This window comes from Scyliorhinus canicula, chromosome 17, assembly GCF_902713615.1.
Source record: "Scyliorhinus canicula chromosome 17, sScyCan1.1, whole genome shotgun sequence".
In the NCBI taxonomy this organism is placed as follows: domain Eukaryota; kingdom Metazoa; phylum Chordata; class Chondrichthyes; order Carcharhiniformes; family Scyliorhinidae; genus Scyliorhinus; species Scyliorhinus canicula.
The window spans coordinates 130,825,835-130,969,423 of record NC_052162.1 but is presented as its reverse complement, the minus strand read 5'-3'; the positions used below and the strand labels follow the sequence as shown (position 1 = coordinate 130,969,423).

The 143,589-nt window shown below is 47.1% G+C and overlaps 7 protein-coding genes across 15 annotated transcripts; 5 read left to right on the top strand and 2 right to left on the bottom strand.

Annotated features, from left to right (window-relative positions):
- Positions 1-622: 622 nt before the first annotated feature.
- Positions 623-15,670, bottom strand: LOC119952411 (oral-facial-digital syndrome 1 protein-like). Of its 3 annotated transcripts, XR_005457848.1 has the most exons (3): positions 15,351-15,670; positions 6,587-8,045; positions 623-1,628 (listed from the first exon to the last, which is right to left on the bottom strand). XR_005457848.1 is itself a non-coding variant. In XM_038776144.1 (2 exons), exons 1-2 carry the CDS (start codon positions 15,357-15,359, stop codon positions 6,738-6,740), a joined length of 1,317 nt encoding a protein of 438 aa, XP_038632072.1. In that variant the 5' UTR covers positions 15,360-15,670; the 3' UTR covers positions 5,874-6,737. The 3 variants fall into 3 exon arrangements, 2 of the variants coding, with proteins under 2 accessions (XP_038632072.1, XP_038632073.1); XM_038776144.1 differs by lacking the exon at positions 623-1,628 and having other exon boundaries at positions 5,874-8,045; XM_038776145.1 differs by lacking the exons at positions 623-1,628; positions 6,587-8,045 and adding an exon at positions 10,807-12,307 and having other exon boundaries at positions 15,351-15,566.
- Positions 15,671-36,161: 20,491 nt separating this feature from the next.
- LOC119952408 (zinc finger protein Xfin-like) lies at positions 36,162-48,529 on the top strand. The gene is made up of 2 exons (XM_038776136.1): positions 36,162-36,223; positions 44,519-48,529. Exon 2 carries the CDS (start codon positions 44,628-44,630, stop codon positions 48,114-48,116), a length of 3,489 nt encoding a protein of 1,162 aa, XP_038632064.1. The 5' UTR covers positions 36,162-36,223; positions 44,519-44,627; the 3' UTR covers positions 48,117-48,529.
- A 9,019-nt stretch (positions 48,530-57,548) lies between these two features.
- Positions 57,549-65,666, top strand: LOC119952409 (zinc finger protein 229-like). The gene is made up of 2 exons (XM_038776137.1): positions 57,549-57,971; positions 62,151-65,666. Exon 2 carries the CDS (start codon positions 62,520-62,522, stop codon positions 63,861-63,863), a length of 1,344 nt encoding a protein of 447 aa, XP_038632065.1. The 5' UTR covers positions 57,549-57,971; positions 62,151-62,519; the 3' UTR covers positions 63,864-65,666.
- Positions 65,667-77,430: 11,764 nt separating this feature from the next.
- Positions 77,431-95,794, bottom strand: LOC119952414 (gastrula zinc finger protein XlCGF7.1-like). Of its 3 annotated transcripts, XM_038776149.1 has the most exons (3): positions 95,735-95,769; positions 86,944-86,946; positions 77,431-79,141 (listed from the first exon to the last, which is right to left on the bottom strand). In XM_038776149.1, exon 3 carries the CDS (start codon positions 78,602-78,604, stop codon positions 77,930-77,932), a length of 675 nt encoding a protein of 224 aa, XP_038632077.1. In that variant the 5' UTR covers positions 78,605-79,141; positions 86,944-86,946; positions 95,735-95,769; the 3' UTR covers positions 77,431-77,929. The 3 variants fall into 3 exon arrangements, with proteins under 3 accessions (XP_038632077.1, XP_038632078.1, XP_038632080.1); XM_038776150.1 differs by lacking the exon at positions 86,944-86,946 and having other exon boundaries at positions 95,735-95,794; XM_038776152.1 differs by lacking the exon at positions 86,944-86,946 and having other exon boundaries at positions 77,431-79,075; positions 95,735-95,778.
- Positions 82,436-102,802, top strand: LOC119951634 (cofilin-2-like). The gene is given in 5 exon segments (XM_038774814.1): positions 82,436-82,592; positions 82,595-82,674; positions 83,025-83,242; positions 100,984-101,020; positions 102,665-102,802. Coding segments are annotated over 5 exon segments (528 nt in total). The 5' UTR covers positions 82,436-82,537.
- A 7,755-nt stretch (positions 102,803-110,557) lies between these two features.
- LOC119952415 (gastrula zinc finger protein XlCGF71.1-like) lies at positions 110,558-111,427 on the top strand (the record flags this gene model as incomplete). Its single annotated transcript, XM_038776153.1, has 1 exon — positions 110,558-111,427. A coding segment is annotated over one exon (711 nt), but the record flags the coding sequence as incomplete, so codon positions are not given.
- Positions 111,428-111,825: 398 nt separating this feature from the next.
- On the top strand, positions 111,826-137,940 carry LOC119952410 (zinc finger protein 229-like). 5 transcript variants are annotated; one of them, XM_038776140.1, is made up of 5 exons: positions 111,826-111,881; positions 124,371-124,420; positions 125,778-125,896; positions 130,421-131,820; positions 137,101-137,940. In XM_038776140.1, exons 4-5 carry the CDS (start codon positions 130,535-130,537, stop codon positions 137,135-137,137), a joined length of 1,323 nt encoding a protein of 440 aa, XP_038632068.1. In that variant the 5' UTR covers positions 111,826-111,881; positions 124,371-124,420; positions 125,778-125,896; positions 130,421-130,534; the 3' UTR covers positions 137,138-137,940. The 5 variants fall into 5 exon arrangements, with proteins under 5 accessions (XP_038632068.1, XP_038632066.1, XP_038632067.1 ...); XM_038776138.1 differs by lacking the exon at positions 111,826-111,881 and adding an exon at positions 123,698-123,994; XM_038776139.1 differs by lacking the exon at positions 111,826-111,881 and adding an exon at positions 123,698-124,033.
- The last annotated feature ends 5,649 nt before the right edge of the window (positions 137,941-143,589 follow it).

Sequence of the window (143,589 nt, the reverse complement as noted above, 5' to 3'; positions counted from 1 at the left end):
TAATGTGATTGATTTTTACATTCAGTGAGAGGAAGAGAAGAGTGCGCCAAAAAACGAGTATTTTAAACTTGATTAAGGGCAACTATGAGGGCATGAAGGTGAAGCTAGTGAGAGGGATCTGGCAAATGTGCTTACGGGTTAGATGGTCAGTGGGAGACTTTTTTAAGGGAATTTTCAGAACATACAAAATAGATTCCAACGAAAAGGAAAAATTCCAAAGGGAGGGCCCATCATCTGGGTTCACTAAAAAAGTCAAAAGAGAATATTGAGCCTAAACAAAAAGCACACATTTGCGCGAAAGTAAGTGTCAGGTTAGAAGATTGGAAAGAATACAAACTACATCAAAATTAATAAAACAATTGTGGGAAAAGTATGAGAGAAACCTAGCCAGAAATATAAAGATGGACAATAGATATTTAAATAAGAAAATAATTAACATGAACATTGGTCCTATAGAAGTACAATTTTCTCACATTATACTCCATTTGCCCGAGCTTTGCCCTCTCACTGAACAGTGACCGTTTCTAGGCTGAAGTTCTGTTCCTGCTGTACAATCCTCTCTCATATTGTCCTTTCTGAGCTCCAGACAGGTGATGTTAAACAAAAATCTACAATCTGTTTAAAGCAAATTTGACATTTATCCAGAACATTAAAGACCAGCTCAGTTATTGGGCCATGACCATCAGCAAAACAAACTCCAATTATTTGAACGAACATGCTTCAGATTGGATGTGATGAACAACAGTGAAACAAGCCCCTGCTCTTACTCGTGAACTTGCTGATGCGTCATAAAGTTGGATGAACGAGTGAATCCCTTCCCACGCACAGAGCAGATGAACAGCCTCTCCCCATTGTGAACTCTTTGGTGCTCCACCAGACTGGATGACTGAGTGAATCTCTTCCCATACATGGAGCAACTGAAAGGTCTTTCATCAGTGATAGTTCTCTGGTGTTTCTGCAGAGTGGATGATTGACCGACTCCCTTCCCACTCATGGAGCAGGTGAACGGCCTCTCTCCCGTGTGATTGCGCTGCTGTGTCAGCACCTCCCTTCTGCTTTCAAAACTCTTCTCACATTCAGAACATTTAAAAGTCTATCAGTGGAAACACATCGATGTGTCAGTAGGCTGGATAATCGTGCAAATTCCTTCCCAAAGGAACGGCTTCTCCCAGGTGTGAACTCACATGTGGCTAGGGAGCTTGAATAGCTCTGCAAATCCCTTTCCACATACAGAGCAGGTGGACGGCCTCTCCCCAGTATCTCTGTGTCGATTAATTTCCAGCTGGCAAAGGGAAGCAAACCCCTTCCCGCAGTCCCCACATTTCCATGGCTTCTCCATGGTGCCGGTTGTCCTGGTGCCTCTCCAGGTTGGACGATCAGGTGAAGCCTTATCCACAGACAGGGCGTGTGCACAGTTTCTTCCCGCTGTGAATGGCGTGATGTATTTTCAGGCTGTGTCACCAATTAAAGCTCTTTCCACAGTCAGTTCACTGGCACACTCTCACTCGGGTGTGTGTGTGCCAAAGAAGCAAATCTGCGTGTTTCCCAACCGGAAACCCTGGATGAATAGGGATATCCACTGCTTGCTGAAGTCTAGGTCTGAGGCATTCATGTCAGGCAACTCTGATCTATAAAAAGAAACAGATATGATCTAAGGAGATCCATCAAAGATGCCAAAAGACAGTACGAGACCAAGCTAGAGTCCCAGGGTGGCCACACAGACCCCCGCCAACTATGGCAAGGTCTGCAAGACAAAAGGGCTACAAGATGAAGGTATGTAAAATCACCGGCTCCAATGCACCCCTCCCTGATGAGCTCAACGCATTCTATGCCCGCTTTGAGCAAGAGGTCAGCGAGAGCACCCTCCACCCTGGAAGCCTCGGATGAACTCATATCTGAGGTCACCATTGCAGCTGTTAGAGCAGCCTTCTCGAAGGTAAACCCACTGGCCCGGCTGGGGTACCCGGAAGAGCACTCAGGTCTTGCGCGGATCAGTTGGCTTACAGACATCACTTACAGACATCTTCAACCTCTCTTTACAACAATCTGAGGTCCCTATCTGCTTCGAGAAGATGACCATCATCCATATACCAAAAAAATGGCAAGCAGCGTGCCTTAATGACTATCGTCCAGTGGCTCTGACATCCATTATCATGAAGTGCTTCGAAAGGTTAGTCAAGGCACGCATCAATTCCAGCCTCCCGGATTGCCTTGATCCACTACAGTTCTCCTCCCATTACAACAGGTCCACAGCAGACGCCATCTCCATGACCCTGCACTCTACCCTGGAACACCTAGATAACAAAGACATCTATGTCAGACTCCTAGTTATTGACTACCGCTCAGTCTTCAACACCATTATTCCAACAAAACTCATCTCCAAATTCCGTGGCCTGGGCCTCGGCTCCTCCCTCTGTGACTGGATCCTGAACTTTCTAACCCACAGACCACAATCAGTAAAGATAGGCAACAACATCTCCTTCAGGATCATCCTCAACACCGGTGCCCCACAAGGCTGTGTCCTCAGCCCCCTATTATACTCCTTATACACCCATGACTGTGTGACCAAATTCCCCACCAACTCGAATTTCAAATTTCCTGATGACACCACCGTAGTGGGTTGGATCTCAAACAATGACGAGACAGAGTACAGGAATGAGATAGATGATCTGGTGAACTGGTTTGACGACAATAATCTCTCCTTCAATGTCAACAAAACAAAGGAGATTATCATCGACTTCAGGAAGCGTAGTAGAGCTTCATGTTTTAAGGTGTCCCGATCACCAACAACCTGTCCTGGTCCCCACATGCCAACACTACAGTTATGAAAGCCCACCAACGGCTCTACTTGTTCAGAAGCTAAGGAAATTTGGCATGTCAGCTACAACTCTCACCAACTTTTACAGATGCACCATAGAAAGCATTCTTTCTAGTTGTTTCACAGCTTAGTATGGATCCTGCTCTGCCCAAGACTGCAGGAAACTACAAACGGTTGTGAATGTAGCCCAGTCCATCAGGCAAACCAGCTTCCCATCCATTGACTCGGTCTACAATTTCTGCTGCCTTCTAAAGGCAGCCAGCAAAATTAAGGACCCCACGCACCCCGGACATACTCTCTTCCACCTTCTTCCGTCAGGAAAAAGATACAAACGTTTGAGATGACATACCAACCGACTCAAGAACAGCTTCGTCCCTGCTGCTATCAGACTTTTGAATGGACCTACCTTGTATTAAGTTGATCTTTTCTCAACAGCCTAGCTACGAACTGTAACCATATATTCTGCACAGTCTCTCCTTCCTTCCCGATGTACGGTATGCATTGTTTGTACAGCATGCAAGAAACAATACTTTTCACTGCATACTAATACATGTGACAATAATAAATCAAATCAAATCTCGGAGCTTTTCCAGTCACACTGATGTTTGAAATATTTTCCCACAGATCAAACAGACAAATATTTCTGCTTCCTCATTCAGGTCCTGATGAAGAGAGTCACTCTGATTTTGATTTCATTTATTTATTGTCACATATGAATAGTATTGTTCTGCAGACAGTCCAGGCAGATCGCTCCATACATGAATACATAGAACGTACCATAAATACACTATGTAAATACATAAACATAAGATATCGGGTGCAGCATATGGAATATAGTGCTACAACTGGAGAGGGGTAGTGTAGAAAGATCAGTTCAGTCCATAATAGAGCCATTCAGGAGTCTGGTAACAGTGGGGAAGAAGCTGTTTTTGAATCTTTGGCGCATGTTCTCAAACTTTTGTAACTTCTGCCCGATGGAAGAGGTTGGAAGAGAGAATAACCCGGGGGCGCGGGGTCTTTGATTATACTGCGCGCTTTCCCAAGGCATCGGGAGGTGTAGACAGAGTCAATGATTGGGAGGCGGGTTTGCATGATGGACTGGGCTGTGTTCACAGCTCTCTGTTGTTTCTTATGGTGTTGGGCTGAGCAGTTGCCATACCCGGCAGTGATGCAGTCAGATAGGATGGTTTCTATGGCATATCTATAAAAATTTATAAGAGTCAATTTAGACATGCTGAATTTCCTTAGTTTTCTGAGAAAGTATAGGCGCTGTTGTGCTTTCTTGGCCGTAGCGTCGACGTGGGTGGACCAGGACAGATTGTTTGTGATGTTCACAACTAGGAACTTGAAGCTGTCAACCATCTCCACCTCGGCACCATTGATGCAGGCAGGGGTGTGGACAATACTTTGCTTCCTGAAGTTGATGACCAGCTCTTTAGTTTGTTGACATTGAGGGAGAAATTGCTGCCATTGTACCAAGCCACTAGGTTCTCTATCTCATTCCTGTACTTTGACTCGTCGTTGTTTGACATCTGACCTATTACGGTTGTGTCATCGGCAAACTTGTAAATGGAGTTGGAGGGCATTTTACCACACAGCCGTGTGTGTTTTTTAAAAATTTAGGGTACACAATTCATATTTTCCAATTAAGGGGCAATTTAGCGTGGCCAATCCACTTACCCTGCATATCTTTGGGTTGTGGGGGAGAACCCCACGCAGACACGGGGAGAATGTGCAAACTCCACACGGACAGTGACCCAGAGTCGGGATCGAACCTGGGACCTCGGCGCCGTGAAGCAGCAATGCTAACCACTATGCCACCGTGCTGCCCCAGTCGTGTGTATATAAGGAGTGTAGCAGGGGGGGGCTCATTACGTAGCCTTGCGAGGCCCCGTTATTGAGGATATCGTGGAGATGACGACATTGTTTACCCTTCCTGATTGTGGTCCGTGGGTCAGGAAGTCGAGGATTCAGTTGCAGAGTGAGGAGTTTTGGAGTTTGGATACGAGCTTGGCTGGTTTATGGTGTTGAAGGCGGAGCTATAGTCAACGAATAGGAGTCTGATGTAGGAGTCCTTGTTGTTGAGATGCTCCAGGGATGATTGTCGGGCCTGGGAGATGGCGTCTGTTGTGGACCGGTTGTGGTGGTATGCGAATTGTAGTGGATCTGGGAATTCCGGGAGTATGGAGTTGATGTGTCTCATGACCAACATCTCAAAGTACTTCATAATGATAGATGTCAGGGCCACCAGGCGGTAGTCGTTGAGGCACATTGCCTGGTTCTTCTTTGGCACCGGGATTATTATTTAAACGATAAAATATTAAAGCATGCCGCTGTGCAGAGAGACCTGGGTGTGCTAGTGCACAGAAAGTTGGTTTACAGGTGCAACAGGTGATTAAGAAGGCAAATGGAATTTTGTCCTTCATTGCTAGAGGGATGGAGTTTAAGACTAGGGAGGTTATGTTGCAATTGTATAAGGTGTTAGTGCGGCCACACCTGGAGTATTGTGTTCAGTTTTGGTCTCCTTACTTGAGAAAGGACATACTGGCACTGAAGGGTGGGCAGAGGAGATTCACTAGGTTAATCCCAGAGTTGAAGGGGTTGGATTATGAGGAGAGGTTGAGTAGACTGGGACTGTACTCGTTGGAATTTAGAAGGATCGGGGGGATCTTATAGAAACATTAAAAATTATGAAGGGAATAGATAGGATAGATGCGGGCAGGTTGTTTCCACTGGCGGGTGAAAGCAGAACTAGGGTCATAGCCTCAAAATAAGGGGAAGTAGATTTAGGACTGATCTTAGGAGGAACTTCTTCACCCAAAGGGTTGTGAGTCTATAGAATTCCTTGCCCAGTGAAGCAGTTGAGGCTCCTTCATTACATGTTTTTAAGATAAAGATAGATAATCTTTTGAAGAATAAAGGGATTAAGGGTTATGGTGTTTGGGCCGGAAAGTGGAGCTGAGTCCACAAAAGATCAGCCATGATCTCATTGAATGGCGGAGCAGGCTTGAGGGGCCAGATGGCCTACTCCTGCTCCTAGTTCTTATGATGGTGGTCTTCTTGAAGCATATGGGAACCTCGAAACGGAGAGGTTGAAGATGTCCCCAAACACACTCATCAGCTGGTCCGTGCAGGATCTGAGTACACAACCAGGGATTCCGTCAGGACCAGTTGCTTTCCAAGGGTTCACTTTCAAGAAGGTTGATCTGACTTTTGAGCTATGACAGTAGGAATGGGTGTGTCCGAAGCTGCTGGGGCAGTTGGCAACTGTTTGATGGTTTCCTATTCAAAACGAGCATAGAATACAAGGAGTTTATTGTGGAGGTGTGTGCTGCCGCCGGAGATTCTACATGGCTTTGCTTCATAGTCCTTTATATTGTGTAAGCCTTGGCACAATCGACAAGAGTCTGTGCCGTCAGCCTGTGACTCGAGCTTAGTCTGCTAATGTCTCTTGGTGTCCCTGATGGTTTTGCAGAGGTCGTACCCAGATTTTTTGTACAGGTCAGGATCACCCATCTTGAACGCCTCAGACCTGGACTTCAGTAGGAAGTCGATCTCCTGGTTAAACAATGAGATAGAGATAGAGAAATACAGCACAGAACAGGCCCTTCGGCCCACGATGTTGCGCCGAACTTTTGTCCTAGGTTAATCATAGAATTTTGGACAATTTTTCACGGCCAATCCACCCAACCTGCACATCTTTGGATGGTTTCCAATTGGGGAACGCACGTACTACCTTCTTTAGCACGCAGTCTTCGACACACTTACTGATGAAGTCTGTGACCATAGTGGCATGATCATCTAGGTGGGCCGCTGAGTTCCTGAATATGGACCAGTCCGCTGACTCCAAGCGGTCGCGTAGGAGCTCTTCTGTTGCAATGGACCAGCACTGCACGACCTTCTTAACCGGATTTTCCTGCTAAACCGTCTGCTTGTATGCTGGGAGAAGGAACACCGTCTTGTGGTCCGAATTTCCGAAATGTGGTCGGGCAATGGAGCGGTAGGCGCCCTTGATGTTTGTGTAGCAGTGGTCAAGGATGTCAGGGCCCTTGGTGGGACAGGAGATGTGTTGGTGGAATTTTGGCAGCACACTCTTGAGGTTGGCCTGGTTGAAGTCCCCGGCCATGATGAAGAAAGCCTCCGTGTATTCGGTTTCATTTTTATTTACAGCGGTGGACAATTCATCAAGCGCATTCTTCACTTCTGCCTCGGGTGGGATGTAGACCGCCATGATAATGACTGAAGTGAACTCCTGTGGAAGGTGGTCTGGGCAGCACTTCACAATCAGGTATTCCAGATCCGGGGAGCAGTGGGTCGCCAGGGTTGCCACATCCGAGCACCAGGAGTTGTTGATGAGGAGGCAAACCCCTCCACCCTCCGTTTTGCCCGACGACGCCATGCGGTCCATCCGGTGAATTGAGAAGCCGTCAGGTTGTATGGCGCAGTCCAGTGAGGCGGGGGTGAGCCATGTCTCTGTGAAACAGAGCACACAGCTGTCTCTCACTTCCCTCTGAGAAGTAAGTCTAGTTTTAAGCTCGTCCAGCTTGCTTTCGATATCTTGGATGTTTGCCAGGAATATGCTGGGGAGAGGGGATTTGAAACCGTGTTGTTTTAGTCTCACCTGCAAACCGCCACGTTTCCCTCGTTTCCTAGGCGGGTTGCTGCTTTTCAGTGGTCTCGGAATCTGAGGAGAGACGTCTGACCTTGTGGAAGGTAGGTTGTCGGGTCTGGAAGGGTCCTGGGCTCCGGTTGCGATTTCGGGGTCACCGGGTGGGCATTTTTGGGGCGCGGTCAGGCCCTGGGGCTCCACGTGGTGGGGTCTTCCTTTCAGCGTGTTCGGGTCCTCGCGTGTGGTCTTCACTGCTTTGGGAATGGTTACGTTGTGTTCGGGTCCTTGGCAGGGTCTTTCTGGGTCAGGTTGGTCCGGGGCACCTGGTCGGATGCTCCCAAGATTGGGCCTCGATCTCGGCCTGGTTGAGCCTACCCGTCGGTCCTCTTCTGTTTCCCGATCAGGTGGATCAGGACACTGGGCGGTCCCCTCCGAGACGAGTCGGATCGGGCCATGTGGATGGATGCCGGGTTGGGCACTTTGAATGCTGCGTCTTGCTTCAAGCCACGTTGGGCCCACTTGTCGGGCCTCTTCTGTTTCCAGGTCAAAGTCAGGTCGCCGATTGAGTCCTACCGGGTCAGGTCTGGCCGGGTCATGTGGATCGAAGAATCTCCGGATCTGTAAGTAAATGCAAAAGAACATGGTTAGTGATTTTTTTTTAAATAACAAGTGCTTTAGTTCAAATTTTAACATTTAACACACATTACATTACAAAACAAAATAAACCCCCCACCTCGTCCCGTCCCAGCAGCCAACGGGAACCAGCTCCCCGAAATGTAGTACAAACTCCATCTTTTATGGAACCCCTCTGAAAGCAAATTTCCCCTTTTTTTAAAAGTACAAAGAACTCCATTAAATCCCGCAGCCACTGCAGCGCTGAGGACCCGGGTTCGAATCCGGCTCTGGGTCACTGTCCGTGTGGAGTTTGCACATGCTCCACATGTCTGCGTGGGTTTCACCCCCACAACCCAAAAGATGTGCAGAGTAGGTGGATTGGCCAAGCTAAATTGCCCCTTAATTGGAAAATAATAATAATTGGGTACTCTATAATGTTTTTTTTTTCTAAATCCCCCAGCCGCACTGAGTCACAGGGGGGAGAAGCTGACCTCCACCCCAACAGGACACAAATGCAAGCGATCAACGAGGCGAAGGCTAAAACATCTGTCCCACTCTAGTCTGCAACTCCGGCAAGTCTGAATATGGCCCCCAGAGATCTGGGCTCAGTCCACATACAAGATCGCCAACATGGCGCTGAAGAACCACCCCCAAAATTCCTCCAACTTTGGGCAGGACCAGAACCTGCGAACGTGATTGGCTAGTCCCCTCCCCACACTGCTCACAAATACCCTCAAACAGCCGACTCATCCTCGACTTTGTCAGATGCGCTCTGTGTACTACATTCAGCTCTATCAACCCCAGCCTCGCACACGAGATTGAGGCATTCACCCTCCGCAGCACCTCACACCACAACCCCTCTTCCAGCGCCATCCCCCAGCTCCTTCTCCCTCTTAGCCTGCACTCCCTCGAGAGACACCTTACCCTCCTCCAAAATCCTCCCAGAGATTGCCAGGATGACCCCCACCCCTCCGGCCCCATCACCGACAACAGCCCCTCCAGCAACGAGGAAGGCGGTGCCACCGGAAAGATCTGAAAATCCTTTTTCTGCATGTACCCGAAACCCTCCCCTGATGGGACCTCTCCCCAACTCCTCAAAACTTGTAAACCGATCTTCGAAAGCAAGTCATTCATCTCCATTGCTCCTCGCCCCTCCCATCCCTGAAACCTCGGCACCCACCCTCCCTGGCTCAAATCTGTGGTTCCCTCGGAACGGCATCAACTTTGACCCCGCGCTCATCTAAACTGCTGCCAAAATTGCCTCTATATTGTCAGCGTGGCCACCACCACAGGACTCCGAGTACTTCCTTGGGGGCAAACGGGACTGACGGCGGTGCCAGCGTCCGCAATCCCGACCGCTTGCAAGAGCCTGCCTCCATCCTCATCCATAAAGCCTCCGCTCCCACCTCCAGCACCGCACCTTCTCCGCGTTCGCCACCCAATAGTAGAATTCCACAGAATATACAGAACAGAAACAGGCCACTTGTCCCAACTGGTTTCTGCTAGTGTTGATACTCCACACACTTCTCTTCCCATTCCATCTACTCAGCTCAGTCTTTCAGTTTCTCTTTCTATTCCTTTCTCTCTCAAGCACTCGTCTAGTTTTCTTTTGAACAGATCCCAGCTTTTTGTCACAACCACTTCCTGTGGGAGTGAGTTCCACATCCTAACCGCTTAGAGTAAACATGTTTCTCCTTATTTCCCATGGGATTTATCTTTCATGTATTTCTGGCCCCTAATTTTGGATTCTCTCACAAATTGATTAATTCTTTCCACATCTCAAGGTCCCAAATGCAAACTGGGCAGAAAACTAAAGACTCATGAGAGCCAAGAGAAAGTTAGGAGTTGAATTTAAAATGGCCTCAATGGCAGGAAGTGCTAAATGACGGTTGTTGGGTGTTTTTTTGTGACTGGAAGATGGTGACACCGTGGTAATATCACAGGACAGGTAATTCAGAGGCCTTGGCTAATGTTCTGTGGACACGGATTCAAATCCCACCATGGCAGCTGGAAGAAACAAATTCAATGAATAAATCTGGAATTGAAAGCTAGTCCCTGTGTGAACATTAAATGATTGTTGATTTTTGTAAAAATCTATCCCATTCACTAATGTCCTCTGGCAAGGAAATCTGCCATCATTACCTGATCTGGCCAACCCACTGCAATGTGGTTAATTCTGAACTGCCCTCTGAAATTGCCCAGCAAGCCACTCAGTTTAAGGGCAATTAGGAATAGGCAACAAAGCTGGTCTTGCATATGACGTTCAAATCCTATAAGGAATAGAGAAAATCAAAGGGCTCTTTCCAATGCGGGTCTCAAAGGATTCAGTACTGGGTCCTTCGTTCCTCGTTTATGGGTAGTTATTTTTATTATGGGTCCAACATGTGACATACCACCTAAAATTTCAAAATTATCAAATTTGCTTAAAGATGGGTTTTTAAATTAGAGAAACAACTGACCTTTCAGAAATTTGCACAAATTTTAGTATCACAAAGCATTCTGCCACGGAGGAACGCTTCAACAAGGGAAAAGTCACTCGGTTCCCCGTGTAAATGTAGGACACCAATTTTTAAAAGAAATTCTGGGATTTTTACTTCATTAACTGATATATATATATATATAAAAGTTTACACAATATTAATATTTTGTTACGATCATGTCTGACAGCTACCTACATTTGGTTATGTTTGATTTGAGGAAAAATGAAAATTGAGCCATTTACATTTTGAGGATTTGAGCCAGGAATGAGCGATTAGGACCATTATTGATTCAAATAATGTTTTCAGGTAGAAACTTTAATCGTATCTAAGTACATTGCATCAGAAATTGTTCCATAATGTCGTATAAATATTACTATGAAAATTTCCAAGTTAAATACACGACAGAAATAAATCGCAATGGAAATTAAAGGCAAGGTTCCGCGTGTAAATGGGACACTAAACTATCGGTGTCCCTTTAAACTGGAAACCAACATAACATCAACTTCATAAAAAAAAATTAAATGAGCACATTAAAACTACCAGTATAACTACTTTCAGCAACAATATCTGGTCCTGGGGAAATTACTGTTCCGTGTTTGTTTACTTTAATACAAATTTCGAAGATATGTTACTCAAGTCTTGCTCATCAAATTTGTATAGAAAAGCTCTTCCAACTTGAACTGTGGAAGGTTCTGCCATTACTTGAACTATGTCGACCATGGGATGGGTAGCCGGACGTTCAGATGTGAAACTATAGAATCCTCTTTTGTCTCTTCTCATAAATTTCACCTGTACTTCATCTCCGCGTACATCAGTTACGGAGCTTGCAGTCCAGTTGTTATTGTTTCCATCACTCTTGCGTGAAGTTTGTTCTCTGTTCTAAGCCCAGCTTTTCTAAAAGCAACAGCTTTAGTGGGTGATGATTTCTTTATTAGTTCCAATAAAGTATTTATACAGTGCGACCTTCTCTTTGGCAAAGCTTTTCTTACACGTTCCAGTGCTTTATTTCTCGCAATATCAGTTCGGAAATCTAAGGCTTCTTCTTTAGGAAGCATGCTGTTCGCTTTTAGTACCTTAACAGTCCTGTTCTGTAATTCGTCATTCTTGTTTGCAAGCTCAATTTCCTTAGCTTTCAATTGTTTTTCCATTTCCTTTAGCTTTTCTTCCTTTTCATTTATGATTTTCTCATATTCTTTCAGAGCTGTCATCTTGTTCTTGTTGACTTTAATTGCATACAACTCCCGTCTTCTTGATGAAATAGCTTCCTTTTGTTCTTGCAGGTATCCTGCTCGCTGTCTACGTTTCCTTTCGGCTTCCTTGGTCCTTGAAATCGCTTGCTGCTGTCTTGTCTGGGTTTTCTTTGGTCTATCCTTCTTTCCTGCAGCTGCCTTCCTTTTATTCATTCTTTGCATCCTAATCCTGGCAGTCTCATTGTTATTGTTTTTCCTCTTTAGCCATATCTCTGCTTCTTCCCTTTCCTTAGCAGTGAGATTTCTTTTTCTTAGAGTGTCTGCTGCTGCTGCACACTGTGCTCTATAGTATCGGCTGTAAAGCATTTCACGTGTCTTTATCTCTTTGCTTTTTTGTGGATTTGTCTTTGCAACTTTATCTTTCCACTGTTGAGTCTTGGATTTAAGCTTCTTTTCCTTTGTCTTCTTTGAAGTCGCCCGGATAGAAGAAGAGCTTGTGGAGGCGTTGTCAAGGTCACGATGTGCACATCTGGTACGCAACTTTTTAGGCAGTGCCTTTGTTTTCTTCTTAATTGGTGATGGCATCTTTGAAGATCTGTGAAATAATATTAATACAATCATTTTACAAACAGTTCCTCACCTTGTCTTATTTTTATGTACCACGTATAATGTGATGCAATTAATCTTTACACTTAAAATAAAACACCCTGCCTTATTTAATTATTCATTTATATTTAGTTTTAAATAAATTGTATGGTTAAATTACAGTATAAAAAATAGCACACATGAATGAGTAAAACATTTGTATGATTAAAAAAGATTAACCAAAGCACAAATTATGGTTGTAAGGTTTAAATAAAAATATAATAAACAGAGTTGACAACGTAAAGACGGGAGACGAAAAAAATGGTTTCCCCATCGTACTAAAAACGCACACTGTGCCTTTCTAGCACGAGTACAAAAGCTTCGTGGTTGATTTAAATTGTTTTAACATTTCAAAATCACCCTCATCTACAAAAATACGAAAGAATGTTTCACGAAATCTCAAACTTACCTGTGATTCCTTGATAAACGCCAAACCTCAACGTAAACGGAAGAACAACGTAAATTTCGGGACACAATGACGTTTCATTCACGATTTTCAAAACTGGATTATGTCACGTGTTGGAACCTCGCTCACGAGGGAAGTACATCCGGGTGCTATCGAATCAGGTGACTTTTTCCATTTGTATATTTCGGCGGTAGTGTCTTTCGCATGCGCAAATATTCAGGGCGTAAATTTTTCGGGGACACCGTTTACCCTCTTTCAAAAGGTATTGGCCAATTTTTCGGGATAAAATGTAGGCCATATTTTATGTCTTATGTTGTAATGTACGATGCTGATGTATGTTTATTTTTTTTTAAATTTAGATTACCCAATTATTTTTTCCAATTAAGGGGCAATTTAGCGTGGCCAATCCACCTACTCTACACATTTTTGGGTTGTGGGGGCGAAACCCACGCAGACACGGGGAGAATGTGCAAACTCCACACGGACAGTGACCCAGAGCCGGGATCGAACCTGGGACCTCAGCGCCGTGAGGTGGTTGTGCTAACCACTAGGCCACCGTGCTGCCCTAATGTATGTTTATTTTAAACGAACAAGACTGACTTGCCAACTGAGTGTTTTATTTAATTTGCATACCTTTGAAAGTGCCGATCCTGCGTAAATAACAGGACACAAAAATTTACGTACTTTGCATTTTTTTCAAGCCCAAGAATGAAAGACAACATTTAAAAAAAGGAAATTGAGAACTCTCGAGAATGGACCTTTATTGTTAAAAGTGTGTTAAACAGCACAATCATTCAAATTCATTAATGAGAAGGAATTCTACAGCACTAAGAACAAAGAGACATTTTCATGTCGCTAAAAAAAATGTGAAAATGTGGGGGGCACGAATAATAAAGTTAGAAATTTGAACAAGATCATCTTCTGTTTTTCTTTGACCCGAATATATTTGAATACCCGAGTATAATCCTCATAATAAAATTAATTTGGGTGGTGTGTGTGTACATGAATTTAGCATAAAATATGCATGCAAAGTGAATATCCATTAAAACCACTCTTGACCTCCAAAAAAAAACAACCCTTATATCATTGACTTGAAAGTAAATGTAGGAACATGAATAAGAAGTTTACCTGTGACACAAAAAATGATTGAACACTTGATAGTGAGGAAGAAAGCTGGAGGGAAAACAAGGCAACGGGTTACATGATAAATGCAGGGCAGGACTGGTTAGGCCAGAGCTAGATTCCTGTGCACAGGAAGATTGCACTAGAGAGAGCACAGAGGGGATTTATGAACAACAGCCAGAAATTGACAATGTTTGCTCTGAGGAAAGTTTGGATAAACTGGCATTGCTTTCTTGCTTTCTTTGGAACAGAAAAAACTGAGGGGAGACCTAAATGAAATGTATAAAATTCAGAGGTCCTATTTCCTTTGGTTGAGGGATCCATAACAAGGGGGCAGAGATTTTGGGGAAAAGTAAGAGGTTTAGAGGGTGCAAGGGTGGTGAGGATCTGTGACACACAGCCTGAAATGATGACAGAAACCCTCACAGTATTTTTAAAGTATTTGGATAGACATTTGAATTGATGTAACCTCAAAGGCTACAGGTCACAATCTGGAAATTGGGATTAGGCGGAATACCTATTTGTTGGCCATTGTAGCCATGATGAGCTAAATGAAATGCACCAAAATCAACAAACTTTTTTTTAAATTTAAAGTGCCCAATTCGTTTCTTTTCTAATTAAGGGCCAATTTAACATGGCCAATTCACTTGCCTTGCGCATCTTTGGGTTGTGGGGGTGAGACCCACGCAGACATGGGGAGAATGTGTAAACTCCACACGGACAGTGACCTGGGGCCAGGATCGAACCCGGTTCCTCGGCACAGTGTGCAGCAGTGCTAACCACTGCACCACTGCGAAAATGCTGGAAAATCTCAGCGGGTCTGGCAGCATCTGTAGGGAGAGAAAAGAATTAACGTTTCGAGACCAGATGACCTGCTGAGACTTTCCAGCATTTTCTCTTTGGTTTCAGATTCCAGCATCCGCAGTAATTTGCTTTTACCCACTGCGCCACCGTGCCGCCCTCGGAACAACAAACTTTAATCAAAACCGTGGATCGTAACTCTGACTAATAGCAAGGTCAGCAGTCGATAAAAGCAAATTACTGCGGATGCTGGAATCTGAAACGAAAGGGAAAATGCTGGGAAATCTCAGCAAGTCTGGCAGCATCTGTAGGGAGAGAAAAAAGCTAACGTTTCGAGTCCGATGACTCTTTGTCAAAGCTAAGACAGAGAGAGTGGGAAATATTTATACTGTGGAGTGAGAATGAAAGATGAGTCATAGCCACAGAAACCGAGGGAAACAGGGTGCTATTAGCCACAGAAACCGAGGGGAAAGAGTCTGCCCAGTTTAGCTGATGTGGTTGTTTTTAAAATTTACCAGCATGCATGAGAGTACAACAGCAAATTAACATGCCCAATGTGATTGGTGTAATTAGTCTCAAATTTAACCTGGAAAAGTCATTAAAAGTTTCCCAGTCACTCTAATATCTGAAATCTTTGTGCAGACAGAAAAGACAAACATTTTACCTCCCACATTGAAAGGTGGATGATATTCAGGTCGAGTGACTCTGTCAGGTGATGTGATGTTTGGTTTGAGTTTCCCGTTAGTAAATCCTCCTCTTCCTAAAGGATTTTCCAAAGGAATTTCACTCTCAATCCACGAGAAAAATTCACAAGATTCTCGCTTCCGGGTCCAGGATAGCCGCGCATGCGCACCGCTGCACGTGGCCGCTGAGCAAGATGGCGGTCGCGCAGGCGCCGTGCTGCCCATGGCCTGCGAGTAAGATGGCGGTCACTCAGTGCCCCCAAGATGGCGGCCTCTCAGGCGCCTTGCTGCACATGGCCTGCGAGTAAGATGGCGGTCACTCAGCGCCCCCAAGATGGCGGCCGCGCAGGGGCCCCGCTGCAATGGTCGCCGTGCAAGATGGCGGCCGCGCAGGCGCCCTGCTGCACATGGCCTGCGAGTAAGATGGCGGTCATTCAGCGCCCCCAAGATGGCGGCCGCGCAGGGGCCCCGCTGCAATGGTCGACGCGCAAGATGGCGGTCACGCAGCGCCCCCAAGATGGCGGTCAGGCAGCGCCCCCAAAATGGGGCCGCGCAAGCGCCCTGTTCAAACGGTCGCCGAGCAAGATGGAGGTCAGGCAGCGCTACCCAAAATGGCGGCCGCGCAGGCGCCTTGCTGGATATCGCCCCTGCACAGAAGACAGTCATTAACTGCGGCCGATCAGAGAGAGAAACGCCGCTCCGACCGCCCCATTCGGTACAAAGGCCAAACTGCATCCAAAGTCCCGGAAAAGACTGGTGAACCTGAGCAATATTCCGGAATTACGGCGGATTGTGCAACCCCGAATGCAGGATCAGACGGTAGGAACAGAAGCTGAGCCTGGAGCCAGTCCTTCAGGGTCAGAGGGACAAACAACACTTTGGTCTTTGTCATCTCTCTTCACTGACAGCAATGTCCCCGTGTGGGTTCATCCTAAAGTGTGAGAGAAATGGATACCAGCTTCCACAGTTCAGAGCTCCTGGACACAGAACAGAAGTTTCCTTTCCAACTGTGTTCAGAGTCAGGAAGAGCAATGGTGAATATTGCAAATGTGCTGTCAGATCAGAGATTGGTGTAAAACTGGGATGTTCCTGAATAAATGTAAAGCAGCTGGTTTAAATTTCCAGGCTGAAAGTGCATCAGAATCAGTCTAACATTTTTAATGTAATTGTGTGTCAGTCAAAATTAAGATGTGGAGATGCCGGCGTTGGACTGGGGTGAGCACAGTAAGAAGTCTTACAACACCAGGTTAAAGTCCAACAGGTTTGTTTCAAACACGAGCTTTCGGAGCACGGCTCCTTCTTCAGGTGAATACCTGAAGAAGGAGCCGTGCTCCGAAAGCTCGTGTTTGAAACAAACCTGTTGGACTTTAACCTGGTGTTGTAAGACTTCTTACAGTCAAAATTAATTCAGTGAATACAAACCTACTTAAAATAAATTGGTTGATATCTGCATCATACTATTTTCACATTGCAGTGTAAGCATGCTTGTGACAATAAGGATTATTAGGAATAGCAGCTGGAGGAGTTCACAGGAAATGTTAACTGCTGGGACAATTAGCCCATAGTCCCAGATAAAGAAGGTCTGCAGCCTGAGTCCAAGAATTCACATTGTGGTGATCTTTCCAAATGAGCCGGTCATTTCTGTTCGGAGTCTCCATTCCGGGGACACGGTAGCATGGTGGTTAGCATAAATGCTTCACAGCTCCAGGGTCCCAGGTTCGATTCCCGGCTGGGTCACTGTCTGTGTGGAGTCTGCACGTCCTCCCCGTGTATGCGTGGGTTTCCTCCGGGTGCTCCGGTTTCCTCCCACAGTCCAAAGATGTGCGGGTTAGGTGGATTGGCCATGCTAAATTGCCCGTAGTGTCCTAATAGTAAGGTTAAGGGGGGGGGGGGGGGGGGGAGTTGTTGGGTTACGGGTATAGGGTGGATACATGGGTTTGAATAGGGTGATCATTGCTCGGCACAACATCGAGGCCCGAAGGGCCTGTTCTGTGCTGTTCTATGTTCTATGTTCCCGGACAGAACCGGCTGTGTCTCTGGATCAGTCACTGAGTTCCCTCTGCTCTATGTAGCTGGGAACTGATAACCAGCTCCCTTATATTTTATATCATTCTCTGTGTTACTTGTTTTCTCTATTTCTCAGTTTTTATCTCTCGCAACTTCACCTTTCTGTTTTTAAAATCTCACAATTTTTCTCTTTTTTCCCCCTCTCTGTATCACTCTCGATCGCTGTATTTCTATTCAATAGAGTTGTTCAGAATCATGAATGGTTTGTAGAGCTCCAATGGCGCAATCGGTTAGCACGCGGTACTTGTATGAATGCTTTGTGATAGATTAAAGAATGGAAAAGAGGGAGAAAAACAGAAAATTCTGGAGCATCTGTGCAGAAAAAAACAACGTTAATGTTTTGAGTCCTTGTGATTCTTTAGAGCAGGAGAAACAAGGATTGTCCCTCTGATATCAGGGAAGATGAAGGTGAGATTTAACAGAGAGGTGTTTAAAATAAGGAAGGATTTGTGATGGTGTCGATGGGGAGAAACTGTTTCCCAAGAGCAGGAGGGTTTGTAACTAGAGGACACAGAGATTTAAGATATTTGACAACAGAACCCAAGGGGGTGATGAGGCGAATTGTTTTTAGACAGTGATGTGATCTGGAATTCACACTGACAGGCTGCTGGAAGCAGATTTAAGAGTAACTTTCAAAGGGAATTGGATAAACAGTTGTCAAGTGTAAATTGACAGAGTTATGGTGAATGGGGTGAATTGGACATTTCACTCATAGAATCCCTACAGTGCAGAAGGAGGCCATTTGGCCCACTGAGTTTGCACTCTACCTGGGCCCAATCCCCCACCGTAACCCCACCTAACCTGCACATCCTTGAACTTTGAGAGGAAACCGAAGCACTCAAGAGGAAACCCACACAGACACTGGGAGAACGTGCAAACTCCACACAGGCAGTCACCCAAGGCCAGAATCGAACCCGGGTCCCTGGCGCTGTGAGGCAGCAGTACTGTCCTTTGTGACATTCTTAATCTTCCCCTCCTGAGGTTTTCACATTTGATCTTTTCAATCACAATGTGTCTCGAAGCGATTAAAACTTTGGTTTTGATGAGCTGTCAGATATATTTCCTGTGTGACTGTAACTTGGGACCACAAAAAGAAACTGAATATTTTCAGTTTCTCTGCAGATTCACCTTGGATACCAGAAATCTCTGGCATTCCCCATGTCCTCATTTCTCTCCCCTTGGATATAACAGCTCTCAGTCAGGTGGAGTCAGTCATGTGTGTCTCTGTCATGATGTTTCCATGCCTACTTTATCACACACCTCCCTGTGACACTCACTATAACACAGAAACTTCAACATATGATTGCTACTTTGCATCTTACCTCCGAATATTGTCTAATGATAATAGTGACCGAGTGACACACACCAGACTTGAAATAACAGATTATTGTCTAATAATAATAGTGACAGAGTAACAGAGTGGCACAGTGGTTAGCACTTGCCTCACAGTGCCAGGAACATGGTTTCAATTCCAATCTTTTTCTAAAAATAAATTTACCCAATTCATTTTATCCAATTAAGGGGCCATTTAGCGTAGCGCATCTTTTGGGTTGTGGGGGTGAAACCCATGCAAACACGAGGAGAATGTGCAAATTCCACACGGACAGTGACCCAGAGCCGGGGTCGAACCTGGGACCTCAGCGCCGTGAGGCAGCAGGGCCAACCCACTGCGCCACCGTGCTGCCTTTCAATTCCAATCTTGGGTCACTGTTTGTGTGATTTACACAGTCTTCCCGTGTCTGCGTGGGTTTCCTCCGGGTGCTCTAGTTTCCTCCCACAGTCCAAAGATGTGCAGGTTAGGTGGATTGGCTATGCTAAATTGTCCCTGGGAGGGTTATGGGAATAGGGTGGGGCTTTGGCCGTGGTGAAGCGATCTTACAGAGGTTCGGTGCAGACTCAAGGGGCCAAATGGCCTCTTTCTACACTGTTGGGATTCTATATTGGATCCAATGATGTGTTTGCTCACACACTGCAGCCTCATTTATTATTGGAACAAACACTGTTACTCTCAAAGTTAGTAAATCTTTATCCTCTGGGCCCCATCTCCATTATTATTGTCTGAGACCCTGTGTGTGTAATTGTCCCACTGAGACTCTCACTGTTATAGAACATAGAGTGCACAGTCTGCACTGACCCACTTAAGCCCTCGCTTTCCACCCTATCCCCATAACCCCTCCTAACCTTTTTGGTCACTAAGCGCAATTTATCATGGCCAATCCACCTAACCTCACGTCTTTGAACTGTGGGAGGAAACCGGAGCACCCAGAGGAAACCCACACAGACACGGGGAGAACGTGCAGACTCCGCACAGACAGTGACCCAGAGGGGAATCGAACCTGGGACCCTGGCGCTGTGAAGCCACAGTGCTATCCATTTGTGCTAGTGGACATTCAGGGGGCAGCACGGTGGCGCAGTGGGTTAGCCCTGCTGCCTCACGGCGCCGAGGTCCCAGGTCGATCCCGGCTCTGGGTCACTGTCCGTGTGGAGTTTACACATTCTCCCTGTGTTTGCGTGGGTTTCGCCCCCACAACACAAAGATGCGCAGTGTAGGTGGATTGGCCATGCTAAATTGTCCTTTAATTGGAAAAAATGAATTGGATACTCTAAATTTATTTATTTTTAAATATTGGACAAGCAGCCAGTCAGCCTGAGCCTGTGGCCGCTCTCACCACCTGGAACCATCACAATGCCTGGGTCATTGACAGCGGCTCCGGACCAATAGGAAGAGTAGGGGTGGGACTGGAGGACCGACTGGGAGCGGCTGGTCCTCCAACAAATCGGAGTGAATGAGGGCGGGGCCCGCTGTGATTGAAGCATGCGCAGTGTGGGTAATGGCGACGCAGAAGGGCTTATTTTTCAGATCCGAAATTGGTAAGAAGCGATTAACAATCACGGCACTGAGGTCCCAGGTTCGACCCCGGCTCTGGGTCACTGTCCGTGTGGAGTTTGCATGTTCCCTCCCGTGTTTGCGTGGGTTTCGCCCCCACAACCCAAAGATGTGCATGCCAGGTGGATTGGCCACGCTAAATTGCCCCTTAATTGGAAAAAATGAATTGGGTACTCTAAATTTATATTAAAAAAAGAAAATAAAAAAACAATGCAGAGAGAACAAGAGATCGCGGGGTGGGCGGAAACGTTGTGTAAACCTGTTGTAAGCCATTTCCGGGACCCAGTTTGTACCCAGCGGAGCTGCAGCTCCTCGTGTTCGGCTCGGGTTAGCGGATGTGCATCAGGGCGCATGCGCGTTTGTCATCTTTGTCGGGGGCGATGTTTCAATGAGTGGGAGGTGCTTGTTCCCAATTGTTCAGAATGGAGACAACTTGTCCATCAAACTGGATTAGTCTTTGAGTCCCAATGTCTTATTGATGATGCAAAGCGGTGGCAGAGATGGAAAGAAAAGGAAGCCAATCCTACTCTCTGGAATTCACCATGTCGTTGGACATTAGGTGGCATGGTGGCACAGTGGTTAACACTGCTGCCTCACAGCTCCAGGGTCCCAGGTTCGATTCCCGGCTGGGTCACTGTCTGTGTGGAGTCTGCATGTTCTCCCCGTGTCTGCGTGGGTTTCCTCCGGGTGCTGCAGTTTCCTCCCACAGTCCAAAGATATGCAGGTTAGGTGGATTGGCCATGCTAAATTGCCTCTTAGTTTACAAAAGGTGAGGTGGGGTTACGGGGACAGGGTGGAGGCATGGGCTTAAGTAGGGTGTTCTTTCCAAGTGCTGGTGCAGGCTTGATGGGCCGAATGGTCTCCCTCTGCACCTTAAATTCTATGATCCTGCCCCATGAGTCCAACGCTCTGCGGTTCTGTTCAGTCACATGGAGACCCAGGGCAGAAACTCCCATCCCTGAGTAGACATCACCCTCAAATCGAGGGACTGCTGATGAGAACGAGGATCATTGTGCAGAGTGGGGGCATGAGCGGTCATCCTGGACCAGGGAGCAGGAGGGGAGAATGTTGTGAATTTCTATCCTGGACTGACAGTGATTAATTTTGGAAACTCCTTTTACAGGGGATTAGTAGGGGAGGATTTACACACAGCAAATTCAAACCAGGAGAAATGTTTATCTTTCCTGAATTTTATTTCTGGACTGACAGTGATGCCTTTGTAAACTTCTTTCACAGGGGCTTAGAAAGGGATTCGCAGACAGGAAACTCACAACCAATCCTCACATCAAATTCTGACAGCAGCATTCGAGTTACCAGGACCTGGAGATTATCGACCTTTGTATGTAAGCATTGAGTTCCAGATCATTATCACTCACTGTGTAAAATGTCTACCTCCTATCTCCCTGTAGATCTTGCTCACAATCTTAAATCTATGTCCCATAAGCCTTTTACAATCTGCAGATGGGAACAGCTTTACTTTATCTTTTGCTGGGTTTGCCGTTGTTGTTTTTGGTGCCTGGGTCGATGCCGGGTGGTCCGTCTGGTTTCATTCCTTTTTCATGTTTTTGTTGTGGTTGAATCAGCTTGGACCAGTCCATTTAGGGTCCAGAACACAATTGAAGTCTCCTCCAACAATCAATTGATGTGTATCCGGGTCTCGTATATTTTTTTATAAATGCCACAGTTAGGGGCTTAGCCATTCACCAGCAGCACCAATGTACCGGCCAATGACCCACTGACCACCACGTATCTCCCAGATGGAGTTTAATGCGGAAAAGTGTGAGGTGGTTCACTTTGGAAGGAGTAACAGGAATGCAGAGTACTGGGCTAATGGCAAGATTCTTGGTAGTGTAGATGAACAGAGAGATCTCGGAATCCAGGTACATAAATCCCTGAAAGTTGCCACCCAGGTTAATAGGGCTGTTAAGAAGGCATATGGTGTGCTAGCCTTTATAAGCAGGGGGATTGAGTTTCGGAACCACAAGGTCATGCTGCAGCTGTACATAACTCTGATGCGGCCGCACCTGGAGTACTGCGTGCAGTTCTGGTCACCACATTATAGGAAGGATGTGGAAGCTTTGGAAAGGGTTCAGAGGAGATTTACTAGAATGTTGCCTGGTATGGAGGGAAGGTCTTACGAGGAAAGGCTCGGGGACTTGAGGTTGTTTTCGTTAGAGAGGAGAAGGCTGAGAGGTGACTTAATAGAGACATATAAGATAGTCAGAGGGTTAGATAGGGTGGACAGTGAGAGTCTTTTTCCTCGGATGGTGATGACCAACACGAGGGGACATAGCTTTAAATTGAAGGGTGGTAGATATAGGACAGATATCAGAGGCAGTTTCTTTACTCAGAGAGTAGTAGGGGTATGGAACGCCCTGCCTGCAACAGTAGTAGACTCGCCAACTTTAAGGGCATTTAAGTGGTCACTGGATAGACATATGGATGAAAATGGAATAGTGTAGGTCAGATAGGCTTCAGATGGTTTCACAGGTCGGCGCAACATCGAGGGCCGAAGGGCCCGTACTGCGCTGTAATGTTCTATGTTCTATGTTCTATTAGTGTCCGCAATGATCCCAGTGACCGAAAGAGGGACCCGTTTATTCATTAGAATTGCAACACCTCGAGCCCTTCGTCAAAGCCCGAGTGAAACATTTGGCTCATCCCTCCACATTTGCTCTGATCTCTTTTTTTAAAAATTAAAAATTTTAAAAATTTTCCAATTTAGGGGCAATTTATCATGGCCAATCCACCAAACATGTATATCTTTATGTTATGTGGATGAAATCTACAGGAAGCATGTGCAAACTCCGCACTGACAGGAATCGGGGTTGCGATCGAATCTGGCACCTCAGCGTCTTAGGCAGCAGTGCTAACCACTGATTGATAGAATTGCAGCACCTGGAGCCCTTTGTCAAAGCCCTCTGCAGTCTGGCCTGATCTCTAAACCGCAAGTGAGTCTCCTGCAAGAACACCACACCAGCATTTAGATTCTTTCGGTGAGCGAACACTCTCTACTTCTTCACTGGTCCACCCAATCCTCTTATTTTCCAGGTGACCAGCCGAGTCAGGGGTCTCCCTCCCACCACGGAATCAGCCAATTCCGCCGTGAGGGACTATCCAGGGTCCACCCAAGATGGCCACCCCACACACACACACACACACCCTCAGAGTAAAACAAAAGCAGTTCTATATAAAAGAAAATTACTGCGGAGGCTGGAATCTGAAACCAAAGAAAAAATGCCAATGACTTGCAGCAACTGAAGGGAAAGGAGGTGAATCCAGGGAGGGTGCAGACGCTGGAAAGGTTGGCCCAGGTCTCGCTCTCTCTCTTAAAGACATTGACATCCTTTCCTCCCTCAGCTTGACACATTTATATGTCTGGCTAAATGATGGTCTCTTTCCTAATGTTCACAATTAGGAGGGATTTTTTTGCTCCGAAGCTTTGGAATTCTCTACCCCCAAAGGAATGTGCAGCCTCAGTCATCTAGTATTTTCAGGACAAATATTGATGGGTTTCTAGATATTGAAGATATCGAGGGATATGGGGATCGTGTGGGAAAATGGTGCTGAGGTAGATCGGCCAAGGATCTCATTGAATGGTTGAGCAGACTCGGTGGGCCGAATGGCCTATTCTTGCTCCTATTATAATCTCTCTGTCCTGGTCAGGAAGCAGTGAGCTGAGCTTGGATCTGTCAATCAACGTGAATCAGCACCTTCAGGAGAATTATAGAATTTTTTTTACAGTGCAGAAGGAGGCCATTTGGCCCATCGAGTCTGCACCGGCTCTTGGAAAGAGCACCCTACCCAAGGTCCACACCTCCACCCTATCCCCATAAACCAGTAACCCCACCCAACACATAGAACATAGAACAGTACAGCACAGAACAGGCCCTTCGGCCCTCAATGTTGTGCCGAGCCATGATCACCCTACTCAAACCCACATATCCACCCTATACCCGTAACCCAACAACCCCCCCCCCCATCGAACCTGGGACCCTGGAGCTGTGAAGCATTTATGCTAACCACCATGCTACCCTGCTGCCCCTAACACGAAGGGCAATTTTGGATACTAAGGGCAATTTAGCCCTTAGGGAGATATGTGGTGTTCAGTGGGTCATTGGCAGGTACATTGGTGGTGCTGGTGAATGGCTAAGCCCCTAACTGTGGCATTTGTAAAAAAAAAAAATTGTTGGGATCTATCCCAGACCTGGATACACATCAATTTAAGGGCAATTGGGAGGGTGGATATTAGATACAGCGGATTGAGAATAGAGGGAGAGTGTGTGGGAGTGTGGGATGGAGATTTACAGCTTTTGGAGAACGAAAGAGGAAATAATAATCTGTTCTGAATTTCTATCCTGTACTAACAATGATGACTTTTTAAATTTGTTTTCAAAGGATATTGGAAGAGGAGGAATTATAGACAGAAATCTCAAACGTCACGTCTCAATGTGACAAACTCACTCGATTCCTTCTGACCTGAATATCATCGGGCTCTGAATATCATTGGCGAGAAGGAGAAATGTTTGTCCGATCTGTCGGCTTCAAAAGATTTTAAACGTGAGTGTGACTGGAAAAGCACCGAGACCCACACAACACACACCCGAGTGAGAGTGTTCCAGTGAACTGACTGTGCAAAGAGCTTCAACGAGTTACACAGCCTGAAGAAAAATCACACCATTCACAGCGGGGAGAGAGAGTGCACATGGTCTGTGTGTAGACAAGATTCCACTGACTGTCCAACCTGGAGAGATAGGAAGAGACCCAAAACATGGAGAAATGTGGGGACTGTGGGAAGGGATACAGAGTCCCATTTCAGCTGGAGATTCATCACCGCAATCACACTGGGGAGAGGTCATCAGCCGCTCTCAGTGTGGGAAGGGATTCACTCAGTTCTTTAGCCCTACAGTCACATCAGCGAGTTCACACTGGGGAGAGGCCATTCACTTACCCTCAGTGTGGAAAGAGATTCACTCGGTTATCTCACCTGCAGAGACATCAGAGTTCACACTGGGGAGAGGCTATTCACCTACTCTCAGTGTGGAAAGAGATTACATAGAAAATAGGAGCAGGAAGAGGCCATTTAGCCTTTCGCACCTGCTCTGCCATTCATTATGATTATGACATCATCAAACTCAATAGCCTAATCCCGCGTTCTCCCTTTCCCCTCCCGCCATATATTTGACCCCTTTCGCCCCAAGTGCTGTATCTAACTGCTTCTCGAAAACAGACAATATATTGGCCTCAACTATTTCCCGTGGTAAAAAATTCCACAGGCTCGACACTCTCTGGTTAAAGAAATTTCTCCTCTCTTTGTCCTAAATGGTCTACCCCGTATCCTCAGACTGTGACCCCTGGTTCTGGGCACTCACAACATCGGGAACATTCTCCCTACATCCGCCCTTTCAAATGCTGTTAGAATATTATAGATTTCTATCCGAACTCCAGCATATACAATCCCAACTGATTCAATCTCTCAAACGTCAGTCCCACCATCCCAGGAATCAGTCTGGTAAACCTTCGCTGCACTCCCTCTAGAGCAAGAACATCCTTCATCAGGTAAGGAGACCAAAACTGCTCACAATATTCTAGGTATGATCTCGCCAAGCCCCTGTATAATTACAGCAAGATATCCCTGCTCCTGGACTCGAAACCGCTCGCAGTGAATGCTAGCATACCATTTGCCTTCATTACTGCCTGCTCACCTTCAGTGACTGGCTTTTGAGGATACCCAGGTCTTGTTGTACATTCTCCCCTAATTAATGGCCATTAAGATAGTGGTCTGCCTTCTCGTTTTTGCTACCAAAATGGATAACCTCGCATTTCTTCTTCATTTGCCCACTCACTCAACTTGTCCTAATCACACTGAAGGATCTTTGCATCCTCCTCACGGCTCACCCTCCCACGCAACTTGGTATCATCTGCAAAATTGGAGATATTGCATTTTGTTCCCTCATCTAAATCATTAATATATCTTGTGAATATCTGGGGTCTAAGCACCGATCCCTGCGGTACCCCACTAGTCACTGCTTGCCGATTTGAAAAAGACCTATTAATTCCGACTCTTTGTTTCCTGTCTGCCAACCAGTTTTCTATTCATCTCAATACACTATTCCTAATCCCATGTGCTTTAATTTTACACACTAATCTCTTTGCTATAAAATCATTGATAATGGATTCTATAATTTTCCCCACTGCGGATGTCAGGCTTACTATTTTCACCCTACCTCCCTTTATAAATAGTGGAGTTAGATTAGCTATCTTCCAATCTGTCTGTAGAATCCTGGAAGGTGACCACCAATGTATCCACTATTTCTAGAGCCACTTCCTTAAGTACTTTGGGATGCAGATTATCAGGCTCTGGGGATTTATCAGCCTTCAATCCCAGTTGCATGGTTCTTTTGTTTAATTTATCTTAGTTTTCTTCTTTGAGAAGCACTATCAGGGTATGAGGGGCAAGTTGTCTGAGGTGCACTGGGAAACTACATTGAATAGTATGGTGGGAGACAGGCAAACACCTAATGTTTAAGGAATTATTACAGATTTACACAGAGATCAGTTAGCTCAGTTGGCTGGATGGCTAGTTCGTGCTGAGTGACACCAACAGCACAGGTTAAATTCCCATACCGGCTGAGGTTAGCCATGGTCTGTATCAGTATTTGTGCTCCACATGATCCTCCACCCACCCCTCTACATCTCCCACATCAGCATCTCCTTCTGTTCCTTTCTCCCTCATGTATGTATCTAGCTTTGTGTTCAATGTATTCCTGCTGTTCACCTCAACCACTCGCTGTGGGAGTGAGTTCCACATTCTCACCACTCGCTGGGTAAAGAGGTTTCTATTGAAATTCCTGTTGGATTATTGAATCCCTTCATAATCTTAAAGACTTGCATCAGGTCATCCATCAGTTTTCCCTTTTCCAGAGAAAAGCAGCCCCAGCCTTTCCTGAGTGTTAAATGCTCTCAGTTCTGTATATTATGAACCTTTGTTTTACCTTATCCAGTGCCTTTATTTCCTTTTTCTAAATGGAGATCACCAATGTTGACAGAGCTCCCAGTGTAGTCTAACCTTGGTTCGAAAGAAGTTGAACATTTCCTCTGTGCTTTTCAATTCTATCCCTCTGAGGGGCAGCACGGTAGCATGGTGGTTAGCATAAATGCTTCACAGCTCCAGGGTCCCAGGTTCAATTCCCGGCTGGGTCACTGTCTGTGCGGAGTCTGCACGTCCTCCCCGTGTGTGCGTGGGTTTCCTCCGGGTGCTCCGGTTTCCTCCCACAGTCCAAAGATGTGCGGGTTAGGTGGATTGGCCATGCTAAATTGCCCGTAGTGTCCTAAAAAAGTAAGGTTAAGGGGGGGGCGTTGTTGGGTTACGGGTACAGGGTGGATACGTGGGTTTGAGTAGGGTGATCATTGCTTGGCACAACATCGAGGGCCGAAGGGCCTGTTCTGTGCTGTACTGTTCTATGAAATGGAACCCTATATGGGCCCCACACTTTAGGAAAGATGTGATGTTCTTAGAGACGGTGTCAACATTTAAGAGAATGACACCAGAGATGAGGGACTCCAGTTAGTTGGAGTGACTGGAGCAGCTGGATTTCTCTCCTGAGATCACAGCATCTGGAGGGTGGAGAATGGGGCCATTCAGCCCTTTGAGACCATGTCGGCTCTCTGTGGAGGAAGCCAGTCTGTCCATTGCCTCGTTCTGTCCCCGAATCCCTGTGGGTTTATTTCTCTCAGTGCCCTTCCATATTCCTATTGAAATCCTTTCGTCATTTCTGCGTCTCCTACCCTCATAGACAGTAGGTTCCAGGTCGTTAGCACTCACTTCACATGTGCACAAGACTCCAGGACCATAGAGGAGTCTATTTGGCCCATATTTCCCATCCCAGCTCTTTCTCCAGCGACTCATTAATCCCATAGTCTCACCACTTTGTTTTCTTTTTCAGAATGCATAAAATTCCCTTTTAGATGTTACAGTCCAATGAGATTCCAGCAACATTTACAGATAGTGTATTCCAAATCGCAACAACTCGCTGTGTTTTACAACAAATAATTGCATATATGTCTGGAGTTTCACAGAGTTTTCAAAATGGTGTCAACGACATGGTTATTACACAAAATTAAAATTCAATCTTTGTCAATGATTTTGGTGAGGACACCAAGTGTAATATATCCTCGTTTGCGAACAATTAGAACAAATGTAAATCCCTATAAAACCTCTCACTACCACTGGACCTCCGAAAGTGTTTGAAAGCCAATTATGTACTTTTGAAACATATTCACTGTTGTAATGTAGGAAGCTGTAAGTACGCATGTGCAATCACATTTAGTTTTAAAATTGTTATTTTCAGAGTGTATTCACTGTCATTAGTAACAAGGCCAAGGAAGCCCTTTTATACCTCTAACATGTGGCTTCTTGCAGCCATTTCATCTTATGTACCTTTTCCATATTAACTATGTATTGATATCATTGCAAAAAACAATTATTAAATTAATGATTATTCAGTAAGGAACATTCATTATCATTAGTGAATTGGTGTATTAGGTAATTACATTGTAAATAATAATCTTTATTGTCACATGTAGGTTTACATTAATACTGCAATGAAGTTGCTGTGAAAAGCCCCCAGTCGGGTACACAGAGAGAATTCAGAATGCCCAAATTACCTAACAGCACGTCTTTCGGGACTTGCGGGAGGAAACTGGAGGAAACCCACGTATACACAGGGAGAACGTGCAGACTCTGCACAGACAGTAAGTGACCCAAGCCGGGAATCAAACCTGGAACCCTGGAGCTGTGCAGCAACAGTGCTAACCACTGTGCTGCCGTGTAAAGACGAGATCTTTATTTTGAAAAATAACATTATCAACCAAAATATTTCCAGAAACTACAGAGCTATCAGAATTTGTTTGAAAAAAATTAATTACATCATAATTTGGGGACGTTACGAGACATTGTATTCGTGGGCTAGGCAGTGGCGTAATGGTATTCTTACTGGGCGTAATGCAGAGACCCAGGTTAATGCTCTGGGGATCTGGGATCGAATCTGGCTAAAACAGATGGTGAAATTGAATAAAAGTCTCAAATTCAATGTCTAATGTTGATTTTGTGGATCGTTGTAAAAACCCGTCTGCTTCACTAATGTCCTTTAGGAAATCTGCTCTCCTTACGTGGCCTGGCCTACACATAGCTCCAGATCCACAGCAATGTTGTGGTTGACTTGTAAGTGTCCCCTGAAATAGCCTCACACGATATGGAGTTCAGAGGCAATTAGGAATGAGCAGTAAATGCTGGTCCAGGCAGGGACGCCCACCTCCCACGAATGAATAAAAAAACAGCTCATTGTTCAATCTGAAGATAAGTAAGAAACTGTCTCTTTGATTGGATTTGATTTATTGTCATTGAGGTACAGTGAAGGTAGCATGGGTAGCATGGTGGTTAGCATAAATGCTTCACAGCTCCAGGGTCCCAGGTTCGATTCCCGGCTGGGTCACTGTCTGTGTGGAGTCTGCACGTCCTCCCCCTGTGTGCGTGGGTTTCCTCCGGGTGCTCCGGTTTCCTCCCACAGTCCAAAGATGTGCGGGTTAGGTGGATTGGCCGTGATAAATTGCCCGTAGTGTCCTAATAAAAGTAAGGTTAAGGGGGGGGTTGTTGGGTTATGGTATAGGGTGGATACGTGGGTTTGAGTAGGGTGATCATGGCTCGGCACAACATTGAGGGCCGAAGGGCCTGTTCTGTGCTGTACTGTTCTATGACTGTTCTATGACTCTATTGTTCTGTGTCCAGTCCAGACAGATCGTTCCATACATGTAAAAACCTAGGACATACGATAAATACACAATGTAAATACATAGACACAGACACCGGGTGAAGTATACGGAGTGTAGTACTATTTAGTAAAGAACCAGTGTATCTTGTATCAATCAAATGTATTCATTAAAAATTGCTGTATTAGCTACCAGTCTGTAACAGATGATTAAATAAGTTGTGATCCTTATTAATAATAATAATCTTTATTGTCACAAGTAGGCTTGCATTAACACTGCGATGAAAAGTCCCCAGTCGGATACACAGAGGGAGAATTCAGCAGACCTTTCAGGACCTGTGGGAGGAAACCCACGCAGACACGGGGAGAATGTCCAGACTCCGCACAGACAGTGACCCAAGCCGGGAATAGAACCTGGGACCCTGGAGCTGTGAAGCAACTGGTAACCACTATGTTACCGTGCCACCTCTGAATTGAGTTACAATTGAGGAAACAATAATGAATCGGTAGTTATAGTAAAAGTCTGAATTTTATTTGTTGTAAAAATGTAAAAGCTTAATTGGTGTGTGTATATAACGAATGTGCAATGAGGATAAATGTACCGGCAAGAGAGGCCTTCCAACTCCGATCAGCCTCAACATTTCAAACTGTACGAATACAGAATTGTACAGAATCAGATAAAGAGATAGACAGGAATACAATCAAACTGTTTCAGACTAAGATAATGAGAGAAGATGGTGTCTGTAATTGGAGATCCAATTAAATTAAAATAATGACCAATTGGCCAATGATCATGTTACAACAGGTCCAACTCTGACATGAGGGGCTGGATTCTCCACGCCGAAATCGCGCACGGGGCGGAGAATGGCTGTTTACCTGGAAATCGTAGCCGTCTCCACTCCCAACCGGAGGATCGCTCAGGAAACACTCGCGCGCGATCTATGCGGCGCGGCTAGGGTGCCATTGCCAGAGGCCTCCCCGCGATTATCTGCGCAAAACTGACCAAGTTCCCAACGGCGTGGTTCTAACCATGTATTGGGTGGCAGCTGCAGACTCTGGTGGGGGGGGGGATCGATCACCAGGGAGGGGCCTCATTGATGGCCAGGGGAGCGGTCAGGCGGCATGGATCCACGGGCATGCGCAATCTCGGGGGGGGGGGGGGGGGGGGGGCCTACATTTTCCATGCTGGTCCGCGGTGCGAGTCCGCCATGTTGCACGGGGAGGCCGCTGCAAGTTTCCGCCGTGCGCATGTGCGGACCGCCGACCGGAAATACGGTGCCCTATCTCCGCAGCCAGAGCTGCGAGAAGCACTCCAGGGCCCTGCCAGCCCCCTGCAGGTAGGAGAATCGCTCAGGAGTTTCTTAAGGAAAGTCCAGATTGAAATGTCAGCATTTTTACACTGGCGTGGGGACATAGCCCCATTTCTTTTTTTAATAAATTTAGAGTACCCGAATCATTTTTTCCAATTAAGGGGCAATTTAGCGTGGCCAATCCACCTAGCCTGCACATCTTTGGGTTGTGGGGGCGAAACCCACGCAAACACGGGGAGAATGTGCAAACTCCACACGGACAGTGACCCAGAGCCGGGATCAAACCTGGGACCTCGGCGCCTTGAGGTAGCTGTAAGGCTACTGCGCCACCGTGCTGACCCATAGCCCCATTTTTGGAGAATCCAGCCCAAGGTAATGGTTTCTTTGAGGGTAAAAGTAGAGGTTCCGAAGGTCTTTCTTGCTTGCCAAGTACTGAAGACTCCCGAGGCCGAGTTCCAAGGAAATTACTGTCAAAGAAGGAGCCGGGGAGGGTTACGCTTCCAGACTGATCACCTGCATGAAGTTGTAAGCGTCAATGTCTTCAAGTTGTTCAGTAAACCTTTTTCTTTTAATAAACTCCTTTTTAAATTTACTGTCCAGAATTCTGACTTTGCTTTAATTAGTTAAAGTCTTGTCCGAACCAAAATTAATTTATGAAATGGTAAGTTGGAGATGGCTAAAATCAATTGAGGATCAGATGGCGTCAATCTTCAATTTAAAACTTTCACTCCTGTAGCACCTTTCACAACCACAGCAGGTCCCAAAGTGTTTCTGAAGTGTCGTCACTGTTGTGGGAAATGCAGCTGCGAATTTCCACAAAGCAAGATCCCACAAACAGCAATGTGGCAATGAGCAGATGATCTGATTTTGGTAATGTTGATTGAGCGAGAAATATTTGGCAGGACACCGGGGATAAATCCCCAACTCTTCTTCACAATAGTGGCTGTGGGAGCTTTTACAGGACCTGGGAGGGAGAGACGGGGCTTCAGTTCAACATCTTATTTGAAAGAAGGAAACTCTGACAGTGCAGCACTCCCTCAGTGCTGGGAGGAGGAATATTGGATGTGATTTTTGTCCTCCGGTCCCTGGACTGGGACTTAATCCCATGAACCTTCTGATTCAGGAAGAGAGAGCTACCCACTGAGCCACGGCGGATACTGTAGACAATACAAAGTTAGAAAGGGAAAGTTACCCTTTAAAACCCCCACCCTTTGCACCCAGTGCCTAAATCTAATAATAAAAACCCCAGGACAGTCCCTGTGGTGACTGGTGGGAGAAGGTCGCACACAAGGTAGCTCCCGCTATGGTTTTTGTTATTGGACTTTTTAACCCGGTTCCTGGGAATTCTGGTTACCAAAACGGGCCCAGCGTATGGGATAAGGAATTTGCTGGCAAAAATATGTTAAAATGTATGAAGAAGGTTGGCGGCAAGATGATTCCGGGGTAATCCTCCAATAAAGCCCGCGAAGCAGAGCAGGAGGGAAGGTGGCAGACCCGGCCTTGGGTGTGGCTGCTCATATCATGGTGGAAATGCTGACCGAGGTGATGGTGCAGGAGTTTGAAAAACTGTTTGAGAAGCATTTTGAGATGCAGGGCAGGGTGATAATGGAAACTCGTAAGTGTTGAATTGAGGAGTCACCTGGCCCGTTCCAAGAGAAGCTGGAAAAAACCTCCGAGGCGGTGAAGGAGCATGGAGGGGTGTGGAGTCAGCCTTGTTGCGGCATGGGGATCGATCACCTCGTTGGAAGCTGAGATGTTGCGAGTGGAGGAGAGGAACAAGACTCTCGGGCAAAGGTGGATGACTTGGAGAACTGGTCGAAGAGATGGAACTTTAGAATCATGAGGTTGCCGGGACATGGAGGGCCCGATGCCGACTGAGGACTTTTCTCAGATGTTTGCCAAGCTTTTGCGGGGGGGGGGGGGGGAAATGGGCAATTGTCCCTTCCAGAGTTGGATTGGGCCCACTGAGAACTCCAGTGGAAGCCTCCGTGAATGAGCTGCCACGGGAGGTGATTATTGGATTCCAGAGCTTCCAGGAGAAGGAGCGAGTTCTTCAATGGGCCAAAGTGAATCGGGACTCGAGGTGGGAAGGAAGCATCATTAGGATATACCAAGATGTCGGAGCGGAATTGGCAAAGAGCCGTATGGCTTTTAATAAGGCGACGTCAGTGCTATTCAGGAGTGGAGTCAGGTGGGCAGCATGGTGACGCAGTGGGTTAGCCCTGTTGCCTCATGGCGCTGAGGTCCCAGATTCGATCCCGGCTCAGGGTCACGGTCCATGTGGAGTTTGCACATTCTCCCCGTGTTTGCGTGGGTTTTGCCCCGACAACCTAAAAAGATGTGCAAGGTAGGTGGATTGAACACGCTAAATTGCCCCTTAAATGGAAAAAAAATGAATTGGGGTACGCTAAATTTATTTTAAAAATAAAAAAAGGAGTGGAGTCAGGTTTGGAGTGGTGTACCCGGCGAGGCTGAGATTGACTTTACAGTCGATCGATCATTTTGTCAATAGGCCGGAAAAGACAGAGACTTTTGACAAGGGGCATGGACTTGAACTTGATTTGATTGGGACTTTAATGGGGATGGTTGGGAGGGGTTGGTTTGAGAGGGGTTGCAGTTTGTATCTGTTGTATGTTTTGGATTGAGGGGGCTTTGGTTGTCGGGGGTGGGGGTTAGTGGTCAGGGCAACTGAATGGGGAATATATGGTCCCCTGGGAGAGTTTAAGTGTTGTCAGGGTGTTGGGTTTTGGTTGCTCATCCATAGCCAGTATGGGCTGGGAGGCGTAGTTAGTTTATGTTGTTTGAGCATAAACTATGGGTGAGGGGTTACCTTTGTTAGCTGTAAAGTTTCAGCTAGTGAACGGGAGTGAGGTGGGGAGAGGGGCTGTGGCTTGATGGACCTGCTTGAGCAAGGTTCAGTGAGCTGAGCTTATTTGGTGGGGGAGGGGGAAGAGAGAGGAGAGGGTTGTTTTTCTGGAAAGCTTTTCAGGGTTATGGGGTGAGTGACTGGGGGATTTGACTGGGATTAAGGATTTAGTGTTCTAGTGCCACAGCTGGTTCTCAACTCCTGGTCCCACAGCTGACTGCTTCCATAAGGAACACTCCTGTCTCCTAATGGCCCTCCAGGTTCTAATCCCACTGCTGGTTCACAGCTCCTGGAGTCATAGCTGACTGCTTCCAAACTAACTGCAGTCTGTCTGCTTTCTATGAGAAACATCCAGAATTCTAACCAAAATACCACCTGAATCTGATCATTAATGATTTGTAATCTTTCATTTTTTTCTCATCCCATTCAGAATTAATTTTATTAACTCTTTGTGGGTGATATACACTGCTTCTTCATTTTGAATCTTTATTTTTCTAATACAATGAGTCTTCCACACAATTTGTGTATCATTTTGAGCTTTGAAATGGTCAATTGTGAACAGTTGATTTGAGTGAACTGTTATGTTCTGTGTTTTTCAGCACTGGCAGATGTGTCTGTTAGGTGTTCACTGTGAGGAGGAGAGTAATAAACCTCAGGAGGCCACAGAGAGAGACTGGTGAATATAGCAGATGCAAAGCAGAGAAAAAGTATGCACCTTTACATCCTGATCAACTCTGGGAACATTGTGTGAATGGTCGGGATGGTGATATGTAAAGCTGATGGGAAATGGATTGCGAAATAGTACAGGGAAGAAAGCAATAGGGAAAATAGCAGTGAGATGTCCCCAAAGAAATAAGAACTGAGATTGACTGAATGCAGGAGCAGTACAAACAAAACTGGGTGACAGGAAACATTGATCATAAATATTTTCGGAATAAATCTGTTTGGGTCAGCTAAAGACATTTGACTAAAATACATGTGAGTGATGTAATAAACATGTAACAACCAAACCACGAATCGTACGGAGCCAGAGGATCTGCAGTTTAACAACCGACAGTGTGTTATGGAATGTGACATACTTTTTCAGTGCCATTGACATGTGTCAGTAAAATCTGTGCATTCCTGTGTTGATTGTGTGGAATTGCAGCAGTGTTTTGGGACTAAATTGGAAAAATGAGCATAGCAATCAGCTATTTTAATGTAAGGATAGTTAACATTCCATTTAAACGTTTTGATTGTTGGTAAGGTGCTATTAAAATGTAAGTCATTTCCAGTGTGAAGGGACTGAATTTTCTGTTTGGGCTGAGAACACATGACACAGTCACACTGCAGATTGACTGCCCAGCAGCTGAATGGGGAAAGAGATGCACTCGGTCATAGCATTTACTGACAGAGCAGCAGTCACACTGGAGAGACCATTCTGAGATTTCACAACAGTGAGCTCATTTTATTATTTTTCCAACTATTCACTGTACAGTTTCAAGGTTCAAAGGGTGGATGATCCACACATTCTTACTGGAAAGAGGCTATTTCAATGTTCTGTGTGTAGGAAAAGACAGGCTTGTCCGTCGCACCTGCTGAGATACCAGTGAGTTCATCTGTGACTATCGGGTGTTTTCTACTATTATTCCAACTACTGTGGTGACTCAATTCCTGAGCAATTCCAATTCCCCTTCAATGGACTTGGATAATGGTCGGTGCAATTGGATTTCTACATAATCTGTTCCCTAATTTCATTAGTGGTCCTTCAGTGTCAGTCTTCACCCCATTCCAACAAAGAAATGACAATAACCCATTTGTTCTCTTCAATGGGGGGGGGGCGCTTACCCAGCATCCCGCGCGCCGGGGAATGTCCCCTGTCGAAACCACACGAGACTATTGCGCAGGCGCAATATTTGGAACATGCGCAGCGGCAGCGATGCGAAGATGAGCTGTTGGTTGCTCGTCTCTGCGGCCGGTAAGTTAGCGGCGTGTCTGAGGGAGAGATGGGAGCAGTGGGTGGGCGGAAAGGCTTCATGAACACCAAGCGAAAGTTTTAAACCCCGAAGGAGAAGCTCTCGGCCGGTTCCGCGTTCGTCCCGAGTCGTCTCTGCTTCCTGTGGTGACAAGCCCGGGTTCAAGGCCGCCATCTTAAAGCGGCAACGAGCATTGGTGCGCATGCGCGGCCATCCCTGTCATCAGCCCTCAGTAAGAAGTCTTACAACACCAGGTTAAAGTCCAACAGGTTTGTTTCAAACACGAGCTTTCGGAGCACGGCTCCTTCTTCAGGTGAATGGAAAGGCTTGTTCCAGAAATGTTTATATAGACACAGTCAGAGATGCCCCGGAATGCGAGCACCTGCAGGCAATCAAATCATCAAAGATGCAGAGAGAGAGGTAACTCCAGGTTAAAGAGGTTTGATTGCCTGCAGGTGCTCACATTCCGGGGCATCTCTGACTGTGTCTATATAAACATTTCTGGAACAAGCCTTTCCATTCACCTGAAGAAGGAGCCGTGCTCCGAAAGCTCGTGTTTGAAACAAACCTGTTGGACTTTAACCTGGTGTTGTAAGACTTCTTACTGTGCTCACCCCAGTCCAACGCCGGCATCTCCACATCAGCCCTCAAACACCTATCTATTCAACAGGTTAATTCCAGAGGTGTCTTCTGCAGAGAGATTGAGCAGTTTAGGCCTCTACTCGCTGGAGTTTATAAGAACGAGGAACTAATTGACGTATATATGATATATTGTGTATGATATATATATATGGTGGTCGACAAAGTAGACATAGAGCGGATGTTGCCTCTTGTGGGTCAATTATGACAAGAGGTCATAATTTTAGGATGAGAGGGCAGCACGGTGGCGCAGTGGTTAGTACTGCTGCCTCACAGCGCCGAGGTCCCAGGTTCGATCCCGGCTCTGGGTCACTGCCCGTCTGGAGTTTGCGCATTCTTCCCCGTGTTTGCGTGGGTTTCGCCCCCACAACCCAAAGATGTGCAGGATAGGTGGATTGGCCACACTAAATGAAATGAAAATCGCTTATTGTCACAAGTAGGCTTCAAATGAAGTTACTGTGAAAAGCCTCTAGTCACCACATTCCAGCGCCTGTTCGGGGAGGCTGGGATGGAAATTGAACCGTGCTGCTGGCCTGCCTTGGTCTGCTTTCAAAGCCAGTGATTTCGCCCTGTGCTAAACCCCATAATTGGAAAAAAAATTAATTGGGTACTCTAAATTTAAAAAAATATATATTTTAGGATAAGGAGTAGCACATTTAAAATAGAGACGAGGGAAATTACTTCTCAATGTTCGTAAGATATTTGATTTATTGTCACGTACCAAAGTACAGTGAAAAGTATTTTTATGCGGCCGAGGGAACGTACACAATACGTACATAGTCGACAAAGAGAATAATCAACAGAGAACATTGACAAATGGTACATCGACGAACAGTGATTGGTTACAGTGCGGAACAATGGGCCAAACAAAGCAAATACATGAGCAAGAGCAGCATAGGGCGTCTTGAATTGTGTTCTTACAGGAAACAGATCAGTCCAAGGAGGAGTTGTTCAGGAGTCTTGTAGCTTTGGGGAAGAAGCTGTCCTTATGTCTGAATGTGCGAGTCTTCAGACTTCTGTACCTTCTGCCTGATGGAAGGGTCTGGAAGAGGGCAATGATTTTCCTATCAACTCTTATTTATGTTCCTCATAATTTTGCTATCCTCAATCATGTCCCCCCTCAGCCTTTTCTGTTCTAAGGAAAACAATCCCAGCCTAACCAGCCTCGCTCCATAGCTGAAACATTCCAGCCCAGGCAACATCCTGGTGAATGTCCTCTGCACCCTCTCTAGTGCAATCAGATCCTTCCGATAGGGCAGCACGGTAGCGTAGTGGTTAGCACAATTGCTTCACAGCTCCAGGGTCCCAGGTTCAATTCCCGGCTTGGGTCACTGTCTGTGCGGAGTCTTCATGTTCTCCCCGTGTGTGCGTGGGTTTCCTCCGGGTGCTCCGGTTTCCTCCCACAGTCCAAAGATGTGCAGGTTAGGTGGACTGGACATGGTAAATTGCCCTTAGTGCCCTAAATTGGGGTTACTGGGTTATGGGGATAGGGTGGAGGTGTGGGCTTGGGTAGGGTGCTCTTTCCAAGGGCTGGTGCAGACTCGATGGGCCGAATGGCCTCCTTCTGCACTGTAAATTTTATGAAAAAAATAGTGTGGCGATGAGAACTATACACCCTACTCCAGCTGTGGCCTTACCAGCATCTTGTACAGTTCCGTCATAACCTCCCCGCTCTTATATTCTATGCCTTGTCTAATAAAGCCAAGTATCTTGTATGCCTTCTTAACCACCATATCTTCCTGTCCTGCTACATTCAGTGATCTATTGCCACGCACCATAGATCTCTCTGGCCCTCTGTGAATTGCTATTTGAGATTTACAGTGATGGATTTTGGAAACTCCTTTTACAGGGGGTAGAAAGAAGGGGAGGATTCACCAACGGGAATTTCAAGCCAAACATCACATTAATATTGAAAGAATCCTTGGATTCATCAGGATCTGGATATTATTGACCCTTTAATGTAATCATTAAGTTCCAGGTCATTAACGCTCACAGGGTAAAATTTCTTCCTCACATCCCCCCACAGATCTTGCTCAAAGTTGTACATCTGTCCTGAAATAATTTTACGATCAGATAATGAGGACAACTTTTCTTTATCTACTTCTGGGGAGAAGGCAGGAGAATGGGGATGAGACAAAATATCAATCATGATTGAATGGCGGAGCAGACTCGATGGGCCGAGTGGCCTAATTCTGTTCCTATGTCTTATGGTCTTATGATAATCCACAGGACTTTGGAACTGAGTCGGGCCTGACAATTTCCAATGTGAAAATGTCAAGGGAGCTTGTTATTAACAGCGATCAGGTTGAGGTTTAGGTGTCACTATCAAGAGCAGACGCAAACGTCACCCATCTCCAGGAGAAGATGATGTTTGACCACCTTGAGCCACTGCAGTGGGTGTGGTCAGGGTGCTCCCACGATGCTGTTGGGTAAAGAGGTTACAGGTTATTCACCCAGTGATGATGAAGGAACAGTGATAATGTCCAAATCAATAACATTAATTTTTATATCTTTAATTTAATAAAATTTTCCAGGACATTTCGCAGAAATGTTACAAAGCAACATTTGACACTGAGCCACATGAGAATCTATTGCGCAGGTAACAAAATGCTTGGTCAAAGATGTTAAGGGGCATCTTAAAGGAGGAGAGTGAACTGGAGAGACACAGGTTTAGGGATGAGTTCAGAGTATGAGGCCCAGGCAACTGAAAACGGCACCGATGGTGTAGAGATTAAAATCAGGAATGGTGAAGTAGCAGGAAGAAACACATTAGTGCAGATATCTTGAAGGACAGGGAAGCTGGAGAAGGTTATGGAGATAGGTAGGGGTGAGACCATGGAGGAATTTGAAAAGAAGAATGAGAAACTTGCTATTTAGGTGTTTCTCAACCCACAGCATCTGTACGTCAGTGAGCACAGGGGAGATGTGGATGATACAAAGATATGCAGATGGACAGGTTGTGTTGAGGAAGCAAGGGGGCTGCAGAATGACTGGACAGGCTAGGAGAGCGGGCCATGAAGTAGCAGATGGAATACAATGTGGAAAAGTGTGAGGTTATGCACTTTGGTAGGAAGAATGGAGGCACAGACTATTTTCTAAAGGGGAAAAGGCTTATGAAATCAGAAGCACAAAGGGACTTAGGAGTCCTAGTTCAAGATTCTCTTCAGGTTCATGCGCAGGTTCAGTCAGCAGTTAGGAAGTCAAATGCAATGTTAGCACTCATGTCGAGAGGGCTAGAATACAAGTGCAGGGATGTACTTCTGAGGCTACATAGGTCAGACCCCATTTGGAGTGTTGTGAGCCGTTTTGGGCCCCATATCTAAGGAAGGATGTGCTGGCCTTGGAAAGGGTCCAGAGGAGGTTCACAAGAATGATCCCTGGAATGAAGAGCTTGTCATATGAGCAGCAGTTGAGGACTCTGGGCCTGTACTCATTGGAGTTTAGAAGGATGAGGGCGGATCTTATTGAAACTTACGGGATACTGCGAGGCCTGGATAGAGTGGACGTGGAGCGGATGTTTCCACGAGTAGGAAAAACTAGAAGCAGAGGACACGGCCTCAGACTGAAAGGACAATCCTTTAAAACTGAGATGAGGAGGAATTTCTTCAGCCAGAGGATGGTACACCTGTGGAACTCTTTGCTACAGAAGGCTGTGGAGGCCAAATCACTGAGTTTCTTTAATACAGAGATAGATAAGTTCGTGATTAATAGGGGGTTATGGGGAGAAGGGAGGAGAATGGGGATGAGAAACGTATCAGCCATGTTTGAATGGCAGAGCAGAATCGACAGGCCGAATGGCCTAATTCTGCTCCTATGTCTTATGGGTAAACTAAACTTGGTGTGAATAAGCACACGGGCAGCAGAGTTTTGGATGACCTCACGAACCGGCTCTTGGTCAAGCGGCATGATTCTTGCTTTGGGTATTTCAGTCTAGGCGCTCGTGAAAGGCCCAGATTCAAATCCTGGACGGGCCCTTTGGTAGGGTGGCATGGTAGCACAGTGGTTAGCACAGGATTCGATCCCGGTCTTGGGCGACTGTGTGGAGTTTGCACCTTCTCCCCGTGTCTGTGTGGGTTTCACGGGGTCCTAAGATTTCCTCCCACAGTCTGAAGATCTGCAGGTTAGGTGGATTGGCCATGCTAAATTGCCCCTCAGTGTCCAAAGATGTACAGGTTAGGAGGGGTTATGGGGATAGGGCAGGGATTGGGGATAGGTGGGGTGCTCTATCAGAGGGTCGGTGGAGACGAGATGGGCCAAATGCACTGTGGGGATTCCATTACAGGGAGGTTGAATGTGGGAGACAGGCCAGGAGTGTGTTAGGATAGTTAAGTCCAGAGGTAACAGAGGAATGGATGAGAGTTTCAGTAGTAGATGAGCTGAGACTGGGGCAGAGTTTGGCGATGGTACTGAACTGGAAATATCCAGATATAGAGACGCTGCGGGTGTGTGGTTGCAAACTTATCTTAGGATTACACCTTCTTTGGCTGGCTGCAGCTCCAACACTAAAACAAAACTAAAAAACAGACACACCCAAGCTTTTCCTCGATGCAAAACTAAAAAGCAGAGCCAGAGCTCGGCTCCACCCACACTCTGACATCACTGCAGCCACTGAGCAGACAAACATTTCCTAAAGTGACATTCCCATGACAGGAAATCTCATTGAAAGGTATAAACTTCTGACAGGGTTGGACAGATTGGATGCAGGGATCTTGTTTCCTCTGGCTGGGGAGTCGTGAACAAGAAATCACAGTCTCTGGATACGGGATAGGCCATTTTCGACTGAGCTGAGGATAAACATCTTCACTCAGAGGGTGGTAACCTGTTTCGCTTTGAGGAAAAGCTTGGGTGTGTCTGTTTTTTAACTTTCGTTTTAGTGTTGGAGCTGCAGCCAGCCAAAGAAGGTGTAATGTTGACCCCTCTGCCATCTAAAGACTATCTCATTTGGTGAATTCAGAGTGATAACTGTTCTCAGTAGAGAATTTAAACCTGATGTGCTTCTGTCAAGAGGGTTCTTTTTGGCTTATGGATGTTGCAAGGAAAAATTAAGTTACTTATAGAGTACTGTATTCTTTGGGGGATTGATTGGTGTTAATAGTTGTTAAGATGTTTACTGTGGGTTTATGAAGTGTTAACTGGTTTCATAAATAAACATTGTTTTAATTTAAAAGTACTGGAGATCTCTGGTGCATCACACCTGCAGAGTAGGCCCGTGTGTTTCCCCATAACCACAATCTATTCAAAGTTATGGGTCAGGTGATCTCCATGATACACTATGGGGCTCTAAACCCTGGCCCATAACATTCTTCTAAACTCCAGGGAATACAGACCTAGTTGACCCAATATCTCATTCGTACCTGCATTCCTAATTTCAGTGACTGTTGTACCAGAACACCCTGGTGCCATTTGTACGTTGAATTCCCCGAACTATCACCATTTCAATAATTCTGCCATTCTGTTTATCCGTCTGAAGTGGATAACCTCACACTTATCCACTTTACACTGCATCTGCTATGTATTTGCCCGCTCATTCATCTTGTTTAAATCACCTTGAAGCTTCTTAACATCTCCCCACCGGTAACGTTCCCCCAAAGCTTCTTGGAAATATGACATTTGGTTCCCTCATCCAAATCACGGACCCCAGAAGTGGAGAAGGTTTTGGGTCAGACGGGCAGCGTGGTCGCCGTAGGCTTGGACGGCCGAAGGACCTGTTTCTGTGCTGTGCTTTTCTTCATTATTTGTTTTTTATCATTGATGTATATTGTGAATAGCTGGGGCCCAAGCACTGATCCCTGTGGGACCCCAATATTCACTGCCCGCCACTTTGAAAAAGAGCCATTTATTCCTACTCTCTGTTTCCTGTCTGCTCACCAGTTCTCAATCCATGTCAATATATTGTCCCCAATCCCATGCGCTTTAGTTTTTCACACTAACTTCTTAATTGGGACTTTATCAAAAGCTTTCTGAAAATCCCAAAACACCACATCCGCTGGTTCACTCTTATCTGTTCTACTAATTATAACTCCAACCCTCCAGTAGGTTTGTCAAATGTGATTCCCTTACATAAATGCATGTTGACTTTATCTAAACCCATTGATATTTTCTAAATGTCCTGTTATCACATCCTTTATTTTTTTTAATGTATTTATTGAATGTGGGCGTCGCTGGCTAGGCCAGCGTTTATTGCCCACCCCTGAGGGCATTTAAGAGTCAACCACATTGCTGTGGGTCTGGAGTCACATGTAGGTCAGACCAGGTAAGGACGGCAGATTTCCTTCCCTAAAGGGACATTAGTGAACCAGATGGGTTATTATGACAATCGACAACGGTTTTGTGGTCATCATCATTAGTCTTTGAATTCGGGGCAGCACAGTGGCGCAGGTGGTTAGCCCTGCAGTCTCACGGCGCCGAGGTCCCGGGATCAATCCCAGCTCTGGGTCACTGTCGGTGTGGAGTTTGCACATTCTCCCCGTGTTTGCATGGGTTTTGCCCCCACAACCCAAAGATGTGCAAGGTAGGTGGATTGACCGCACTAAATTGCCCCTTGGAAAAATGAATCGCGTACTCTAAATTTATTTGACAAAAGTCTTCAAATTCCAGATTTTTAAAAATTACTTCCAAATTTCACCATTTGTCATGGTGGTTCAAACCTGGGTCCCAAGAAAATTACTCTGGATTACTAGTCCAGTAAAAATACCACTACCTCCCCGAGGTTTATAATAGACTCTGGTCACACCCAGCCAACCTGAAAAAGACCCATTTATGCTGACTCTCTGGTTCCTGTTTGCTATTCTTCCATCCATGTCAATATGTTATCCCCTATATCATGAGCTTTTATTTTGTGCAATAACCTTTGATGTGGCTCCTTTCTTTTTTTTTTAAATATATAAATTTAGAGTACCCAATTCATTTTTTCCAATTAAGGGGCAATTTAGCGTGGCCAATCCACCTACCCGGCACATCTTTGGGTTGTGGGGGTGAAACCCACGCAAACACAGGGAGAATGTGCAAACTCCACATGGACAGTGACCCAGAGCCAGGATCGAACTTGGGACCTTGGCGCCATGAGGCAACAGGACTAACCCACTGCGCCACCGTGCTGCCCAATGTGGCTCCTTTCTGAAATCTAGGTCCAGTTCCTCCACCGAGAGTCCGTGGTTAAGGAATTGAGTTGGTAGCATGGACTGAAGATGATGGTCTCAGTCTTCCCAATATTTAAATGGCGGAAATTTCTCTTTATCCAGTATTGGATGTCAGACAAGTCAGGGTGAAGTATAATTTGGAGGGGAACTTGAGGATGACGGTGTTTGCACGCACCTGGTGCTTCTAGGGAGTGGAGGTTGAGGGTTTGGAAGATTCTGTCAAAGTTCTAGTTAGTTGTCGGTAAATAAAACCCTTGTACTTCACCTCCTGCCTATCCAACCTCTCTTTCAATATCTCCTCCCATAACATCCAGTCATCTTGTGTCGGCCCAGACTGGGTGACAGATTCCTTTCCCTGAAGGACATTACTGAACCAGTTGGGTTTTAATGACAATCCAGCAGCTTTTATGATCAATATTTCTGAGTGCCGGCCCCACGAATGACCAGATTTATTCTCAATTTCACAGCCTGCCATTGTGTTTTTGTGGGTTCTCTCTCACATCCTTTTTTCTGTTTCAGATCAATTAGAAGGGAAGGATTTGCAGACAGGAAACGGAAACCAAACATTCACATCAGGGTCTGAGAATCGCCCAATTTGTTATAAACCGAGTATCCGCAGATCCTGAACATGGATGGAAAAAACACCATTGACAGTGGGAAGAAACAGTACACGTGTTCTGAGTGTGGACGAGGATTCAACCGATCATGTGCCCTTTCGAAACACCAGCGCACTCATGCTGAAGAGAAAAAGTTCATTTGCTGTGTTTGTGGGAAAGGATTTACTCGATCATCCATCCTTCTCAGACACCAGCTGGTTCACACCGGGGACAGGGCATTCACCTGCTCCACATGTGGGAAGGGATTCACTCAGTTGTCCTCTCTGCTGACACATCAGCACACTCACACTGGGCGGAGGCCATTCACGTGCCCTGAGTGTGGGAAGGGATTTATTAATTCAGCTAATTTGCTGACACACCAGCGCATTCATACTGGGGATAGGCCATTCACCTGCCCTGCTTGTGGCAAAGGATTCATTAATTCAACCAACTTGCAGAGACACCAACGTGTTCACACTGGTGAGATGCCATTCATCTGTTCTGTGTGTGGGAAGAGATTCACTCAGTTACCTCACTTGGTGAGACACCAGCGAGTTCACACCGGGGAGAAGCCATTCACCTGCTCCAGTTGTGGGATGGAATTCACTCAGTTATCCCACCGACTAAGACACCAGCGGATTCACACTGGGGAAAAGCCATTCACCTGCTCCGAGTGTGGGAAAAGATTTACTCAGTCAAATGATCTGAAGAGACACCAGCGTGTTCACACTGGGGAGAGGCCATTCACCTGCTCCGTGTGTGGGAAAGGATTCACTCAGTCAACTGACCTGAATAGACACCAGCGAGTTCACACTGGGGAAAAGCCATTCACTTGCTCTGAGTGCGGAAAGGGGTTCACTCGGTCTGCCAACCTATTGGATCACCAGCGGATTCACACTGGAAAGAGGTCATTCTCCTGCTCTGAATGTGGGAAAGCATTCACTACTTTATCCAGCTGGCAAAAACACCGGAGAGTTCACACTGAGGGACGTACAGGTACCGGGAAGACAGGCATTCAGTCATCCAGCCAGCAGAGGCATCAGAGTGTTCATAATGAGGAAAGTCCAGCGACCTGTTCTGAGTCTGGGAAGGCAGTCATTCAGTCATCCAGCCAGCAGAGAGACCAGAGAGCTCACACTGGGGAAGGTCCAGATATCTGTCCTGAGTTTGAGAAGGGGGTCATTCAATCATCCATCCAGCAGAGACACCAGAGGGCTCACGTTGAGGAGAGTCCAATTATCTGTACTGAGTCAGGAAACACAGTCATTCAATCATCCAGCCAGCAGAGACACCAGAGCGCTCACATTGAGGAGAGTCCAGTTACCTGTACTGAGTCAGGAAACACAGTCATTCAGTCATCCATCCAGCAGAGACACCAGAGAGTTCACATTGAGGAGAGTCCAGTTACCTCTACTGAGTCAGGAAACACGGTCATTCAGTCATCCATCCAGCAGAGACACCAGAGAGCTCACATTGAGGAGAGTCCAGTTACCTCTACTGAGTCAGGGATAGCAGTCATTCAGTCATCCAGCCAGCAGAGACACCAGAGAGTTCACATTGAGGAGAGTCCAGTTACCTGTACTGAGTCAGGGATAGCAGTCATTCAGTCATCCAGCCAGCAGAGACACCAGAGAGCTCATATTGAGGAGAGTCCAGTTACCTGTACTGAGTCAGGGATAGCAGTCATTCAGTCATCCAGCCAGCAGAGACACCAGAGAGTTCACATTGAGGAGAGTCCAGTTATATGTCCTGAGTTTGAGAAGGGGGTCATTCAATCTTCCAGCCAGCAGGGACACCAGAGAGCTCACATTGAGGAGAGTCCAATTATCTGTACTGAGTCAAGAAACACGGTCATTCAGTCATCCAGCCAGCAGAAACACCAGACAGCTCACATTGAGGAGAGTCCGATTACCTGTACTGAGTCAGGGATAGCAGTCATTCAGTCATCCAGCCAGCAGAGAGACCAGAGAGCTCATATTGAGGAGAGTCCAGTTACCTGTACTGAGTCAGGGATAACAGTCATTCAGTCATCCAGCCAGCAGAGACACCAGAGAGCTCATATTGAGGAGAGTCCAGTTACCTGTACTGAGTCAGGGATAGCAGTCATTCAGTCATCCATCCAGCAGAGACACCAGAGAATTCACATTGAGGAGAGTCCAGTTACCTGTACTGAGTCAGGAAACACAGCCATTCAGTCATCCAGCCAGCAGAAACACCAGAGAGTTCACATTGAGGAGAGTCCGATTACCTGTACTGAGTCAGGGATAGCAGTCATTCAGTCATCCATCCAGCAGAGACACCAGAGAGTTCACATTGAGGAGAGTCCGGTTACCTGTACTGAGTCAGGAAACACAGTCATTCAGTCATCCATCCAGCAGAGACACCAGAGAGCTCACATTGAGGAGAGTCCGGTTACCTGTACTGAGTCAGGAAACACAGTCATTCAGTCATCCATCCAGCAGAGACACCAGAGAGTTCACATTGAGGAGAGTCCGATTACCTGTACTGAGTCAGGAAACACAGTCATTCAGTCATCCAGCCAGCAGAGACACCAGAGAGTTCACTTTGAGGAGAATCCAGTTACCTGTACTGAGTCTGGGAAGCAATTAATTCTGTTAGCCAACCTGCAGTCAGGTGAGCAACACAATAGTAATGGGAGACATTTTAAATGCCCAAACAGTGGGAAAGGCTTTCAGAATTCCGTGGAACTGATATCCCATCAAGATGTTCACACTGACAAGAGACCACTCAGGTGCTCTCTCTGCAGGACTGGATTCAGGCGATCATCTGACCTCTCTGGACACCAGTGCACTCATTCTAGGAAGAGGCCCCGCACTTTCCCCAAGTGTAGAAAGGGATTCACTCAGTCATCCAAACTGCTGACACGCCGGCAAGGTCATAGTGGGAAGAGGCTGTTCACCTGCCCCGAGTGTGGGAAGGGATTCACCCAGTCATCCAACCTGCTGAGGCACCAGCGAATTCACACTGGGGAGAAACCATTTACCTGCTCCGAATGTGGGAAGAGATTCACTGAGTTATGCAACCTGCTAACACATCAACGAGTTCACACTGGGGAGAGGCCATTCCTCTGCTCTGAGTGTGGGAAAGGTTTTATTAATTCTACCAACATGATGCGACACCAGAGAATTCACACTGGGGAGAGGCCATTCACCTGCCCCAGTTGTGGGAAGAAATTCACTCAGTTACCACATCTACTGAGACACCAGCGCGTTCACACTGGGGAGAGGCCATTCACCTGCGACGTGTGTGAGAGGGGATTCACTCAGTTATCGCACCGGCTGAGACATCAGCGAGTTCACACTGGGGAGAAACCATTCAACTGCTCCCAGTGTGAGAAAGGATTCACTCAGTCAAATGACCTGCGGAGACACCAGCGAGTTCACACTGAGGAGAGACCATTCATGTGCTCTGAGTGTGGCAATAGATTCACTCAGGTATCTAACCTGCTGAGACATCAGCGAAATCACACAAGGAAGAGGTCGTCCACCTGCTCCAAGTGAGACAAGGGATTCTCTCGGTCATCCAGCCTCGACACGCCAGTAATTTCTAATTGGACAAAATTGTTTAAATGCCTGGACTGTGGGTAGGACAATGCATGTGCCTGGGAACTGTCCCATCTGCATGCTTACACTGATGAGAGGCAGTTTGGGTGCTCTCACTGGAGATCTGTGTCAAGGAAATAATTTTAACGTGCTGTACACCAGAAATTTGACAGTGAGGAGAGGCCTCCACCTGATCTGAATGTGCAAAGGAATTTGCTTATTAATCCCATGCGCTGAGATACCACGAGTTCACAAGTAACTGCAGTGTTTGGATTTTGCCTTTAATCACACTGAATCATGCTGATTGGGGTCTGTTTCTGCTGATGTTAAACTCTCCCTAATAGTCAAATAAATCAACTTTGTATCAAACACACAGGGTTGGATTGTCTTTCGAGAGACTTAGGTGTTGGTACCTGGACTGAATCGGTTGGTGTGTTACGAGTTGGCGCTGTTCCCAGAGCAATTCCTCAATTATTAATGAGCTAGCATCACCGATTCCAATGAAATATGTTGTCTGATTCGCCGGAGTCGGGATTGACACTCGAGAAGCTGACAAACTTCAGCCGCATATTAGCACTCCACTCCCCACACACACACTCAGCCTAGCCAACAAGATGGCACTGGTTGCACTGGAGCACGCCCATCCCGTTGATGGGTCGGCTGGGGCCAGAGATACCTCGGGGAGAGGCCTTGGGGGGGGGGGGGGGGGGGCTAAGTTCACATTGGGCAGTCAGCAGCGTGCGCAGCTGCATGGCTGCCTTGCAGGCTGTGGCAAAGGTATTCCGTGCCCATCCACCCCAGCCCCACGGCCTATCTCCTGACTGCCCCACTACTTCCCCTGGCCAAGGCAGAAGCCCCACGGTCAGCGGCACAACTGTTAGCACACTAGTGATGTTAGACACTTTTCGTAAGCACCCTCTCTCCCTCAGCAGCCACGGTGCCTGTGAAACTCACCATCGTAATTCCTTCTGGCGGAGGCGGAGTATCGCAGAGGCCCCGGAGAATACTGGGTTAGATCCGCTGATTATATGCGGATGGCGTTTACTGTATGTGCGGAGTACAATGCATTGACGCCGCTGTCGAGACACTGGAGCATGGCATTCTGCCGGGCGCCTGGTGCCGGCCACCATTTTGGCCTCACCGATTCTCCGCCCAATCACCTGTCCCGATTCTGGCATCGGCTGATGGAGAATCCCGCCGACAGTGTTGAGTAATTTCAATATCTCTGTCTCACAAGTTAGAAGTGTTTTTGCTCTCCCTTCCATCCTCATGTCCGGCAAGTGTGAAGAGCTCGTCACTTCTTTGTCACTAAGTTTGAGACAATCGGGGTGGCGCAGTGGTTAGCACTGCTGCCTCACGCTGCCAAGGTCCTAGACTTGATCCCGGCCCTGGGTCACTGGCCGTGTGGAGTTTGGACATTCTTCCAGTGTCTGTGTGGGTCTCACCCCCACAACCCAAAAGATGTGCAGGGTAGGTGGATTGGCCACGCTAAATTGCCCCTTAATTGGGAAAAAAAATAATTGGATACTCTAAATTGAGACAATCTTATAAGCTGCCTCTGCTACTTCCCTAATTTCCAGTAGTTCTCTGGACTAAACTGTCTCCACAGTTCCCCCTTGTCTCAGTCCTGAACCCATATCTTGCTCTAGTTTCCCTCTCATCTCACATGTGCTCTCTCCGTGCTCATTTCATCCATCAGACCCATCTTCTACTCACAAAGGGCTGAATGGCCTTCCTCTGTGCTGTAACAATCTGTCATCAACCCCATTACTAAACTGCTGATCACCCAACTTGCCCACGTAAGCTGGTATGGTTCTCTCTCCCCAGGCATTACCCTGGTTTCTTTAAAATACTCTAAATGTAAAACTAGCAGAATAATGATGTATGATTGGTTATTGATGTATTGATCGAGGTTGATTCTTAGGTTAAACCAATAACGTGCTATAAGTGTCCTGGGGTAATGGTGCGCCATCAAAGTGTTCACACTGACAAGAGACCGTTCATATGCTCTCACTGGGCCTGGGTTCAGACGATCATCTGACCTCATTGTAATTCAGTGCATTCACACTGGAGAGAGACCGTTCACCTGCGAGTGTGGAAAGGGATTAACTATTTCATCCCAGCTGCTGATACACCAGCGAGTTCACACAATGGAGAGATCCATTCGGCTGCTCTGAATGTAGGCAAGGATTTCATACTTCATCCCGCCTTCAAACACACCTGGAAATTCACACAGGGGCGAGGCCGCTCACCCACTCTGCGTGTGGGAAGGAATTCATTCAGTCATCGAACCTGCTGACACCGGCGCATTCACACTGGGGAGAGGCCATTCACCTGCTCCACGTGCGGGAAGGGATTGTTTCTCACTCCTGCTGACACACAGGGAGTTCGCACCAGGAATAGGCCGTACACCAAAGCCAAGTGTGGGAAGGGGCGGCACGGTAGCACAGTGGTTAGCACTGTGGCTTCACAGCTCCAGGCTCGATTCCCGGCTTGGGTCACTGTCTGTGCGGAGTCTGCACATTCTCCCCATGTCTGCGTGGGTTTCCTCCGGGTGCTCCGGTTTCCTTCCTCAGTCCAAAGATGTGCAGGTTAGATGGATTGACCATGCTAAATTGCCCTTAGTGACCAAAAAGGTTGTGTAGGGTTGCTGGGTTACGGGGATAGGGTGGAGGTGTGGGCTTGGGTGGGGTATTCTTTCCAGGGGCCGGTGCAGACTCAATGGGCTGAATGGCCTCCTTCTGCACTGTAAATTCTTTAATACTGGGATGGGTATGTTCGCCTGCTCCGTGTGTGGGAAAGGTGTCAGTCAGTCATTTAGGTCCGTTCGACTAATTAACCTATGAATACTGTGGAGAAAGTGAGTGTGTGTGCATGTGTGGTTGTGGCTGAATGCATGCAAGTGTGCAAAATGATTTGCTGATTATGAGAACTGTAACAATGTCAAATTATGAAGTGCAAGGAACGATTATTCACCTGCTTCCTGTCTGGAAACACATTTTCTGATATTGTATTGTGTCTTTTCAGAGATTCGTTTCAAACCATTAGGGTTTTATACGTTGCATTTGTACAGAAGTTTTGTATCCAGACCCTGTTGGCGTCCTCTGTTTGCTGAATACAAATCTCACAGAGGAATGAAAAACTAAACACAAGTTCAGTTTATTTAAATATGTAGAACAGGATATGCTCAGCAGTCAGATTTACAATAAAGATTCAACAGCTATTGTTAACAGGCAAGTACAGCTGCAACTCCCTTCACTTCACATGCTGTGAGCTAAACTGAAAACAACGCTGAATGATGCTGGATACATGGTTTACATGCAGACTACTTATTATTATACTCAAATACACAGGGCTTGATTCTCCATCGACTGATGCCGGAATCAGGAAATGCAATTGGGCGGAGAATCGCTTTTAACAATAATAATCTTTATTGTTGCAAATAGGCTCACATTAACACTGCAATGAAGTTACTGTGAAAAGCCCCTGGTCGCCAGATTCCGGCACCTGTTCGGGTCACAGAGGGAGAATTCAGAATGTCCAAATTATCTAACATCACGTCTTGTGGGGGGGAACTGGAGCACCCGGAGGAAACCCGCGCAGACTCAGGACTTTTTTACGCCGAAATTGTGGCGGCTGCCGGTTTCATGCCAAACCGCAATTCTCCGGTGCCTTGACAGCGGCGTCAATGCATTCCAGAACTCATGTACAGTAAGCGCTGTTGGCATATCATTAACAGGCCTGACCCAGTATTCTCTGCGTTTGGGAGAATTCCTGATGGCGAGGTTCACTTGTGCTTTTAAAAACCGTGAAACAGGTGCCGCGACTGCTGAGAAAGAGGGGGTACGGACATCGCCACAGTTCTCTGACAGTTGTGCCACTGGCCGGAGGCCTTCTGCCAGGGCCGGGGGGAGTAGCGGGGGTTGGCCACGAGGTGGGCTGGGGGCTGGGGGTAGACAGGCACGGAGCACCATTGCCAAGGCCTGCAAGGCAGCCATGTAGGTGCGCATATTGACTGAACTTATGATGTGAACTTTGGGTCACAGTTTGTATGGGTATCCCTCCAGGACACCCTTCTAGGTGCCCTCTGGCCCTAGCTGCCCATCAGCAGAATGGATGCGCTCCAGCCCAACTAATGCCATCTTGTTGGCTGGGATGAGCGTGTGTGGGGAGTGTAATGTGTATCTGCGGTTGCAGTTTGTCAGCCTCCCGAGTGTCAATCACAGACTAGGTGAATCCAGCACCGTTTCTCAATGGAATCGTTTGTGTTCAACATGCCGGCGGTGCTGGGCCCTCGGTCGCTGAATTGGTCCAGGGGCGGCAGCAGTTTTTCTGTCGTGGAAGTCCACGAATCCTGCCCCTGTGTCAACACTTAGTCTCAGGAACTGAAAGGCCCGCCCACAGTGTTTGAAGAATGCTATTATACTTAACATAGATCAAAATATTAAACTGCAGTCTAGTCACAGGAATTATTGCCCTTAAGCTCCTCCACTGGGGCTTCCTCCACCTCCTGAAGTTCCCGGTAGATGTCCGATACCTTCCCCTCCCCTACCCAGGTGCCGGAGACCACCCTATCCTGTATCCTGTGTGGGGGTAGCAATGGAAATGTCACCACCTGTTTTTTGAGGAAGGCGCGTACCTGAAGGTATCTGAAAGCGTTTCCAGGGGACAAACTGAATTTCTCTTCAAGCGCTTTCAGGCTGGGGAAGATCCCGTCCGCGAACAGGTCCTCCATCCTTTTAATGCCTGCCCTATGCCAGCTCTGGAACCCTCCGTCAATCTTGCCCGGGACAAATCTCTAATTGTTGCGTATAGGGGTCCAAACTGAGGCTCCCTCCACCCTCCTGTGTCTTCTCCACTGACCCCAGATATTTAATGCCGCGACCACCACCGGACTAGAGGAGTAGCGGGCCGGCGAGAACGGCAAAGGCGCCGTTACAAATGCCCCTAGGCTGGTACCTTTGCATGAGGCTGCCTCTAACTGCTCCCACGTCGGCCCTTCCCCTAATACCCATTTCCTAATCATGGCTATGTTAGCCGCCCAATAGTAGCTGGAAAAGTTCAGCAGTGCCAGCCCCTCCCCCCCGACTGCGCTCCAGGTACAGTCTCTTTACTCGTGGGGTCTTATTTGCCCAGACGAATCCCAAGATGATCTTGTTCACCCGCTTAAAGAAGGACTTAGGGATGACGATGGGAAGGCACTGGAAGACGAACAGGAATCTGGGGAGGACCATCATCTTAACGGTCTGCACCCTCCCCGCTAGAAATAGCGGGAGCATGTCCCACCTTTTGAAGTCCCCCTCCATCTGCTCTACCAGCCAAGATAAATTAAGCTTGTGGAGGGCATCCCATTTTCGAGCCACCTGTATGCCTAGGTATCGAAAATCCTTCTCAACCAACTTATGCGGAAGCTCACCCAGTCTCTTTTCCTGCCCCTTAGCCTGGATCACGAACATCTCACTTTTCTTCTCGTTTAATTTGTACCCTGAGAAATTGCCAAAGTCCCTCAAAATCTGCATGACCTCCCCCATCCCCTCTAGTGGGTCCGCGATGTACAGGAGCAGATCATCCGCATAGAGCGAGACCCGATGCTCCTCCCCTCCCCGAACCAACCCCTGCCAGTTTGAAGCCCGCAGTGCTGTGGCCAACGCCTCTATTGCAAGGGCGAATAATAACGGGGAGAGAGGACACTCCTTACTCGTCCCCCGGTGGAGCCTGAAGTATTCCGACCTCATCCTGTTCGTGCACACACTTGCCATGGGGGCCTGCTAGAGTAGTTGGACCCAACCTATGAACCCCTCACCGAATGTGGAGGACTGTGTGGAGTCTGCACATCCTCCCCGTGTGAGCGTGGGTTTCCTCCGGGTGCTCCGGTTTCCTCCCACAGTCCAAAGATGTGCGGGTTAGGTGGATTGGCCATGCTAAATTGCCCGTAGTGTCCTAAAAAGTAAGGTTAAGGGGTGGGGGGTTGTTGGGTTACGGGTATAGGGTGGATGCGTGGGTTTGAGTGGGGGGATCATGGCTCGGCACAACATTGAGGGCCGGAGGGCCTGTTCTGTGCTGTACTGTTCTATGTTCTATGAATCCAAACCTTCTTAGCGCTTCCCACAGGTACTCCCATTCCACCCCGTCAAAGGTTTTCTTTGCGTCTATCGCCGCCACTACTTCTGCCTCCCATCCCTCTGAGTGCATCATAATGATGTTTAGGAGCCTCCGGACATTGGAGTTCAATTGCCTGCCCTTCACGAAGCCTGTCTGATCCTCCCCTATCACCCCAGGGACGCAGTCCTCAATTCTGGCAGCCAAGATCTTGGCCAGCAATTTGGCGTCTACGTTCAGGAGCGATATCGGTCTATATGATCCACACTGTAGCGGATCTTTCTCTCGTTTGAGGATGAGTGAAATCGAAGCCTGTGACATTGTTGGGGGGAGGGTCCCTCTCTCTTTGGCCTCATTAAAGGTCCTTAGCAGGAGTGGGCTCAGCAGCTCTGAAAATTTCTTGTAGAATTCTGCAGGATAGCCGTCCGGCCCCGGGGCCTTGCCCGACTGCCCGAGAGCCTAGACTCTTTACAATCTCCTCCAGCTCGGGGCCCTCAGTCCCTCCACCAGATCCTCTTGCACCGTTGGAAACCTCAGTTGGTCCATGAATTGCTTCATCCCTTCCCCTCCCGGCAGGGGCTCTGACTCATACAGTTTACCGTAAAATGCTCTAAAGACTTTGTTCACTCCCTCTGGGTCCATGACCATGTTGCCCTCCTTATCCCGCACTACCCCAATTTCCGTGGCCGCCTCCCTCTTGCAAAGTTGGTGTGCCAGCATTCAACTCGCTTTCTCCCGTATTCGTAGATGGCCCCTTTGGCCTTCCTCAGCTGTGCTACCACCTTCCCACTGGTCAGCAGGTTGAATTCCGCCTGCAGCCTCCGGCGCTCTTTCAGTAGTCCCGTCTCGGGGGTCTCCGCGTAACTCCTGTCTACCCTGAGTATCTCCTCAACGAGCCTCTCTCTCTCCGCTCTTTCTGTCTTCTCTCTATGGGATCTGATAGAGATTAACTCCCCTCTAATAACTGCCTTCAGGGCCTCCCACACCGTGGACGCCGCTACCTCCCCCGTATCATTAGTTTCCAAGTAATTTTTTATGTTCATCCTTATCTGCCCACAAACCTCATCGTCTGCCAGCAGCCCCACATCTAGCCTCTAGTGGGCGCTGACCTCTCTCCTCCCCAAGACGCAAATCCACCCAGTGCGGAGCATGGTCGGAGATTGCAATGGCCGAGTATTCTGTCCCCTCCACCCTAGGAATTAAAGCCCTGCTCATGACAAAGAAATCTATAATGGAATAAACTTTGTGGATGTGGAAAAAAAAAGAGAACTCCTTCGCCCTCGCCAGGTGAATCTCCACGGGTCTATGCCCCCCACCTGTTCCATGAATGCCCTCAGTTCTTTAGCCGCCACTGGTCGTTTTCCCGACCTGGGGGTTGACCGGTCCAATACAGGGTCTATGACTGTGTTAAAGTCACCCCCCATATCAGATGTGAGAGTCTAAGTCCAGAATTTTACCCAGCATGCGTCTCATTAATTCCACGGCGTCCCAGTTCGGGGTGTAAACATTCACTAGCACCACCCGAGTCCCCTGTAGCTTCCTCCTAACCATTATCTATCTGCCCCCTTTGTCAGCCATAATACTCCCTGCCTCAAAAGCCACCCGTTTGCTGACCAGGATTGCTACTCTTGTGGTCTTTGAATCCAGCCCCGAATGAAACACCTGGCCACCCACCCTTTCTGACCCACGACTTTTAATAGATTGTGTTTATGGGAAGCACAAGGGCCCACTTTACAGGTGTGATGCAGCAGAGATCTAAAGTACTTTTAAAACAAAACCATGTTTATTTATGAATCCAGTTAACACTTTATAAACCCACAGTAAACAGCTTAACAACTATCAACACCAATAATCCCCACAGATACAATATTCTATAAGTAACCCTTCATAACTTTCCTAACAACATCCATAAGACCAAAAGACCCTTTTTACAGAAAGTCAGGTTTAAATTCTCTACAGAAACAGGTATTACTTTGAAATCCTCAAATGATCTGGAGAGTCTTTAGATTGCAGAGAGATCAATGCACCTTCTTGCTGTGACTGCAGCTTCTTCAACTCCAAAACGAAACTAAAACATAGACACACACCAGCCTTTTTGCTCAAAGTTAAAGTAAAAGCAGAGTCACAGCTCAGCTCCACCCACACACTGACCTCACTGCAGCTATTTGATAAACATCCATTTTTAAAAGGTACATCCACTACAACTATTTGATAAACATCCATTTCTTAAAGGTACTCTCACATGACAGTCCCCACATTTCCATGGTTTCTCTATGGTACCAGTATCCTGGTGTCTCTCCAGTTTGGATGATCAGTTGAAGCCTCGTCCACACAGAACACTTGTAGTTTCTCCCCACTGTCAATGTTACTGTGTTGTTTCTGGTGCGTAGCTGAAAGGTGTGAAGGTGGATAAGTCACCTGGACTGGATGGACTACACATCAGCGTCCTTAAAGAGCTAGCTGAGGAAATTGTGGAGGCATTCGTGATGATCTTTCAGGAATCACTGGAGGCAGGAAGGGTCCCAGAGGACTAGAAAATGGCTAATGTGACACCACTGTTAAAGAAGGGAGGGAGGCAGAAAACAGGCAATTCTAGGCTGGTTAGCCTGACTTCAGTCATTGGTAAGCTTTTAGAGTCTGTTTTAAAGATGAGATCGCAAATTACTTGGAGTGGATGGTAATAGGACTGAATCAGCACAGCTTTGTCAAAAGATTGTCGTGAGAGCAACATGGTGGTGCAGTGGGTTAGCACTGCTGCCTCACGTTGCTGAGGTCCCAGGTTCGATTCCGGCTCTGGGTCACTGTCCGTGTGGAGTTTGCACATTCTCCCCGTGTTTGCGTGGGTTTCGCCCCACAACCCAAAGATGTGCAGGGTAGGTGAATTGGCCATGCTAAATTGCCCCTTAATTGGAAAAACAATTGGGTACTCTAAATTTATTTTTAAAAAGATAATTTCTCCGGACCAACTCCATTGCTGCATTTCCTTCCTGGAGAAAGCGGCAGCTGCCGTTGTGTTGAGTGTTGAGGCGGTGCGGCTAGTTTGTTATTGGGGGTGTTGAGGCCCCCACTGGGTATGTGTGAAGCCTCCCCTCCCACCCACTGCCCCTAACGCTGCCTCCGCTTATCCGCCTCCTTCCCGCCTGAAGTTAAGTCGCACTGCGCATGTCCACATCACCATGCCCGGGGAGTGATTGACGACAGCCCCGGACCAATAGGAAGAGGGGGCGGAACTGGAGGACCGAGCGGGAGCGGCTGGTCCTCCGACCAATCAGAGTGAATGAGGGGCGGGGCCGGAATGTGACGGAAGCTTGCGCAGTGCGGGTAATGGCGATCGGGGTTTTTTGTTCAGAACCAAAGTGAGTGGAGCCGCGAGGTGGGAAGGACTGGAGGCAGCGGAGTGGCCGGGGAGGCGTCATAAACACCCAGAGGAGGCGTCATAAACACCCAGCGGAGGCGTCATCAACACCCAGAGGAGGTCTCATAAATACCAGAGGAGGCCTCATAAATATCCAGAGGAGGCTTCACAAATACCAGAGGAGGCCTCATAAATACCAGAGGAGGCCTCATAAATATCCAGAGGAGGCCTCATAAATATCCAGAGGAGGCCTCATAAATATCCAGAGGAGGCCTCGTAAATACCCAGAGGAGGCTTCATAAATACAAAGAGGAGGCCACGGTGGAAACTTCGGACCCCAAATACGAAGCCAGCTTTTTGTAAGTAAATCGCTATTTGGTTCATCCCCAAGAATATCCCGGAAAAAATACTTTATTTGAAGATTGAAGGTCACAAAGTAAATAGAAACTATTGGCAGAATATAAAATTTTACCCCTGTTATTGCGGGTTAGCATCAATGCTTCACAGCTCCAGGGTCCCAGGTTCGATTCCCGGCTGGGTCACTGTCTGTGTGGAGTCTGCACGTCCTCCCCGTGTGTGCATGGGTTTCCTCCGGGTGCTCCGGTTTCCTCCCACAGTCCAAAGATGTGCGGGTTAGGTGGATTGGCCATGCTAAATTGCCCGTAGTGTAAGGTTAATGGGGGGATTGTCGGGTTACGGGTATACGGGTTACGTGGGTTTAAGTAGGGTGATCATTGCTCGGCACAACATTGAGGGCCGAAGGGCCTGTTCTGTGCTGTACTGTTCTATGTTCTATGTTCTAAGTATTCAATTGGTGGAAATAACTGGCATTGTCAGGATCATAGATCATAGAATTTACGGTGCTGAAGGAGGCCATTTGGCCCATCGAGTCTGCACCGGCTCTTGGAAAGAGCACCTTACCCAAGGTCCACACCTCCACCCTATCCCCATAACCCAGTAACCCCACCCAACACTAAAGGCAATTTTGGACGCTAAGGGCAATTTAGCATGGCCAATCCACCTGACCTGCACATCTTTGGACTGTGGGAGGAAACCGGAGCACCCGGAGGAAACCCACGCACACACGTGGAGGACGTGCAGACTCCGCACAGACAGTGACCCAAGCCGGAATCGAACCTGGGACCCTGGAGCTGTGAAGCAATTGTGCTATCCACAATGCTGCCGTGCTGCCCATAATATCAAAGGGCTCCTCCGGGATTTGAACCCAGGACCTCTCACATTTTCACACAGCACACATCCAAAGCGAGAATCTTACCCCTAGACCAACGAGCCGATAACTAAAAATCACTTTTTAATTTCAGATATTTTATTGAGTTTAAATTCCATCACCTGTGGTGGTGGGGTTCAAACCCAGGTCCCTGGATTACTAGTCCAGCGCCAATACCACTATGCCACCACCTCCCCTGTACGGATGTACGGAGTTCAGTCCTGGTTATGATTAACAGCAGAATCTAAACCCCTGCAGTCACTCGGGGAGATGGTGGAGCAGTGGTAATAGCGCTGAACTTGTCACCCAGGAATTCGGACTAATAGAAACATAGAAAATAGGAGCAGGATGAGTCCATCTGGTCCTTCGAGTCTGCTTCGCCATCCATTATGATCACAGCTGATCACCCCCCACATCCTTTGTTCCCCTTTGCTTGAAGTGCTATATCTAACTGCTTCTTGAAAACATTAACCGTTTCTTGAAAACTCCAGGAATAGCAGAGAAGCTGCTGAAATTTAAAGTCCGATCATTGATTAATCTACAATTGAAGTCTGAACTCAGTAATGTTTTTTTTTATTCATTCATGGGACGTGGGTGTCGCAGGCTGTGCCAGCATTTATTGCCCATGCCTAATTGCCCTTGATGGGGCAGTTAAGAGTCAACCACATTGCCATGGGTCTGGAGTCACATGTAGGCCAGACCAGGTAAGAGTGACAGATTTCCTTCCCTGAAGGACATTCGTGAGCCAGATGGGTTTTTCCAACAATCGACAATGGTTTCATGGTCATCATTAGACTTCTAAAAAAAATAGAATTTGAATTTCACCATCTGCAGTGATGGCGTTTGAACCTGGGTCCCCAGTGCATTACTCTAGGTCTCTGGTTTACTCGTCCAGTGACAATACCCCTACGTCACAGCCTCCCCATGGTGACCAATAAATCATTGTATAAACCCATCTAATTCAGTAATGTCCTTTAGGGAAGGAAATCTACCATCCTTATCAGTTTTAAAATTAATCTATGGGCTGTGGACACCACTGGTTGGGGCAGCATTTACTACCCATCTCTAATTGCCCTTGAATGGCTTTCCAGGCCATTCCAAAGGGTAATTTGAGAATCAAATACATTGCTATGGATCTGGAGTTACACGTAGACCAGACCAGGTAAGGATGGCAGATTTCCTTAGCTAAAGGACATTAGTGAACCAGATGGGTTTTTTATTTTACAACAGTCGACAATGGTTTCATGGTCATCATTCGACGTTTAATTCCAGATTTTTATTGGATTCAAATTTCACCATCGAACCCGGGTCCCAGCGCATTACCCAGGGTCTCTGAATTACTAGTCCAGTAGGAATACCACTACACTACTGCCTTCGTTTAAGATTAAATTAGGGTGTGCCTGACCGACATATGACTCCTGACACAGCAGTGGTTGACTGTTAACTGTCTTTTGAATTGGTCAAGCAAACCACTCAGTTGTAGCAATTAGGGATGGACAACAACTGCTGGCCTGACAGCACTGTGTCTTCACAGCGCCAGGGTCCCAGGTTTGATTCCCCGCTGGGTCACTGTCTGTGCGGAGTCTGCATGTCCTCCCCCTGTCGGCATGGGTTTCCTCCAGGTGCTCCGATTTCCTCCCACAGTCCAAAGATGTGCAGGTTAGGTGGATTGGCCATGCTAAATTGCCCTTAGTGTCCAAAAAGGTTCGGAGGGGTTATTGGGTTACACGGATAGGGTGGAAGTGAGGGCTTAAGTGGGTCAGTGCAGACTCGATTGGCCGAATGGCCTCCTTCTGCACCGTATGTTCTATGTTCACTCACATCCCATGAAAGAATACATTATACAAAATAACTATTGAACTCCATGGTGTCTCAGCAGATGTGATAAATGATTAAATCCATTCCCACATTCAGAACAGGCAATTGTCCTCTCCCGCTGAACATGCTGCTGTCCCAGAAAGTTGGGTGAGCGATTAAATCATATTCGACACACGGAGCAGGTAAACAGCCTCTCCTCAGTGCAAACTCACTGTTGTTTCTGCAGGGATGGATTAATGATTCACTGTCCATTCACACAGCAGGTAAACAGCATCTCCTCAGTGCAAACTCACTGTTGTTTCTGCAGGGATGGATTAATGATTCACTGTCCATTCACACAGCAGGTAAACAGCATCTCCTCAGTACAAACTCACTGTTGTTTACACAGGGATGACAGAGTGAATCCCTTACACATGTGAGAGCAGGCGAACAGCCTGTGTGGCTGCAGCGAGGAGTTTGTACCTCAGACAGGTATTAAGATTCCTTCCTTTAATCCCCACATTTTGGTGGTTTCTTCCCGATGTGACTGCATTTGTGTTTGAACAGGCCTGATGATCAGATGAAGCCTTGTCCACACAAATACCACGTGTACAGTTTCTCTCCTTTGTGACTGACCCTTTCTCCTCCCACATTGAAAAACTAATGATATTCAGCTCTGGGTGAACCCAGTGACTCCTAACTTGATTTTTGGTTTGAGCTTCCCGCTTGTAATTCTCCCCTTCTTCTACCTATAAAATGAATGGGCAGCACGGTGGCACAGTAGGTAGCACTGTTATCTCAGCGGCAGGGACCCCAGGTTCAATTCCCACCGTGGGTCACTGATTGTGGAGTTTTGGACGTTCTCCCCGTATCTGTGTGGGTTCCCTCCAGGTGCTCCGGTCTCCTCCCATAGTCCTAACATGTGCAGGTTATGTGGATTGGCCACACCGAATTGTTTTTGTTAATGTCCAGGATGTGCAGGTTAGGTTGTGGGGTTACGGTGATAGGGCGGGAGAGCGGACATGGGTGGAGGGCTGTTTCGAAGGGTTGGTGCAAACACAATGGGCCGAATGGCCTCCTTCTGCACTATAGGGATTCTATGATAGTATGAATTTAGATCAGGATAAAGGGAGTGTGGAAGAACCCATATAAAACACAGGCAGGTTAGGGAAATTGAGCTGAATGAATATGGTTGTTGGTAGGTGGGCGGAGCTTCGGGGTCCCCGTGACCAGGAGAGAAAATCATTTATTGTCAGTCTGCAGACAGGAGCTGGAGAACTGAACCCAGGCAGAGGAGAGGGAGGGAGAAAACTGGGAGTGGAGGAAAGAAATGGTGCAGATGGTGAGATGGGTTTGGATTTCAGCCCAGGGAGGAGGGAGAGTGTGTGGGACGGGGATTTACAGCTTTGGGGAGGGACAAGAGAGGAAAAATTGTTCCAGAGAAACTAGAATTGTCTGTTCAGAATTTCTATCCTGTACTTCATCATCACTGTACTACTTTTTTTGTTTACAGGGTGTTAGAAGGGGAGAATTTGCAGACAGAAATCTCAAAACAAACATCACGTCAAGATTTAACAGAATCACTCGATTCATCAGGACTTGAATGTCATCTGCCTTTCACTGTAGAAGGAGAAATATTTGTCTGTTACCTTTGTGGGAAAAGTTTTCAAACATCAGTGTGACAGGGAAAGCATCGAGACACACACACACACCCGAGTGAAAGTGTCCCAGTGAACTGACTGTGGAAACATCAGTGTAACTGGAAAAGCACCAAGACCCACGCAACACCCACCCAAGTGAGAGTGTTCCAGTAACTGATTGTGGAACTCACAGCGAGGAGAGACTGTACCCGTGTTCTGTGTGTGGCCGAGGCTTTCTCTGAATGTCCAACTTGGAGAGACACGAGAAGACCCTAAACATGGAGAAACCGTGGAAATGTGGGTACTGTGGAAAGGGATACAGATCCCCATCTGTGCTGGAAATTCATCGACGCAGTCACACTGGGGAGAGGCCATTCACCTGCTTTCACTGTGGGAAGGGATTCACTCAGTTATACCACCTGCAGTCACATCAGCGAGTTCACACTGGGGAGACGCCATTCACCTGCTCTCAGTGTGGGAAGGAATTCACTCGGTTCTCCCACCTGCAGTCACACCAACGAGTTCATACTGGGGAGAGGCCATTCATCTGCCCTCAGTGTGGGAAGGGATTCAGTGAGTTGTCCAACATGCAGAGACACAAGCGAGTTCACACTGGGGAGAAGCCGTTCACCTGCTCTCAGTGTGGGAAGGGATTCAGTCACTTATCCAAGCTACAGTCACACCAGCGAATTCACACTGGGGAGAGGCCGTTCACCTGCTTTCAGTGTGGGAAGGGATTCGGGGATTCATCCACCCTGCAGACACATCAGCGAGTTCACACAGGGGAGAGACCGTTCACCTGCTCTCAGTGTGGGAAGGGATTCAGTCGTTCATCCACCCTGCACACACACCAGCGGGTTCACACTGGCGAGAGGCCATTCACTTGCTCTCAGTGTGGGAAGGGATTCAGTTATTCATCCACTCTGCGGAAACATCAGCGAGTTCACACTGGGGAGAGGCCGTCTACCTGCTCCGTGTGTGGGAAGGGATTCTCTCAGTTATCCCACCTACGGGTACATCAGCGGGTTCACACTGGAGAGAGGCCGTTCACCTGCTCTCAGTGTGGGAAGGGATTCATTGATTCATCCCACCTATTGCGACATCAGCGGATTCACACTGGGGAGAGGCCGTTCGCCTGCTCTCAGTGTGGGAAAGGATTTACTCAATTATCCAACCTGCAGACGCACCAGCGAGTTCACACTGGGGAGAAGCCATTCACCTGCTCCCAGTGTGGAAAAGGATTTCCTCAATTATCCACTCTGCAGACACACCAGCGAGTTCACACTGGGGAGAGGCCGTTCATCTGCTCCCAGTGTGGGAAAGGATTCAGTGATTCGTCCAACCTATTGAGACACCAGCGAGTACACACCGGGAAGTGGCCATTCACCTGCTCTCAGTGTGGGAAAGGGTTCAGTGATTCATCCACCCTGCAGACACACCAGCGAGTTCACACTGGCGAGAAGCCGTTCACCTGTTCTCAGTGTGGTAAAGCATTTACTCAATTATCCAACCTGCGGAGACACCAGCGGGGTCACCCTGAGGAGCGGCCATTCACCTCTCAATGTGAGACGGCATTGCATGTTTAATTGCACCTACTGTGACATCAACAATTTCACAATTGATTACAGGGGTTCTGACAGGTGGTCAGTGGGGAGGGTCGGAGGGTTTCTTTCTGCTGGACTGGCTGGTCTCACCACTTTGCCTCTAGTGGGCTGATGCTCTTTGAGCCTTGTCGCTAATACCTGGCTTCAAATTGCACAAGGATCACAAGAGTGAAAGGACGTTTGGAAGTTTGAAGATATTTAATTTCTGTTTGGAACCCCCAAAACGTGTCACGTTGCCATGGAGATGGGCCCTGGTGGTTACATGATTCTTTTGTTTAATTTATCTGCGTGTTCCTCACAAAAAAGACTATCAGGGTATGAGGGGCAAGTTGTGTGTGGTGGACTGGGAAACTGATGGGAGACAGGGAATACCGAATATTTAAGGAATTATTACATTTACCAGTGGGTTGGTTCGCTCAATTGGCTGGACGGCTGGTTCGTGATGCAGAGCGAGGCCAACAGTGCGGATTCAACTCCCCTACTGGCTGGGGTTATTCATGAAGGCCCCGCCTTCTCAACCAGGCCCAAGTCTGAAGTTATCACCTCCAGTCAACTCTCTCTCTGTCAAAGACGAGCGCAGCTGATGGTCCTCTGGAATTTTTGCGACTTTTATTTCACATATATACAACAAATATAGATTCCTTTAAGGAACAAAAATCCAACAGGAAAAGTGATGCAACCTTGGTTAACAAGAAAAGTTAAAGATTCCATTAGATCAAAGAAAGAGGCTCATAACGTGGTAAAAATAATAGTAAACCTGAGGATTGGGAACTTATTTCAGAATTCTGCAAAGGAGGACCTAGAAACAGAGAGAGGAAATAGAATATCAGAGCAAACTGGCGAGAAACATAAAAACTGACTGAAAGCTTCTACCGGTATATGTAAAAGGAAATCCGGTTGCGGCATGAAGGTGGCGTTCGCATGTTCCTCCCAGAGCCGTCTTTCATGGCCGTTTTAGTCCAGTTTTCGGCAAAGATTTGTTCGTGAGGAGCTGTGGGAAGGTTTGGGGCACTTATAGAATGCCAGAAGCCGGCAAGAAGAATCAGTGGAAGAAGGCAGCGAGCGAAAGTCGAAGGGTGCAGCAGAAGGAAAGGTGGCAGGAGAGCTCCTTCTGCACTGTAAATTCTCTGATTCTGTAGCGAGCCCATCGGGTGAGGCCGCACACATTACGGTGGTGAAGATGACAGAGGTGATGGCTGTTCTGGAAGCATTTCAAAAAGCGTCACATGTCGATGATGGTCTTGTTTAAGGCATGGGTGAGAGAGACACTTGCCCTGGTGAAAGAGGAGTTAGTGAGAACTTCGGCAGTGGTGCGGGAGCAGGGGGAGAAAACGAAAGGGATAGAGGAGGCCTTGTCACAGCATCGTGACCATCTCACCTCGGTGGATGAGGAGCTGTGGAAGGTGGCAACGATTAACCGAGGGCTGGGAGCCCAGGTGGAAGCCTGATGTGGGGGAGGGGGCTCTGGCAAGGGCCATCACGCTAGCAAATGTAGTGTTGGCTAGTGAATGGGAGCAATTTGGGGGAGGGGTCATGGCCATTGGAACCTGGTTGGGCAGGTTTTGATGGGCTTGGGAGGTGTGAATGGTGGAGGAATGCGACCGATACTGAGTGAAGTGTTTTCAAGAGGAGGTGTACGGAGGGGTTGTTGGGAACGGGCTGCGGGGCGGCAGTGATGAGAGCCAGGGCGGGGTCCTGCTTGTCAGGCAGGGCCTGGAAGGATGGTCAGGGCGGGGAGGCGTGTGAGACCCCCGGCCAGTGTGGTGGTGCAACGTACAGGGTTGGGAGGGGGGGGGGGGGGGGCAGTGGTGAAGAGAGCGCGGGTTTTCTTGCATCTGAAGGGCCTGAAAGCAGACATGGTGCTGTTACAGGAGACCCACCTGAGGGGAAAGGACTAGATGAGGTTGAGGAAGGACTGGGTGAGCCGGGTGTCCCATCCTCTCTTTGACAGCATGGGGGGGGGGGGGGGATTTCCAAATGTCAACAGTAGTGGCGGATCAAGGGGGCAGGTACGTGAGTGACAGGAGCACTGGAGGGAAGGTTGGTGGTGTTAGTTTGTGTGTTTGTCCCGAACTGGGACGGCACTGGGTTTGTGAGGAAAATGCTAGTGGCCATACTGGACCTGGATGCTCACCAGCTGATAATGCCAGGGGGGGGTGGAATTGGAATATGGTTCTGGACCCGAGGATGGATAGGTCAAGGCCACATAATGACAGCAGCACCTAAAGCTGCAGACTGGCTGTCCAACCTATCGGAATTTCTCTAAACGGGGAAAATCAAATGCGCCATCCGTGGTCGGAAGACAACTTCCGCAAAACATGGGAGCCATTCACCCGATTGTTCCGGGACCTGTTTGTGGCCAGCCAGGAGCTAGGTCGAGGTAGCCCCAAGACGCAATAGGAGAGAGGGGGGGAGAGGGAAGACCCGGGGAACGAGAAAGTGCAGCCAAACCAAGCGAGAGAAAAAGTTGGGGGGGGGGGGGGGGGGAGAATGGAGGGGGAATAGAGAGGGGAACACAAGCGGGGTAGAAAACACCGGAGAAGACAACAGCCACAGCAAGACGAAAGGAAGACAAGGAATGGTCCAAAGTCGAAGCTCATGCAAATAAATAATAAGAAACTGACTGAAATGTAAATAGCATGAGGGGCAGCACCCAGGTGCCCCCCACTTGTAAAAAAAACTTTTCTCATTCTGTGTGTGTATACATGTAGAACAAAAGCCAATAAAAAATTTTAGAATAAAGAAAGATGATGAGGATAAACCATTGTATTAGAAAGACATTTAACAAAATTGCAACAATTAAGTAACTATAGTGAGGTTAATGTCTAGCCGTGATGCAAAAGCTTTAGCCATGAGAAAGTACATAGAGAAATTAGCTTATGTTGGGGGGGGGGGCATAATTAATCTTGAGAAAATGATTAATGTTTAATTAACTAATCACTTTTTAAGTGATTGATACCTTTTCAGACAAATCAGGGAGCCTCAGCTGAGAATTAGGACCAATGGCAAATAAACAGGGGACTAAACTATAAATAAGGATTTCCTGAAGAGTAAGATCATATCATCAATTATTGTTCTGAATTCTTGCTTTATGGAATTCTTGAAGCATCTGTTAATTATTTTCTGTTTTAAGTGATTTCTCTATATCTTTTCTTTATGTTTTAACATTTTTCGCTATGCCTTGACAAGTTTATTGATTCAGTTTCTATGCAAGTGTAAGTGAATATTTAGCAATAAAAGCATGTTTTGGACACCTCCAATCAACCGGACTGTACCCTTATTTGGAAGATAAAATAAGAGATAATCTAGCGAGCAACGGAGGAGATACCGAATGTCTTACCGAAGTATTGGCAGCAGATTGGCAAAAAAGAGGTAAAAGACCTACAGATCTGTGATCGCTTGTACTCGGGTGACTCCCTACACTCTTTACGAACGCGTCCGGAGTGAAATCGGCTCAAGTGTCAGATATATATGTATATATATATTGTGATCTTTTTGACTAATGGAATAATCTACGACTTGAAGGCCCGGGATTAGAAATACTGTTTTGAAGTTGAAAAGGCAGCTGAGATGTCGTCTGCAAATTCTAGTGGTGGTCACGATCCACCAGAACTTTCAGCAGAAGAAATATTTCAGTCAGAAAAATGTTATATAAAACAGCGACGTGATCTGGCTAAGAGAAAATGCTGGAAAATCTCAGCAAGTCTGGCAGCATCTGTAGGCAGAGAAAAGAGCTAACGTTCCGAGCCCGATGACTGTCAAAGCTAAGAGACAGAGAAAGTGGGAAATATTTATACTGTGGAGTGAGAATGAAAGATGAGTCATAGCCACAGAAACCCAGGGAAACCGGGTACTAATGGCCACAGAAACCAAGGGGAAAGAGTGCTAATGGCAGTCCCCAGAGAGAACGAAAGATGCGAAAGGTCAAACAGCAGGGAAACTAACATCAGAGGATGAATTGTCGGTGTGGGAGGAGGGGAAGGAAAAGTGGATAAGATTGGGGGGGGGGGGGGGGGAGTAAATGTATATTAAGAAATAAAGAAATGGTAAAAGACAGTTAAAATGAAATTAAAACAAATGGGTCGAGGTGGGGTAGAGCTGATCATCTGAAGTTGTTGAATTCAATGTTCAGGCCGGAAGGCTGTAGCGTGCCTAACCGGAAGATGAGATGTTCCTCCAGTTTGCGTTGGGCTTCACTAGAACATTGCAGCAGGCCAAGAAAAGACATGGGAGCAGGGTCTTTTTTTTAAAATGGCAAGCAACAGGAAGGTCAGGATTCTGAATGTGCACAGACCGAAGATACTCAGCAAAGCGATCACCCAGTGTTTGGTCTCTCTGATACAGAGGAGACCATATTGGGAGTAGCGAATGCAATAGACCAAATTGGAAGAGGTGCAAGTGAAACGCTTAACCTGGAATGAGTGTTTTGGGCCTGGGATGTTAAGCATGGAAGAGGTAAAGGGGCAGGTGTTACACCTTCTGCGATTGCATGGGAAGGTGCCATGGGTGATGGGAGAGGTACTGGGTATGGTGGAGGAGTGGACTAGATTATCTCAGAGGGAACGGTCTCTGCAGAATGCTGACAGAGGGAGTGAAGGGAAGATGTGTTTGGTGGTGGCATCGCGCTGGAGTTGGCGAAAATGGCGGAGGATTATGTTTTGCATACGGAGGCTGGTGGGATGAAATGTGAGAACGAGGGGGACTCTATCCTTGTTCTGGGAGGGAGTGGAGGGGGTGAGGGTTGTGGCGCGTGAGAGGGGCCGCACACTGTTGAGGGCCCTGTCCACAACTGTAGGTAGGAAATCACGGTTGAGGAAGAAGGAACACCTTTTATGAGCACCATTTTGGAAATTCTAGACAATTCTAGTTTCGATGGAACATTTTTTCTGCTCGCTTATTCCCCAAAAGCTGTAAATCTCCATCCCACACACTCTCCCTTCATTCTCACTCTGCTGTATTTAAAATTCACCCTCCCTATTCTCCTGAAGGTGCTGATTCAGGCTGATTGACAGATCTATGCTCACAGCTTCCTGTCCAGGAGATCAAAACAAATGTGAACTGCATTTGGCCCATCGACCCTGAACCATTCAATGGGATCATTGGCCGATCTACCACAGCAGCATTTCCCCACCCTCGACCGTCTTCAATATCTGAAAACCTTTCAATCTGTCTTGAAAATACTTGAAGACTGAATCTCCAGAATCCTCGGGGGTACAGAATTCCAAACCTTCACCACATCCTCGAGTAAAGAGTAGCTGCTTTACCGCAGGTTCTGGTGCCACTCACCTATAATCTGACACTTATCCTGATTGCCTGGCTCTCATCTAACTATTCCTTGAATTAATATTTGCGATCATGACTCTGGAAGACCTCAGGAATCGGTCTGGTAAGATTATGCCAAAAAAAAGTCAATCTGTTCCAGATCCGCAGGTGGATTTAGTGGGGGTGGAGCTGCCTTATCAACATGGCGACCTGACCCTCGGGAGGTCTCGCGACCCTGCGATCACCGGGGCTCTCTCAGAGGCGTCAATAATGAAGACTGCCGACATTATCCATGTCATCGACCGGAGGCTAGTGTCCTGACTCAATATCTGAGCTCATGAGACCCAGCTGCAGAACTCCAAGAAAAGGCTGCCAACATCTCCAAACCATGTCACTCCCTGTGTCAATTTGCTCAGGAACATCAGTCTCTGCTTGATGTGAAGTGTTTGTTCAACATCTGACCAGCGTCTCCTGGCTCCACCCACCCCCGCCAGCAGTCCCAACCCCCCCCCATCCCACCGGTGCACCTTACAGCTGCCCCCTTCCCAGGAGGATCAGTCCTTCCGCCGGCCCCGTCTAGGCCCCCCCCCCCCCCCCGCAGACGCTCCCTTCCCAGGTCAATCAGCTCCCCCACCAGCGTTATCTAGGGGTGTTGAAGCTGCCACAGAGATCGAAACCACGCTCCCGGAGTCACAGACGCCCGAACCTCCACCGGCATCACCACCGAGGCTTCGACGATCACAGAGGACGACCTGGGCCCCCGATCGACTGATTGCTTCATTTTAACGTGTATATAGTTCATTGTTAAATTGTAAATAGTTACGATAATAAGGCAAAACGCTGTACGGAGGCATTATGGTACCTCCATAACCATAACTTCTACCACGTTACCATGTTGTAATACCAAGCCACCACCCCTGCCGGACTTTTTTTAACAGGGGGTGAATGTGGTAGTCTGTGTAGAGGTATTACGGTACCTAGTAATGCTGGAACACCATTGGTGATAATGTATGCTTTCCATTGGTCGAGTTTGTATGGTAGCCCCGCCCTGCAAGGTGGGGTATAAGAGCCTGTGCCGCCCCAGCAGCTTCCTTTCTGTACCTGAGCTGCTTTGGGAAACATCTAGCTTATTAAAGCCTTCAGTTGTACTACAACCTCACTTTAGTAGTCATTGATCGTGCACACAGACATTGACCCGGGGCTGGGGCCGGGGCTGGGACTGAATCCGGGTCCTCAGCGCCGTAGGCAGCAGTGCTAATCACCACTGTGCTGCCCCAAGATTCACCACGCTTTGAGAGAAGAAATTCTTTCCTCATTTGGCAGTCCCTCCATTCCCAGAAGCATCCTAATGAACCTCCTCTGTACTGCCTCCAATGATAATATATCTTTCCCTCAATACAGGGACCAAAACTGTACGCAGTGTTCTAAATATGGCCTCTCTGCTGGCTTGCAGAAACACCTCTTTACTTTAATAATCCAGCCCCCTTGAAATGAAACATTATGAACTATAGGATGAGAATCACAGAATAATAGTGTGGAAGAGGCCCCTCAGCCCATTGAGTCTGCATTGATGCACTAAAGACACCTGACCCGTATCGCCAATCCCATTTACCAGCACTGGGCCCACAGCCTTGAATGTTATGACGGGCCAAGTGCTCAACCAGATACTTTTTAAAGGATGTGAGGCAACCCGCCTCTACCACCTTCCCAGTCAGTGCATTCCAGACCGTCACCACCCTCTGGATAAAAAAAGTTTTTCCTCAAATCCCCCCTAAAGCTCCTACCCCTCACCTTGAACTTGTGTCTCCTCGTGACTGCCCCTTCAATTAAGGGGAGCAAATCTCCCTATCCACCCTGTCCATAGTAAGAAGTCTTCCAACACCAGGTTAAAGTCCAACAGGTTTGTTTCAAACACTAGCTTTCGGAGCACTGCTCCTTCCTCAGGCGAATGAAGAGGTAGGTTCAGGATGCGCGACAACGCGACAGGCCTTCAGGATGCGCGACAACACAGAATTGCCAAAACTTATAGCCGAGTTCCGCACACATGAGTGCGGCCTCAACCGGGACCTGGGATTCATGTCGCATTACATTCATCCCCCACCATCCGGCCTGGACTTGCGAAATCCTACCAACTGACCTGGCTTGAGACAATTCACACCTCTTTAACCTGGGTCTACCCCAATCTCTGGATCTGTAAAGACTTGATTACCTGCAAATGCTCACATTCAAAGCATTGTCTTGCATCTTTGACTTTATGTTTCTGGTATATCCATCTTCATTCACATGAGGAAGGAGCAAAGCTCCAAAAGCTAGTGTTTGAAACAAACCTGTTGAACTTTAACCTGGTGTTGTAAGACTTCTTACTGAACATTTCTAAGGCAGAGGTAGATAGATTTTTGTTAGGCAAGTGAATCAAAGGTTCTTGGGGCATTTGGGAATGGTTTTTGATGGGACTATTTCAAAGGCAGAGTAAGATATATTCTTGTTAGGCAAGGGAATCCAGGTAATCTGGGGTAGATGGGATTAAAAACACAAACACAGCCATGATCTTAATGAATGGTGAAGCAGGTTAGAGGGGCTGAATGACCTATTCCTATTTCTTGTGTTTGCATTTTAAATTCAAGATTTATATCACCTGATCTTGTTATCTACATCTGAATTGATAACAGCTAACTTCCCACTGCAAAAATTCACTTTGGTTGGAACAAGATTTTAACCATTAAAATCAAATTCAGGCAGGGTGGCATGATGGCGCAGTGGTTGGCACTGCTGCCACGGCACTGAGGACCCCGGTTCGACCCCGGCACCGGGTCGCTGTCCGTGTGGAGTTTGCACATTCTCCCCCTGTCTGCATGGGTCTCACCCCCGCAACCCAAAGATGTGCAGGCTAGGTGGACTGGCCACGCTGAATTGCCTCTTAATTGGAAAAAAAAATTATTGAGTACTCTAAATTTATTTTAAAACAGCTTTATGCAAAATCAGAATTTTCTGGGTGGTAAAGAAAAAAACAGGTTTATTCAAAGAAAATGGTCACTTTTAAGAACTGGATAACGTCGAACATTAGTTGGGAGGTGGGGGGGGGGGTGGTGGGAGGGTTCAGGGGAGGGGGACTGTGTGACATATTTGTTACTGATTATTGTTTATTGTTGGTGGGTGTAAATTTGGGAGAAAATGTGAAAAAGGAGGAGAATAAAGAAATATTTTTTTAAAAATTGAAAGAAAATGGTTTACTGAACAATTTTAAAACAATGACTTTACGGTTTTGTGTGGGTGATCAGTCCGTTGAAGTGTAACCCAGTCTGCCTCCTTCTTTGACAGTAATCCTTATGGAATTCAGCCTCGGGAGTCTGGCTCCCTCTTTCACAAAAAGTTAATTTCCCCAGAACTCGGCCTCGGGAATCTTCAGTACTTGGCCAGGAAGGAAGACCTTCGGAACCTCTACTTTCATCCCCAAAATGACAATTACCTCATGACAGAGTTAGGCCTGTTGTAACATGACAGTTGGTCAATTTGCTTACTAGATTCATTCAATGGGATCATCAAAAGGACGTGGATGCGTTGGAGAGTGCAAAGAAGGTTTACCAGGATGTTGCCTGGTCCGGAGGATGTTAGTTATGAAGAGAAGTTGAATAACCATTGTTTTTGTGGGGAAGACGGTGGCTGAGGGGAGACCTGATTGAGCTGTACAAAATTACGAGTGATAGATAGGGTAGAAAACTCAATTACAAGGGACACAGGTTCAAGGTGAGAGGGGGAAAGCTTAGGGGAGATGTGCAGGGAACGTTTTTCACATAGAGAGTGGTGGGTGCCTGGAAAGCGTTACCAGTGGAGGTGGTGGAGGCAGGCACCACATCAATGTATAGGATAGATCTTGATCTGCTGCCTCACGGCGCTTCGAGGGCAGCACGGTAGCATTGTGGATAGAACAATTGCTTCACAGCTCCAGGGTCCCAGGTTCGATTCCTACTTGGGTCACTGTCTGTGCGGAGTCTGCACATCCTCCCCGTGTCTGCTTGGGTTTCCTCCGGGTGCTCCGGTTTCCTCCCACAGTCCAAAGACGTGCAATGTTCTAAGTTAGGTGGATTGGCCATGATAAATTGCCCTTAGTGTACAAAATTGCCCTTAGTGTTGGGTGGGGTTACTGGGTTATGGGATAGGGTGGAGGTGTTGACCTTGGGTAGGGTGTTCTTTCCAAGAGCTGGTGCAGACTCGATGGGCCGAATGGCCTCCTTCTGCACTGTAAATTCTATGAAAATTCTATGATCCCGACCCTGGGTCACTGTCCGTGCAGAGTTTGCACATTCCCCCCGCGTCTACGTGGGTCTCGCCCCCACAACCCAAAGATGTGCAGGGCAGGTGGATTGGCCACACTAAATTGCCTCTTACTTGGAAAAAAAGAACTGAGTTCTCTAAATTTAAAAAGACGTAACAAGGTTTCCGTAGGTGAACCTTCCGTAGGATCATAAATTTAAAAAAAATAAAAGATGTATCTTGATAGACACATGACCGGGTGGGGAATGAGGGATACAGATCGTTCGAGCAATAAGTATTAGGTTTAAATAAGGAATCAGGATCGTGTGCAGGCTTGGTGGGCTGAAGGGGCTATTCCTGTGCTGTAATGTTCTTTGTTCTTGTTCTTCGATTCATTACTCAGTCTTCTCTCATTATCTTGGGCATTATCTTCGAACTGTTTCATACTATCCCTTTGTCTGATTGTACACAATCAGGTATTCAGACAATTTCAAATTTTGTGGCTAATCAGAGTTTGAAGGTCTTTCTTGCCAGCACATTTATCGCCATTGCACATTCTTTACATAATGTAGAGATGCCGGCGTTGGACTGGGGTGAGCACAGTAAGAAGTCTTAGAACGCCAGGTTAAAGTCCAACAGGTTTGTTTCGAATCACTAGCTTTCGGAGCATAGCTCCTTCCTCAGGTGAATGAAGAGGTGGGTGAATGAATCGTCCTTCATCGTTGACTTTGTCAGGCAGCACGGTGGCGCAGTGGTAGCACTGCAGTCTCACGTCGCAGAGGTCCCAGGTTCGATCCCGGCTCTGGGTCACTGTCCGTGTGGAGTTTTCACATTCTCCCCGTGTTTGCGTGGGTTTCGCCCCCACAACCCAAAGATGTGCAGGTTAGGTGGATTGGCCATGCTAAATTGCCCCTTAATTGGAAAAATGAATTGGGTACTCTAAATTTATTAAAAAATAAAAAAAATAAATCATTGACTTTGTCCATACAAATATTTCTGGAATCCACCTCTTCATTCACCCTGAGGAAGAAAGCTAGTGATTCGAAACACACCTGTTGGACTTCAACCTAGTGTTGTAAGACTTCTTACTATTCTTTACATAGACAGCAATTCAGGTTTTACATTTTTACAGCAAATAAAACTCAGTCTTTTGCTATATCTATTGATTCATTAATTGTAACTCAATTAAAACTCATCACTTATCCAATCATCTGTTAGACTGCGAGCTAATTAATAAAGTAATCTTTAATACATTTCGTTCATACAAGGTACACTGGTTCAAAAGGACAGTTTGCGGAAGACAATAACTTTCTCTTTTGCTCATCTTGATCAGATTGAGCAATTAGCCTTATTCTTGAGCTGGACTTTGGCAGCACATGATGTCCAGAGATTTTAAAACTTAGAAAATTAGCTCTTTCTTTTCACAACTTCTGCTAGCTCTGCAGTTTCTGGCACCATTTCGGTTTATACAATGTTAATTCTTAAAATAAAAAGCCACCTTTTACAATATGACATTGAGGGATCAATGGTAACTTAATCAAGGGTCGTTACTGAAAAAACACCTGTTTCATGACTGGTTATTAAGATAAAATCAATACATAGTGTATAAAGACGAGTTGTAAAATGTGAAAAGGCTACAAGAAGCCACATGTTTAAAACAGCTTCCTTAACCTTGTTACTTATAATAGTGAATACAGAATGAGAGTGATTGATTTTTAAATCTAAAATTCACTACCCATGCTTGCAGTTTCCTACATTACCACAGCGAATTAGACTGTCAAAGTACTTAATTGGCTGTAAAATGCTTTAAGAGGCCCTGTGATCCAGAGCGGTGATCCAGAAATGCACGTTTTTGTCAAACCGTCCACATGATTAGATATATTACAGTCATCAAAATCAGCGATAAAGATTACGCCTTAATGTTGTGTGATAACCATGTCTTTGACACTATATTGAATACAATGTGAAACTGAAAACACACAATATCCAGAATTATTTGTTATGAAACACGTGGAGTTATTGTGATTTGGAATGCACTGCCTGAAAATGGTGTGAGAAGCAGATTCAATTCTATTTTTTTTTTTAAAAAGGGAACTGGACAGATTCTTGAAAGTCAGGCTCGTTCGTCTGGCGATATGATTCTCGCTTTGGGTGTTTTGGTCTCGAAATGTGCGACAGGACCCGGGTTCAAATCCCGAACGAGCACTTTGATATTGTTTTGGGCAGCACGGTAGCACAGTTGCTTCACAGCTCCAGGGTCCCAGGTTCAATTCCCGGCTTGGGTCACCGTCTGTGCGGAGTCTGCACATTCTCCCTGTGTCTGTGTGGGTTTCCTGCGGGTGCTCCGGTTTCCTCCCACAGTCCAAAGATGTGCAGGTTAGGTTGATTGGCCATGATAAATTGCTCTTAGTGGCCAAATAAAGGTTGGGTGGGGTTACTGGGACAGGGTGGAGGCGTGGGCTTAAGTGTGGTGCTCTTTCCAAGGGCCGTTGCCGAGTCGATGGGCGGAAAGGCCTCCTTCTGCACTGTAAATTCTATGATTCTATGAAAAGAAAATTGCAAAGGAATTAACTGGGTAGTTCCTGATATCTGGAATGAACATGATGGGCCAAGTTGCCTCCTTCTGTGCTCTATGAGCCTTGTGTTTATTTAAATTGGTAAAGACCTGGAACCTACGTCCGGTGAGCAGAAGAAGAGGTAGTGGAATGATTTCAAATGGAAATTGGCTGGGTACTTGTGGAAATGGGGCTGGAACGGGGCAATGGGACTGGGTCTGCTTTCAAAGCCAATGATTTCGCCCTGTGCTCAACCAGCACTGGAGAAGGAGGTACATAGAACATAGAACAGTACAGCGCAGAACAGGTCCTTCGGCCCTCGCTGTTGTGCCGCGCAATGATCACCCTACTCAAACCCACATATCCACCCTATACCAGTAACCCAACAGCCCCCCCCTTAACCTTATTTTTTAGGACACTAAGGGCAATTTAGCATGGCCAATCCACCTAACCCGCACATCTTTGGACTGTGGGAGGAAACCGGAGTACCCGGAGAAAACCCACGCACACACGGGGAGGACGTGCAGACTCCGCACAGACAGTGACCCAGCCGGGAACTGAACCTGGGACCCTGGAGCTGTGAAGCATTTATGCTAACCACCATGCTACCGTGCTGCCCCCATGCTACTGTGCTGCCCGAGGTGTTGTGGTATTGTCACTAGACCAGCAATCCAGAGACCCAATGTAATGCTCTGGTGACCCGGGTTCAAATCTTGCAAAAGGTGAAATTTCAATTCAATAAAAACTCTAGAATTAAAAGTCTAATGATGACCATGAACTTATTGTAGAAAAAGCCATCTGGTTCGCCCGTGTCTTTAGGGAAGGGAATCTGGCATCCTCACCTGGTCTGGCCTATATTTGAGTCCTAGCCAGACACTCAGTTCAAAGGCGATTAGGGATGGGCAATAAATGCCCATCCAGCCAGTGATGCCCACATCCCACAAATTAATTTTGTTTTGGAATAAATTTAGAGTACCCAATTCATTTTTTCCAATATGGGGCAATTTAGCGTGGCCAATCCACCTACCCTGCACATCTTTGGGTTGTAGGGGCAAAACCCACGCAGACACGGGGAGAATGTGCAAACCCCACACGGACAGTGACCCAGGGCCGGGATCGAACCTGGGACCTCGGCGTCGTGAGGGTGCAGGGCTAACCCACTGCCCACAACTTAAATTTTTAAAAAATATTCACAAGAATAAAATCAGAACTGAGAGCATTTAACCCACGGATTGGGTGTTTTCACTAGAAAAGGGACGACTGGGCAGCACGGTAGTACAGTGGTTAGCATTGCTGCCTCACGGCACTGAGGACCCAGGTTTGAATCACGGCCCCGAGTCATGTCCGTAAGGAGTTTGCATATTCTCCCCATGTCTGCGTGGGTTTCACCCCCACAACCCAAAGATGTGCAGGTTAGGTGGATTGACCACATTAAATTGCCCCTTAATTGGAAAAAATAATTGGGCAGTCTAAATTTATTTTTTTTTTAAAAAGAAAAAAGAAGACGGGCAGCATGGTCGGCACAGGCTTGGAGGGCCGGTTCCTGTGCTGTACTTCTCTTTGTAAGATTGATTACAATTTTTAAAGATTCAATAATCCAATCGGGAGATCATGGGAGTCTCTTTACCCAGTGAGTGGTGAGAATGTGGAACTCGCTACCACAGCGAGTGGTTGAGATGAACAGCATGAATCGATTGAAGGGGAAGCTAGATACATACATGAGGGAGAAAGGAATAGAAGGAGATGCTGATGGGGGAGATGTAGAGGGATGGGTGGAGGCTCACGTGATTCTGGATAAATGCACTTTATCAACTTTTATGGCAATGTGCTCTCCCAGGCTCAATGAGCACCAGCCCACTGGAAGCAAAGTCCAGCAGAAAGAATCCTCCGAACTCCCACTTCACCCACTGTCAGAATGAACACGGTTCAGTCCTGGATGTGATTAACAGCAACAATAACAGCGGAATCTAGACTGTGTAATCAATTGTGAACTCGCTGGTGTCTTGGCAGGTGAGATGAATGAGCGAATCCCTTCCCACATATGGCGCAGGTGAATGGCTTTTCCCCAGTGTGAACACGCTGGTGTGCCCGCAGGTTGGATGACTGAACAAATCCCTTCTCGCACACAGAGCAGGTGAATGGTTTCTGGGCAGTGTGAATCAGCTGGTGTGCCCGCAGGTTAGACGACTGGGTGAATCCTTTCCCACACGCAGAGCAGGTGAATGGCTTCTGGCCTGTGTGAATACGTTGGTGTGCCCGCAGGTTGGACGATGTTCGAAACGTCTTGGTGCAGAGAGTGCAGCTGAATGGTCTCTCATCAGTGTGAATGCGCTGGTGGACCCGCAGGTCCGCAGCATTTTTGAAGCCACTCCCGCAGTCAGAGCATTTAAAGGGTCTTTCATTAGTGTGAGTGACAAGGTGTCTCAGCAGGCTGGAGGATTGAGTAAATCGCTTCCCACACTCAGTGCAGGTGAACGGCCTCTCCCCAACGTGAACCTGCTGGTGCTTCTGCAGGCTAGATGACCGAGTGAATCCCTTTCCACATTTAGAGCAGGTGAATGGCCTCTCTCCAGTGTGATTGCGTCGATGAATCTCAAGCTCCGATGGGGCTTTGCATCCCTTCCCACAGTCCTCACATTTCCATGGTTTCTCCATGGTGCAGGTGATCTTAGATCTCTCTAGATCTGATGACCTGTTGAGGTCTTGTTCGCACACAAATGAAACGAAATGTAAATCGCTTATTGTCACAAGTAGGCTTCAAATGAAGTTACTGTGAAAAGCCCCTAGTCGCCACATTCCGGCGCCTGTTCGGGGAGGCTGGTACGGGAATTGAACCGTGCTGCTGGCCTGCCTTGGTCTGCTTTAAAAGCCAGCGATTTAGCTCAGTGAGCTAAACCAGCCCCGCATCACATCCAGTCTCCGTGATGTTTTTTCAGATTGTATGCCCGCTTAAAGCTCATTCTACAGTCAGTTCACTGGAACGCTCTCACTCGGGGGCATGTGTGTGTGTCTCGGTGCTTTTCCAGTCACACTGATGTTTAAAACCTTTTGAAGCAGGTAGAACAAATATGTCTCCTTCCAAATTCAAAGGCTGATGATGATCAGATCCTCAGGAATCACTTGGCTCTGTTGGATGTCAAAGGGAAGTTTGGTGTGAGAATTCTGTCAGTAAAATCCTCCCCTGATAAAATCCTGCAAAAAAGAGTTATGTCAAAGTAATTCAGAACAGGCAACTGTAGTTTCTTTGGGTCATTCTTTCCTCTCTTGTTCACCAAATGTCATCCCGGACACATTCTCTCCATTATTGCTCTGTTTTACCCTCCTGAAGGAGGAACCCAGGCTGATCGATGGATCTACGGTCACTGCTTCACATCCTGGACACAGACATCTGAACAGCTTTATGCAGGCTGCTAGTACATGTACTTTACATAATCTGGAACGCTCTGTCTGTGAGATGTATAATTTCAACATGGAATTGTATGGGCACTTGATGGAAATAAACTGGCGGGGCTACGGGTATGGAGCCTAGGAATGGGTTCAACTGGATTGCTCTGAAGGAGTCAGCATTTACCGAAGTTACCAAATGGACACCTTCTTTGCCAAAATGACTGGAAATATATACAGCGCTATGTCACAAAACTGGGAGTGGAGTAGGGGGGGGATTTGCAAAATGTCTTCCCATCATTTTCCTCCCAGCCCTGCAGTTTGACTTTAAACAGCACAGCATTTTGTTTATAGCTTCACACACACACAGACTGAAACTTCCTCCTCTGTCCAACATCTGTGAGTAAAACACTTTCTTTCTCCCCCTGGGAAATACAGAGAGTTGTGGGACTCTGGAACTGGAATTAAAGACAAATCTGCTGTGGGGCAAAATGCTGAGATTTTGTGGAACCTGTTTTTATTGTCTGAGATAGTTAAAGACCAATTTATCCTGTTTATTCAAATACCTTTTGTCTTTGATAAATGATTCATTAATGCCGGTTTTAGTTTGATTGCAGTAAAAGTTTTTAAAAGTACTCACCAACAGAAGTAGACCGATGCCCAACTATAAGAGAAGCGTAGGAAACAGGATTTCCTGCAGCAAATTCCAGGATTTCCTCTTGAATTTTGTAAATTTCAGTACAGAATTTGACACTGCCAGCAGGGCAAAACTCCACAGGATTTTGGAGAAAATGTACCAAAGCTGCTCAGTCTGATTCACTCCTTTCACAACAACATGCAGTGGAGTGATTGCACAGATTGACAGCACCGCTCCCGGCAGCTTCAGGTTGAAGACTGAACACCAAAAACAAGGACCCACGACCAGACCCACAGAACACAGAACATAGAACAGTACAGCACAGAACAGGCCTTTCAGCCCTCAATGTTGTGCCGAGCAATAATCACCCTACTCAAACCCACGTATCCACCCCATACCCGTAACCCAACAACGCCCCCCTTAACCTTACATTTTAGGACACTACGGGCAATTTATCATGGCCAATCCACCTAACCCGCACATCTTTGGACTGTGGGAGGAAACCGGAGCACCCGGAGGAAACCCACGCACACACGGGGAGGATGTGCAGACTCCGCACAGACAGTGACCCAGCCGGGAATCGAACCTGGGACCCTGGAGCTGTGAAGCATTTATGCTAACCACCATGCTACCCTGCTGCCCTATAACTTGAACAATAATAACTTCTATCAGGGAGACAGAACAGGGACAGAGAGAGTGGAGACACTAAATGATGTGATGAGTAATGAGATAAGTACATTCAAATCATAGAAAGGGGTTGGATTAAGTCAGTGCTTCCCAAACCTTTCCCGTGTGACCCCTTTTTATTAGCTGAGGCTTTGTTTGACTCCTGAGTGAAAATATATGAGGGTTGTTGTGGGTATGGGGTGTGGGCCTCAGCTGTTGAGGGAGAGGGGGTTTACAATGTCTTTGCAACTCTGATTACTAACGTGATATTATTAATAATTATTAATACCTGAGAGGGCAGCACGGTGGCACAGTGGGTTAGCCCTGCAGCCTCACGACGCCGAGGTCCCAGGTTTGATCCCAGCTCTGGGTCACTGTCCGTGTGGAGTTTGCACATTCTCTCCATGTCTGCAAGCATTTCGTCCCCACAACCCAAAGATGTGCAGGGTAGGTGGATTGGCCACGCTAAATTTCTCCTTAATTGGAAAAAATTAATTGGGTACTCTAAATTTATTTTAAAAAAATAATTATTAATGCTTGAAGATGGATTATTAATTGAAATAATCCTGATTATTAATGCACTAGCATCCTGATAATTGTAATAATTTCCATTTGTTGAAGCAACAGGCAGCTGATTATTAATACAACAGAAACTATGTTGTTCATATAATTAGATCCTGACTAATGTAATAGCAATGTCACGGTGGCACAGAGGTTAGCACAGCAGCCTCACAGCGCCAGAGACCCGGGTTCACTTGGGTGACTATCTGTCTGGAGTTTGTACGTTCTCCCCGAGACTAGGGCAGCACAAGTGGCTAGCACTGTGGCTTCACAGCGCCAGGGTCCCAGGTCCGATTGCCCGCTCAGTCACTCTGTGCGGAGTCTGCACGTTCTCCCTGTGTCTGCGTGGGTTTCCTCCGGGTGCTCTGGTTTCCTCCCACAGTCCAAAGACATGCAGGTTAGGTGGATTGGCCATGCTAAATTGTGTCCAAAAAGGTTAGCAGGGGTTATTGGATTACAGAGAAAGGGTGGAAGTCAGGGCTTAAGTGGGTCGGTGCAGATTCGATGGGCCGAATAGCCTCCTTCTGCACTCTATGTTCTATGTTCAGCATGGGTTTCCTCCGGGTGCTCCTGTTTCCTCCCACAGTCCAAAAAAGTGCAGGGTAGGTGGATTGGTCGTGCTAAATTGTCCCTTCTTGTCCAAGGATGTGTAGGATTGGTGGGGTTACAGGAATATGGCAGGTAGTAGGCCTCGGTAGAGTCCTCTTTTAGAGGTCATTGTGCTGAATGGCCTCCTTCTGCACGAGGAATTCTATGGTTCTCACAATTCCTTGGACTAAACTGTATTGTTTTAACACAGGTTTTCAAATTACATATTACATGGGTAGCAAGTTGACATATGTCTCGGTGTCTTGGACAGGAAGCAGTGAGATGGGTCCTTCAAAACAATAGGGCGACTGAGCATGGATCCTTCCGAAGAATTGGGCGGGTGTGTTTTACTAAGAGGAGACCGAGAATAGAGGAAGTGTGTGGGACGATGACTGACAGATTGAGGAAACCGAGGCAAATATATTTCCAGAGAAACTGGCAATGAAGACTTTTGTAGCCGGCGCGCGCTTTTATAAAGGTCGGTGGCATTGTCTCGTTGCACTCTCTTTCCTTCGCGCCACTGTGTCCAGGAGGACGGGAGAGAGAGAGAGGGGGGAGGGGGCGGGAAGAGGAGACATGGATCTTAAAAAATTATTGCCGCCGAGCAGGGGTAGAAGTTTTTTTTTACCTCAGCGGGTGACCCGGAAAAATTTAACAAGAGAGAGAAGAAAAAATTTAAAAATTATAAAAAAAAAATCAGGCTACAGGATGGCATCAAAGTGGCTGATGAGGTGGTCAACTGTTTCAACGAGATGAGAGTGCAAAAGTCGTGCAGCCACGAGGAGGTGAAGCTGAGGAAGAAGGCGGTCTTCTCCACGACAGCAAGGAGAAGATCATTCTGAATGCAGATAAGATGGGTGAACAGATTCTGGACAAAACAGTTGCTGACTGATGGAACCATCAATTCTACGGACACGTGCTTGTAGGATTAGAATAGCGGTTTTAATATACTTACAACAGAGCCAGCCTGTTAGCCGTTGAACTTTCGGTGAACTGGCTGGCTGACTCTGTGGCACGGGTCTTGATACAGCAGCTCCAGTGGGAGGAGTTCTGGGCGGAGCCAAGGGGGGGGGAAAGCCCAGTACAAACTCTCGAGTACTCCCAGAGCTACTCCCCCTGGTGGTCAGGTACTGCAACTGCACTTACAATATTGATACATACATATGAACAGAGTCACATTGGTAACTTATAATACCGTGTGAATCTCATTCACCACATTCACCCCCTGTGAACTTCGTAGGTGCTTGTGACCCACTGCGGGCCTTTATTGGCATGCTCCCGACGGAGGATTGCTGCTACGTACTCTATGATGCATCCTTCGAGACAAAGGAGACCAAAAAGGAAGAGCTGATCTTCGTTCATTGGAGTCCTGATAAAGCGCCCATTGGGCAGAAGATGCTCTGTGCCAGTTCCAAGGATGCACTGAAGAAGAAAATCACTGGGATCAAACATCAATGGCAAAGGGCAGCACGGTGGCCTAGTGGTTAGCACAACCGCCTCACGGCGCTGAGGTCCCAGGTTCGATCCCGACTCTGGGTCACTGTCTGTGTGGAGTTTGCACATTCTCCCCGTGTCTGCGTGGGTTTCGCCCCCACAACTCAAAAATGTGCAGAGTAGGTGGATTGGCCACGCTAAATTGCCCCTTAATTGGAAAAAATAATTGGGTAATCTAAAATTTAAAAAAAAAACATCAATGGCATGTCTTTAAGTCTGTGCTGTGGGTTTTTTTTTTGGCTTGCTGGGGTACCTTCAGTTTTGTATATGTCTTTTGAAGCCCCTCTTCTCGTGCCCCCCCCTCCAACTTTTACTTTAACCTATTTGTGATCAGGACCAGTAATCAACAGGACCCGAGTTCTGGAACAAGGGTCCAAAGAGGGTCTGTAGTGAGAGACTCGACGGCAGATTGTCAGTGTATGTATGACGGCTCCTCCTTCCCTCCGCTCCCACCGCAGGAACGGACATGGTGGGTTCAGATCATTGATCGCGCAACCCCAATCTCGATAGACATTCCCAGTCTGCTCCGCCTCCCTTAAATTCCAAACGCATTCTCTTGACTAAATCCAAGTGGGCCGAGGCATGGGATTTGATTAGCCGTTACTGCTCCTCGTTCCACGTCATTCGCTTTCTTTTTCCAAACATTCCTGACGTTTTAAGCGAGATTCTTAATCTTGGGCAGCACGGTAGCACACGTGGCTAGCACTGTGGCTTCACAGCGCCAGGGTCCCAGGTTCAACCTCTACCTTGCTGCGTGTATCATGTGACCAAATGTTCATTGTGTGTGTGTGGGGGGTGGGGGTGGTTAGGGATCTGCTAATTTGGAGCATCAAGAATCATTACTGTATCTTGGGACAGCACGGTGGCTCAGTGGGTTAGCCCTGTTACCTCACGGCGCCGGGGTCCCAGATTCGATCCCGGCTCTGGGTCACTGTCCGTGTGGAGTCTGCACATTCTTCCCCGTGTCTGCGTGGGCTTCCTCCGGGTGCTCTAGTTTCCTCCCACAAGTCCCGAAAGACGAGGTATTAGGTAATTTGGACATTCTGAATTCTCCCTCTGTGACCCGAACAGGCGCCGGAATGTGGCGACTCGGGACTTTTCGCAGTAACCTCATTGCAATGTCAATGTAAGCCTACTTGTGACAATAAAGATTATTATTATTAAAGTTAGGATCCTCCTCCCAACTGCCGAAACACCAGCACATTCACACGGGAGTGCAGCCGTTCACCTGCTCTCTGTGTGCGGGAAGGGATTCAGTCATTCATCCAACCTGCGGATACACCAGTGATGTCACATTGAGGAGACACCGTCATTGTTCTCTGTGTGGGAAGGAGAAACACTAGCGAGTTCACAAATGAGATTAGGGGTTGGATTCTGCTGTTAATCACATCAAGAACTGAACCATGATCATTCTGCTAGTGTCCATGCTCGGCCGAGGACCGCAAAGAACTTCAGAGAGTCGTGAATACTGCCCAGTCCATCACACGAACCTGCCTCCCATCCATTGATTCCATCTACACCTCCCGCTGCCTGGGAAAAGCGGGCAGCATAATCAAGGATCCCTACCACCCGGCTTACTCACTCTTCCAACTTCTTCCATCGGGCAGGAGATTCAGAAGTCTGAGAACACGCACGAACAAACTCAAAAACAGCTTCTTCCCCACTGTCACCAGACTCCTAAATGACCCTCTTATTGACTGACCTCATTAACACTACACCCTGTATGCTTCAACCGATGCCAATGCTTATGTAGTTACATTGTATATCTTGTGTTGCCCTATTATGTATTCTCATGTATTTTCTTGAATTTTGTTTAATTCCCTTTTCTTCCATGTACTGAATGATCTGTTGAGCTGCTTGCAGAAAAATACTTTTCACTGTACCTCGGTACACGTGACAATAAACAAATCCAATCCAATGTGTCTCTCCAGGTTGGATCACACGCAGAACACGTGTATGGTTTCTCCTCACTGTGAATGGTGTGGTGTTTCTTCAGGCTGTGTAACTGGTTAAAGCTCTTTCCACAGTCAGTTCACTGGAACACTTTCACTTGGGTGTGTCTCGGTGCTTTCTTTTGTTACACTGATCTCCAAAATCATGTAAATCAGACAGAAGAAATTGAAGTTTAATTTAATTGCACTCTGACCTCTTTGTGGAACACTTCCACTCAGCCCACAAGCATGATCCTGGCCTTCCGGTTTCTTGTCATTATAATTCAATTATAATTAGAACGGCTCCCATGCTCGCATTTCTTTCCTCGGCCTGCTGCATTGTTCCGGAGAAGCCCAACACAAGTTGGATGAACAGCACCTCGTCCTCCGATCAGGCTCTTTACAGCCCTTATGGACTCAACATTGAGTTCAACAACTTCACACCATGAACGCTGTCCTCCATTTTGATTTGTTTTTGCCAAGTGCCAGTCGCATCTTGTTTTCCTGTTGTTTTGCTTTCTATCCTTTATTCTTTAATCCTTTCATACTTAATCTGAACCAATGCTTTGTTTTTTTACTACAACAATGTGTGAATGCGTCAATGGCATCCCAGCTTGGATGGGTAACTGAATCCATTCCCACAGTCCCCACATTTCCATGGTCCCTCCATGGTGCGGTTGGCCTTGTGTCTCTCCAGTATGGATAATCAATTGAAACCTCATCGCCACGGACAGCATGTATATGGTCTCTCCCTGCTGCAATAAGATTTCAGGCTGCATAAAGCCTGTTGGAGGGCGTTTTGTGATACTGGACTATGATATAAATTATAGGTGGCCCTACATTTGTGCTCCTATATTACTTTTGAATAGTTCTGATGAGACAAGAGGTACTCATTGGCTTAGATGCCTGTTTAGAAGACGCAATTTGTAGAAATAGATCGTGTATACACAATGCTTGTTAATATCAGAAAGGACACAAAATGGCTGTTAATTATTTTAGCAATACTAAAGACACAAAATGGCTGAACTGGCCACTTTCCTTTAAAAATAAGTTACAAACTGTGTAAACTACCTCACGAGAACCTAGGGAGTATTTCAACAGCCACTGGTAACAGCTTCCCAGAACAAGAAATGCTATGTGTCCTTGATAAGATCAAGGACCCCAGTTACAGACAGGACATCATTATGTTAGTTTTGAATGACTTCTGTATGAAGTTAGGGGCAGGTAAGACAACACCCACTTTAACCATATATGTGGTAACTGGGATGCTAGGAAAATTGATTGACTGCATGTAATGAAGTGTGATGCGAATATAGTTGATGTAAATGAGAATACAACTAATTCCACCCCTTGAATCTGTATATTAACCCGTGTGAGCCTTAACTCAAGTGAGAAAAGGTGCTGTCAATAAGCTGCGGAGTCTCAGGCCTTTCCTCCCAGAATTCTGATATAATAAACTGCTTTTTTACTGATACTCAGGCCTTCGTGTGAATATTTTCACCTCTAACAAAGACCTTGTCCCAGTCAGTGCACTGGAACGCTCTCACTCGGGGATGTGCCTTGGTGTTTATTCAGTCACAATGTATTTAAATCCTTTTTAAGCAGAGAGAACAAAAATTTGTCCTTCTAGATTCAAAGCTGTTGATATTCAGATCCCAATGAATCAAGTGACTGACAGATCTGGGTGCATTTCTGGTTTGGAATCTAATATCCTGCAAAAAGATTTTACAAACGTTCTCACTGTCAGTATGGGATAGAAATTCAAAACGACAATTCCAGTTTCTCTGGAACATTTCTTCTACACTCATTCCGCAAAAGCGGTAAATCCCCGTCCCACAAACTCCCCATCCTTTCTCACTCTGCTGTACCTAAAATGCACCCTTGAAATTTTCTTGAAGGTAAAGCCCCATGCTAATCTACAAATACCATGCTCGTCACTTCTATTTATGTATTTGGTAGACTAAACATGTGTGTAATATAGAACATAGAACGATACAGCGCAGTACAGGCCCTTCGGCCCTCAATGTTGCACCGACATGGAAAAAAACTAAAGGCCATCTAACCTACACTATGCCCTTATCATCCATATGCTTATCCAATAAACTTTTAAATGCCCTCAATGTTGGCGAGTTCACTACTGTTGCAGGTAGGGCATTCCACGGCCTCACCACTCTTTGCGTAAAAAACCCACCTCTGACCTCTGTCCTATATCTATTACCCTTCAATTTAAGGCTATGTCCCCTTGTGATAGCCACCTCCATCCGCGGGAGAAGGCTCTCGCTGTCCACCCTATCTAACCCTCTGATCATTTTGTATGCCTCTATTAGGTCACCTCTTAACCTTCTTCTCTCTAACGAAAACAACCTCAAGTCCATCAGCCTTTCCTCATAAGATTTTCCCTCCATACCAGGCAACATCCTGGTAAATCTCCTCTGCACCCGTTCCAAAGCTTCTACGTCCTTCCTATAATGGGGCGACCAGAACTGTACGCAATACTCCAAATGCGGCCGTACTAGAGTTTTGTACAACTGCAACATGACCTCATGGTTCCGGAACTCAATCCCTCTACCAATAAAGGCCATCACATCATAGGCCTTCTTCACAACCCTATCAACCTGGGTGGCAACTTTCAGGGATCTATGTACATGGACACCGAGATCCCTCTGCTCATCCACACTACCAAGAATTTTACCATTAGCCAAATATTCCGCATTCCTGTTATTCTTTCCAAAGTGAATCACCTCACACTTCTCCACATTAAACTCCATTTGCCACCTCTCAGCCCAGCTCTGCAGCTTATCTATGTCCCTCTGTAACCTGCAACATCCTTCCGCACTGTCTACAACTCCACCGACTTTAGTGTCGTCTGCAAATTTACTTACCCATCCTTCTGCTCCCTCCTCTAGGTCATTTATAAAAATGACAAACAGCAACGGCCCCAGAACCGATCCTTGTGGTACGCCACTCGTAACTGAACTCCATTCTGAACATTTCCCATCAACCACCACTCTCTGTCTTCTTTCAACTAGCCAATTTCTGATCCACATCTCTAAATCACCCTCAATCCCCAGCCTCCGTATTTTCTGCAATAGCCGACCGTGGGGAACCTTATCAAACACTTTACTGAAATCCATATACACCACATCAACTGCTTTACCCTCGTCCACCTGTTCAGTCACCTTCTTAAAGAACTCGATAAGGTTTGTGAGGCATGACCTACCCTTCACAAAACCATGCTGACTATCCCTAATCATATTATTCCTATCTAGATGATTATAAATCGTATCTTTTATAATCCTCTCCAAGACTTTACCCACCACAGATGTTAGGCTCACCGGCCTATAGTTACCGGGGTTATCTCTACTCCCCTTCTTGAACAAAGGGACCACATTTGCTATCCTCCAGTCCTCTGGCACTATTCCTGTAGCCAATGATGACCTAAAAATCAAAGCCAAAGGCTCAGCAATCTCTTCCCTGGCTTCCCAGAGAATCCTAGGATAAATCCCATCAGGCCCCGGGGACTTATCTATTTTCACCTTGTCCAGAATTGCCAACACTTCTTCCCTACTCACCTCAATGCCATCTATTCTAATAGCCTGGGTCTCAGCATTCTCCTCCACAATATTATCTTTTTCCTGAGTGAATACTGACAAAAAGTATTCATTTAGTATCTCGCTTATCTCCTCAGCCTCCACACACAACTTCCCACCACTGTCCTTGACTGGCCCTACTCTTACCCTAGTCATTCTTTTATTCCTGACATACCTATAGAAAGCTTTTGGGTTTTCCTTGATCCTACCTGCCAAAGACTTCTCATGTCCCCTCCTTGCTCGTCTTAGCTCTCTCTTTAGATCCTTCCTCGCTTCCCTGTAACTATCAAGCGCCCCAACTGAAACTTCACGCCTCATCTTCACATAGGCCTCCTTTTTCCTCTTAACAAGAGATTCCACTTCTTTGGTAAACCACGGTTCCCTCGCTCTACCCTTTCCTCCCTGTCTGACTGGTACGTACTGATCAAGAACACGCAATAGCTGTTCCTTGAACAAGCTCCACATATCCAGTGTGCCCAACCCTTGCAGCCTACTTCTCCAACCTACACATCCTAAGTCATGTCTAATGGCATCATAATTGCCCTTCCCCCAGCTATAACTCTTGCCCTGCGGGGTATACTTATCCCTTTCCATCACTAATGTAAAGGTCACCGAATTGTGGTCACTGTCTCCAAAGTGTTCACTTACCTCCAGATCTAACACCTGGCCTGGTTCATTACCCAAAACCAAATCCAAAGTGGCCTCACCTCTTGTTGGCCTGTCAACATATTGTGTCAGAAAACCCTCCTGCACACATTGTACAAAGAACGACCCATCCAATGTACTCGAACTATATCTTTTCCAGTCAATATTAGGAAAGTTAAAGTCTCCCATAACAACTACCCTGTTACTTTCGCTCTTTTCCAGAATCATCTTCGCCATCCTTTCCTCTACATCTCTAGAACTATTAGGTGGCCTATAGAAAACTCCCAGCAGGGTGACCTCTCCTTTCCTGTTTCTAACCTCAGCCCATACTACCTCGGAAGAAGAGTCCCCATCTTGCACCCTTTCTGCCACCGTAATACTGTCCTTGACTAGCAGCGCCACACCTCCCCCTCTTTTGCCCCTTCTCTGACTTTACTAAAGCACCTAAACCCCGGAACCTGCAACAACCATTCCTGTCCCTGCTCTATCCATGTCTCTGAAATGGCCACAACATCGAAGTCCCAGGTACCAACCCATGCTGCCAGTTCCCCTACCTTATTTCGTATACTCCTGGCATTGAAATAGACACACTTCAAACCACCTACCTGAACACTGCCGCTTTCCTGCGAAGTCACATCTGTGCTCCTGACCTCTCTACTCTCAATCTCTCGCACCCCAAAACTACAATCCAGGTTCCCATGCCCCTGCTGAATTAGTTTAAACCCCCCCAAAGAGTACTAACAAATCTCCCCCCCAGGATATTGGTGCCCCTTAGGTTCAGATGTAGACCATCCTGTCTATAGAGGTCCCACCTTCCCCAGAAAGAGCCCCAGTTATCCAGAAATCTGAATTCCTCCCGCCTGCACCATCCCTGTAGCCACGTGTTTAATTGCTCTCTCTCCCTATTCCTCGTCTCACTATCACGTGGCACGGGCAACAACCCAGAGATAACAACTCTGTTTGTTCTCGCTCTGAGCTTCCATCCTAGCTCCCTAAAGGCCTGCCTGACATCCTTGTCCCCTTTCCTACCTATGTCGTTAGTGCCAATGTGGACTACGACTTGGGGCTGCTCCCCCTCCCCCTTAAGGACCCGAAAAACACGATCCGAGACATCACTTACCCTTGCACCTGGGAGGCAACATACCAAACGTGAGTCTCTCTCGCTCCCACAAAATCTCCTATCTGTGCCCCTGACTATTTAGTCCCCAATTACTAATGCTCTGCTCCTCTCCCCCCTTCCCTTCTGAGCAACAGGGACAGACTCCGTGCTAGAGTTCCGCACCCCATGGCTTACCCCTGGTAAGTCGTCCCCCCCACAAGTATCCAAAACGGTATACTTGTTACTCAGGGGAACGACCGCAGGGGGTCCCTGCACTGTCTGCTTCTTCCCAGTCCCTCTTACAGTTACCCATCTATCTCCAGTCTTTGGTGTAACTACTTCCCTGAAGCTCCTATCTATGACCACCTCTGCCTCCCGAATGATCCGAAGTTCATCCAACTCCAGCTCCAGTACCATAACTCGGTCTTGTAGGAGCTGGAGCTGGCTGCACTTCCTGCAGGTAAAATCAGCAGGGACACTAACAGCATCCCTCACCTCAAACATCCTGCAGGAGGAACATTGCACTACCTTCCCTGCCATCCCACTTAATTTCAACCAAGTTCTGGTAAACAAATATAAAACAAATAAAAAAAATAATAATATAATATAGCACTTACCTGCTCACCCCAATGGGTCTTATTATTAGGTTAGAGGAGGAGGGCGGGTGGGAGACACTACACGTGTAGCGTCTCGGGTATCCTCTCCACCACAATTTATTGGCTAGGAGAAAATCCTTCCCAGAAGTCCGCGGGTCGTACTTCCGGTTCCCGCCTTATATTATCTTTGCTCCCACTGGCACCCCGCCGCTCTCAATGTGTCCCCTCCCGCTCTTTTCAATGTCCCGGCTGTCTTACCTCTCGCGCTCTTTTCAACGTCCTGGCTGTCTCTCCTCCCGCGCTGTTTTCAATGTCCCGGCTGTCTTACCTCTCGCGCTCTTTTCAATGTCCTGGCTGTCTCTCCTCCCGCGCTGTTTTCAATTTCCCGGCTGTCTTACCTCTCGCGCTCTTTTCAATGTCCCGGCTGTCTCTCCTCTCGCGCTGTTTTGAATGTCCCGGCTGTCTTACCTCTCGCGCTCTTTTCAATGTCCCGGCTGTCTCTCCTCTCGCGCTGTTTTGAATGTCCCGGCTGTCTTACCTCTCGCGCTCTTTTCAATGTCCCGGCTGTCTTACCTCTCGCGCTCTTTTCAACGTCCTGGCTGTCTCTCCTCCCGCGCTGTTTTCAATGTCCCGGCTGTCTTACCTCTCGCGCTCTTTTCAATGTCCTGGCTGTCTCTCCTCCCGCGCTGTTTTCAATTTCCCGGCTGTCTTACCTCTCGCGCTCTTTTCAATGTCCCGGCTGTCTCTCCTCTCGCGCTGTTTTGAATGTCCCGGCTGTCTTACCTCTCGCGCTCTTTTCAATGTCCCGGCTGTCTCTCCTATCGCGCTGTTTTGAATGTCCCGGCTGTCTTACCTCTCGCGCTCTTTTCAATGTCCCGGCTGTCTTACCTCTCGCGCTCTTTTCAACGTCCTGGCTGTCTCTCCTCCCGCGCTGTTTTCAATGTCCCGGCTGTCTTACCTCTCGCGCTCTTTTCAATGTCCCGGCTGTCTCTCCTCTCGCGCTGTTTTGAATGTCCCGGCTGTCATACCTCTCGCGCTCTTTTCAATGTCCCGGCTGTCTCTCCTCTCGCGCTGTTTTGAATGTCCCGGCTGTCTTACCTCTCGCACTCTTTTCAATGTCCCGGCTGTCTTACCTCTCGCGCTCTTTTCAACGTCCTGGCTGTCTCTCCTCCCGCGCTGTTTTCAATGTCCCGGCTGTCTTACCTCTCGCGCTCTTTTCAATGTCCTGGCTGTCTCTCCTCCCGCGCTGTTTTCAATTTCCCGGCTGTCTTACCTCTCGCGCTCTTTTCAATGTCCCGGCTGTCACTGAATCCTGCAGGACTGAATCACTTTATTCATGGGGAAGATATTTATTTAAGCAATGAGTGGTCATGACCGGGAACTCACTGTCAAAGAGGATGGTAGATGTGGAGGTGATCAATAATTTCAAAAGGAAATTGGATGGGCACTTGAAGGAAATAGATTTGAAGGTCTGGGAGAATATAGAGGGGGAATGGGACTGATTAGATTGCTCGACAGAGAGTCAGCATGAACTAGAGTTGCCAAATGAACTCCTTCTGTGCTGTAATGACCGACTGGAAAAATATAAGGTTAGCGATACAACTAAATTACAAGACTATAAATGTAAATATATATATTATCCGAGAAGCATAAATAATATATCTAATATGAACCATATAACACCAGATATATAATTCAGTAGGTTTCAAGGTACTGTTGGATAAAGATAGGAGCAGGTAGGAGATGGCTGGCACAGTAGCTTAGTGGTTAGCACTGTTGCTTCACAGCGCCAGGGTCCCAGGTTCAATTCCTGCTAGGATCACTGTCTGTGCAGAGTCTGCACATTCTCCCCGTGTCTGCTCCGGTTTCCTCCCACAATAATAATAATCGCTTACTGTCACAAGTAGGCTTCAATTAAGTTACTGTGAAAAGTCCTTAGTCGCCACATTCCGGCACCTGTTCGGGGAGGCCGGTACGGGAATTGAACCGTGCTGCTGGCCTTGTTTTATTTAGCCCACTGTGCTAAACCAGCCCCTTGACACAAGCCCCGAAAGACGTGCTTATTAGGTGAATTGGACATTCCGAATTCTCCCTCAGTGTACCTGAACAGGCGCCGGAGTGTGGCGACTTGGGGATTTCCACAGTAACTTCATTGCTGTGTTAATGTGTTAATGAAGCCTACTTGTGACAATAATAAAGATTATTACTGTTATTGTTATGTAGTCCTCAGGTGAAGGTGCTAATTCCTAGGTGTGCACATCACCAACAACCTGTCCTAGTCCACCCACATCGACCAAGAAAGCACAATAGCGCCTATACGTCCTCAGGAAACTAAGGAAAGTCGGCATATCCACATTGACTCTTAGTAATTTTTACAGATGCACCGTAGAAAGCATCCTATCTGGATGAATCACAGCCTGGTATGGCAACTGTTCGGCCCAAGACCATGAGAAACTACATAGAGTCGTGAACACAGCCCAGTCCATCACGCAAACTCACTTCCTACCCATTGACTCTACCTACACCTCCCGCTGCTTTGGGAAAGCAGGCAGCATAATCAAAGAACCCTCCCATTAGGGTTATTCTCTCTTCCATCGGGCAGGAGATACAAAAGACTGAGAACATGGGTCAATCAACATCTGCCATGTGGGAGGCTTTCGAATGTCAGTTGACAGGAATTCAGGGTCGGTCCCAGGTTCGATTCCCCACTGGGTCACTGTCTGTGCGGAGTCTGCACATTCTCCCCGTGTCTGCGTGGGTTTCCCCCGGGTGCTCCGGTTTCCTCCCACAGTCCAAAGACGTGCAGGTTAGGTGGATTGGCCATGATAAATTGCCCTTAGTGCCCAAAAAGGTTAGGAGGGTTTATTGGGTTATGGGGATAGGGTGAAAGTGAGGGCTTCAGTGGGTCGGTGCAGACTCGATGGGCCGAATGGCCTCCTTCTGCACTGCATGTTCAATGTTTTATGGCAGACTGATACAGAAGGTGAAGTCGCACGGGATCAGAGGTGAGATGTCAAGATGGATACAGAACTGGCTCGGTCATAGAAGTTAGTGGGTAGCAGTGGAAGGAGGCTTTTCTGAATGGAGGGCTGTGACTAGCAGGGATCAGTGTTGGGACCTCTACTTTTAGTAATATAGATATAAATGTTTTGGAGGAAAATGTAACTGGTCTGATTAGTAAGTTTGCAGACGACATAAACATTGGTTGAATTACAGATAGCAATGAGGACTGTCAGAAGGTACAGCAGGTTATAGATCAGTTGGAGACTTGGGAGAAGAGATGGCAGATGGAGTTTAATCCAGACCAATGTGAGGTAATGCATTTTGGAAGGTCTAATACAGGTGGGAAATATACAGTAAATAGCAGAACCCTTAAGAGAATTGACAGGCAGTGGGATCTGGATGTACAGGTCCACGGGTCACCGAAAGTGGCAACGCGGGTGGAGAAGGTAGTCAAGAAGACATATAGCATGCTTGCCTTCATTGGCTGAGTATAAAAATTGGCAAGTCATGTTGCAGCTGTATAGGCTCTTAGTCTGGCCACACTTGGAGTATAGTGTTCAATTCTGGGTGTCACACTACCAAAAGGATGTGGAAGCTTTGGAGAGAGTACAGAACAAGCTTACCAGGATGTTGCCTTTTATGGAGGGCATTAGCAATGAGGAGAGGTTAGATAAACTCGGTTAGTTCTCACTGGGACGACGGAGGTCGAGGGGCGACCTGATAGAAGTCTACAAATCTATGAGGGGCATAGATAGAACGGATAGTCAGAAACTTTGTTCCAGGGTGGAAGGGTCAATTACTAGGGGACATAGGTTTAAGATGCGAGGGGCAAAGTTTAGAGGACATGAGCAAGGGAAGGATTTTACACAGAGGGTGCCTGGAATTGCTGCCAGAGCTGGTGTTGGAAGCAGGTACTATAGTGACGACTGAGGGGGGGTCTTGTCAAATACATGAATAGGATGGGAATAAAGGGATAAGGACTCCGGAAGTGTAGAATGATTTAGGTTATACAGGCAGATGGCAGCACAGTGGTTAGCACTGCTGCCTACAGCACTGAGGACCTGGGTTTGATCCCGGCCCTGGGTCACTGTCTATGTGCAGTTTGCAGATTCTCCCCTGCATGGATCTCACCTCGACAACCCAAAAGATATGCAGGCTAGTGGATTGGCTATGCTAAATTGTCCCTTAATTGGAAAAATAATTGGGTACTCTAAATTTTTAAAAAAGATTAGACGAGCAGCATGGTCGGTGCATGCTTGTAGGGCCTGTTCCTGTGCTCTACGTTCCTTTGTGTATATTATCTGTGTATTAATTCACTGTACCTTGCAATGTCAGTCACCTCCGGGGGAAAACCATCCCTTTAATTGTGAACATGCCAAACAAATAAATGTGTCAAGCTGAGGTAGAAAAGGATGTCAATGCCTTTGAGAGGGGGGGGGGGGGGGGGAGAGAGAGAGAACTGGGCCAACCTTTCTAGAGTCTGCATCCTCCTGGGATTCATTTCCTTTCCCTTCAGTTCCTACACGTCAACAATTTAAACCCAGAAATAGAAAATAATTGAAAGGGGGAAAAAAGAAAGTGTTTTACTCACGTTGGACACTGGAGGAAGTGTGTGTGAAGCTCCACCTTCGTTCACACAAAGCCCGTGCTCTGATTGGCTGGAGGACCAGTGTCCTTCCGGTCCTCCCACTCTTCCTATTCGTCAAGCTGATAAGGATGAGGTACTTTCGCACATGCGCAGTCCCGGACCGCCTGTCCACGCTGCGGTTAGAGTGGTTTCCCCAGCGCGGGGGCTTGTGGGAGATGAGGCCGCCATTACCCATCCAGAACCAGCCTCCAAATTCCTGGTATTGGGATGAAAATCTATCTCGTCACAAGTAGGGCAGCACGGTAGCACAAGTGATAGCCCTGTGTCTTCACAGCGCCAGGGTCCCAGGTTCGATTCCCTGCTGTGTCATTGTCTGTGCGGAGTCTGCACGTTCTCCACGTGTCTGCGTGGGTTTCCTCCGGGTGCTCCGGTTTCCTCCCACAGTCCAAAGATGTGCGGGTTAGCTAGATTGGTCATGATAAATTGCCCTTAGTGACCAAAAAAGGTTAAGAGGGGTTATTGGGTTACGGGGATAGGGTGGAAATGAGGGCTTAAGTGGATCGGTGCAGACTCGATGGGTCAAATGGCCTCCTTCTGCACTGTATGTTCTATGTTCTAAAAGTAGGCATACATTAACACTGCAATGAAGTTACTGTGAAAATCCCCTAGTCACTGGTTGGCGCTGATTTAGCACAGGACTAAATCGCTGACTTTTAAAGCAGACCAAGGCAGGCCAGCAGCACGGTTCAATTCCCGTACCAGCCTCCCCGAACAGGCGCCGGAATGTGGCGACTCGGGGCTTTTCACAGTAACTTCATTTGAAGCCTACTTGTGACAATAAGCGATTTTAATTTCATTTTTTTCATTTCATTTCAGTCGGCACATTCCGGCGCCTGTTCAGATACACCGAGGGAGAATTCAGAATGTCCAATTTACCTATCATCATGTCTTTCGGGACTTGAGGGAGGAAACCGGAGCACCCAGAGGAAACCCACGGAGAGAAACATGCAGACTCCACAGACAGTGACCCAAGCTGGGAATCGAACCTGGTACCCTGGCACTGTGAAGCCATAGTGCTAACCACTGTGCTGCCCAAATCATGAGGATGATAAGTAAGATCAATTGGGAGTTACAATCAATGGGGGCGCGGGGGGAGGGGTCAAGGTTGAACCTTCATGCACAAACTCAGCCAGTACGGGAATTGAACCCATGCCCACCCCAGCACCAGTTGTAAATCTCCTTGCGAGGATATTCGACCTGGTCCCATTCGGGTCCGGCTTGTACAGACTTTCCATCCCGTCACGCCAGATTTCTGGTTCAGCACGCCGTAGGATTCTCCGTTTCACCGTCTGGTCAATGGGGTTTCCTATTGTGGAGCAGCCCCACGCCCTCGGGAAACCCCCGGTCTGCCGGCAAAATGGAGCATCTCGACGACGGAGAATTCAGCCCCCTATCTTTTCCAGAACCAGTGCCTCATAAATCAGGCGCCCTCCCTCCTACACCAGCTTTCCAACTGTGTGTTTAGTCACTCATTCCCCAATTATATACTCACTTGCACATGGCACTGGGAGTAATCCTGAGATTACTGCTTTAGAGTTCCTGGGCGGGATTCTCTGCCCCGCCACACATGTTTTCTGGTGCGGCGCACCAGCGGGATTCTCTGTCCTGCCAGCCGGCCAATAGGGTTGCCCATTGTGGGCAGCCCCATGCCATTGGGAAATCCCCAAGTTTGGGTGCGATGCCGGCGCAACGGAGAATCCAGACCCCTATTTTCTAATCGTTTTCCTTGCTCCCTGAAATCTGTTTCCCTTCAAAATCTATGTCAATGTGGACCATGACATCTGGCTGATCAACCTCCTCAGGGAATATCCTACAGCCGCTCATTGACATCCTTGATTCTGGAACCAGGGAGGCAACATAACATACTGGAATCACATCCACAGCCATAGAAATATCTGTCTGCTCCCCTAACTGATGGGCCTCCTGTTTCTACTGCTGTTCCCCCTTCCTCCTTCTCTCCTGTACAGGAGAACCACCTCTTTTGGCTCAGACGGCACTCCTCCCTCACCAGTACCCACAATGAAAAAATGATTAGTGAGCAGGATCCCAGGTAACTTCTGTCTAATTCTCTTGGACTGTCTGCTGCTCACCCATTCACTTCCTGCCTCCAGGCTACTAAGCTTCAGTCTGACCAGCTCTCTGAACCCCGCTATCCATGTAGCTTTCAGCTTTGCAGATATGCCACAGTGACCCCCACCGCCGCTTGAGCTCTGAAACCCAGAGCTCAGGTTCTTCAGCTGGTGACAGTTGCTGCAGATGTAGTTATCTTGGATACTGTAGTGGCCAGCTTCACACATATTGTAGAACACGCATTCCACATGACCAATCATTCCTGCCATGGCTTCCATTTGCTTCCTTTGTATTAATATTATCCTACTTTGGTTTACTGATGGAATCATACAATTTACAGTGCAGAAAGAGCTCATTTGGCTCATCGTGTCTGCACCGGCCCTTGGAAAGAGCACCCTACTTAAGTCCACACCTCCATCCATCCTCATAACCCAGTAACTTCAGCTATCCTTTTGAACACCAAGGGGCAATTTTAGCATGGCCACTGCATCTAACCTGCACACCTTCACTCATTCCATTAGTTTTAAGATAGCTATGGAGAATTATAGTTCTGGTCCAAAAGTTAAAATTTTAAATTGGGACAAGACCAATTTCGATGGCATTAGGCGGGAACTTTCAAAAGTTGATTGGGGGAGCCTGTTTACAGGCAAGAGGATAGCTGGTAAGTGGGAGCCTTTCAAAAGTGTGTTAACTAGGGTCCAGGCTGAGAAAATTCCTCCTAAGAGTGAAGGGTAAGGCTGGTAGAAGTAGCAAACCCTGGATGACTCGAGATATTGAGGGCAAAAAGAATGACCAGGGTGAGGGTGGGGCCTCTTAGGGATAAACAGGGTCATCTGTGTGGGGATCCGCAAGGGATGGGAGAGGTCCTAAATGAATATTTCTCATCAGCATTTGCTGTTAAGAAAGCCACGAATGTTAGGGAAATTCGGGAAATAAAAAGTGATGTCTTGAGGAGTGCACATATTACAGAGAAGGAGGTGCTGGAGGTATTAAAGTGCATCAAGATAGCCAAATCCCCTGGACCTGATGAAATGTATCCCAGGACATTGTGGGAAGCGAGGGAGGAAATTGCCGGCCCCCTAGCTGAGATATTTAAATCATCGGCGGCCACAGGAGAGTGCCTGAAGATTGGAGGGTAGCAAATGTTGTGCCCTTGTTTAAGAAAGGCTGTAGGGATAAGCCTAGGAACTACCGACCCGTGAGTCTTACTTCTGTAGTGGGTAAATTGTTAGAAGGTAGAAGGTATTCCGAGGGACAGGATTTACAGGCATTTAGACAGGCAAGGGCTAATTAGGGAAAGTCAGCATGGCTTTGTAAGGGGAAAGTCATATCTCACGAATTTGATTGTGTTTTTTGAAGGGGTAAGCAAGAAGGTAGATGAGGGCAGTGTGGTCGACGTTGTCTACATGGACTTTAGCAAGGCCTTTGACAAGGTACCGCATGGTAGGTTGTTGCAAAAGGTTAAATCTCATGGAATCCAGGGCGAGGTACCCAATTGGATACAAAATTGGCTTGGCGACTGAAGCTAAAGGGTGGTTGTGGAGGGTTGTTTTTCAAACTGGAGGCCTGTGACCAGCGGTGTGCCTCAGGGATCAGTGCTGGGTCCACTGTTATTTTTATATATATTAATGATTTGGATGAGACTATAGGAGACATGGTTAGTAAGTTTGCAGATGACACCAAGATTGGTGGCATAGTGGATAGTGAAGAAGGTTAAATAAGATTGCAACAGGATCTTGACCAATTGGGCCAGTGGGCTGATGAATGACAGATGGTGTTTAATTTGGATAAATGTGAGGTGATGGATTTTGGTAGATCAAATCAAGGCAGGACCTACTCAGTTAATGGGAGGGAGTTGGGGAGAATTACAGAACAAAGTGATCTAGGAATACAGGTTCATAGCTTCTTGAAATTGAGTCGCAGGTGGACAGGGTGGTGAAGAAGGCATTCAGCATACTAGGTTTTATTGGTCAGAATATTGAATACAAAAGTTGGGATATCTTGTTGAAGTTGTACAAGACATTAGTAAGACCACACATGGAATACTGTGTTCAGTTCTGGTCACCCTATTACAGGAAGGATATTTTTAAACTAGAAAGTGTGCAGAAGAGATTGACAAGGATGCCACCAGGACTTGATGGCCTGAGTTATAAGGAGAGGCTGGATAGGCTGGGATTTTTTTCCCTGGAGCATAGGAGGCTTAGTGGTGAACTTATGGAGGGCTATAAAATACTGAGGGGCATTGATAAGGTAGATAGTTGTCATCTTTTCCCAAGGTAGAGGAGTCTAGAACTAGAGGGCATAGGTTTAAGGTGAGAGGCGAGATATACAAAAGAGACCAGAGGAGCAATTTTTCACACAGAGGGTGGTGAGCATCTGAAACAGGCTGCCAGAGGCAGTGGTAGAGGTGGGTACAATTTTGTCTTTTAAAAAGCAGTTAGAAAGTTACATGGGCAGGGTGGGTATAGAGGGATATGGGCCAAATGCGGGCAAGTAGGACTAGCCTAGTGATAGAAACTGGGCGGCATGGACCAGCTGGGCCGATGGGCCTGTTTTCATGCTGTAAGCATCCATGACTCTATCTTTGGACTGTGGAAGGAAACCAGAGCTACAGAGGAAACCCACACAGACATGGGGAGAATGTACAAACTCCACACAGTCACCCAAGGCTGGCATTGAACCCGGGTCCCTGGCGCTGTGCAAACCGCTGTGCCACCATGCCGCCACTACTTTATTATCCCTGAGCTCATCTTATCTTTACTTGCCGAATGCTTGTGTTTCTTACTTAAGTCTAACTAGTAGCACAGTTGTTAGCACTGTTGCTCACAGCTCTAGGATCTCAAGTTCGATTCCTGGCTTGGGTCACTGTCTGTGCGGAGTCTGCACGTTCTCCCCGTGTCTGCGTGGGTTTCCTCCGGATGCTCCAGTTTCCTCCCACAATTCCCAAAAGATGTGCTGTGAGGTGAATTGGACATTCTGAATTCTCCCTCTGTGACCCGGACAGGCGCCGGAATGTGGCGACTGGGGGCTTTTCACAGTAACTTCATTGCAGTGTTAATGTAAGCCTACTTGTGACAATAGAGATTATTATTTTTAAAATAATACATTTTTCTAATTCTCAGCTATTTGAAGCCCTACAGCAGTTTCTCACCAACCAATGTAATGATGTTTCTCCTGTGATGTTATTCTTTGATGTTTTCAAATCTCAGCCCGCTCATGCAGCTTCTCAACTCCTGATCGGCTGGAAGCTGAGCAAGCGAGAGGAAGAAAAAGAAAAGAGGAAGACTCTCTCTCTCCCCTCCTCAGCAAACACCCTCACTTACCAAACTCACAGTAATTCCATGCTAATCTAGTTTCACTGTGACAGTGCATTTAAACTCTCCCATTTATATGACTGAGATCCAGATGGTCTCTTATCTGGCAGTTATAGAATCAGATTAGATCAGTTATTTAATTTGCTGATCTCAGGGCAGCACGGTGGCGCAGTAGGTTAGCCCTGCTGCTTCATGGCACTGAAGTTCGATCCTGGCTCTGGGTCTCTATCATAGAACATATAACATACAGTGCAGAAGGAGGCCATTCGGTCCATCGAGTCTGCACCGACCCACTTAAGCCCTCACTTTCCCCCCTATCCCAATAACCCCACCTAACCTTTATGGTCACTAAGGGCAATTTATCATGGCCAATCCACCTAACCTGCACGTCTTTGGAATGTGGGAGGAAACCGGAGCACCCGGAGGAAACCCATGCACACACGGGGAGAACGTGCAGACTCTGCACAGACAGTGACCCAGCAGGGAACCGAACCTGGGACCCTGGCGCTGTGAAGTCACAGTGTTATTCACTTGTGCTACCATGCTGCCCTGTCCATGTGGAGTTTGCACATTCTCCCCGTGTTTGCGTGGGCTTTGACCCCACAACCCAAAAGATGTGCAGGGTAGGTGAATTAGCCACGCTAAATTGCCCCTTCTTTGTAAAAATAAAAGGGGTACTCTAAATTTTAAAAAAATAATAATAATTTGCTGATCTCATCTGCTCTTCAGCAGAGGACTGGATTTGCTTGATTAACCCTACCACCAAGCCTATAAAAACTTCAGCTCTAAGTTAAATGTTAAATTGCAAGCAGTTTTATAAAATATTAAACTTTAAGGTGTAAAATTTTACTCCCTTCTCACCAAACCCACAGTAATTCCACTCTGCAATGGTTGCAATTTACTGATTAACTGAGGATTCACAGATCTCTGGGAGAGCGAATTCTGAAGATTCACCAGCCTTTGACTGAAGAAATGTCGCCTCATTTTAGTCTGAAGTGGTTGGCACATTATCCGGAGAATTGTGAGCCCAATTGCAGATGGTCCAGCCAGAGGGGAAACAGCCCCTCTGCAAGAACAAGCAAACTATTCCAGAATTTTAAACTTCTCAATGAGTGAGAAAAAAAGAGAGAGAGACAGGTTGTGAGAGTGAAAGAGACAGAGGCAAATATGCAAAGAGAGACAGATAGGCGCAGAGAGTGGGGTAGACACTGAAAGATACATTCACCATTCCATATAATTGTCAACTGAGGCTGACAAGACAGAAATAAAGAAAAGAAAGAAAGTCTTACATTTAAACAGAGATTTTCATGAACTCAGGTGCTTTTGAGACAATGGAGTATTATTGAAGTGTCACTGCTAATGTTTAATGGTAGACAGGGAGTTTGATAAAAATGCTGAATCAGCAGATGACAAAATATGATCTTAAAATCTACATCTCAATGTCGAATCTTTCTTTCGATATCTCTGAAGATGTCATTGTTTGATGCAGTTTCAGCAGCTGAATGAATACACTTCATGTCGAATTCCTGACAAAACTCGAAGTGAGAGTCATAGAGCTGTTGATGTCCCAAGTAAACGTAAACATCCCACGAGTAAAAGCTGTGTGAGCACTCAGGCACAAGAATGATAGTGTCAACGTTATAATGGAATTAACAATGTAAGCTGCAAGGGCAGCACGGTGGCGCAGTGGTTAGTGCTGCTGCCTCACGGCGCCGAGGTCCCAGGTTCGATCCCGGCTCTGGGTCACTGTCCGTGTGGAGTTTGCACATTCTCCCCGTGTTTGCGTGGGTTTCGCCCCCACAACCCAAAGATGTGCAGGCGAGGTGAATTGGCCACGCTAAATTGCCCCTTAATTGGAAAAAATTAATTGGGTACTCTAAATTTAAAAAAAAAACAATGTAAGCTGCAAAAAGATCAATTCCAAATATAATCGCTGGATATTATCAACATTATAAATTATAACCAAATTGTTATAACCAATTATTATAACAAATTATAACCAAATTAAGGGGCAGCAGGGTAGCATGGTGGTTAGCATAAATGCTTCACAGCTCCAGGGTCCCAGGTTCGATTCCCGGCTGGGTCACTGTCTGTGTGGAGTCTGCACGTCCTCCCCCTGTGTGCGTGGGTTTCCTCCGGGTGCTCCGGTTTCCTCCCACAGTCCAAAGATGTGCGGGTTAGGTGGATTGGCCATGCTAAATTGCCCGTAGTGTCCTAATTAAAGTAAGGTTAAGGGGGGGTTGTTGGGTTACGGGTATAGGGTGGATACGTGGGTTTGAGTAGGGTGATCATGGCTCGGCACAACATTGAGGGCCGAAGGGCCTGTTCTGTGCTGTACTGTTCTATGTTCTATACACGTTTGCATCTGTTATAACATTAATAAACTCAGTTTACAGAGACCAAAAAGAAATTTCCTGACAAAATAGGGACAAAGCTTCCTACTTCTCTCAGGTCATCAATTTTCTCCCTTCCAGAGAAAAGAGTTTCAGATTGTTTACCCTTTCCTGGTGATTCTAAACAATCCGTTCCTGTAACATTTGGGATTGAACTTTTATTTTCCTTTTCCTAGTGAGGTTTGACAGCAGTAGAAACAGCTCCTGATGTCTAAGGGATTACAGTTTGGACTATGTGTGTCCACAAATTTATTCATTATATGTATCCGTTGCCTTTACCGCTCGACCACAACAACTCGGTGGCTGTTTAAATGCTGAGCAGTGAAAACTTCAATCATCCTCCACTTTGCCGCATATGGGCAGTTATATACTGAACAGTCTCCAGTCAAAAATAGTTACTGAAGGAAATTTCCAATTGCATGTTTTAAAGCTGCTCGTTTTTGTACTCTTTAGCATTTTAATATGAAGCTCCTCGACTACTGTGAATAATCTTCCAATTGGTAATAATGGGGAAGTGAACCACATTGCCAACCGCAGAGGAACACACACAGACATGTACACTGAGAGTCACAGAGACCTAAAGCACATGAACAAGAGTTTAGGATGATCTCACATTTCCGTGTGGGGGCGGGTGAATGTGAGAGGCTGGACAGGAATGTATTGGAATCGTCAAGTTGAAAGGTAGCGGGGCATGTGTGAGAGTTTCAGCTGCTGACCAGTTGGGCTGGCGGTGGAGACAGGTGGTGTTTTGAGGATTAAAATATCTTGTTGTTAAATCTGGATTTCAGTGTGGTTTAGCTTCAGACAGTTCCCAAAGAGAGGGATGGACTTGGTAGTTAGGAAATTAAATTTATGGTGGTAATTGAAGACAGTGGGTGGGATTCTCTCAGCCCGGGGTAGGCCGGAGAATCCCCGCGACTGGCATGAATCGCGCCATGCCACCCCGACGTCGGCACGTGACTCTCAGCCCGGGATGGGCCAAGCGGCCGTCGTGAAAACGGCAAGTCCTGCCGGCGCCGTCCACACCTGCTCTTAGCCAGCGGGACCTCAGCGTGGAGGGGTCGGGGGAGGGAGGGGGTGGGGGCTCCGATGTGGCCTGGACCACCGATCGGCATGCCGGCCTCTCTGGCTGGGGGCCTCCTTTCCTACACGCTGGCCCCTGTAGTCCTGCGTCATGTTGCGTCGGGGCCAGCGCGTTGAAGGAAGCCACTGCGCATGCGTGGATCCCACGGCATCCAGTTCATGCCGGGATCAGCAGCTGGAGCGGCGTGACCGCTCCAGTGCAGTGCTGGCCCCCTGTCGGGGCTAGAATTAGTCGTGGGGTTGGCCCATTCACGCCGTCGTAAAACCCGACGGCGTGGACACTCTACGGTGGGATTAGAGAATCCCACCCATTAGCTTTGGTCTTCCCAAATTTTTAATTGGAGGAGATTTCTGCTCATCCAGTACTGGGCTGGCGAGGGGAAATAAATTAAGGTATCTGCAGGTGCGAGACTTCCTTCGTAAACAGGTGTCAACCTTCCCACTCCTACCGCTGAGGGGGATTCAGGACAGGGTAATTTCCAGAGGGTGGGTAGGGGAGGGGAGCGTCTCGGACATCTATAAGGAGCTTTTGGGGTCGGAGGAGACGGAGACCGAGGAGCTGAAGCGCAAGTGGGAGGAGGAACTGAGAGGAGAGATAGAGGATGGTCTATGGGCGGACGCGTTGAGGAGAGTCAACACGTCCTCAACATGTGCCAGGCTCAGCCTGATACCTCAGCCTTAATGAGGGTGGGACCTGTACAAAAGATAAACGGTTTTTGCACTATGTTTATGGTTTCATGTATCTTGTCTATTTTGTTGTTGTTTCTATACCACAAATACCTCAATAAAATGTTTATTTTTAAAAAGGGGCTTACAACACCAGGTTAAAGTCCAACAGGTTTCTTTCCAATCACTAGCTTTCGGAGCATTGCTCCTTCCTCAGGTGAGCAGTGCTCTGAAAGCCAGTGATTTGAAACAAACCTGTTGGACTTTAACCTGGTGTTGCAAGACTTCTTACTGTGCTCACCCCAGTCCAACGCTGGCATCTCCACATCATCATTTTGAAAGCTGGTTTGTCTCAAACTTTCCAGGAGTAAATTGGACCTTTCTGTTTGTGGCTTTAAACAGATGAAACCCTGTGGGTGTGGAGCACAGTAGCATAGTGTGGTGAATGTAATATAGATGTATATATGTTAATTCACACTGTCTTTGTAAGCGCAGTAGCGCTGTCCTACCACTAGGGGGAGTAATGCTGGGAGCACTCAGGAACTTGTACTGGGCTCCACCCTTGGTTCCGCCCACGACTCCTCCCCTAGTGCAGCTGTATAAATACCCGTGTCCAGAGTCAGCCTGGGTCACTACGAGTTCATCGACAGGTAACAGGCTGGCTCTGAAGTAAGTCGATTAAAGCCTAGATTCACATCGGAAACACGTGTCTGGTAAATTGATGGTTCCATCACATAGTGGTTAGCACAATTGCTTCACAGCTCCAGGGTCCATTCCTGGCTTGGGTTACTGTGCACGCTTGGGAGTCTGCACGTTCTCCGTGTCTGTGTGGGTTTCCGCCGGGTGCTCCGGTTTCCTCCCACAGTCAAAATATGTGCAGGTTAGGTGGATTGGCCATGCTAAATTGCCCTTAGTGTCAAAAATTGCCATTAGTGTTGGGTAGGGTTGCTGGGTTGTGGGGATAGGGTGGAGTGTGGGCTTGGGTAGGGTGCTCTTTCCAAGAGCCGGTGCAGAGTTGATGGGCCGAATGGCCTTCTTCTGCACTGTAAATTCTATGATTCCATGATAACCACGGCCGTTTGGGAGATTGGTCCAGATTCCCATCACCATTCCCAAGACAGGAATCAATATTTCTAGTTAAATAAAGATAGCAAAGGAAATGGATCAAGATGGGAAAATGGAGCTGAGGTGTAGATCAAACACGATCTAATTGATAGTGGAGCAGACCCGAGGGGCTAAATGGCCTAGTCCTCTTGTTTCTATGATTTGGCTGCAATCCTCCAGCAATGATTACACCAGATAGGGGACAGTTTGTGATGTCTTGAAGAGGATAAGTATCAGTACTGACTGTGAGCTGACCAGAAATGGGAAGTTTATGCGATTTCTGGAGGGTGAGGTGCTGCTCAGTAGCAGCACGGTAGCATTGCGGATAGCACAATCGCTTCACAGCTCCAGGGTCCCAGGTTTGATTCCGGCTTGGGTCACTGTCTGTATGGAGTCTGCACATCCTCCCCGTGTGTGCGTGGGTTTCCTCCGGGTGCTCCAGTTTCCTCCCACAGTCCAAAGATGTGCAGGTCAGGTGGATTGGCCATGCTAAATTGCCCTTAGTGTTGGGTGGGGTTACTGGGTTATGGGGATAGGGTGGAGGTGTTAACCTTGGGTAGGGTGCTCTTTCCAGGAGCCGGTGCAGACTCGATGGGCCGAATGGCCTCCTTCTGCACTGTAAATTCTATGATGATCTGACTGTGAATTGCCCCAAAAGGGGGAGGTTGTGATGTCCATGTGGGCTCAGGATGACCCTACACTGATCTCCCACACACAGGGCAGGTAAACAGTCTCTTCCCAGTGTGAGCGTATTGGTGATTCACTTGTGTTTTAAAATCTCTTCTCAGAGTCACAACATTTAAACAGTCCCTTATTGATGAGCATCCCACATTCAATACAGGTGAAAGCTCTCTCTAGTGTGAGTATTTAAAAAAAATTTAGAGTACCCAATTAATTTTTTTCCAATTAAGGGGCAATTTACCGTGGCCAATTAAGGGGCAATTTACCGTGGCCAATCCACCTAGCCTACATATCTTTGGGTTGTGGGGGTGAAACCCACACAAACACGGGGAGAATGTGCAAACTCCACACAGATAGTGATCCAGGGCTGGGATTGAACCTGGGACCTCGGCTAACCCACTAAGGCGTGCTAATCCACTGAGCCACCATGTTGCCCTCTCGAGTGTGAGTATGCTGGTAAATCTCTTTCCAGGTCAGACGGGTGATTAAACTCCTTTCCACGGTTTCTCCCCAGTGTGACTGTGCATGTGTTTCAAAAGGTCAGACAATAGGTTAAGATCTCGACCACATTCACAACACTTGAACTGTTTCTCCCCACATCAAACAGGGCTCATTGCTTTCATGTGCAAAGGCTGATCATGTTCAGGTCCTGGTGAATCGAGTGATCCTACCAAATCATAAGGTGATGCTTTGCTTTGTTTCCTGTCTGAAAATTCCCCTGGGAAAGGAGTTTCCAGAATACATCAATGTCAGTCTGGGATAGAAATTGACATTTTCTCCCTCCTGCTGCTCCAGGACCACTGCGCATGCGCACATCTCGGCAGACCCCTATAAAGATGGCGGCGACAAAGATAGCGGCCATTGACCAGGGTCTGTCACCAAAGGAAATTTCGCTGCTGACTTTCTGTTTGATACCAACTTGGTACCTTCTTATTCGGGATGCACGCTTGCACCGGGTGGGTATAAAGTCGCCCCGTTCATCCGTCTCCCGTTTATCATCCCCTCACTCATTCTGATTGGTTGGAGGACCAGCAGCTCCTGCTCGGTCATCTGGCCCCGCCTCCATCCCCCTATTGGCCGCGTGCAGCAGTCAATCATTCACCATGCATTGTGAGGTGTTAGGTGAGAGGTCAGTGTCGGCGGGGGGCGGGGTTTACAAATCCCGAGTGGGGTCTCAGAGCCGAATGTGGAACAATGAACATTCTCGACTCTCGCTATCCGTCACTTCCGGCTTCTCTCCACAACCTCACAGAGACCAGGGGGAGAAACACTGATCCAGTGACAATGTCACTGCATTAGTCACCCAGAGAGACAGGAAAATGTTCTGGGGACATGGGCTCAAATCCATTAAATTAATAAAATCCTTGTTGCCTCACGGCGCTGAAGACCCGGGTTCGAATCCCAGCCCTGGGTCATTGTCCGTGTGTAGTTTGCACATTCTCCCCGTGTCTGCGTGGGTTTTGCCCCCACAACCCAAAAGATGTGCAGGATAGGTGGATTGGCCACGCTAAATTGCCCCTTAATTGGAAAAAATAATTGGGTTATCTAAATTTATTTTAAAAAGAATTAATAAAATCTGGAATTTATAACACCATAAGACATCGGAACAGAATTAGGTCACTCGGCCCATCGAGTCCATTCAATCATGGCTGATATTTTTCTCATCCTCATTCTCTTGCCTTTTCCCCAGAAACCCCGATTGCCTTATTAATCTTAAAGACACTCAGTAATTTGGACTCCACAACCTTCTGCGTCAAAGAGTTCCACAGATTCACCACCCTCTACTGAAGAAGTGCCTCATCTCTGTTTTGAAGGATCCTCCCTTTAGTCTGAGATTGCATCCTCTGGTTCTAGTTTTTCCTACTCGTGGAAACATCCTCTCCACGTCCACTCTATCCAGGCCTCGCAGTATCCTGTAAGTTTCAATAAGATTCCCCCCCCCCCCCCCCATCCTTCTTAACTCCCAATGAGTAAAGACCCAGAGTCCTCAACCATTCCTCATATGACAAGCTCTTCATTTCAGGGATCATTCTTGTGAACCTCCTCCAAGGCCAACACATCCTCCCTCAGATATGGGGCCCAAAGCCGCTTACGATACTCCAAATGGGGTCTGATCAGGGCCTCAGAAGTACATCCCTGCTCTTGTATTCGAGCTCTCTCGACATGAATGCTAACATTGCATTTGCTTTCCTAACTGCTGACTGAACCTGCGCGTTAACCTCAAGAGAATCTTGAACAAGTCCTTTTGCGCTTCTGATTTCCTAAGCATTTCCCCATTTAAAAAATTGTCTATGTCTCCATTCCTGACTGAGGCTCCACTGAGAAAATCTCCACACAATCAGTTCTGGACTCAAAGTTAAAGTCTGTTATTCTGTCCGCTCAGTCAGGGTGATACAGAATCATGTCTTGTCACAAATCATGAATTAAGTTATCTCCAGTTGTGGACTTTGTTCAAAAGGATCAAGGTTCAAATGACAGTATGGTGGTACAATGGTTAGCCCTGCTGCCTAAGAGCGGCAGGAACCCGGGTTCAATTCTGGCCTTGGGTGACTGTGCGGAGTTTGTACATTCTCCCTGTGTCTATCTCAGTATCCTTTGCGTTCTCCGGTTTCCTCCCGCAGTCCATAGATGTGTGGGTTAGATGGAATAGCCATGATCAATGTGCAGCATTATGGGAAAAGGGCGAGGGAGTGGGCCTAGCCTAGATGGAGTACTCTTTCGGAGGGTCAGTGCAGACTCTATGGGCCAAATGGCCTCCTTCTGCACTATAGGGATTCTATGAATCTTCCAGCCACAAAAAAAATCAATCATCACTTCCTGCCATTAACCCAATTATGGATCAAATTTATAACTTGCTTTGGATCTTTTGAGATTTTATTTTTCTTCCCAGTCTACCATGTGAGCCCTTGACGGTGTGAAGAGATTGTTTCCATTTGTGGGAGAATCCAGAACTAGATGTCAGAATTCAATGAAAGTTACAGATAATTCCAGGGGAAATAAGGAGAAATAAGGAGTTGACTCCAAGCGGTTAGGATGTGGAACTCGCTAGCACAGGAGACAGTTGTGGCAAAAGGCCAAGATACCTTCAAAAGGAAACTAGACGAGTGCATGAGAGGAAAGGGAATAGAAAGAGAAACTGCACATCTGAGCCGAGTAGATGGAATAGGAGGAGATGCTTGTGTCATCAGCAGACCATAGACGGGCCGAATGCCTGTTTCTATTCTCTGTAATCTGTGAACTTCTATGTCAACTCTTTTATAGGGTATCAGAGGGGCGAATTTACAGACTGGAATCTAAAACCAATTATCAGGATCTGTCAGAGTGGCTCAATTCATCAGGATCGGAATATGGAAGGAGAAATTGTTGTTTGTTCTGTCTGTGAGAAAAAACAGCACACCATTTACTGTGGGGAGAACCTGCCCGTTTGTTCTGTGTGTGGACAAGGCTTCAACTGATCATCCAACCTGGAGAACCACGAGGACAACCACATCCTGGTGAAACCGTGGCAATGTGAGAACTGTGGGAAAGTATTCCAATACCAATCCCAGCTGGAAACTCATCAATACATTCACAGTGGGGAGAGACCGTTCCCTTGCTCCTTGTGTGGGAAGGGATTCACGCGATCATCTGAACTTCTGAGACACCAATATACTCACACTGAGGAGAGGCCGTACACCTGCTCCGTGTGTGGGAAGGGATTCATCAATTCATCCGCTCTTCGGATACACCAGCGAATTCACACTGGGGAAAGGCCGTTCATTTGCACCACTTGTGGGAGAAATTTCACTCAGTCATCCCACCTGCTGACACACCAGCGGATTCACACTGGGGAGAGACCGTTCACCTGCTCTGTGTGCTGGAAAGGATTCACACGGTCGACCCACCTCAATGCCCACCAACTGGTTCACACTGATCAGAGACCTTATAAATGTTCTGATTGCGAGATGAGCTTCAAAAGCAGGCATGAGGTGCTGACTCACCAAGGTACACACACTGGGGAGGGACTGTTCACCTGCTCGGAGTGTGGGAAAGGATTTGTGCTTTCATCTAACCTCCTGAGACATCAGCGAGTTCACACTGGCGAGAGGTTGTTTTCCTGCTCCGAGTGTGGGAAAGCATTCACTCAGTCGTCCCACCTGGTGAGACACCGACGAGTTCACAAGTGATGACAGGATTTTGATTTTCATGTTGTTGCTGCTGTTAATCACATCCAAATGATACCATTATGACGGCGGAAATTTGTTTCTGTATATATTAATGTCTGGACTGAAGTTTACAATTGTGGTTATTTATCAAATATATCCGATTTGTTTTCATCCTACAAACCATTGTTGTAAATTTTTGTCTTCTCCACCTGAGTGTTTAACATCACCTGTCTGGAGCTCAGAAAGGATAATCTCGGGGAGGATTGTACGGCAGGAACCGAACTTCAGCCTGGACACAGTTCAGGAGCACAATGATTGTCCACATCTTATCCCTATTGGATAAAATCAAACACAGCAACATTGCACTGAAGTTACTGTGAAAATCCCCTAGTCACCACATTCTGGCGCCTGTTTGGGTACACAGAGGGAGAATTCAGAATGTCCAATTTACCTAACAGCACGTCATTCGGGACTTGTGGAAGGAAACCGGAGCACCCAGAGGAAACCCACGCAGACTCTGGGTGAACGTGCAGACTCCGCACAGACAGTGACCCAAGCTGGGAATTGAACCTGGGACCCTGACGCTGTGAAGCAACAGTGCTTCATTGTTGTACAGTTTACATTAATCTCCAAGGTACAGCAGTTATTCTATTTCCTCTTCTCATTTCCAATTCTCTTTTTTTAATAAATTTCGAGTACCCAATTAATTTTTTCCAATTAAGGGGCAATTTAGCATGGCCAATCCACCTAGCCTGCACATCTTCGGGTTGTGGGTGCGAAACCCACACAAACACGGGGAGAATGTGCAAACTCCACACGGACAGTGACCCAGAGCCGGGGTCGAACCTGGGACCTCGGCGCCGTGAGAAAACAGTGCTAACCCACTGTGCCACCGTGCTGCCCTTCCAATTCTCTAATATTAGATTTGTTTGTCTGGGCAGCATGGGGGCGCAGTGGTTAGCACTGTTACCTCATGGCACCGAGGACCCGGGTTCGATCCCGGCCCTGGGTCACTGTCCCTGTGGAGTTTGCCCAAAGATGTGCAGTGTAGGTGGATTGACCACGCTAAATTGCCCCTTAATTGGGAAAAAAATTAACAATTGGGTACTCTAAATTTAACAAAAAAGAGGGGGTGGAAAAGGATTTGTTTGTCCCAATCTATGTAGAACATCACGTGGACCTTCCCAATTAGCCTCATAGTATCCCTTGAATAGTTAATGTAATGGGTGGGATGGTTCTCCCTGGAGTTGTCGAGATGGACAGCACCCATCTTCTCCACTGCCTTTAGCGGGGAGGATGCTAGGGATTTTCCGGGATTGCGAAGGAACTGGTCATGAGTCCGTCGAGTAGCAGTGGGAAGTGAGACCCCGGTGGGGACCACTCTGAAGCAGTTCCTCCAGATTGGAATGTGGAAAATGTAACTCCATTATTTAAAAATGGAGGGAGAGAAAAGAGGGAGAATTGCGGACCAGTTAGCCGAACATCAGGAGTGGGGAAGATGCTGGAGTCTATTATGAAAAATGTGATCATCGCTTCTCGGCCTTTTGGCTAACATTGAGCGTAGATTGAGCCTTTTGGCTCAGATCTGGTATGTCTTCTTTATGGGGACCATGAATTGGATTCAATTTGAATTGTTTTTTGGAGCAGGCAAAGAGCTGGATTAGGGGTTCGCCTCTGTCCACACTCTGAGCCCTGGCTGTGTAACTAAGATAATGTATTAAAAAAAAAGAAAGATGTGATCAGGGCGGCATGTTGTGGCGCAGTGGTTAGCACTGGGACTGCGGCGACGAGGTCCCAGGTTCGAATCCCGGCTCTGGGTCACTGTCCGTGTGGAGTTTGCACATTCCCCCTGTGTCTGCGTGGGTTTCACCACCACAACCCAAAGATGTGCAGGGTAAGTGGATTGGCCACGCTAAATTGCTCCTCAATTAGAAAAAAAAATTGGGTACTCTAAATTTATTTTAAAAAATGAAAGATGTGATCACAGAACATTTGGAAAACAGTGAATGGGATTGGACAAGACAAAACCAGCATTGGTTTTATGAAAGGAAAATCAAACTTAACAAATCTACTGAATCGAACTAGTAGAGAACAATTGAATGTGGTGCATTTTGAAGTTTTCAGAGGGCTTTTGATGAGATCCCACATAGGTGGTGAGTGGGCAAAACGAAAGCACGTGGGATAGGATCCTGTATTGGCATGGATCGCGAATTGGCTGACAGACAGGAAACAAAGTGGGAAGAAATGGGTCTTTTTCTTCGTGGCAGACCGTGACTAATGGGATATTGCAGAGATCGGTGCTGGGTTCGATTCCGGCTTGGGTCACTGTCTGTGCGGAGTCTGCACATCCTGTGTGTGCGTGGGTTTCCTCCAGGTGCTCCAGTTTCCTCCCACAGTCCAAAGATGTGCAGGTTAGGTGGATTGGCCGTGATAAATTGCCCTTAGTGTCCAAAATTGCCCTTAGTGTTGGGTGGGGTTACTGGGTTATGGGGATAGGGTGGAGGTGTTAACCTTGGGTAGGGTGCTCTTTCCAGGAGCCGGTGCAGACTCGATGGGCCGAATGGCCTTCTTCTGCACTGTAAATTCTATGTAATCTATGTAATCTAGCTGTTCACAATATATATTAATGATTTGGATGAGGGAACTAAATGTAATATCTCCAAATTTGCTTTTTTAAATTCGTTCATGGGACATGGGCATTGCAGGCTGTGCCACATTTATTGCCCATCCCTAATTGCCCTTGAGGGGGCAGTTAAAAGTGAACCACGTTACTATGGGTTTGAAGTCACATGTAGGCCAGACCAGGTAAGGATGACAGATTTCCTTCCCTAAAGGACATTAGTGAACCAGATGGTGTTTTACGACAATTGATAATGGTTTCATGGTCATCATTAGACTTTTAACCCCGCATCTGCGTGGGTTTTGCCCCCACAACCCAAAGATGTGCAGGGTAGGTGGATTGGCCACGGTAAATTGCCCCTAATTGGAAAAAATTAATTGGGTACTCTAAAAATTATGTTTAAAAAAGAATCAGGAGACTTTTAATTCCAGATTTTTATTGAAGTCAAATTTCACCATCTGCGGTAGCGAGATTTGAACCTGGGTCCCCAGAGCATTACTCTGGATCTCTGGTTTACTAGCCCAGTGACAATGCCACTACGTCACCGCCTCCCCCTGATGACACAAAACTGGGTGAAGTTCTGAAGAGGATGCAAGGAGGTATCAACGTGACTTTGAGAAGTTGAGTGAATGGGAAAACATATGGCAGATATGGTACAATGTGGGAAGAAGTGAAGTTCTGCACTTTGGAGTGGAAAAACTGAAAGATGGGTATTATTTAAAGGCGATATATTGGGAAGTATGGATGTACAAAGGGGTCTGGGTGTCCTGGTACACCAGTCGATGAAAATGCAGAGACTGGTGCACCAAGCACTTAGGCAGGCTAATGATATGTTGGCCTTCGCAGCAAAAGGAGCTGAGTTCAGAAGTAGGGATGTGTTGCGGTTGCCATACAGTGAGATCACATCCGGAGTATGGCCTGCAGTTTTGGTCTCCCTATCTAAAAAAGGATATACTTGCCACAGAAGGAGTGAAGCAGAAGTTCACTGGGCTAACACTACTGTTGGCAGGCCTGCCCCATGAGGAGATGTTGGTTCAACTGGGCCTGTATTCACTAGAGTTTAGAAGGATGAGAGGAGATCTAATTGAAAAGTGTATAATTCTAACAGGGCAGGACAGACTAGATGCAGGGAGGGTGTTTCCCTAGTTGGGCACGGTCTCCGCATACAGGAAGGACCATCTTGGACTGAGATGAGGGAAAAACGCTTCCACTCAAAGGGTAGTCAACCTGAAAATGAAAATCACTTATTGTCACAAGTAGGCTTCAAATGAAGTTACTGTGAAAAGCCCCTAGTCGCCACATTCCGGCGCCTGTTCGGGGAGGCTGGTACGAGAATTGAACCGTGCTGCTGGCCTGCCCTGGTCTGCTTTCAAAGCCAGTGATTTAGCCCTGTGCTAAACCAGCCCCTGTGGAATTTGCTACCACAGAAGGCTGTAGAGGCCAAGTCACTGAATGTATACAAAAAAGATATAGATTATAAAGACAGCCCGAGACTCAGAGACAGTACTTACCTTTGGAAGGAGGGAACAGTGGACATGCGAGGGACAGCCTTCTTTTTTTAAAATTTATTTAGCGTATCCAATTCATTTTTTCCAATTAAGCGTGGCCAATCCACCTACCCTGCACATCATTTGGGTTGTGGGGCCGAAACCCACGCAAACATGGGGAGAATGTGCAAGCCCCACACAGACTGTGACCCAGAGCCGGGATCGAACCTGGGACCTCGGCGCCGGGAGGCAACCGTGCTAACCACTTGCGCCACCGTGCTGCCCTGGGACAGCCTTCTCTTAAGCTGTTCAAGCAGCGCGATGGGGTTCGAGGTGGGGGGGGGGGGGAAGAAATCACAGATAAGCAGTAAACTGATTGATGTTAGGGACTGTGTATAAATAACTGCAACTGAAAGTTATAACAGTGAGGGGGAAAAAGTTGAGAGAATAGAGAAGAAGTGACTCGGAAAGCAGAAGAGAAGGATAAAGACAAACCGCAGTTCAGAAAGTGACGTGGGACCAACCAAAGCAGCTGATTTGGTGAGTAGATCCGGGTGAGTTTTTTCCCCCAATCTTTTAATGAAATTCATTGTTTAAAACTTAGTTGTAACTAAAAATAAATAAATTTAAAATGTGTATAGCTTGTCTGGTACTAATCACGATAGAAGAGTTACTTTGGGGCTGGTTTAGCACAGGGCTAAATCGCTGGCTTTGCAAGCAGACCAAGCAGGCCAGCAGCACGGTTCAATTCCCGCACCAGCCTCCCCGAACAGGCGCCGGAATGTGGCGATTAGGGGCTTTTCCCAGTAACTTCATTTGAAGCCTACTTGTGACAATAAGCGATTTTCATTTCATTTTCATTTAATTAAGAAACAAGGTTCCTAGCTAACGTAATGTTTCTTTTTAGGGAGTAACGAGCTTAATCAAGAAGGGCATTATGGCAGGAAGGCTCAGACCCGTGATATACTCCTCGTGCACAATGTGGGACACTTCCTGCATCCCTGGTGACCATGTGTGCAGAAGGTGTGTCCAAATGTAGCTTCTAGTTAACCGGATTTCGGAGCTGGAGCTGCGGGTGGACTCATTGTGGAGCATCCGCGATGCTGAGGAAGTCCTGGATAGCATATTTAGCAAGGTGGTCACACCGCAGGTGAGGATTGCACAGACAGAAAGGGAATGGGTGTCCATCAGGAACAGTAAAAGACTCAGAAAGGCAGTGCAGGAGACCGCTGTGCTCACCACCCCCTCTCAAACAGATATACCACTTTGGATACTGTTGGGGGGGATAGCCGCTCAGAGGAAAGCAGCAGCAGCCAAATCCACAGCACCGTGGGTGGATCTGCTGCTCAGATGGGTGGGAATAAAACAAATGGCAGGGCTGTAGTGATAGGGGATTCAATAGTTAGGGGCACAGGCAGATGCTTCTGTGGTCGCAAACGTGAATCAAGGATGGTATGTTGCCTCTCTGGTGCCAGGGTCCGGGATGTCACGGAACCGCTGCAGGACATTCTGGGGAGGGAAGGTGAACAGCCAGTGGTCATGGTACACATTGGTACCAACGATAGGCAAACTAAAGGATAAGGATCTGCAGGAAGTTAGGAGATGACCTCAAATGTAGTAATCACGTTAGCACAGTGGTTAGCCCTGTTGCTTCACAGCTCCAGGGTCCTAGGTTCCCGTCTTGGGTCACTGTCTGTGCGGAGTCTGCACGTTCTCCCTGTGTCTGCGTGAGTTTCCTCCGGGTTGTTGCTTGTTATGCTTTCCCTTAATTTGCTCTGTTTTAATTACCTTTGCTCAAGAGTCGCCAGGTATCTTTCTGGTACCACCACAGGGTTCAAAGCCGAATTCTGATCAATGACTCGATACACCAGTTAGTAAGTTTGAAATCAATGCACATTTATTTACACACACAGTCAATTATTACTCATGCACAAACTCTACTCACTAAACTACAACTACTACTAAAAGCCTATACTTAACTTCGAGTGGCCCATTCAGTCAGAGGAACAATGGCCGTTGTCCGGTTCTGATACTGTTGGCTTTGAACTAGTACCGAATAGTAGCTAGGAGCGTCTATCTCGCAGCGTGCGTTGACCTTAGACTTACTTGGCTGGTGCTTGGCGGCCTCTCGTCGCTGAGAGCCAAATGCCAAGTTGAAGATGGAGAGGAGTAAGTGTAAGAGAGCGAACTGACCTTGGGGACTCTGCTTTATACCCCAAGGGGTTTCGTGCTCTTCTGGACGGACCCCGGACTTGGTCCCAATTCATTGGACCATGTCCCAATCGTTCGTATTGATTTTCTCCAATACCGGGGTTGTTCCCTGATCATTGGGCAGGCCCTATGTAACCGTTGGCCTGTCTTTGTTTTAGCTTCCACTGGCGCCGGGGAGTCTGTCCTGGTCTCGATTGTTTCAATGTTTCCTTTTTGTCACCGGAGATAGCTCATTAATATGCTAATGGCTATTGGTTTCAGTTCTGTCTGGGTTCTGCAAGTCTTAATACACAGGAAACCTTGCACCTGCTTGTTTTCTCTAGTACTGTCCATTTTTCCCTGCACTCTTTGCGAGTGTCCATTTTGGAATCGGGACGTGGCTACCCCAGGTGGCTACAGGGTGCTCCGGTTTCCTCCCACAAGTCCAAAATACGCGCTGCCACGTGAATTGAATTCTCCCTCTGTGTACCTGAACAGGCGCCAGAATGTGGTGACTAGGAGCTTTTCACAGTAACTTCATTGCAATGTCTTTTTTTATATTTTAGAGTACCCAATTCATTTTTCTTGGCAATTAAGGGGCAATTTAGCGAGGCCAATCCACCTACCCTGCACATCTTTGGGTTGTGGGGGTGAAACCCACACAAACACGGGGAGAATGTGCGAACTCCACACGGACAGTGACCCAGAGCCGGGATCGAACCTGGGACCTCAACGCCGTGAGACATCAGGGCTAACCCACTGCGCCACCGTGCTGCCCACTTCATTGCATTGTTAATGTAAGCCTACTTGTGACAGCAAAGATAATTATATCTCAGGATTACTCTCAGTTCCATGCGCTAGAGAGAGCAGGAATAGGAGGATAGATCAGATGAACGCATGGCTGGAGAAATGGTGTAGCCGGGAGGGATTCAGATTCTTGAGGTACTGGGACCGGTTCTGGGGCAGGTGGCACCTGTGACTGTACACCTGTAGGGGCTGTTTAGCACAGGGCTAAATTGCTGGCTTTGAAAGCAGACCAAAGCAGGCCAGCAGCACGGTTCAATTCCCGTACCAGCCTCCCTGAACAGGTGTCGGAATGTGGCGACTAGGGGCTTTTCACAGTAACTTAATTTGAAGCCTACTTGTGACAATAAGCAATTTTATTTTATTTATTTTTATTACAAACAGGGTGGGTTGCACCCAGGCAGAGCTGGAACCAATATCCTAGCGGGGGCTTTTGCTTGTTCTATTAGGGAGTATTTAAACTAGTGTGGCAGGGGGATGGGATCCCAGGCGTCGGATCAGATGGGTCAAAATCAGATCAGGAAAATGGAGGTAGAACTTTAGCTAGTGACGTAGAAGATATAATGATAGACGTTGAACTACAGAAGAAGCAAAGTTTTAAGAAGTGCCAAGCAAGTGAAAGTGGTGGAGTTAAACTGTTTGTACTTCAATGCAAAGAGTATTACAAAGAAGGTAGATGAGTTAAGAGAACAGGTAGACACATGGCAGCAGGATGTCATTGCTATAATGGAAACCTGGCTAAAGGAGGGACAAAACTGGCAGTTCAGTATCCTTCGATACAGAGTTTTCAGGTAGGAGAGAAAGGGAGATAAAAAAGGAGGGGGAGTAGCATTAATGGTTAAAGAATCCATTCTAGTTGTGAGAAGGGATGATATACTGAACGGGTCAACAAACAAGGCTTTATGGGTTGATCATGGGGGCAGTCACACTACTAAGAGTATTATATAGACCCCTAAATTGTGAAAGGGAGATAGAAGAGGAAATATGTCGACAAATCTCTGCCTGTAAGAACAAGAGGGCAATAATAGTAGGAGACTTTAACTATCCCAATATCAACTGGGAATCAAACAATATATATTGGAACTGAGGGAGAAAAATTCATGCAGTGTGTCCAGGAAAATATTTTCACCAATTAGTGACAACCCAACGGAAGGAGATGCAATCCTAGGCCTAGTCTTGGGGAAGGAAGAAGGGCAAGTGGGTGAAGTGACAGTTGGTGACCATATCGGAGATAGTGATCACAATTCAGTTAGATTCAGCCTTACCATGGAGAAGGACAGAGATAAAGCAGGAATACATTTTTTTATCTGGGGGAAGGCAGATTTTGTAGAAATGAAAAGGGATCTTGGCTGAGGTGGGCTGGCCAACATTGCTAGAGAATAGATCTGTGGGAAAACAGTGGGAAGCACTAAAAGGAGAGATCCTAAATGTACAAAGTAGACATGTCCCCTCAAAAAGAAGAGTGGCCAAATCTAGACCCCCCTGGTTGTCTAGAGGAATACAGGAGAAGATCAAACCGAAAAAGAAAGCGTACGATAGGCATAAAGAACTAAGCACTGCAGAGAGCCTAGACGAGTATAGAAAGTGCAGGGATGAAGTTAAAAAGGAAATTTGGAAATGAAAGAGAGGGCATGAAAAAATATCAGGGAGTATAGTTAAAGAAAACCCAAAGATGTTTTACCAATATATTAATGGTAAAAGGTTAGTTAAGGAAAAAATGAAACCTATCAAAGATGAAGAGGGGAACTTGTATGTGGATGCAGAGGCTGTGGGAAGAGTTTTAAATGAATATTTTGTCTCTGTGTTTACAAAGGAAATGGATAATGCAGATATAGTAGTCCTGGAGGAACATTGTGAGATACTGGATGGGATAATCATAAATAGAGAGGAAGTACTCAAAGAATTAAAATCCTTGAAAGTTGATAAGTCGTCAGGGCCAGATGGATTTTTTCCTGAGGCTACTGAAGGTGGTTAGGGAAGAGATAACAGATGCTCTGAGAATGATTTTCCAATCCTCACTAGACACAGGGGAGGTACCAGAGGACTGGAGAAATGCAAACTTTGTTCCATTGTTTAAAAAGGATCAAAGTAAAAACAATTATAGGCCAGTTAGTCTTACATCAGTAGTGGGCAAATTACTGGAATCAATCCTGAGAGGTAGGATTAAGTGTCACATAGGAAGGCATGGACTAGTCCAGGATAATCAGCATAGATTTGTTAAAGGAAGGTCTTGCCTCACAAATTTGATTGAATTCTTTGAGGAAGTGACAAGAAGGATTGATGAAGATAGTGCAGTGGATGTGGTGTACATGGATTTTAGCAAGGCATTTTACTAAGTCCCACAAGGCAGATTGGTCAAGAATGTGAAAGCCCGTGGGATACAGGGCAATGTGGGATACAGGGCAATGTGGGATACAGGGCAATGTGGGATACAGGGCAATGTGGGATACAGGGCAATGCGGGATACAGGGCAATGCGGGATACAGGGCAATGCGGGATACAGGGCAATGCGGGATACAGGGCAATGTGGGATACAGGGCAATGCGGGATACAGGGCAATGCGGGATACAGGGCAATGCGGGATACAGGGCAATGCGGGATACAGGGCAATGCGGGATACAGGGCAATGCGGGATACAGGGCAATGCGGGATACAGGGCAATGCGGGATACAGGGCAATGCGGGATACAGGGCAATGCGGGATACAGGGCAATGCGGGATACAGGGCAATGCGGGATACAGGGCAATGCGGGATACAGGGCAATGTGGGATACAGGGCAATGTGGGATACAGGGCAATGCGGGATACAGGGCAATGCGGGATACAGGGCAATGCGGGATACAGGGCAATGCGGGATACAGGGCAATGCGGGATACAGGGCAATGCGGGATACAGGGCAATGCGGGATACAGGGCAATGCGGGATACAGGGCAATGCGGGATACAGGGCAATGCGGGATACAGGGCAATGCGGGATACAGGGCAATGCGGGATACAGGGCAATGCGGGATACAGGGCAATGCGGGATACAGGGCAATGTGGGATACAGGGCAATGTGGGATACAGGGCAATGTGGGATACAGGGCAATGTGGGATACAGGGCAATGTGGGATACAGGGCAATGTGGGATACAGGGTAATGTGGGATACAGGGCAATGTGGGATACAGGGCAATGTGGGATACAGGGCAATGTGGGATACAGGGCAATGTGGGATACAGGGCAATGTGGGATACAGGGCAATGTGGGATACAGGGCAATGTGGGATACAGGGCAATGTGGCAAACTGGATAAACAGTTGGCTCAGTAACAAGAAACAAAGGGTAATGGCCGATGGCTGCCCTTGCAATTGGAAAGTTGTTTCAAGTGGTGTTCCACAGGGCTCAGTGTTGGGACCCTGTTTGTGTTATATTAATGATTTGGACGTGAATGTGGGGAGCATGATTGGGAAATTTGCAGCTGACACAAAGATTGGCCAAGTGGTAGACAATGTAGAGGTTAGCTATAATTTCAAAAATTGGTGGAATGGGTGATAAAATGGCAGATAGAATTTAACACAGAAGCGTGAAGTCATGCATTTAGGAAGGTCAAACCGTTGTAGAGAGTACACAATAAATGGGAATATACTAAGCAGGGTAGATGAAGTGAGAGATCTTGTCGTACAGGTACACAGGTTCAAGTAGACAAGATTAAGAAAGCATATGGAATGCTCCCCCTCACTGGCAGAGGTATAGAATATAAAAATAAGGATATAACATTTGAATGGTCTAAAACACTGGTGAGGGAACAACTGGAATATTGTGCGCAGTTCTGGTCACCACATTACAGGAAGGATGTTATTGCCCTGGAGAGAGTGCAGAGGAGGTTTACAAGAATGTTGCCAGGGCTGGAGAAGTGTGGCTATGAGGAGAGATTGGATAGGTTGTGGTTATTTTCCTTGGAACAAAGAAGGGGTGACTTAATTGAGTTGAACAAAATTATGGGGAAGAGATACGGTGGACAGGATAAAATTATTTCCCCTGGTGGAGAATTCTAGAACCAGGGGAGATAGATTCAAGATAAGTGGCAGAAGGTGTAGAGGCGACATGAGGAAAAGCTTTTTTACACAGAGGATAGTGAGAGTCTGGAATTTGCTGCCCGAGTTGGTGGTGGAGGCAGAGTTCAAAAACTCTTTTGAAAGGTACATGGGTCTGCACCTTAAATGCTCCAAAGTACAGGGCTATGGACCGGGTGCAGGAAGGTGGGATTAGAAAGGGCACCTGGGTGTCCGAGGACTGGCATGGACAAGATGGGCTGAATGACCTCCTTCTGTTTTGTAACCGTTCTATGATTTGGTCATGGTCAATGGCTGGGTCACTGACTTACCTGGTGACTTTTCAGAAAGCTCCATCGGTAAAGATCTGTTTCCGCAGGGTTTTAGTTGCAGTAACTGCAGAATTTCTTTTACAGAAAATCCACCAGGTAAGCATATCTATAACTACCAGGATATAACGCTCCCCTCCTTTTACTGTGGGTAATGGGCCTGTATCATCAATTCCAATGTTCGGGCGGTACAGTGGTTACTACTGCTCCCTAACAGTGCCGAGGACCCAGGTTCGATCCCAGCCCCGGGTCACTGTCCATGTGGAGTTGACAGTCTGGGTGTGTGTACCATGATTGAATTTAACTCCACCAGGTACTCTTGAGTGCTTCACTAACCAGTGAAAACTTGATCTCTGTGCAATACACTAGGCATTCGATTTTTCCACAGGGGTGTGTGACTGAGAAATATCCCACTGGAAAATGTTGCCATTCACCTTTAATGCATTAGTACATCAAAGAGTGCCAACAGGTCTGTGGAATTCATTGGCTGCATGGTCCAAAGAACCAGCACAGGGATGTTTGGAAGAATGGTTTAAATCTATGCTGTATCATTCTATAACATAATTAATATTCAGAATCGGGGCATAGAGAGAGGAAGAGAGAACAATCAATGACTGCGGGATTGAATCCTGCTCAGTCAGTGATGCGACCATCAATTCACACGAGACGACTAGTAGAAACGAACAGTGGTTTTAATAAGCTAGATCTGTGCCTGCCTGTGACTGCTCTGTACTGAGTGCCGCCTACAAGCTGCAGATCTATATACCACCCCCGAGGGGGCGGAGCCACAGGCAGAGCCCACAAGGGCATCAACAGAGTACAATACAGTAGTAGCAATATGTTCACCAGTCAGTATCTTCAGGGTGGAAGAGAGAGGAGCCAGTAGGAATAGTTAAAAATCTCAATGTATTTTCACATGTGAGCAACAGTTTCAATCACATTGAACAATATAGAATCGCAGGGCACTCATTCAATCTGAAGAGTGAGATTAATTTGAAGCATTGACTCTGTTGATCTCTCCAGATGCTCCATTTTCCAGCATTTTCTGTTTTTATTGCACATTCACAAGGATTTATGTGTGATTTGGTTTGACTAATTGTCTCTGCTAGTTCTGTAGTTCAGTTGCACTGTTGCCCAATATGCCCCGCGGATCTACACCCCATTACAGGACAGTAGTGAGCATGCGCAGACCTGCTCTCGATCATGCGCAGTCGTGGGTCCGATCTGGAGCATGCGCAATGTCATTTTGATGGGACGAGCCTGAGTCACGGCGACGCTGTTCAAGCGGGTGAGATCCGGGCGGTGCAGGGCAGGAATGGAGTCCGGGGTGAGGGGGAATATGGCACTGGGTGAGGGGAGGCTTCAGAATCACAGCGTAGGCCGCAAGCCCTGAGTAGGAATGCTAGCACTCGAGTTTGCCGCTTCGGGTTTTTTATTCCAAGCTGGGAACGGCCGCCATCTCAGTTCGACGGGCCCCAAAGCTCGTGGGCATCCATCTTGGTGGCTGCTGGAGTGGGCGGGGCATCAGAGTCTCCGTCACCCGGATGGCGAATGGCCGCCATCTTTGTAAAGGGCAGTGTGCTGGAGGTCAGGGGGCAACTTGCGGTGGGACGCATGCGCGATGCAGGACTGACAGTGATGGAATTTGGAAATTTCTTTTACAGGGGCTAAAAAGAGGAGGATTGACCAACATACAAAATAGGAGCTGAAATAGGTAATTTGGCCCCTGGAGCCTGCTCTGCCATTCAATAAGATCATGACTGATCTGTTTGTGTTGTGTTTCACATTCCCCATCTACTCCCGATAGCCTCTGATTCCCATGTCTAACAGTAATCTATCTTGGGCAGCACGGCGCTGCAGTGGTTAGCACTGCTGCCTCACGGCGCCGAGGTCCCAGGTTTGATCCCAGCTATGGGTCGCTGGCCGTGTAGAGTACACTCCCCCCCCCCGTGTCTGCGTGGGTCTCACCCCCACAACCCAAAGATGTGCAGGATAGGTGGATTGGCCATGCTAAATTGCCCCTTAATTTGGAAGGAAAATACTTGAATACTCTAAATTTTTAGAAACAAAATAATAATTTATCTCCCTCTGTCTTTAAAATATTCACTGACCCTGTCTTCTGAGACAGAGAGCTCCAAAGTTGCATAACCCTATAAAGAGGGGAAAAAAAACTCATCTCTGTCCCAGAGGGCATTCCCTAATTTTAAAACATTGGTCTCTAACTCTGCATTCTCCCACAAGAGGAAACATTCTTTCCACGGCTACCTTCAGTACCATTCAGGATCGTTTATACTTCAATCATGTCATACCTAACTGTTCTCAACTCTCGTGGAGACAAGTCCAGCCTTTCTGACCTGTCCTCATAAGACAGCCCACTCATTCCAGGTATCCATTTAATAAACCTATTCTGTACCGCCTCCAACGTATTTACATCCTTCGTTTAATAAGGAGTCCAATACTGCACACAGTATTTGAGGTGTGGTCTCACCGAAGCATAACATCTTTACTTTCATGCTCAATTCATCTCGCATTCCATCAGCCTTCTTGGTTACATGCTGCTATGTATTTCATAGAATTTACAGTGCCGAAGGAGGCTGTTTGGCCCATCAAGTCTGCACCGACCCACTGAAAGAGTACCCCACTTAAGCCCACACCTCCAACCTATCCCAGTAACCCCACCTAACCTTTTGGATACGAAAGGCCAATTTTAGCATGGCCGATCCACCACATCTTTGGCGATAGGAGGAAACTGGAGCACCCGGAGGAAACTCAGTCACCCGAGGCCGGAATTGAACCCGGGTCCCTGGAGCTGTGGGGCAGCAGTGCTAACCACTGTGCCAAATACACAATTTACATTGTTTATTTACCGCATGTCCTATGTTTTTCATGTATGGAATGATCTGTCTGGACTGTACGCAGAACAATATTTTTCACTGTACCTCTGGACACATGACAAATCTAAATCGTGCACGTGTATAACACACAGTGAACTCAAATCCAAATACTTGTTGATCTCATCTGAACCTCTATCCTGGACTGAAACTTATGACTTTTATAATCTCCTTTGACAGAGTGCAAGAAGAGTTGATGACCGGGAGGTTTTCCTGTCATTCCAGTGCTTCTGATATCTTTCCAGCTGCAGGCTCCAGCTGGAGATTTCAATATTGAAAACAGTGAAATTGTTTCAGAGGTGAGTATTTTTGACCATTTACCTGTAATATATAGCTCCTAGTGCTGTGCGCTGTTCTCTGTGAGAGGTATAATGTCTCTGGGACATGGTCTGACTCCTTTATTTTTTATAAAAATCCCGTGAGGCCGCAGGGCTAACCCACTGCGCCACCTTGCTGCCCGTCTGACTCCTTTATTGTGGATCTGAATCCATGTCCATCTATTGCTCTGTTTCACATCTGCCCTCCCTGATCACCTCTCTGCCATTGTCTAACTTCCTCTGTTTCTAATAATGTGTGTACCTTAACCATTTTTGGGATTTTACCGTTATTTTTTTCCAGCTGAATCTAAATGAGGTTTCCCATCGCCTCACCATTTACTGCTGATTTAGCCGCTTTATCTTTCTGTGATCAGGAAGTGTTTCCTGCACAACAGTATATTTCTCTCCGACGACCGAGCTTACATTTTTGAAAAATAAGTTTAGAATATCCAATTCATTTTTGTTCCTCAATTAAGGGCCAATCCACCTACCCTGCACATAGAACAGTACAGCACAGAACAGGCCCTTCGGCCCTCGATGTTGTGCCGAGCCATGATCACCCTACTCAAACCCATGTATCCACCCTATACCCGTAACACAACAACCCCCCCCCCCTTTAACCTTACTTTTAGGACACTACGGGCAATTTAGCATGGCCAATCCACCTAACCCGCACATCTTTGGACTGTGGGAGGAAACCGGAGCACCCGGAGGAAACCCACGCACACGGGGAGGACGTGCAGACTCCACACAGACAGTGACCCAGCCGGGAATCGAACCTGGGACCCTGGAGCTGTGAAGCATTTATGCTAACCACCATGCTACCCTGCTGCCCCCTTTTGGGTTGTGGGGGTGAAACCCACGGGAACACGGTGAGAACGTGAAAACTCCACACGGACAGTAACCCAGAGCCGGGATCGAACCTGGGACCTCAGCGCCATGAGGCAGCAATGCTAACCTCTGCGCCACTGTGCTGTCCTCTTCTGAGCTTACATTGACCAACGTTTTCTGCTCCACGTTTATTCCCTGTAATTAATTCTACACATCCTGAAACATTAACTCTCTTTCTCTCTCAAGGGGCATTATCTGACCTACTGAGCATTTCCAAAGGTTAAATGGAGTTACGGGGATAGGATGGGGGAGTGGACCGAGGTAGGGTGCATTATCGGGGGATCGGTGCGGACTCAATGGCCTCCTTCTGCACTGTAGGGATTCTGTGATCTAAACCTGGATCCCCAGAGTATTACTGTGGGTCTCTGGATTACTAGTCCAGTGACAATACCAATACACCACCACCTTGATACAGTGTAAAAAAAAATATATTTTCTAAACAAATATTTCTGGAAATGCTTTTAATCTACTTTAGATATACATGTTTTTAAGTGCGGCGCAGTGGTTAGCACTGCTGCCTAATGGCACTGAAGACCCGGGTTTGATCCCGGGTCACTATCTGTGTGGAGTTTGCACATTCTCCCCGTGTCTGCAAGAGTCTCACCCTCACAACCCAAAGATGTGCAGGCTAGGTATGGATTGGCCACGCTAAATTGCTCCTTAATTGGAAAAAAAAATAATTGGGTACTCTTGTTTTTTAAAAAAAAAGATAGACATGTTTTAAAAAGGTATTCTTGGTGTCACTAACAAGACCAGCAGCAAATATTCCCCATCCCCAGTCACCTGTGGAGAAGATGATGTTTGACCCTGGAGCTGTGAAGCCATTGTCCTTAGCGTGTGGCGAAGGTGCTCCCACAATGCTGTTAGGTAAAGAGTTGCAGGTTATTCACCCAGTGATGATGAAGGAGCAATGATATATCATAGAATTATCATAGAATTTAGTGCAGAAGGAGGCCATTCGGCCCATCGAGTCTGCACCGGCTCTTGGAAAGAGAACCCTACCCAAGGTCAACACCTCCCCATATCCCAATAACCCAGTAACCCCACCCAACACTAAGGGCAATTTTGGACACTAAGGGCAATTTATCATGGCCAATCCACCTAACCTGCACATCTGTGGGAGGAAACCGGAGCACCCGGAGGAAACCCACGCACACACGGGGAGGATGTGCAGACTCCGCACAGTGACCCAAGCCGGAATCGAACCTGGGACCCTGGAGCTGTGAAGCAATTGTGCTATCCACAATGCTACCGTGCTGCCCAAATCCCTGTATGATATATGTCCAAATCAATCTCATTTTGTATTTTACATAACAGATTTAATGTAATAAAATATTCCAAGACTATTCACATATTCACAATAATGTTACAAAGCAACATTTGACACTGAGCCACAGAAGGAGATATTGGGGCAGGTGACCAAAGGTTTGATCAAAAAAGTAGGTTTTAAGGAGTGTCTAAAAAGAGAGTGAAGTAAAGACACAGCTGAAAGGAGGAAATTCCAGAGCTTGGAGCTGAGGGAACCGAAATAATGGCCACCAGTGGTTAGTAGATCATAGAATTTGCAGTGCAGAAGGAGGCCATTCGGCCCATCGAGTGACCGGCTCTTGGAAAGAGCACCCTACCCAAGCCCACACCTCCACCCTATCTCCATAACCCAGTAACCCCACTCAATACTAAGGGCAATTTTGGACCCTAAGGGCAATTTAGCATGGCCAATCCACCTAACCTGCACATCTTTGGACTGTGGGAGGAAACGGGAGCACCCGGAGGAAACCCACGCAGACACGGGGAGAACGTGCAGACTCCACACAGACAGTGACCCAGTCGGGAATCAAACCGGGGACCCTGGAGCTGTGAAGCAATTGTGCTAACCACCGAGCTACCGTGCTGCCCACAGTGGAGTGATTAAAATCGGAAATATTCAAGGGTCCGGAATTAGATGAGAGCAAAGATCACAGTGGTGTTTGTGACTGGAGGAGATGACAGAGAGCGGAGTGTTCGCAGCCATGAAGGGATTTGAAAACAGGGGTGAGATTTTTTAAATGTTGGTACTCCTTAAACGAGAACCTTTGCAGGTCAGCGAGCACAGAAGTGATGGGTGAACCAGACTTGGTGTGAGTAAGGAGGCGGCAGAGTTTCAGATGATCCCGAGATTCCAAAGAGGTTGAGTGTGGGAAGCTGGCCAAGAGTGCGTTCGGACAGTTAAGTCTCGAGGTAACAAAGGAATGAATGAGAGATTCAGACGGAGATGACCTGAGACTCGGGCAGAGTCGGCGATGCTACTAAGGTGGGAAGAGTAATTCCGGGTGATGACGGGGATGTGCGGTTGGAAGCTCAGTTTGGGGTGAACCAGAAAACTGAGGTTGTGAACAGTCTGGTTCAGCGTCAGACAGATGCCAGAGAGAGGGAGTGGAGTTTGTCGTGAGAAGTGAAGACAATGGGTTTTGCTCTTCTCAATATTGAATTGGAACAAATTTCTCTCTTTTTAAAAATAAATTTAGAGTACCCAATTCATTTTTTTCCAATTAAGGGGCAATTTAGCATGTTCAATCCACCTACTTTGCACATTTTTGGGTTGTGGGGGCGAAACCCATGCAAACACGGGGAGAATGTGCAAACTCCACACGGACAGTGACCCAGAGCCGGGTTCGAGCCTGGGACCTCGGTGCCGTGAGACTGCAGTGCTAACCACTGCGCCACCGTGCTGCCCAGAAATTTATCTTTACCCAGTGCTGGATGTCAGACACCGTCAGGATGGTGTGCAAATCAAAAGACAACTTGCAGATGGGGGTGTCACATACCACCTGCTTCGTCGCTCCTTCTAGTTGATGGAGGTTGAGGGTTTTGGAGGTTCTGGGAGTTTCAAACATGTAAAATCACTCTCCTTTTCTCTCTCTCCCTCCCTCTCCTACTTCTGCCGCGCTGCCTTTCTCTGGATCTCTAAACAGGAATATGAAGAAGAAGGAAAGCAATGTGTTGAGAGAAAATGATCTTGGATATAAGGAAATGTCAAACAACCCTTCTGAAATTCTTAGTCACTCAGTCCCAAAATCCCAGTTATAGCCATTAGGAAATTCATAATGAATGCTGGGCATGTGTGCTATCCCCCCACTCTCTTCAGCTCTCTCTCCTTCTGTTCCCATGCTTCTGCTGCCAGTGTCCAGGGTCCAGACTGTGTGGGGTTCCCTTCCCTGAAGGACATTACTGAACCAGTTGGGTTTTTATGACAATCCAGCAATTTTCATGGTCACTTTTTCCCAGTGCCGGCCCCACAATTGACCAGATTTTTTTTTTTTATAAATTTAGATTACCCAATTATTTTTTTCAATTAAGGGGCAATTTAGCATGGCCAATCCACCTACTCTGCACATTTTTGGGTTGTGGGGGCGAAACCCACGCAGACACGGGGAGAATGTGCAAACTCCACACGGACAGTGACCCAGAGCCGGGATCGAACCTGGGACCTCAGTGCCGTGAGGCGGTTGTGCTAACCACTAGGCCACCGTGCTGCCCTATATGACCAGATTAATTCAGCTCAATATCACAACCTGCCTTTGTGTTTTTTCTGGGTTCTCTCTCACTCCCTTTTTTTTCTGTTTTAAATCAATTTAGAGGGCATTAGAACGGGAGGATTTGCAATCAGGAAACTCAAACTGAACATTACATCAAAGCATCTGACAGAGTCGGCCATTTATTGTCATCGTTGTGTCACTTTGGATTTTGAGCATGGAAGAAAAAAGCGCCGTTCACAGTGGGGAGAAACCGTACACGTGTTCTGTGTCTGGACGAAGCTTCAACCAACCCTCTGACCTGTTGAAACACAAATGCGGTCACAATGTGGAGAAGCCATGGAAATGTGGGGACTGTGAGGAAGAATTCCATTCCCCATCTGAACTGGAAATTCACCAACGCACTCACACTGGGGAGAGACCATTCACCTGCTCTGTGTGTGAGAAAGGATTCACTCAGTCATTCAACCTGCTGAGACACCAACAAGTTCACACTGGGCAGAGGCCGTTCCATTGCTCTGTGTGTGGAAAGGGATTCACTCAGTCATCCAACCTGCTTACCCACCACAGAGTTCACACCGGGGAGAGACCATTCACCTGCTCCCAGTGTGGGAAGGGATTCATTCACTCGGGAAACCTGCTGTCACACCAGCGAGTTCACACTGACAAGAGACCTTTTAAATGCCCAGAATGTGGTAAGTGCTTTAAAAGTTCCAGGGAACTGACACGCCACCAGCAGGTTCACACTGAGAAGCGACCTTTTAAATGCCTCGAATGTGGGAAGGGCTATAAAAGTTCCTGGGAACTGATGTTCCATCAACGTGTTCACACTGACGAGAAACCATTCAGGTGCTCTCACTGCGGGACTGGGTTCAAGCAATCATCTCAACTCGCTGTACATCAGCGCATTCACACTGGGGAGAGACCGTTCACTTGCTCTGAATGTGACAAGGGATTCACACGATCCTCCCAACTCATGGTGCACCAGCGAGTTCACACTGGGGAGAGACCCTTTAAGTGCCCAGAATGTGGGAATTGCTATAAAAGTTTCGGGGAACTGATGTCCCATCAACGTGTTCACACTGACGAGAGACCGTTCAGGTGCTCTCACTGCGGGACTGGGTTTCGGAAATCATCTCATCTCACTGAACATCAGCGCACTCACACTGGGGAGAGACCGTTCACCTGCGCCAAGTGTGGGAAGGGATTCACTCAGTCATCCCAACTCATGGCACACCAGCGAGTTCACACTGAGGAGAGACCCTTTAATTGTCCAGACTGCGGGAAGTGTTATAAAAGATCTGGAGACCTGACGTCGCATCAACGTGTTCACACTGACGAGAGGCCGTTCAGATGCTCTCGCTGCGGGACTGGGTTCAGAAGATCATCAATACTAATTGAACACCAGCGAATTCACACTGGGGAGAGACCATTCACCTGCTCCAAGTGTGGGAAGGGATTCACTCGGAAATCCAACCTGCTGACCCACCAGCGAGTTCATAAGTGAGTGCAGTAATTGGATTTTGCTTTTACTCACTTCCGGGTGAACCACATCAGTGGGATCCCTTTCTGCTGAAAATAAACTATAGCTCAGTAATGTGTTAATATTCGGAAAAGAATCAACTAAATCAGCTTTGTGTCAAACGCAATGTGGTAAGTGTTTAATATCTCAGGACGCAAGTTAGTTCCTTTGGAAGTGCACGTCCTCTGGCTAAGACACCAACATTTGCTTTAGGTCCTTGTTTCATTGTTTTAGACAGCTTGGGTAGGTCTGATCCCATTCATTTCGAAGAATCTGCAATAAGAGAGTTCTAGGAGACAATTCAGCCATTTGGCTATCCAATTGACTTGGTCCAGATGAAGCATCTGTGAGGCCTTATTTATAAGACACTGGATGAAAGCAAATGACTGCGGATGCTGGAATCTGAAACCAAAACGAAAATGCTGGAAAATCTCAGCAGGTCTGACAGCATCTGTAAGGGAGAGAAAAGATCTAACGTTTCGAGTCCAACTTTGACAAAAGGTCATCTAGACTCGAAACATTAGCTCTTTTCTCTCCCTGCAGATGCTGCCAGACCTGCTGAGATTTTCCAGCATTTTCTCTTTGGTCTTATTCGATACTGCTAGTCCATCGACAAATCAGGGCTCACACTGAGCCAGAGGATCCACCACTTTACACCCCTGGGGGCATTTCACCTGGCCAAATATATGAGCATTTCCATTATTGGATGGAAAAGATGGCAGTGTTCTGGGGACCAAATTGGAGACCCAAGCACTGAGGTATGAGGAATAAACCATGTTAATGAGATGATTCGTAACACACTTGTGAAGGACTTTGGAAAGTCTTCCTGTGGCCAAGGTACTGTATAAAACATGATGTACCTTGTTATGATTCCCACTGATGTTACTACAGGGCGGGAAGATCCCAGAATAGAAGCCTGGCTCAATAGACTGAAGTTTTACTTTTTTATCAGAAATGTCTATGAACAGAGTCACGGGACTGCCAATTTGCTTTTCAGAAAAGATTGAAACATTAAAAGAAATATGAAAAGATTGACTATCATAAAATACTCCTTCACCCAACCTACACAATTCATAGAATCCCTCCAGTGCAAAAGGAGGCCATTCAGCCCATCGAGTGCACCGACCCACTGAAAGAGCACCCTACCTAGGTCAACTCCCCCACCCTAACCCCGTAACCCCCACCCAGGGACAATTTAGCATAACCAATCCACCTAACCTGCACCTCTTTGGCTGTGGAAGGAAGCCAAAGCATCTGGAGGAAATTCACGCAGACACTGGGAGAACGTACAAATTCCACACTGACAGTCACCCAAGGTTAGAGTTGGACCCGGGTTCCTGGCACTGTGATGCAGCAGTTCAAACCACTGTGCCACCCCCACACATTGCACACAGATTTTTAAGTATAACACAATTACAGAATATATCTTATATTGTGCTCAGCAAGTACATAGTCCTTGCAAACCAACAGGCCAACTGTGGTCAGACACACCCCACTCTGACCAGGCCTGTCTTGGTCTGCTTTAAAAGCCAGCTATTTAGCCCAGTGTGCTAAACTAGCCTCCTTGTTCAATATGTGTGAATAAAGATTCTTCCTTGACCTGGGCTAACATTTGACTCAATGCTTTTCATAGAATTTACAGTGCAGAAGGAGGCCATTCAGCCCATTGTCTGCACCGGCCCTTAGAAACAGCATCCTACTTAAGCCCACGCCTCCACCCTATCCCAATAACCCCTCCTAACCTTTCTTTGGACACTAAGTGCAATTTAGCACCTAACCTGCACGTCTTTGGACAGTGGGAGGAAACCGGAGCACCCAGAGCAGGGGTGGGCAAACTACGGCCCGCGGGCCGCATGCGGCCCGCCAAAGGTCTTTATGCGGCCCACCAAGATCAAGTCATTAAAAAAAAGTTTTTTTTTTAATTAAAAAAAAGTTTTTTTTTAATAAGGTTAATGGGGGGGGCTGTTGGGTTACTGGTATAGGGTGGATACGTTGACTTGAGTAGGGTGATCATTGCTCGGCACAACATCGAGGGCCGAAGGGCCTGTTCTGTGCTGTACTGTTCTATGCTGTACTGTTCTATGTTCTATATGAGGTGCCCAGAATCATAACCGGGTGAAGCGCCATTTTTGAAAAGTAGAGAAAAAGAGGGCTAAAGGCAGGATGCCGCCGGGGGAAGCGCTGAGGTATATGCCGTACGCTAATTGGTTACAACCGGGACTATTAATTAATATACTATGCGGCCCATTAAAATTGTGAATTTCTGAATGTGGCCCTTGCACGGAAAAGTTTGCCCACCCCGACCCAGAGGAAACCCATGCAGACATGGGGAGAACGTGCAGACTCTGCACAGACAGTGATTGGTGCTACCGTGCTGCCCAATTGATTGTAACTTTAATAGATTCTGTAGCTATAATCCCAATCGGATCAAAAAATATTATTTAGCATTTACCACGATTGATGTTTAATAGCGGTGCTATTACCCATCATTGGCAGAGATACATAATGTCGGTTATCTCCACGGAGAAATATTGCGCAGGCGTAGAGTCATGCTGTGACAGGCCCATGCGCAGTGATTGTTGGAGGTAGTTCGGGCACATTGCGCAGGCGCAGTCATGCTGTGACAGGCCCATGCGCAGTGTGATTGTTGGAGGTAGTTCGGGCTAATTAGCATCAGGTGAGAAACACAAAGAAAGTAATGGCGCGAGCGGGTTGGCAGAGGGGAAAATGGAGTTGGCGAGGACATTTCATAAAAAACCCGGGGTGTGCCTTAGACCCGGAATAGCAAGCTTCGATTACCGCGTTTATACCGACCGGGCGGCAGTTACGAATCTTGTGCGAATGTTGGCCCACCTTTAACGGTCACCATGTTTATCGGGGACACAATGCAACAGCGCAAGCGCGGCGGTCATCTTTGTAGGGGGCAATATGCAACAGAGTGCGTGGTGGCCATCTTTATTGGGACAATGCATTACTGCACATGTGCTACAAAACAGGAAGCCGGAAGGACATTAGTGAATTTCTCCCCTGGACTGACTGTGATGGATTTGTGGAAACTACATTTCTCGGGGGTTTGGAAGAACAGGATTTCCGGACGGGAAACTAAACTCGCCCTTGGTATCTGAGATTTGCAGTTTGTGTCAGACTATGTTGACTCCTCCTTCCCGCTTCTCTGACTCAGAGTTCCAGGCTGCAGCAGCTCGGGACACTGCTCCAGTGAGAGGTACTGTTGAGAGACACGAGAGGGTTAGGAGCTGACGAGAGGGTTAGGAGCTGGAGGAGATTATAGAGATTGAGAGATGTGAGGCCAGGGAGGGATTAAAAAACAAGAATAAGCAATTTGAAATAGCAGTGCTGCTTTCACCAGGAATCATTGTGGGGCAATAAATACAGGGGTGATAAGCAAATTGGACTTGGTGTGAGTGAGGACATGGAAAGCAGGGTTTTGGATGGTCTCAGGTTTACATAGGTTTAGAGATACCTGTTGCATGGAATTAAGTATCAGAATTGGATGAGCTGATGTGGGGGCAATGTCATGACAAAGCTGCCCCCTCAATTGGCATCCCATCCACAAATATTCACCCACCATCTCCGATGCACAGTGTCAGCAGTGTGTATCATCCACAAGATGCACTGCAGGATCCCACGGTAGCACAAGTGGATAGCACTGTGGCTTCACAGCACCAGGGGCCCAGGTTCGATTCCCCGCTGGGTCAGTGTGTGGAGTCTGCACGTTCTCCCCGTCTCTTCGTGGGTTTCCTCTGGTTTCCTCCTACGGTCCAAAGACGTGCAGGTTAGGTGGATTGGCGATGATAAATTACCCTTAGTGACCAAAAAGGTCAAGAGGGGTTATTGGGTTATGGGGATAGGGATGAAGTGAGGGTTTAAGTGGGTCGGTGCAGACTCGATGGGCCGAATGGCCTCCTTCTGCACTGTATGTTTTATGTTAATCCTTTGACTGAACCTCCCCATCTGTCTTCTACAACCTCGAAGGACAAAGACAGCAGACACGTGGGGCTACACCATCTGCATGATCCACACCCCTAAGTCACTCACCATTCTGACTTGGAAATATTTCACCATTCCTTCACTGTCGTTTGATCAAAATCCTGGAACTGCCGCTGCCACCTCTCCAGTAGATGGCACAGTGGTTAGCACTGTTGCTTTACAACAACAGGGGGGAATGACCTTCTGCACTGTAGGTATTTGACAAAGTCAAAGATGCCAGACAATGCTTGGAATGCGAACATTTGCAGGTAATCAAACCAGAGATGGGGTAACCCCAGGTTAAAGAGGTGTGAATTGTCTCAAGCCAGGACAGTTGGTAGGATTTTGCAAGTCCAGGCCAGATGGTGGGGGGTGGATGTAATGCGACATGAATTCAGGATCCCTGTTGAGGCCGCACTCATGCGTGCGGAACTTGGCTATAAGTTTCTGCTCGCCGATTCTGTGTTGTCACGCGTCCTGAAGACCGCCTTGGAGAACACTTACCTGGAGATCAGAGGCTGAATGCCCTTGACTGCTGAAGTGTTCCCCGACTGGAAGGGAACATTCCTGCCTGGTGATTGTCGCGCGATGCCCGTTCATTCGTCGTTGCAGCGTCTGCATGGTCTCGCCAATGTACCACACTTCGGGACATCCTTTCCTGCAGCGTATGAGGTAGACAACATCAAGGGCAAATAGGGATGTGTAATAAATGCTTGCCTAGCTACCAACACCCACATTCCGTGAAAGAATACGCAGTTGCCTGGGAGCGGGATGGAGAATGGAGTTTGTAGTGCGGACAAAGACAATGGCTTCAGTTTTTCCAATATATAATCGGAGGAAATTTATATTCATCCAATACTGGATCTCAGACAAGTTAGGGCAATGTGAATTGGAGGGAACTTGAAAATTATGGTATTTGCATCCACCTGCTACCCTGGTCCTTCTCAGTGTTGAAGGTCGAGCATTTGGAAGGTTCTGGTGAAGTTGCAGATATACAAAATCCCTCTCCTCAGTACCTTGCTTTCCCGTCACTTCCTCGTCTCCTTTTGAGGCCAATCTTGTCAAAGTCCAGACCGTGTGGCAGGCTCCCTTCCCTGAAGGACATTATTGAACCAGTTGGGTTTTTATGACAACCCAGCAGTTTTCATGGTCACTTTTTCCCAGAACCGGCCCCACAAATAACCAGATTCATTCAGCTCAGTTTCACAACCTGCCTTTGTGTTTTTGTGGGTTCTCCCTCACTCCCTTTTTTCTGTTTTATACCAATTTCACAGGATATTAGATGGGGAGGATTTGCAGTTGGGAAACTGAAAGCAAACATCACATCAGGATCTGACTGAGTTGCCTAAATTATCAAAACCTAAACATCATTGGATTTTGAACATGGAAGGAAAAGGCACCGTTCACAGTGGCGAGAAACCGTACACGTGTTCTGTGTGTGGACGAGACTTCAGCCGATCATCTGGCCTGTCAAACCACAAGAGGAGTTACACTGGAGAAGAACCATGGAAATGTGGGGACTGTGAGGAGAGATTTTGTTGCCTGTCTGGACTGGGATTTCACCAATGCAGTCACACTAGGGAGAGGCCATTCAATTGCTCGGTATGTGGGAAGGAATTCTCTCAGTCATCCACCCTGCTGACTCACCAGCGAATCCACACCGGGGAGAGAACTTTTAAATGCCCAGACTGTGGGAAGTGCTATAAACGTTCCTGGGAACTGATGTCCCATCAGCGAGTTCACACTGACGAGGTGCTCCGACTGCGGAACTGGGTTCAGGCGATCATCTCAACTCACTGTACACCAGAGAATTCACACTGGGGAGAGACCGTTCACCTGCTCCAAGTGTGGGAAGGGATTCACTCGATCCTCCCACCTGCTGACACACCAGCGGGTTCATACGATGAGAGACCTTTTGAATGCCCAGACTTTGGGAAGTACTTTAAAAGTTCTCAGGTGCTCATTTCTCATCAACGTGTTCACGCTGACAAGAAAGCACGGTAGCATTGTGGATAGCACAATTGCTTCACAGCTCCAGGGTCCCAGGTTCGATTACGGCTTGGGTCACTGTCTGTGCGGAGTCTGCACATCCTTCCCGTGTGTGCGTGGGTTTCCACCGGGTGCTCCTGTTTCCTCCCACAGTCCAAAGATGTGCAGGTTAGTTGGATTGGCCATGATAAATTGCCCTTAGTGTCCAAAATTTCCCTTAGTGTTGGGTGGGGTTACTGGGTTATGGGGATAGGGTGGAGGTGTTGACCTTGGGTAGGGTGCTCTTTCCAAGAGCTGGTGCAGACTCGATGGGCCGAATGGCCTCCTTCTGCATTGTAAATTCTATGACTCTATGTTCTCATTGTGAGACTGGTTTCAGGTGATCAGCTGACCTTATTGTACATCAGCGAGTTCACACTGGGGAGAGACCTTTCAGGTGCTCTCACTGTGGGACTGGGTTCAAAACCTCATCTTACATCAGCACATTCACACTGGGGAGAGGTTGTTCACCTGCTCAGAGTGTGGGAAGAGATTCATTCAGTTATCCACCCTGCAGAAACACCAGCGAATTCACAAGTGATTACAGAGGTTGGATTTTGCTGTTAATCACATCCAGGACTGAGGGGTCTGTTTCTGCTAATGTTAATAAATTCCAGCCCAGTTATAGGGGTTAATATTCCATGTAATGGGGGCAGTACGGTAGCATAGTGGTTAGCACTGTAGCTTCACAGCACCAGGGTCCCAGGTTCGATTCCCCGCTGGGTAACTGTCTGTGCAGAGTCTGCACGTCCTCCCAGTGTGTGCGTGTGTTTCCTCCAGGTGCTCCGGTTTCCTCCCACAGTCCAAAGATGTGCAGGTTAGGTGGATTGGCCATGGTAAATTGCCCTTAGTGTCCAAAAGGGTTAGGACAGAAATGAGGGCTTAAGTGGGCTTGTGCAGACTCGATGGGCCGAATGGCCTCCTTCGGCACTGTATGTTCTATGCAAGTCAAATAAATCAGTTTTTTCTTAAACTGTGTTGAATCTTTTTTTTTATAAATTTAGCGTACCCAATTATTTTTTCCAATTAAGGGGCAATTTAGTGTGGCCAATCCACCTATCCTGCACATTTTTTGGGTTGTGGGGGCGAAACCCACGCAGACACAGGGAGAATGTGCAAACTCCACCCGGACAGTGACCCAGGGCCGGGATTCGAACCCGGGTCCTCAGCGCCGTAGGCAACAATGCTAACCACTGTGCCACCGTGCTGCCCTTTGTTGAATCTTTTTAACATCTGAACAGAAGTTACTTTTTGAATGGCTGTCTCTTCCATCCTCACCTCCAACAAGTGTAAGGAAATTATGGATCTTTTTCGTCACTAAGATTGAGATGATCTGATCACAGCTAAACTGCCTCAAAGTTTCTCCTTGCCCAAGTTCTGAACTCACATATTTCTCCAGTTTCCCTCCCATCTCTCCATGTGCCCTCTGGGTGCTCACCTTGTCCATGAGACCTACATTCTGCTCCATTGACCGCCTGGCTTCTCCATGTTAGCCGATATTGTCAACCACTACCTCTCTCTCTTTTGGTTCTGCCCTTCTCACCTTGAAATCTACCATCATCTTTAAGCTCAAAAAAAATCCTTTAACTCCACCATCTTTGCAAACTATCACCCCATTTACGATCTCCCTTTCCTTTCCAAATTCCTTGAACTGGGTGTCCCCAAGGATCTATCCTTGGCCCTTCCTATTTCTCATCTACAAGCTGCCACTAGGTGACATCCAAAAGCACCGTGTTAGTTTTCACATGTACACTGACAACACCCAGCACTCACCCCCATCCCTCTCCATTCCTCCACTGTCACTAAATGATCAAATTGCAAATCCCACATCCAGTACTGGATGAGCTGAAATTTCCTCCAATTAAAAATTGGGAAGACCAAAGTCATCTTCAATCACCACAACAAATTCTGTTTCCAAACTGCTGAGTCCATCCCCCTCCCTGGGAACTGTGAGGCTGAACCACACTCTGCACGATCTCGGTGTTGGATTTGACCTCAAGATGAGTTTCCAACCACAAATCCACAGCATCGCTAATACCAGAAATTACAATCACTATAAAATCACTTGTTTCAACCTCACCTGTCAATGTGCATTTTAGCTTTAGACTTGACTATTCCAATGTATTTGTAGTCCAGCTTCTCCATCCCACTGACTGACCACCACCTCACCTGCTGCTCAGATATATTAAATACTCAAAAGCTCTGCTGCCCATGTATTTTCTCACACCAAGTCCCATTCGCTCCTGTGCTCGCCGACTTCCATTGGCTCTTGGGGCTCTGCCAAGCAGTAACTTTCCACTGACACTGATCCTCACATCGCAAAGAGGTGAAATAGTCGTGTCTCTGCTCGCAGCTCGTCTTTCCACCAAGATTTTCCCAGCTGAAATCTGCACGATGTGAGCCGGCTTCAAATCCTTCAACTGCAGAACAGGCACGTGTGCAGATGAACGGTTACGATAGACAAAGACTGCAGCATAATTGACACCAGTCATTGACATCTGCCATGTCATTGAGTAAAATTGCCAACCCATCATTGTGTAGTTGGAAAGTACTGTGGCTTCACAGCTCAGGGGCCCAGGTTCGATTCCGGCTTGGGTCACTGTCTGTGCGGAGTCTGCACGTCCTCCCCGTGTCTGCGTGGGTTTCCTCCGGGTGCTCCGGTTTCCTCCCACAGTCCAAAGATGTGGTTAGGTGAATTGGCCATGATAAATTGCCCATAGTGTCCAAAATTGCCCTTATTGTTGGGTGGGGTTACTGGGTTATGGGGATAGGGTGGAGGTGTTGACCTTGGGTAGGGTGCTCTTTCCAGGAGCCGGTGCAGACTCGATGGGTTGAATGGCCTCCTTCTGCACTGTGAATTCTATAAATTCTATGAAAAAAACGGCAAAAGAGGTTCACAGACGCCAATGTGGAAAGGCTTTGGGACAAAATAATGGCCCGACTCAGTTTCTTCACCTGCTCTTCTGTGGGTCAGAGCTTCATTTGCTTATGCTGAAAGCATTTGACTTTTTAAAAAAAAATTAAAACTTTCATAATTTGCATACTCCACAGGACTTTCCTCATCTGCTCTGCTATAATGAATGGTCCCTTATACAGTTCAAACACACCTAATCTTACAGTTTCTTACCATCACTTGGTCTCTGATATCCCACTCCTGTGGTTGGAGTGGTCCTATTGAGGGCCTGTCGCTGGGATCCATCTTGACAGTTTTGGTGACGGCATCCAAGTGAAGTTTCATCAGGATTGTCCAGAAAAGGGCAGCACGGTGGCCTAGTGGTTAGCACAACCGCCTCACGGCGCTGATGTCCCAGGTTCGATCCCGGCTCTGGGTCACTGTCCGTGTGCAGTTTGCACATTCTCCCCGTGTCTGCGTGGGTTTCGCCCCCACAACCCAAAAAATGTGCAGAGTAGGTAGATTGGCCACGCTAAATTGCCCCTTAATTGGAAAAAATAATTGGGTAATCTAAATTTTTTTAAAAAAGGATTGTCCAGAAATCTTTCAGGAACCTGTCCCTGGTTACTTCTTGAACTGGATTTTCAGTACGGATGGGAACCACCAAAAGCCGGGGGTCAGTGATGTCTGTGTGGGTCTCCCCGTTAATAACTCATAGAACATACAGTGCAGAAGGAGGCCATTCGGCCCATCGAGTCTGCACCAACCCACTTAAGCCCTCACTTCCACCCTATCCCTGTAACCCAATAACCCCTCCTAACCTTTTTGGACACAGGGGCAATTTATCATGGCCAATCCACCTGACCTGCATGTCTTTGGACTGTGGGAGGAAACCGGAGCACCCGGAGGAAACCCACTCACATGGGAAAACGTGCAAACTCCACGCAATCACCCAAGGTCAGAATTGAACCTGGGTCTCTGATGCCGTGAGGCACAGTGCTAACCACTGTAAGATGACCAAAAACCTGATGAAAGAGGTGAGTTTTAAAGACAGTCTTGAAGGGAGAAAGTGAGGTGCAGACAGAGAGGTTTAGGGAAGGAATTCAGAGAGTTTTAGGGAAGGAAACCGGAGCACCCGGAGGAAACCCACAGACACGGGGAGAATGTGCAAACTCCACCCGGACAGTGACCCGAGCCAGGAATCGAACCAGGGACCCTGGCGCTGTGAAGCCACAGTACTTTCCACTTGTGCTACCGTGATGCCCCACGAGGGGGATATCCTGTCCCTTTCAAAGAACAAAGAAAAGTATAGCACAGGAACAGGTCCTTCACCACTGACCATGCTGCCTGTCTTAAAGGCTTAAACCTTTTACATTTCTGGGGCTGTATTCTATTCATGTATTTGCAAAAGATGCCCTTTAAATGTCACTATCGTACCTGCTTCCACCACCGTCTCTGGCAGTGTGTTCCAGGCACCCACTACCCTCTGTGTGTCTACGGCTGATACTCATGAGAACCAGTATTTCATTCCACTTACTGTGCTGTTTCATCCAGTTCTTTTAAGAATTGCTTTAATATGCAGTTCATTCTTTCTACAATCCTTTGTGATTGGCGTGTGCTACATGCCACCTCCCTCCATATTTTTCAATTAAACAAAAGCATGGGAGGGAACAACTGTTCCCTGGGACATTCCACAGTGCAATGCCTCAGCCAGAATCAACATTGACCAATCAGCAACCTTTTCCAATGCAGTATAATATATATATATAAATTTAGAGTACCCAATTCATTTTTTCCAATTAAGGGGCAATTTAGCGTGGCCAATCCGTCTACCCTGCACATCTTTGGGTTGTGGGGGTGAGACCCACGCAAACACGGGGAGAATGTGCAAACTCCACACGGACAGTGAACCAGAGCCGGGATTGAACCTGGGACCTCAGTGCCGTGAGGCAGCAGGGCTATCACTGCACCGCCCTTCAATGCAGTATAATTGTTGTTCCCTTTGAAATTTGAGATTCTTGCATCTGTCCTGTTAAGTGAAGATAAAAGGTATGTCTCTTTTTATAGTAATACTCAAGCTCTGCATTCACCAGATAACTACTCAAGTCGCATCTTAATGAAGGAGAGTGAGAGGTAAAGGGCAGAGAGGTTTCGGGATGGAATTTCAGAGCTTACAGACGAAGCAGCTGCAAGCACAGCCACCGATGTTAGAGTAAATAAACTATAGTAAATAGAAGAGGTCAGAATTGGAAAAGGTCTGAAATTTTGGAGAGTTGTGAGGCTGGAGGAGATTACAAAGATACTAATAATAATCTTTATTATTGTCACAAGTAGGCTGACATTAACACTGCAATGGAGTTACTGTGAAAATCCCCTAGTTGCCACACTCCGGCATCTGTTCGGGTACACAGAGAGGGAGAATTCAGAATGTCCAATTCACCTAACAAGCACGTCTTTCAGGACTTGTGGGAGGAAACCAGAGCACCCGGAGGAAACCCACACAGACACAGAAGTGACCCATACAGTGACCCAAGCCGGGAATTGAACCCGGGATCCTGCTGCTGTGAAGCAACAGTGCTAACCACTGTGCTACCGTGCTGCCCTTGGGGAGGGCGAGACCATATCGTGATTGAAAATAAGGGTGAAAATTGTCAAACCATGATGATGCTTGACCAGGAGCTAGTGTCGGAATCAGCAGAAATCTAGGTGGTGGCTGGTCACAGCATATTCAACGGAAAGAGAGAAAATGCCCGAAGAAAGAGAACCATTAACAATGTAAACTAACACAGGGAAGTTTTGTAGTCAGCAGTTCAGTGAGAATAGGCTCAAGGGAGCAGGAAGT

Coding starts and splice junctions, on each gene's coding strand:
- LOC119952414 (XM_038776150.1), bottom strand. CDS start 78,604: ATGGAGAAACCATGGAAATGTGAGGACTGTGGGAAGGGATGCAAAGCC.
- LOC119952409 (XM_038776137.1), top strand. CDS start 62,520: ATGTCCAACTTGGAGAGACACGAGAAGACCCTAAACATGGAGAAACCG.
- LOC119952408 (XM_038776136.1), top strand. CDS start 44,628: ATGGATGGAAAAAACACCATTGACAGTGGGAAGAAACAGTACACGTGT.
- LOC119952410 (XM_038776140.1), top strand. CDS start 130,535: ATGGAAGAAAAAAGCGCCGTTCACAGTGGGGAGAAACCGTACACGTGT. Junction 131,821..137,100: donor ACCCACCAGCGAGTTCATAA/GTGAGTGCAGTA, acceptor CCAATTTCACAG/GATATTAGATGGGGAGGATT.